Below are 126,089 nucleotides of genomic sequence, written 5' to 3'. Positions count from 1 at the left end.
CCTCCCTCGTCCCTACGTCACCACATTAACGCACTTCAAGCAGCGAGTTATCTAGGATCATCTCAGATCTGTAAATGTGATTAATCATGATAAAAACCATCAAAACAGACATTGGGAAGGATTTTTACCTGCTCTGCCATTGTAGGCACATACACATTCCCCCATCGTGATTTATTTGTTAATACAAGTGTTAAATCGCTCTTTATTCATACAGTGATCACTTATATAGTGTGCGTGTTTCATAAAGCCGATCTCTCAGTCACTCGCTCTGCATGTAATCGGCAAATAAACTATTTGGGGATTCCATTACTAATAACCAATCAGAAGAGAGAACGCTACAAACCGGCACCCGTCTCACTGCCGGTGCACGTGCAGAGCGACAGATGGGTGAATGCTTATGCGCCTACAATGTCGGAGCAGGTAAAAATCCTTCCCAATGTCTGTTTTGATGGTTTTTATCATGTTTTATCACACTTGGACCTGAGATGATGCTAGATAACTCGCTGCTTGAAGACCGCAGTACATTAATGTGGTGACGTAGGGACGAGGGAGGGGACTGCTAACTGCAGTCACTGACAGGAAGTTAGCTAAACTGACCATTCCGCTTATAGTCCAGGCAAAATAGCGTTTTACGACAGACTAATTGTAAAATATTATTTTTCAGCTCAGATCATTTCTATGAGGTGTCCAGAACAACATACTAAAAGTCCTAAGAAATCCTAGTTGAGGAAATATGTTTAATTCTCATCAATCCGAGGTTTGTGCCAATAAGGCGAGACACCAATACATCCCAATAGGGCTATTTTTTTTCCTTTACTCCTATCAAAATGAAACTTTACACAATGAAAGTATCCATGAAAAGTAAACATTTTTGTATTACAAGTTTCTTTGAAAATGAATTTGAATATGCAAATGAGCTATACACTAATCGAACATGCCCAAAATAAACCCAAATAGGCTTAATTTTTTTCCTTTACTCCTACCACAATAAAACTTTACATAGTAAAAGTATACTTGAAAAGAAACTTTTTTTGTATTACAAGTTTCTTTTGAAATGAATTTGAATATGCACATGAGTTTTTTTTTATGTTTTTTTTTTAAATCCAGCCTGGATCCTCGACCCCTTCTCTGTGGCTCTTGGTTCTGGCAGCCCAATAGAGCTGTTAAGCGGAAGTGTCTTACTTCCGGGACATGGGACCTCTGGGCTCGAAAAATTACAACGGTAGTCATTTCATTTTCATTTTCATTTAACTTTTATTTATCCTCGAGAGACCAATTGAGGGGTGACCCTCATTTTCAATGACGTCGAGTCAAAACAAATTCAAAACAACAATACAAACAAAATATTCAATGCAAAAACATCAAATACACAACAAGTGAAGAGAAGAAAAAACAAAACGATTGAAACATTTACAGAGTGGGGAAGAGTGGCAGCAATTAAAAGGCATACAGTACAATATAGTCTAATTAAAACAGTTACAAGTAGAGTTTGGCAGATCCAAGATAGTCTGTTTAAATTGGCCAAAGGATATGAATGTATTTAGTTTAATTTTTAGCTGTAAGTTGTTCCAGGAGTCAGGTGCACTGAAGCTAAAAGCTGTCTTTCCCAGCTCAGACCGGGCTTGTGGGACATAAAGCATAAGCATGTCAGTGGAGCGGGTCTGATAAAGCCCATCTGAAACAAGCAGCATTTCTGTTAAATAACGAGGAAGCTTCCCAGTCAAGGCTTTGTAAATAAAAACATGCCAATGTGCATCACGTCTCTCTTTAAGGGAGGGCCACCCAACCTTCTCATATAAAAGACAATGGTGTGTGTCATAAGCATCTCCTGTGATGAACCTTAAAGCAGAGTGAAAAACTGAGTCTAGGAGTTTTAGACATGAATGTGATGCATGCCGGTAGACCACATCACCGTAATCAAGGACAGACATAAAAACTGCCTCAATAATCCTTTTCCTACTGAACAACGGGAAGGTGGCTTTATTCCTATAAAAATATCCAATCTTTTGTCGCAGACGACAGACAAGATTTTTTATGTGAAATGTAAAAGAGAGTTTTTCATCTATCCAGATGCCAAGATATTTATATTCAGTGACTCTTTCAATATGAGATCCATTATTTGTGTGAATAATAAGATCATTAAAATGTATAGTTTTTGCTCTGGAGAAACACATATATTTGGTTTTGTCTGTATTAAGAACAAGCCTGAGGTCCACTAGACAGTCCTGCAGGGTGTTAAAAGAGCTTTGTAGGTTCTCAATAGATTGGTGCACCGAATCGGAAATGCAATACAGTACTGTGTCGTCAGCGTATAGATGGGCGTGACAGTTTTTTAGCGATGAAACAATGTTATTTATATAAATTGTGAAAAGAACTGGACCTAAAATTGAGCCCTGTGGGACACCATTTGTAACAGTTAAAAACTCAGACTGGTATCTTCCCAGTTTAACTGACTGCTGTCTATCAGAGAGATAATCCCTAAACCAGCTACATGCAGACTGATCAAAGCCAATGTCATGCAGCCTCTGTAAAAGCAAATGGTGGTCAACAGTATCAAAGGCCTTTGAAAGATCAATAAAAAGTGCTGCACAGTGCTTTTTCTTGTCTAATGCTGTAACAATGTTGTCTACAACCAAAGTCACAGCAGAGACAGTACTGTGACCTGCCCTAAAACCAGATTGGAATGGGCTCAAAATGGAAGCACTAGTTAGAAATGTTTTTAACTGATTATTAATAAGTGATTCTAGAATTCTAGAATTCTAGTCAATGGAAAGAAATGTATTATTTTCTGGTCCCAGTCATGAAATGTCTTCGATTACACATATGTTTTGTGTGGGTCTAGATGGTATTTTTTCGTGCAAAGAATGGAACAATTTAGCGAGTAGAAGCTGGATACGGTCAGGTTTTGTGCAGAGCGCTTTTGTGGACTACAGCTCTTCGCTGCTCTTGACACTTATGAGATACATCACCACCACTCGCACCGCTTAGCTCAGAAACATGGCTGTGTCTTTAATGCACTTTACCGCCTTCACATGTCCACTACACAAGTGGACATGTGAAGAGTTTCCATTTCTCCAGGGGGAGATTGTTGGCGGAAGCCGTTAGACGAATAATCATACAACATACCGTCAAACTCTTCACATGAAAAATGATCATTTAGACCAGGGGTGTCCAAACTTTTTTCACTGAGGGCCACATACAGAAAAATCTACGAAGGGCCGGGCCGCAAAAATAACACATGCATCAGGACATGTAGCTGCTCTGATGTTTAGTTTCATAGTGTCTTCGTAAATTGTAATCCTTCTTCAAGGCAACACTTTGCTTGTACATTAAACAGACACATTCCCCCTCTTGTTTATATGCCAATGATACACCCAGTGTTTTCTGCCTTTGCGTCCAATGTCCAGCAGGGTGAAAATAGTATCCAGCCGAGGTCCCGACCCTCCTAGGTGGGTCCGGGGGTATGCCTCCCCGGGAGATTTTTTAAGGTTTTTAAAGTGAAATGCATGAATCTGGTGCACTTTGAGAGGGAAATTAAGAGGCTAAATCTGAAGAATTTTGTATGAAAAAAAAATGGAGACACTGTGTCAGATGAATTAGAAGCTATTGGAGAAGGACACATAGATTTTCCATAATAATATTAATTTAAAATAAAATATTATGCAGGGTCCTCTGGGATGGGCTTGTTGCTCTTTTTCTTTTATGGGACATATTCCTCTGTAATATAATGAGTGCATTTAAATTATTTAAAAATTAAAAGCGCCATATTACATTATATTTTTAAAATGTGCCACGGGCCAATCAATCAGTGTTTGACACCCCTGCACTAGTGGGTTAACTAAGAAATGCAAAAAAAAAAAAAATGTTTTTTTGTTTTTTTTTCAAAGGGCCATATTACATTATATTTTTAAATTCGGCCGCGGGCCAATAAAAAGCGGGCCGCGGGCCGTAGTTTGGACACCCCTGATTTAGACCCATACAAAACATAATGTAATCCAAGGCATTTAATGACTGGGACCAGAAAATAATAGATTACTTTCCATTGACGCCCATTTTTTTTCAGCCGAGAGGTCCCGCCCCTTCCGCTTATCAGCTCTAGATCAGTTCCTGGTTTGTTCTTTGCTTAGTTCTTCCCCTCTGGGTCATATTCATCTGATAAATCAGGCAACTGTGAGTTTGTGCAGCTATACCACGACATTCTCCGCAAATGGCAGTACAAAAGAATCCATGTTTTTTGCATGTGCATTTATTTGTCTTCTTGCAACTACAGCGGACTACATCTAGTATTTCTGATGGTGCCGCAGGCTTATCGTCACTATTGGCCTAAATCTCCACTCCAAAACATGCCACCCCCAGTCTTTTGGGTCCATCATTTGGTAAAAGACCCGAAGAACTTTGCAGCTGAAGTTGGAGGGAGAGTTTGAGGTTCCACTGGAGATGAGTTACTGTATCTCAGCATGTCCAGTGGTTCATCTTTTTCGCCCCCATACAGTGATACTAGAGCTTTTTCACCTGCTGCAATGATGATGCCTTTTCGCACATTTTCCGGTGACTGGCTGCAGAGCCGGCCCAAGCCTTCAGGGGGCCCTAAGCGAAATATGATTAGGGGGCCCCTCTCCAATGTTAGCGCTGCTGAAACTATAGATCTTTGTTAAATATCATTCACACACCCAGTGTTTTCCGCTAGTGCCTCCACTGTGCGGCTGTGCGAAAATATTAGACAGCTGAGATTCAGACCCTCCTAGGAGGGTCCAGGGGTATGCCCCCCCGTGAGATTTTTTTAACATTTTTAAAGTGAAATGCATGAATCTGGTAGCCTGGCATTCCCAGACCTGCCACTAGGCGCTGGCAAATTAAATTTGCTGCGCCTGTTGGTCTGGCCATGCTCCGTTGAAGCTTTATCAAGAAGACCAGAAATCTGGGTCTCACGTTTGAATTGGTTCTATCTAATATGGGACGCCAGAGCCCTTTATATGGTACTCTGGGAAGGACGTAACCGGATGACGACAGTGACGTGCATGCGACGTCGAAGCCGTGATAGTAAACATCAAAGATGGCTGCGGATATGTTGTGTGAGTTTGAGACTGCTTTGGCCTCGACCCTTAACGATTTGGAAGACGGCACTCAAATCTTTCATTAGCAAGTAAGTGGAATGTTCTGTTTTGCCGACCGACAACGGCAAACGTTTAATTTAACAGTTTAACAGCTGTTCGCTAAACGAACGGGGCTTACGGGGCTTGTGCATCGCTCTGATTGGTTGTAGTGCTATCCAACTGCGTGCAGTGGCATTTGAAATGCACGAGTAGGAGCCGCCCCTTGAGTTGGAAATTACTATTGATCGTGGCCAGACCCTCTATCGTTCAAGATATCAGGGTATGGATTTCCAGGCTATGAATCTGGTGCACTTTGAGAGGAAAATTAAGAGGCTAAATCTGAGAAATTTTGTGTGAACAAATAATTTGGAGACACTGGGTCAGATGAATTAGAAGCTATTGAAGAAGGACACATGGATTTTCCATAAAAATCCTCTGGGTTGGGCTTGGTGCTCTTTTTCTTTTACGGGACATATTTCTCTGTAATATAGTGAATGCATTTAAATGCAGTGAGAGGAACGAAACAGAAGAACTCTGTTGTCCAGCTACTGTATCTTTTTTTCCACAGACGAGGCTGAAATAGGCTATAGACTATACACAGTGTATGGTCAACTGAGGGCAGCCCCATTTCCAAATGTTTTTAAATAAACTCAATACACACTGTGCATGGATGTCAACGTGACATGATCAGATCATTTCGGATTACCTCCCAGATGAACTGATTACATTTTTAGGCTATTAATTATCTAGACCAAAACATTTTATTCCTTTTTTTGTATGATAACCTACATTTGCATAATATGATGTTAATATCAAACACACAAACTAAAAAAAACAACTAAAAAAGGAGGGGGCCCCCCTGGCAGTCGGGGCCCTAAGCGACCGCTTAGTTCGCTTATGCCTCGGGCCGGCTCTGACTGGCTGAACACCTTAGCTTGTTTGAGAAAGCTAGTGTTATTCTTTACTTTTTTCAGTGCCATTCCCTTTCCTAAGCCAAATAGATGAGACGTAGAATCACAGCCTGAAATGGCATGGATAAAGAGGAGGTTGTCTGGTTTTTGTTGCTTTCTTTGGTTCTGGTGCCAGAAACAGCTCCTGTGCATTCAGATCAGCATGATGCAACAAGAGTACTAACAAGTGACAGTTGTGTATGCGAGTTTGTGTAGGCGAGAAATGCCAGGATAAGTACTAACTTTCGGGAACATTTTGTGTATGGATTAATAGGATACTTTTCCTACTCAACCGCCCCACAATGCATTGCTTCTTTTCAAACAACATGGAATGTTTTTTTTTATTCCTTATTGCTTCTGAATACTTCAGTGTAAACAGTCCGACCAACCTCGCATACACAATCGATTGTTAAGTAGACAGTATGTAGTATATACACATGTTGAGTATGTAGGAGGGAGGACGTTAGTATGGCTTTTCGAACACAGCCTGTGTGATCACATACTAAGACTGTGGCTGTGTTTGGAAAGCCATACTAGCGTCCTACATCCTACATACTCACCATTTACTACATACTGTCTACTCAAAGATCCATTGTGTATGCGAGGTGCGTCGAAACGTTTTCAGGGAAGTAGGCTATACTCAAGCAATAAAGAATTTCTTCTTCTTCTTCTTATAAGATTCAGGGCGTTTGGACGCTGTTTAGCTTATAACCGCCCTCCACAGGTTAGATATTGAACTAGATTTTTACAGTCCTGTGTTCATCTGTGTTTTAGACCTCTGTTTCGTGGCGACTCAGTAATGAAACTGAAAGTAGATATAGGCCTATCGCTAATAGCCTAAATGAAAACAGACGGTCAAAACAGCGTCCAAATGAGCTACAATCCTAAATACAATAAACAGTAACATGGCACACTTATTTTTAGGTAAGCTCTAATTGATTATTCATTCATTTCAAACCTTTATGTTTTGAGGCGGAGGATCCCTTCGACGCTCTCTGTCCGGCTCATCAGACAGCACTCAGCTGTTTGTCAGTTGAGCTGGACGTGTGTGGAACACAGCATTCAGTTCTGATCTGATTTTACATACTATCTATGGTTCTGATCTATCTCCACCAAAACAAGACATGACAAAGACAGAACATGACAGTACCCCCCCACCCCCCCCTTACAGGTCTACTTCCAGGCGACCAAAAAAACTGAAAACAAAAAAAGTCAAACCCAACCAGGGTGGGTGGAGGGGAGCCAGGAGGAGGGGAAAAAAATGGCCTGGGGGGGCTGACCGGCTGGTCAGGGAAATGGAGTCGGGCAGTGCACGGGGTGACCGGCTGGCAAGGGAACTGGGGTAGAGCAGAATGAAGGGGTGTCAAGCGGGCGGCCGGAAACATGCCCCAGGGCATAGAAGGGAGCCTCAGGCGGACGGCCTGGGGGGCAAGCAGGGGCAGAGTGAAGGTGGAAACCTTCCGGAGGCCGACGGCAAGGATGATGAGGGCTCAGTCCCTCCGGAGGCCTGCAGCAGCGAAGGCGCTGAAACCCTTCAGGAGGCCGACAGCAGCGAAGACCCACAGGCCGCCGGCAGCGGTGAAGACGACGGCGAGGAAACCTTTCTGGAGGCCGGCGGCAGTGAAGACCCCCAGGTGACCGACATTGGCGAAGGCGAGGAACCCCTTCTGGAGGCCGGCAACTGAGAAGACCCACAGACGGCTGGCATCGGCGAAGGCGAGGGCCAGGAAACCCCATCTGGCAGGCAAAGTAGAGGGCGGACCCCTTCCGGAGGAAGACGAGGCAGAGAGCGGCCACCCCCTGGAGGAAGGCGAGGCAGGCACCCCCTTGAAGGTCTGGAAGGTCTGGGGGGCAGGTTATTGTACGAGCCCTCACATTAGGCTCCTCCCCTTTATCAAGTTAGGCGCTTCCCCTTTATACCATTAGGCTCCTCCCCTTTACACCATTAGGCTCCTCCCCTTTACCACATTAGGCTCCTCCCCTTTACACCATTAGGCTCCTCCCCTTTACACAATTAGGCTCCTCCCCTTTACCATGTGAGGCTCCTCCCCTTTACACCATTAGGCTCCTCCCCTTTACACCATTAGGCTCCTCCCCTTTACCACATTAGACTCCTCCCCTTTACACAATTAGGCTCCTCCCCTTTACACCATTAGGCTCCTCCCCTTTACACCATTAGGCTCCTCCCCTTTACCATGTGAGGCTCCTCCCCTTTACAACATTAGGCCCCTCCCCTTTACACCATTAGGCTCCTCCCCTTTACAATGTTAGGCTCCTCCCCTTTACATCATTAGGCTCCTCCCCTTTATCGTGTTAGGCTCCTCCCCTTTACCCCATTAGGCCCCTCCCCTTTACAACATTAGACCCCTCCCCTGTACACCATTAGGCTCCTCCCCTTTACCACATTAGGCTCCTCCCCTTTACAGTGTTAGGCTCCTCCCCTTTACAACATTAGACCACTCCCCTTTACACCATTAGGCTCCTCCCCTTTACCACATTAGGCTCCTCCCCTTTACACCATTAGGCTCCTCCCCTTTACACCATTAGGCTCCTCCCCTTTACACCATTAGGCTCCTCCCCTTTACACCATTAGGCTCCTCCCCTTTACCATGTGAGGCTCCTCCCCTTTATCGTGTTAGGCTCCTCCCCTTTACCCCATTAGGCTCCTCCCCTTTACTGCATTAGTCTCCTCCCCTTTACCGTGTTAGGCTCCTCCCCTTTACCCCATTAGGCTCCCCCCTTTACCACACTAGGCTCCTCCCCTTTACACCATTAGGCTCCTCCCCTTTACCATGTGAGGCTCCTCCCCTTTACAACATTAGGCCACTCCCCTTTACACCATTAGGCTCCTCCCCTTTACAATGTTAGGCTCCTCCCCTTTACAATGTTAGACTCCTCCCCTTTACCATATTAGGCTCCTCCCTGTTACCAAGTTAGGCTCCTCCCCTTTACCGTGTTAGGCTCCTCCCCTTTACTGCATTAGTCTCCTCCCCTTTACCGTGTTAGGCTCCTCCCCTTTACCCCATTAGGCTCCCCCCTTTACCACACTAGGCCCCTCCCCTTTACAACATTAGGCTCCTCCCCTTTACCACATTAGGCTCCTCCCCTTTACCGAGTTAGGCTCCTCCCCTTCACCACATTAGGCTCCTCCCCTTTACCGAGTTAGGCTCCTCCCCTTCATCACATTAGGCTCCTCCCCTTTACCACAATAGGCTCCTCCCCTTTATAGTGTTAGGCTCCTCCCTAAGCTCCTCCCCTTTACCTTTACAGCCTCACGGACCATAGGGGTCAGCCATGATTATTTTTTTCGCCGCCATTGCCCAAAATGTTTACGCAGGGGCGGGGCTTATTAACAAATTGGCCATAACTCCTTAACCATAGGTCCTATCATCATCAAACTTGCTGGGTATGTGCAGAAGTCATGTGGTAGCATGTCCCTCAAAGCTTATCGAGATTAACCCATAGGGGGCGCCACAAATGCCCCCTGACTCTGATTGACCTGTATTACACTTGTACAGCTCATGGTGCTCTACAATATAGCCTCTCGGACAGTTTTTTTAATTTCCGCTAGGGGGCGCTGTTATTAAGCCCCAACTGAAGAAAGTTTGAGAGGCCACGCCCCTCACACCGTAAATCCGATTCATTTGAAATTTCTCACACAGGTGTATGTTAGGGTGTTCTACAAAAAAGCCTCTGGGACCATATAAATCCGCCTGGGAATATTTTCCGCTAATTAGCGTAAACTGAAAAACATGGTTTTAATTTCTCATGGAGCCTCGGGGGACTATGACACACATGCCCGTAAAAGATTAGTAAGAAAGCTTGAAAAACATGGCCGCCATTGACCAAAACGTTTACACAGGGGCGGGGCTTATTAGCAAATTGGCCATAACTCCTTAACCATAGGTCCTATCATCATCAAACTTGCAGGATATGTGCAGAAGTCATGTGGTAGCATGGCCCTCTAAACTTGTCGAGATTAACCCATAGGGGGCGCCACAAATGCGGAAAACCATAATTCAAAAATGCAATGTTTGACAGGCCACGCCCCTTTCCCACTGACTCTGATTGACTTGACATTTCTTACACAATAAAGCCTCTTGGACCATAGGGGTCAGCCATGATTATTTTTTCTTCCCTAATTTACATGACCTGAAATTCAGTCAAGTGATATCTACTTTGTGGATTTCCCAACCTATCATCACCAAATTGTGTACACAGCATCAGGGGACCAACATACACGTGTGTATAACGTTTTAGCCAGATAGCTCAAAAACACGGCCGCCCTTAACGAAAACGTCTTCGCTAAGAGAGGCCATTTTCCTGACGTTTTGCCACGATTGCGACCTTCGATCGGCCACAACTCGGGACTGCAGTTTGGAAAGCCCGCGGCGGAGGTTCGTAGAAGCTTTCGGGCCCGGCCGACGGGCGGGGCGCCGCCGACGCGGGGATTGGCGGCCTGCGCAGGGCTGCCCGTACTTTCAAAATCTCCGCGGGATTTTCTAGTTATTATTATTATTATTATTATTATTATTATTATTATTATTATTATTATTATTATTATTATTATTATTTCTTCCAAAAAACACAAAAACTCCAAAAGGCATCAAAAGGCACAAAAAGGCAAGGCACGTGGAACACACAGGGACAGACTCACCAACAGGTACAATGCTCGGACAGGGAACAAAGAAACACTGGGAGTTATATACACACACAAGACAGGGTAGACAACGAGGGACAGGTGAAACACATTAGGGAAAGGAGCAGTAATCAAACAGGAGGGAAATTTGACAGGACATGGGGAGGAACAAGACAGACATACCAAAATAAAACAGGAAACACAGGGAACCACCAAAACAAGACACGACAAAGACAGAACATGACAGCAATGGCAGTTTGGACAATGAGCACATCTGCATCGTGCTTTGCATGGTCTGTGATAGACCCTGCCCTCTCAAGTTTAACACTGAGATAAACCAAGAACCGTTGTCTGTTTTACCATACATGGAAAAACCTGCTTTGTTCTACGTCACACAAGCCAGGATATTAGGCACTAGGGGGCCGTGGACGGCATCGGAGTGTTGAGGCTGTGCACAGCCACCCCAGACAGTAAGCAGGGAACACGTCTAAATGCATGTACGTCATTATCTGACACTTTGGTAGCATTTACCATGACTGTATTACATTATAACAGCATTTATAGCTCAGAAAAAATTAAAAAGCACAATAGGTGCTTGTTAAGGTCAATAGCCTATAAGTCTTTTTGTGGAAAGTGACCCAGGTAAGTGGCGCAAATGACTTTAAATGTATCATGATTATGCATAGGTTAACTTACTGAATGGACATGAATTTGTTAGTTATTTGGCCCCTGTTTTTTCTCCTTGTGACTTTATGCCTTCTTAGCCATATGTCAATTAGGCCTGGTGTTGAACTCATTTGCATATTTAAAATAGATTTTTCCGAGAAACTTGTAAAACAAAATTTTTACTTTTCATGTATACTTTCACTGTGTAAGTTTGATTTTGATAGGAGTAAAGGAAAAAATGAAGCCTATTTGGGTGTATTTGGGGTAGCCTATATTCCATTACTAGAGGGGATGCTGGTCCTAAATATAGCCTACATTTGATTTGATTATATTTTCATAACATGTGTCTTTTATTTATTTATTTCCTTTCAGCACAAATGACATATTAATGAAAAAGCAGCTTTCTCTTTTTTCACTTGTGAATACTGACTTGTGAAAAAGCTCTAGTATCACTGTATGGGGGGGAGAGACAAATCTAATTCCTGAGAGGCACCTGTTACACCCCTGGCAGGTAAGCCAGGCAGTTTTTCAGGTTAGAGGCCAGTCTAAAAGCAGGATCGCCATCACCCATTGCAGTACGATGATTGGATATTCAATAAGTGTGGAGCTCATGTGCATATTCAAATTGATTTAAGAAGAAACTTGTAATACAAAAAAAGTTACTTTTCAAGTATACTTTTACTATGTAAAGTGTTATTGTGGTAGGAGTAAAGGAAAAAATGTGGGTTTATTTTGGGCATGTACGATTAGTGTATTTGCATATTAATATAGCCCCATTGGGTTGTATTGGTGTCTCGCCTTATTGGCACACATCTCGGATTGATGAGAATTAAACATATTTCCTCAACTAGGATTTCTTAGGACTTTAAATGTTGTATGTTGTTCTGGACACCTCATAGAAATTATCTGAGCTGAAAAAAATTATTTTACAATTAATTCTATTTTTGGCTAGCCTGGCAATCCCAGACCTGCCACTAGGCGCTGGCAAATTAAATTTGCTGCGCGTGTTGGTCTGGACACGCTCCGTTGAAGCTTTATCAAGAAAGCCAGAAATCTGGCTGGTGGTTTTCAATTGGTTCTGTCTAATATGGGCGCGCCAGAGCCCTTTATATGGTACTCTGGGGAGGACGTAACCGGATGACGACAGTGACGTGCATGCGACATCGAAGCCGTGATAGTAAACATCAAATATGGCTGCGGATATGTTGTGTGAGTTTGAGACTGCTTTGGCCTCGACCCTTAACGATTTGGAAGACGGCACTCAAATCTTTCATTAGCAAGTAAGTGGAATGTTCTATTTTGCCGACCGACAACTGCAAACGTTTAATTTAACAGTTTAACAGCTGTTCGCTAAACGAAAGGGGCTTACGTCGCCTTGTGCATCGCTCTGATTGGTTGTAGTGCTATCCAACTGCGTGCAGTGGCATTTGAAATGCACGAGTAGGAGCCACCCCTTGAGTTGGAAATTACTAATGATCGTGGCCAGACCCTAGCCTGGCGCTACCAGACCATCGTACTTCATTTCATTTGTACAGAAGGTCTGGAAGTGCTGTAATTGGCAAACGTTAACTCACTTGGAGGCGGGTGTCTGTTGAAGTTTAAAACTATTGGATCTGCTCAGTGCCACTCTGGATTAGCCAACCAATCGCATAACGTTTGGTCGTGAGCCGGCTTCTGACGGTGCGTTCAGGGAACTCGGAAATTTCCGACTTCACTGCATATTGTAGTCTATGGATCTACCGGTACCTGGCAACGGTAACTTGTTAGAGCCTAACGTTTAGTTATTTGGATGAGAAAGTTGTAGACGTCCATACTTTCCCGAGCAGATGCACTGGAACACAGACAGGTCGGAACTCGGAACTACCAAGTCGGAAATTTCCGAGTTCCGAGCGTAAGGGAACGCAGCATTCAACTGAAACTGGAGCGCGACTTCGACCCGTCGTTCTCAGCCACTTCCTCTGTTCGCTGATTGGATACTCAGAAATCTGTTCGGAAAAATCTCACTAATACGCCCCACCACCAGACTGACTACTGAAGGGAAAATTAAATTTGGGCGGAAGTAGGTAGGCGGGCGGAGCCAGGCTAGCCAGACCCTCTATCGTTCAAGATATTAGGGTCTGGATTTCCAGGCTAATTTTTGGCCCCAAAATGCCTTACTTTGCCTATTACTGAACCTTTAATTCTTGTGCTTAAATTTTGCCAAGGTTCATTTTCAATGATGAAAAACAAAGTAATGTGATTGGCTCTTGCATGAGAAGAGTGGATCCTGGTGAAAGAATAATCCCAAATGGAGTGAGTGAACCTCCCATCACTGTTGATAGTCATCAATCAACTCATGGAGACAATCAATCGTTCAACAGCAGAACGGCTTTCAATCCATCAGTGAGAGAAGTCAAGACACTCTTTGTCCTTGATGGGATTAGTTTCTATTGTGAGTGAACATGAAGAAAAGAAAGAAACATTAAAAGTCCGTCAAACTATATACTGAACATGGTACTGCACCAGCATGAGAGCAGCTTTGAATATACAACCTTTAAGTACTGCTCAATGATTGACTCCTTCATGAATTTTCTCTACTTATGACATCTATTGCAGCATGTCCGTCCTGGGAGAGGGATACCTTACTTTGATGACTCTCCCTGAGATTTCTTCAAACTTTTTTTTAATCCCGGTAAAGGGTTTTTTACTGGGAGTTTTTTCTCAGCCGAGCTAAGGGTCTAAGGGCAGGGTGTCATACTGTATGGAATGTAAAGCCCACTGAGGCAAATGTCTATTTGTGATATTGGGCTATACAAATAAAACTGATTTGATTTGATTTGATTTGATTTACTGGACCTCTGTTTCCTCACATTATCACATATCACAGTCATGTGAAAAAGTGATGTCAACACATTGATTTGGTTGTTAATGTTAACTTCATATTATCCATTCCTCCTGAGCAGATCTTTACATCTTTACACACTATAGTTTAATTCCTTTAAATCTTTTAAACATTCTAAGGATGACTTTTCCTCTTGTTATTTCATCAATGTTAACTGATGCTTCCATGCCATTGGCTAATTATACTCCTGGGTCAGGGCTAAGCCCCGCCCAGCCTGTTTGTCTTATGTGGCCTAGCTCTGCTCCTCTGTTTTGGCTTTCAGATTTGGATGTTCGTCACATTACTATAATACAGCTGTGTTCCTGTTGACTGTCCTTGTCAAGTTGACCACTGAGGGGTGATGGATTTACTACAGCTTGTGAGAGTTTGGTTTGTATACTTTATAATTATGCTCAGAATAGATGAATAACTATATCATTCTCTTCTCTCATATCCCTCTACATCCTCCGTATTCCATAGTTTTGTCTGGTCCACTGTTCTATTGTAAAATACTTTTGTAAAACAATATAAATACATCATTGATTTTGTTTTTTTAAAACCTGTTTTTAATTTGGTTCTACTCATGTGGCACTTTGGGATTGGCTTTTTAACAATGAAAAGTGCTTTACAAGTGAAATGTATTATTATATCAAATGAAATGAATGATTTGAAATGATGGGGAATAGAGAGAGAAGGCCGCATTGGAGGGACTTGAAGGGCAGCAATTCATTTCTATTCTTTATTTGAAAAAAGAGACCGTGTCAATTCATTCAAAATTCTTAAAAATAAATAAATATAAATGCAACCGAGTTAGTAGCTAGTTTTTATCGGCAGTCCCTTGGTCTGTAGTGTTAATCCTTAAGTAAATTCACCATAAAAATAAATAACATAGAATTACGCTTATTATGCTGTATAAAACAGACAAGGAGGAATTATATATTGATCAGTGATGGCATCTTTGGGTGTTGACTAGATATTTTTTCTCATTGAACTTAAATAAGTGATGAGGACTCCACTTCATACTGTATACCACTGACGGAAGAGACAGCCCGGCTGAATGCACTTTCTGTCAGTGGGATTGTGCAGTCCCCCTAGCACCTATGTCTAAAGAGAGACAGTCAGATAGAGGAGGAGGAGCTAAGCCAAGCATCCTTTGGTAAACTAAACAGACCCTGCGTCCAATCCCCATACTTCCCTACTATTTAGTATGCCAAAAAAAGATTTAGGATGTCCCAATACATGCATGTCAATTGTAGTATGCTAAAAAAAATACATAAATGCCCCACTAACTCCAATAGCATGTTGGATTATTCGTCTTTATTCTTGACATTTCTCAACAAAATGAAAAAAAAATCTTCCTTATCTGTTTTTTCTCTCCTGTGGCCCTAAAACTCTTCTGTACTTTAGTATGTAGTGTAGTAAAAAGAAAAAGTATGTGATTTGGAACGCAGGGAGATACTTTTGAACTCGAAGGTTTTCCCACGTGAGCAGTTTGTACTTTTCAGGATAGTGATGAAATTTGCAAAGGTTCTTATCTAATGTTTGAAGTGTTTGTTTGCCACTGTGTGGCAGTGCTCTTGGCCATATATATATATATATATATATATATATATATATATACGGTATATGTTCTACACTGTGTGCACAATTATTAGGCAAGTTGTATTTTTGAGGATTAATTTTATTATTGAACAACTACAGTGCTCTCGGTCAATCCAAAATGTTAATGAACCTAAACCTGAATGTTTAAGAAAGTAAAAGTGAGGTTTTGTCTTTCTTACGAGAATATATATATGTGCACAATTATTAGGCAACTATTAGTGTGCAGAATTATTATGCAACTAAATAAAAAAACTAACATTTTCCCATCTCACTTGTTTATTTTCATCTGTTAAAGTGAGAATAATAAAACAACTCAAAATTTACAAATAAAAATTTCCGACATGTCAAAAAAAAAAAAAATCAGTGACCAATATAGCCACCCTTCTTTTCAATAACTGTCACAAGCCTTCCATTCATGGAGTTTGTCAGTTTCTTGATCTGTTGACAATCAACTTTTTGTGCAGCAGCAACCACAGCCTCCCAGACACTGTTCCGAGAGGTTTACTGATTTCCTTCACTGTAAATCTCCCGTTTAAGCAGGGCCCACAGGTTCTCAATAGGGTTTAAGTCAGGTGAGGAAGGGGGCCATGTCATTATTTTTTCATCCTTAAGGCCTTTACTGGCTAGCCATGCAGTTGAGTACTTCGATGCATGTGATGGAGCATTATCCTACATAAAAATCATGGTCTTCTTCTAAGATGCAGACTTTTTCCTGTACCACTGCTTGAAGAAAGTATCTTCTAGAAACTGGCAGTAGGTTTGAGAGTTGATTTTGAGGCCATCTTCAACCCGAAAAGGTCCAACTAGCTCATCTTTAATAATACCAGCCCATACCAGTACCCCACCTCCACCTTGCTGGCGTCTGAGTCGAAGTGAAGCTCTGTGTTACTGATCCAGCCACGGGCCCATCCATCTGGTCCATCAAGAGTCACTCTCATCTCATCAGTCCATAAAACCTTTGACAAATCTGTCTTCAGATATTTCTTGGCCCAGTCTTGACGTTTCAACTTCTGTGTTTTGTTCAGTGGTGGTCGGGTTTCAGCCTTCCTTACCTTGGCCATGTCTCTAAGCACTGAACACCTTGTACTTCTGAGCACTCCGGGTAGGTTGCAGTTCTGGAATATGGCAGAACTGGAGGATAATGTGTTCCTGGTAGCTTCACGTTTGATTCTTCTCAAATCTTTGGCAGTTAATTTGCGTCTTTTTTCCTCAATACGTTTCTTGCGACCCTGTTGGCTATTTGCAACAAAACGTTTGATGGTTCTGTGGTCACGCCCCAATCTCTTAGCAATTTCAAAAGTGCTGCATTCCTCTGAAAGACTTTTTACAATTTCTGACTTTCCAGAGTCTGTTAAATCTCTTTTTTGGCCCATTTTGCCTGAGGAAGAGAAGCTGCCTAATAATTATGCACACCTTGATATAGAGTGTTGATCTCCTTAGGCCACACCCTCACTCATTACACAAATACACATCACCTGGTATGCTTAAATCCAATAAGCACTTGGGTTTATACAGCTTGAAGTTGGGAAATATGCATAAAAATTATGATATGGCCAAAATCCTCACTTGCCTAATAATTGTGCACACAGTGTATATATATATCTATGCTCTTAGCAACATATGAAAGGTGCAGTAAGCGGAATGGTTCTTTTAGCTAACTTCCTGTCAGTTACTGCAGTTAGCAGTCCCTTTGCTCATCCCTACGTCACCACATTAATGCACTGTCTTCAAGCAGCGAGTTATCTAGCATCATCTCAGATCCATAAGTGTGATAAAAACATGATAAAAACCATCAAAACAGACATTGGGAAGGATTTTTACCTGCTCCGCCATTGTAGGCGCATACACATTCACCCATCTGTCGCTCTGGCGTGCACCGGCAGTGAGACCATGAGTGAGACGGGTGTCGGTTTGTAGCGTTCTCTCTTGTGATTGGATGTTAATTTTGGGATCCCCCGAAAAGTTTATTTGCCGATTACATGCAGAGCAGTTGACTGAGAAATCGGCTTTATGAAACGCGCACATTATGTAAGAGGGGGTTTGAAAGTACTGGGATCTGATTCAAGATAGATATATTCAAGCATAGACCTATTTCCCCTTGCTTCGGTGACAGACAGACAGACAGACAGACAGACAGACCCCTTAATACTGTAAATCTCTCCCTGGGCCCACCACTTCCTTTATTTTCTCTCCCTAAAGACAATAATGAGCCTCAATTCAGAGGGTCTTCAAGAAGTAACTTTCCCTATAGTTCCTCTCTCACTGCAATAGGAGGAAGTCACTGAAGTTAGAGAAATTCATTGATTTCACTTCAAGTAGCCTAGTGTATTGCCAGTCCAATTCTGAAAATTAAATGTTTATGTTTCACAGGAGCATGTTCCATATTTTTGTCTAGCACTAATCAGGTCTGACCTGAAAGCTGGTACCCGAAAGGCCCAAGGCCAATGGCCATTAACTGAAGAAAAGAAGCAGTGATATTCTCACTGACACTCCTGTAAAAGAAGAGAAAAGCACAGAGGACACCTACCCTGAGTTCCAATCCCCATACTATCTTTTGATCATTCTGCATGTAGCTGGTTTAGGGATTATCTCTCTGATAGACAGCAGTCAGTTAAACTCAGAAGATACCAATCTGAGTTTTTAACTGTTACAAATGGTGTCCCACAAGGCTCAATTTTAGGTCCAGTTCTTTTCACAATTTATATAAATAACATTGTTTCATCGCTAAAAAACTGTCATGCCCATCTATACGCTGACGACACAGTACTGTATTGCATTTCCGATTCGGTGCACCAATCTATTCAGAACCTACAAAGCTCTTTTAACACCCTGCAGGACTGTCTAGTGGACCTCAGGCTGGTTCTAAATACAGACAAAACCAAATATATGTGTTTCTCCAGAGCAAGAACTACAAATTTGAATGATTTTAATATTTTTACAAATAATGGATTTTTAATTGAAAGAGTCACAGAGTACAAATATCTTGGCATCTGGTTAGATGATAAACTCACTTTTAATTTTCATATAAAAAATCTTGTTCGTCGACTACGACAAAAAATTGGCTATTTTTATAGGAACAAAACCACCTTCCCTTTATTTAGTAGGAAAAGGATTATTGAAGCAGTTTTCATGTCTGTCCTTGATTACGGTGATGTGGTTTACCGGCATGCATCACATTCATGTCTTAAACTCCTGGACTCTGTTTTTCACTCTGCTTTAAGGTTCATCACAGGAGATGCTTATGACACACACCATTGTCTTTTATATGAAAAGGTTGGGTGGTCCTCCCTTAAAGAGAGACGTGACGCACATTGGCATATTTTAATTTACAAAGCCTTGACCGGGAAGCTTCCTCGTTATTTAACTGAATTGCTGCAAATCTCAGATGGGCTTTATCAGACCCGCTCCACTGACATGCTTATGCTTTATGTCCCACAAGCCCGGTCTGAGCTAGGAAAGACAGCTTTTAGCTTCAGTGCCCCTGACTCCTGGAACAACTTACAGCAACAAATTAAACTAAATAACTTCATATCCTTTAACCAATTTAAACAAACTATTTTAAATCTGCCAAACTCTACCTGTAACTGTTTTAATTAGGCTATATTGTACTCTCACCCATTTAATTTTAATTGCTACCACTTAATTTCACCACTGTGTAAATGTTTCAATTGTTTTTCTCTTCACCTGTTGTTGTGTATTTGATGTATTTGCGTTGAATATTGTTAATGTATTGTTGTTTTTCCTTTGAATTTGTTTGAACTCGACGTCATTGAAAATGAGGGTCACCCCTCAATTGGTCTCTCGAGGATAAATAAAAGTTAAATGAAATAAATGAAAAATGTTTAGTATGGTAGACAAGAGATTTAGGATGCCCCAATTCTTGGGGCCAGATTTAGTATGGTTAGAAATACCCGGATGTCTGCTACATCTGGAGAGATTTTAAGTGTAGAGTATGAGATTTGGAACACAGGGTGAGTGTCTTGTACTATGTATGGAGTGGTTTTCAATGTCCCGGACAGGAGAGCATTCCTTTACCATGCATGATGATGTTTATGAGCTAATTATAAAAAATATATATATAAACTTTACTTGTGGATAGTATTGATTAATCATATATTATTATACAAGCAAGGAAAAATAGCCTATGAAAAATCACTTTTATTCAGTTTGGCTACTAGTTTTTGTGTGGTAATGTAAAAAGCAAAGTGTCTCAACTCGGTTTACCCTAGAAAAATGTAGGCTAATACAATAAATAAAATATATGTAGGCCTACATGCTTTTATTTAAGGAAACATTTTTACCAGAGCTTTTTTTTATTTTTTACATAGCCTATCACAGCTTTCTTATTTTTAGCCCAGTTCTTCTCATTCAACCAAATCAAAAAGGATCTTGTCCATATCAGCGCCTGCCACACAAAGACTCTAGCCATGCCTTTTAGGCCTTACAGAAATGTGCCTGTGCAATCAGACAAAATAATAATAAATATGCTAGTAGTTCATAGGATTGGGGCCACACATTTAACCCTTAGGGCCCGTTATAATATTAGGCACACTTGTACCGCTAAGGTCCGTAAAATGGACATTTCATTGAGGTAGCTATAAAAAATATTATACATTATTTTTTTTCTACTTTTTTTTGCCAATTCTTTTCCCCCACATCTGACCTAACTATTAATATAAAATATTCATGAATTTTAAAAGATTTTAACCCTTTAAATGCCAGGTTTTGGTCATGATGCCATCGTATTTCAGATGAAAAAAACTGAAAAACTGAAATATTTTCAATATACTACATGCAAACTAATTTTTTTTGTGTTGAATTATTAGGCCTGTGATGTGTCAATGATGAGCAGCAAAACTGATTTTCAGGCATTATTATTTTTTGTGCAGTGTCAAATACTCACTCTCGTACCGCTAAGGTCCGAAAAAATGGACATTTCCTTGAGGTAGCTATAAAAAAATGTATACATTATTTTTTTTAACTTTTTTTTTTGCCAATTCTTTTCCCCCACATCTGACCTAACTATTAATATAAAATATTCATGAATTTTAAAAGATTTTAACCCTTTAAATGCCAGGTTTTGGTCATGATGCCATCGTATTTTAGATGAAAAAAACTGATAAAATTAAATATTTTCAATATACTACATGCAAACTAATTTTTTTGTGTTGAATTATTAGGCCTGTGATGTGTCAATGATGAGCAGCAAAACTGATTTTCAGGAATTATTATTTAAACGCATCAATTATGCTTTAATGGCAGTGCGTTGAAAAAATGGTGTTTGAATGGGTGTTAATGGACGTTTTATGGACCTTAGCAGTCTGAATGTAACTCTTGTTTGTATACAGTGTATTTTAGCCTTACTGTAAGAGCTGAGCTGGAAATAACATTATCATATAAAAATACACTTTCTTACCAGATTTCATGCCATATGCATGAACACAGCCAAAATTATCCAAAAAAGTAAAAATTAAATGTCCGTAAAATGGACTAAGGGTTAAAAAAAAAAAAGTTCTACTTTATTAATAATTAGCCTAATATATTTTTAAACGTGTGGCCATAATCCTCTTCCGTTTTAAACAGACCAACTGCTTCTGGGTTATCTTTCCTCCCGCTACGTTCTTGCCAACACAGTCCAGAATGATTCAATCAAATGAATTCAGGCTTTATGATATAAATCAGGAAGCGCTTGTTAAAGTCGCCGGGACGCTCGGATTCATGAAATAGGTAGAGAAAGCAGGATGAAAATGGACTCCGCCTGTCCGGGATTTTTCCGGCATGCATTGGTACTGTTCACAAGCGAACCGAATATTTAAATTAAAAGAACGCATTGCGTCGTGCGTCGCCATTGGCTAGCGGCTCACAGCGTATTTTTTCAACGAGCCGCCATATTAGGAAGCCAAACCCCTCTTTCATTAGGATAACTAAGAACAGGTTGATACATTCTCCAGGACGGTTTACGGATGTGCCGGTTGTTGTTGGGCGCTGGAATAGAAACCGTTCACCTGTACAAGCTGCACCTAGGTTTGTTTAGTTTAGCGCTTTTGAGCCGGTGTATCTAGCTAGACTTTTTTTTTAAACTACTCTCCTACAATGGCGACCGCGACCGCAACTCCGACCGGTCAGAAAAGCACGTGCAGCCGTAGCGGCACGCCTCTGAGCCCGACCAGGATCACCAGACTGCACGAAAAACAGCAGCTCCGGGACCTCAACGACCGGCTGGCCGTGTACATTGACAAGGTCCGGAGCCTGGAGTATGAGAACAGCGTACTGCACCTGCAGATTAACGAGAGAGAAGACGTGAAGAGCCGGGAGGTGAACGGGCTCAAGGCGCTCTATGAGACGGAGCTGGCCGACGCTAGACGCTGTCTGGATGACTCGTCCAAGGAGCGGGCCTGGCTTCAGATCGAGCTGGGAAAGATCAAGTCCGAGCATGAGCAGCTTGTACAGAAGTAAGCCTCTCTAACTTTAATCATGTTGTACTCAGCAATACGGAGAGAGCACAGGGCCATTAGCTAAGCGCTAAATGCTGACTTTGATTTTCGTGCCACTTTTGCACGCGCAAGTCCCGTCAGGGAGTCGGTTACGTTTTCTCTACTGGCGAGAGCAACACTCAAACTCGGCTTTTTAAAACCTTACTATGGCATTTTACATTTTAATAATGGTAAACAAATAGTGAACAAGATTGATAGTGACCGTTAGCATCCCACCCATCTGTGATGCATTCCCAAGTTTGAATAAAAACACGAGCGAAAAACATACAGAAATAAACAAGAGAAATAAACAAGAGTTCTTTAGTGAAATGGAAGTGTGTGTTTTGAGACTGGCACATGGACACGTTAAAGCGTTTACTGAGGATGACGGGCATAGTTTTTGGAGTATTTAGTGTTTGATATGATTTGAAGTGTTTTTTTCTAGCAAAAGTGTATTCATTATGGACGTGTAGGCTCATTACATCATTTTATTATCCAATTTGTATAGATTTTTTGTTGTTGTAAATCTTTTTAAACGGCACCATAGCAGTTGACGCTCATGTGTTTGTCTGTCTGACAGAGGTTGACAGCCGCATGGGTTCCTCACAGCTGTTGACGTCACGTGAAGCACATGAATAGACGAAGTGAAGTGTTCCCCCTAAAAGTGTGGTGATTCAAATGCAATGTCAGAAATACAACACCTCTTGGTCAATTAACAATTCATTTTTAAATCCATTATTTTAAGGATCACTGCTTTCCCCCACATAAGCACGACGCAGCAGTGTTGTGTTGCGGCCCCCACAGCTGTGTGTATGTTGTAACATGTATTTGTTCACGTTCCTTTATGATGCATGTCAAACAAAACTAGCTGCAAAACGCTGATCTCACAAGCGTGGTAAATCCCACAGGCTGGTAGTAAGAATGTTGCGCAGGGTTGTTGTTATAAGGACTGCAGTCCATTAGCAGAGTACACACACTCCACACAAGTGGTCAGAGCAGCAGCAGCACCTGTGTGGAGCTGCTTGTGTTGAACAGAGGAAGTACTGTGTGTTTGTGTGGTACACAGCTGGCAGTGACCACCTGTTTGTCTGTATCAGGGCAGGTGTCTCTTGACCAGTTGACATACATTAGATCACTTGATCATTTCAATATATTTTTAGTTAGTAACTAGTAGGTTTCCTGATTTCTCAAGCTCTCTTAGCATTACGTATCATTGACTATATTTACATGCGGTACTCCGATATTAACCCGCTTCAGATCATACCGACTAAGACATTGCCATGTAAACACCAGTTTCTGCTTGTCAGCATAAGCTCATATTCAGACTAACCCATATTGAATTAAGACAGCTGGAGTAGGGGTGTGAACGTTTACAAAAATGTCTAACCGTGTACACGACGTTTTTTTTTTCGTGTACACGGTTAACCGTGACGTCATTGTCCTTGTGCGCCCGCCGTCTTGTAGGCGCGCACATACACACACATACGCGTTCGTTCGCCTGTAAACACACAGTTACAACAACTTTGAAAAAGGGAAAATTTGAAAAAAAAAAAATTAAAAACGGTTTTCGTTTATTGATTTTTCCTAAACGGTTATGATTTACTAAACGGTTACACGTGTACATGTGCACACCCCTAAACTGGAGTATTCTGATATTTCTCACATTATTGTGGCATACACACACACCATAATCCCAGTAAATATTCCGATCTGAGTTTTTGTGGAATTCCGGCATTTGCTGCAGTTGTGACGCATGCCCTGGTTTATGGCTGTTATCGAGAGTGTACACATTCAACAAGGCTCCTTTAAAAGAAGCTGTGTAATTTTTGGCTGACAAAACGAAGCACGCTGTGTGTTCACGTGACCGGCGATTGTGTTGTAGTTGGTGGCGATCAGAGCGCTGAATCTAGAACTACTCTATGCTACTGACGAAATCACACAACAAATTGTGTTTAGTAACAATATTTATTCATTAAGGCTATATTTGGCTGCTCCACCTTAAGTCAGCCCAGCCAGGTCAGGATAGTTTAGTTTCAGTTTTGTTTTCATCTCAATTTCAAACAGCTGTTTGCATCAGTGGATTGGCTCACTACAGCAGGAGTCAGTCTAAAGCCAGTGATGATCACTCAAAACAAAATGATAAAATAAAGCTATCTCTTCCTCCCTCTATCTGTCTGCATATCTTTCTCTCTCCACTGCACATTCAGTCACTACTATCCATCCAGGAAGCAGGATTATAACCTCATTTAGCACTTTATTTTGTTTTTGATTATTTTAAGAATCTATTTCAAATAGCCTTTGTGGACACAGGCTATTTTGTAATTCACTGTGGGCTTTTGAAAAATAAAAAGCGCAAAGGTAATTGAAAGCAAAGTCATATTTGTCTTTATCTTTGCCTTTTTGTATTGTTGATGAGCCGACCCGTGACTCAAAAACCGTGACACGATCTGAACCTGCGGCCTCATTTATCAACCGTACTTATGCACATCTGTGCGTAAGTAGGGCGTAAGAACATTGCAATGCAAAGTATGGGATTTACCAAAATGTACTTAGACTTATGAATGTGTGTAAATTTAAGCACAGCTCTGACCATGCTTACGAACAGAATCTAGTGGTAGAATAGCGATATTACAAGCACAAAGCATTTCAGAGTTTCAACGTAATTTAAAGTCATACATTTGTTTGTTTAATCATCATCTGTGTTTAGGACCTCTTGTTTTATAATCTAAGTATCTTTAAGAACACTGATCACGTTTCGTAGGTAGGTTAATGAAACTGAAAGTAGATATAATATCGCCAATAGGCTATATATCAATGAAAACAGACGGTCAAAACAGCGTCCAAATGAGCTAAAATACAATAAACAGTAACATGGCACACTTATTTTTAGGTAAGCTCTAATTGATTATTAATTAAATTTGTCACACGTTGACATGTTTTGAGGCGGAGGTTCCCTCCGACACTCTCTGTGTCTCATCTGACAGCACTCAGCTGTGAGTTGAGCTGGATGAGCCGCGGTGACTCGCCAGACTCGCCAATCACTCATTTCACTTAGTAACTCTAATGTTGTTAGGAATTTATCTACATCTCTTATTTATTGAAAGAGTTTATGAATGACTGCACGTATAGTTGTCAGATCGCGAACCCCAAACAATGCCGTTGCCTAACAACAAATATCACATTTTCCCATGCAGCAAGCTTTCTTTTGTTTTAATGCCTGCACTAAGTGAGCCAACAAAATATGTTTTGCTTTGATTCAACCTCGTTTACAAGGGTTTCCATTTATGTGTTGGAGAAGTTTCTTTTCGTTGCCCTCTTTGCCATTGTAGCGGAGAGGGGTAAAACACATTCACATGGTTGATAAAGGGATGTGTTGTGACCATATATGGTTAATTGGAGGCGTTTCTGAATGCAAATGGTCTGAGCGTGAACGAGCATGGTACTTAAGAACATGTGGGATTTATCAAGATTGATGACTTACTGGTGTGCGTACGATAGGCCAGCGCACGTTTGATAAATACCGATTTTTTTTGTTGTTGTTGTACTTAAGCACATACTAAATTTCATTCGTAAGAGTGAATTTAGAACCTTTTCTACTCACTGTTGATAAATGAGGCCCCTGGAGTTTTGTGATCCGTTGCACCCCTAGTCCATGTTGTCAGTTGGATCCCACATTGCCACCAGTTTTCTGACTGATCATTCTACCATCAGTAAACACTAAAGTGATATTAGGCCGTTTGTATACAGTCTATGGGGCAGCCGCACAGCGCGCTCTGCAGCGACGCAACACTTCAGCTCTACAGTCTCGCCTTTGAGTTTTCTTATTCTTATTACCGTCAGATGTCCGCTGTTCTCCTCTAAAATATACAGAGAAATAATCTGTCCGCTGGCCGTGTTAACTAGGGGTGTAACGGTACACTAAAGTTACGGTTCGGTACGTACCTCGGTTTTGAAGTCACGGTACGGTACGGTTCATAGTTGAGGGAGAATGAACAGCTTTAGCTGTCAGTAACTAGCTGACAATATGTAACATACAAATAAAATGCATAACAAATATAAAAATACTGCTGCAATTCTCCAATAAATAAAATACCTATTAAATACTAGTGTAGGTGCAGTATAAACTAAAATTGCAATGAAAAAATATACAGTATTAATGGGTCTTTTTGACTTCAAAAAAGAAAATATTGCTGCAGCTCTCTTAAACCTGCAGTGTGTAGAATTTTGGGTTTATTTCCTAGCAGATTTTGTAGAAAGTAATTATAATAGCCATAAGTACATTTAATTTAGTGCATAATGGCTGAATTTTTTTTTTATTGTTATTTTTTCCCTTAGAAAGGGTCTCATATATGTCCATATAGCATATTTTGGACCAAGGCCTAGTGCCGCCATCTTGCAAGTGTCATGGTTGGAATGTCATCAGGTGCATTGTTTGAAATTTAGAAGTGTTCTTGTCCTTGAAGGTCACTGTAGCTTCTGTTATTATTCAAAAGGGGTGGGGTTACCCAGGGAGCGTTGCATTCTAGAACTTTGTAGAACTTTCTTGATGATGTCATATTACACACTGCACCTTTTAAGATGTTCTCTTATCAATATAAAAATTGCAGCATTAATTAAATGACAGCTTATGTATGTTAATTATAAAAAATAAATTACTGCCTGGGTTTGCACAGCTCCTTTTTTCTTCACAGTAACGGTGATAGTAGCCTAACACCTGGATGGTGCCTTCTAAAATGCGTATGCATGTTCGACGTGTTGCCTCATAGGCGATCGCAGTGAAACAATGCCCCTTCTGCCGACATTGTTCCAAACGTCTATCACTGTTTTCATAATTCACCTGGAATCTTAAGTTATCTCTCAAACGGGATTTGAATGACAGGGGGACGCCTGCAAGCTCCGGTTTCCTGTTGTCTTTCGTCATGCAGTTCGCTCTCTGTTCGATAGCACTGTATAACATCTTTATTTGCACTACTGATAGACTGTAAACAAGGGTTACTATAACTGCTAATAGTGATGCAAACGGAACACTAGAGCGGAGAGGTGTGTATCTCTTGCTCTGACTGCAGCTGGGAGGGACTGCAGCTGGGAGGGACTGCTGCGTGAGGACTCGGCCGCCTGTCAGTGCTCTGGGACGGGGGGGAGTGGCCGTGGTGTCACCCACTGCTCGTTTAGAAGTTAAGAGCGATACATGCTTTAACAACAGGGGGGAGTCACCAATAACACCAGAAGAAGCGGCTAGATTGGTCGCTTTTTTTGAAAAAGAGTCGCCAGAGGGGTCTGAAAAGTCGTTGAATATAGCGGCTAAGTTGCTAACACTGCCTGACCCTCATGCTCACCTTGGAGATAATACACTCTCAATCGCTGGCTGCAACTGCGCACGTGCGAGCCGAGCCGGAGGCTAAATGGTCCGGGGGGAACTCCGACGACAAGTTTTAAGTTCCACAACGCAAAACAAGCCTGTACATTCGCCATATAACGCTATGTGCGCCACAAACGGACTGCGGTCCACATCTGTAACACCAAATACGTGCCTGTACTGTCACGGTACGGTACAAATACGTGTACCGTTACACCCCTAGTGTTAACAGACCAGAGCAGCCACACAGCGCACCTCACCAGCGCCACTATTCATCTCACCGGTCTACTTTTTCTTTTTTTCACCAGACGATCGCATCGCTAAAATAGATAGAGAAATAATCTGTTGATTCTGATTCTGTTGAAACTCAACATTTATTAAATGTAGCCTGTAATAAAATGATGTACTGTTACTGCTTCTCCATACGTAATCGGCCTGATATGCATAACCTCCCCGGGACTTCAGACCCCGGTGGAAACACACACAGCCACGCGGCCCAGGAACTAAGGTTTGTGGTCGAGGAGTTCCTGGAACTCAAAGTTCCTGCTGGTTTTGGTGGAAATGCGGCTTTAAGGCTCATTTATGCTCTACGTTAGATACGCATACGGACGGAGCCTTCTGTCCGTACTCTGCGTACATTACGTGCGTATTTCTGCACGTATCCTGCAAGCTTGTGGATGTGTACCAAACGGACAGAACGGAGCATTACTACTGGAGATCACGGGGGGCGCATAGCCAACAGATCACTTTCACTTACTGTACATTTGTTTACAAACACAAACGAAAGACATAATACTTTAGAAAAGGTCTTAACTTTTGAGGAGAGGTTTGTGTGAGTTGGTACGAAATGACATACACATTTATCTATCTATGAAGTTACACGGCCGGGGCACAGGGACAGACAACTACAACAGAGCAGCATGAGCGGGGATCGCACGGGGAAGAATGTCGGCTAGACGGCAGGCTGTCGGCTAGACGGCAGGCTGTCGGCTAGACGGCAGGCTGTCGGCAGCAATAGAGAAGCACCGGAGGTCCGTGCGAGACTAGTTTGTTTGACATGTCGTGATTGATGTGCTCAGACCCCGCTGTCTATAATACAGCCTCTAGTTAAGCCTCTTCCATTGCCACGGTAGTATATCGCTAAAGCTGTTTCTTCCATGCACCTATTATAAAATATGTATTCCAGTTAATTCACCGTTTGACTCTTCTTCTTCCTATTTGAGTAACTTTTTACTCTGAGCGGCGATGCTGCCCACTAATGGTTGATTTGTTAAATGTCCATTCCAACATAAAGGACGCATGGAAGTATGAGGGCAGTGACGGATATAACGTTGTAAACGTACGTCTCTATTTACGCACGGGATTGGAGCATAGCGTAGCCTTTAGTATAATCCTTAAAAATATTTTCTGGTCAGTTTGTACTTGGGACAGTTTAAAACAACCCAAGAAACACCAAGACACTAATCTTAGCAGGAAAAGCTGGTATTTGAGTATACTACACTCTGATGAAGCTGTACAATGATTCATTCCTTTTACTAGAAGTATCTCTCAGGTGACGTGTTCCTAGAGTCCTGTCCTGCGTTTCAAATCTCCTCCTCTTTCTTTTTTCTATTCTACATACTACATCCGACGATAAAAATAATCTAGTTACGATGCAGTATGCATACTATTGGGACATACTTTTACTTATTTATTTGATCATAACATCACGCTTTGATCTTGCCTCTTGCTTTTATATCTGTCGCATCCCCGTTTGTTTTCATATGGAGGCTCCGGTTGATTTGACATCCCTTCAGGTTCGCACTGGATTGTGGGTCAGAATCGGCCAAATAGGATGCTGTTTTCAACACTAAAAATCTTGGCCGGATGTAGTAGACATCTGGGTCTTTCTAACCATCCTAAATCTGGCAACACAAATCGGGACATACTACATCTTTTTTCTACCATACTAAATAGTAGAAAGTATGCGATTCGGAACGCAGGGTTGGTTTGGTCCTATGTTTCAGGTCTGGGTTGGGTCGGGGGTTGGAGTGTTTCTCAGTAGAATGTGAGGAAGCAGACATACCACATTCCACTCATAGTTTGTTCACTCAAACGTCATGAGGCACACACCATCAGTAACCAGCTGACTGCTTCACTCACAAGACATTGAAAGAGTTCCACTGTTGACTTGGTTAACCCAGGCTCATTACTAGGGTTGGATGGACATTGGACAATCCAATGAGTTTTTAGAAAGTGAACTATGTGGCTCTCTTGGATATTTGTCAATGGATTTTCAATCCAAAAACTCCAGGAATTTTTATTTGAGAAAAAGCAGATTTTCAGTGCAATCATGATCAAATTGTTGAATTTGCAGCTCTCTCTTGGTGCAGTGTGTAATATGAAATCATCACAACAGTTGGTCTCTATGGCTCCCGTTCAGAGAAGCAACAGAAATTCTTCAAGAACATTGAACTGGTAGTTCTGATGGACACAGTGTGGCCAACTGTTCCATTCTGTTTTTCTGTAGAACTGATGACATTCCAACTATGACACTTCCAAAATGGCGGCGCCCATGCCTTGGTCCATGGTATAGAGAAATATGGAGATGTAAGAGACCCTTTCTAAGGGAAAAAAATAATAATTCTAAAAAAAATTCAGCTACTATGCAATAAATTAAAAGTACTTGTGGATATTATAATTATTTTCTACCAAGTCTGCTATGAAAAAAAAAAATCCCAAAATTCTACACACTGCAGGTTTAAAGGTTCAGTAAGCAGAATGGTCAGTTTAGCTAACTTCCTGTCAGTGACTGCAGTTAGCAGTCCCCTCCCTCGTCCCCACATTAATGCACTGCGGTCTTCAAGCAGCGAGTTATCTAGCATCATCTCAGCATCATCTCAGATCCATAAGTGTGTGTGTGTGTGTGTGTGTGTGTGTGTAAACGTGTTATGTATTCTCATTGTATATTGTGTATCTGTACAAACTCGACGTCATTGTAAAAGAGGGTCACCCCTCAATTGATCTTTCGAGGTTAAATAAAGGAAAATGAAATGATAAAACGTGATTAAAAACCATTAAAACAGACATTGAGAAGGATTTTTACCTGCTCCTCCATTGTAGGCGCATACACACTCACCCATCTGTCGCTCTGCACATGCACCGGCAGTGAGACAGGTGCCGGTTTGTAGCGTTCTCTCTTCTGATTGGTTATCAGTAGTGGGATCCCCGAGAAGTTTATTTGCCGATTACATGCAGAGCGAGTGACTGAGAGATCGGCTTTATGAAATGCGCACACTATATAAGTGATCACTGTATGAATAAAGAGCGATTTAACACTTGTGTTAACATAAATACATTGCTTACTTCACCTTTTAATATCCTCTGTTCTGATCCTTGGTGAACACAAGCTGGAGCCTGTTCATTTTAAACTTGGCAGACCATAGTCAACTGGCAGCAGAAAGCACCGTTACCTTTCAATGCTTTTGACATAATCTACTCCATTTACAGGTCCTCTATATGTCTATAATACTAATATAATATATTTCTTATTCTTAAATTGATTAAAGATCTCCTATTATACTACTTTTCTGGTCTTAATTTCTCATTAATGACTCCTATAGAGCAACCTGACACGAATCACAGCACAAAAATCTATGTAGATTTTCGGGAAATGCTTCCTCTCATCTGGGGATTTCAGCATTATCTGTCAACACTGGGCTTCGTCCTTCTCCGTCCCCTCGCCCCCCTCCTGCAAACCCCACTCCGTTGTGATTGGTTACCTTCCAGAACACTTTTAGCAGCGCGCGGGCAGATTTGAGCGGTGGGGGCATGGCCGGAGCTTGTCTGAGCACGTTGCATGGGAAATCCGGATTGATCTACATGGATAAATCCCGGAAATTTTAACAAGTGAATCGCGATCGGCGTTCCTAGTGTTTAGCGCTCTGCACAGCCACCCCAGACGGTCAGCAGGGAATACGTCTAAATGCATTTAAGTCATTATTTGATACTTTAGTATGGATAAACATGACTATAAATCATTATAACAACGTTTATAGCTCATAAAAGTTGAAAAAGCATAATAGGTGCTCTTTAAAGTCTGCCCATATTGATAAAGGCCAGACACATCTACTATGTGGAGATTTGTGTCTATTTAGCTTACATAATATGTCCCCTTTCATAATATAAATCCATGTGCGTTTGTGATTGTTCTGTTTCATCTATAATGTTTTTCATTAAGTGGGTGAACAGACCCTTTAAAGTCTGCAGTTTCTTTGATATCGTAAAATTATGATTTGAGACCTTTTTTTCATAATTTGGCTTTTTGACTTTGAAGTGATCATAACGATCCTAGTGATCATCTGTCTTGACTGACTCCGCTTGGGGCCGTTGACCAGCTGACGATGGAGATGAAAGTGAAAGTGAAACTGAAGATGGAGCAGTTAGATGAATACATATTGTAACCAAACACAATAATGTGTTGTGTCATCTACTTTAGTAACCTACAGTAGCTCACCTCGCCCCACACTCCTGGAAATAAAAAGTAATTTTCCAAACTTGGGGAAAAAAAACGGTTTTCTTTCATTTATTTTCCCTAAACGGTTATGATTTACTAACCGGTTACATGTGCACACCCCTAATGTGACTGTTTATTAGCAGACCCAAGCCTAAAGCCCCTATCTCACTGGGCTGCGACTGTTTGCGACAAGTTGGAGACACAAAATTGCGCCAAAATATGCCAATTTGCGACAAATTTTCACTTGCAGTCTCACTGAGTTGCTACTTAGGACACGTTTGCGACAGGACTGCGCGGCTCTGCGACTCATGCGAGGAAATTGAGACCTCCGCGAACGTTTGGAGACAGTTTAGAGACTAGTTTGCGAATGCAGTCTCCAACTTGTCGCAAACAGTCGCAGCCCAGTGAGATAGGAGCTTAACTCTAAGCAGCTCTCTACCTGCATCACTCACCATGCTTTGTCCTCTTCCTCAGCTACACCAAGAAGGAGGCTGAGGCGGCTGGCTCTCTGGGCCGGCTCAAAGAGCTGGATGCCCAGCTGAACAGTAAAGAAGCTGTGCTAGCTACAGCCCTGTCTGAGCGGAGGGGACTGGAGGCTACGCTAGCAGAGCTGCAGGAGCAGATGCATGAGGTACAGCTCCTCCCAGTAACAACAGTGCACAGAGACCCATTGATGTGGAAAGGCTTTGAATTGACCAACATGTTCCATAGTTAAGAACATTTTCATAAACATGTGTAACGTTATGTGAAATGGTTCCTTGAATTACTTTTGTTTCAAATCTTAAAGAAGGTTATGGAAACTGGGTAAGATTTAATAGAAGAGTTTATAAAAAAAGTGATTGGTAAACATTTGTGTGGGAACCCTGTCAAAGTATATTGGTGAATATTATTTTATATTCAGTCTTGTTCTTGAAGACAACTTGTGATTGCTTGTCTGGTTCTGTTTGAGCAGTTTCTCTATTTCTAGCTGATCCAGACTTGTTAAACTGGAGAACTATTTTCCATTGTGTGTGTGTGTGTAGCTGGATGCAGGTCTTGCTCAGGCCAAGAAGCACCTTGCTGACGAGATGCTCCTGCGCATCGACCTAGAGAACCGCTGCCAGAGTCTGACTGAGGAGCTGGACTTCCGTAAGAGCATGCATGAGGAGGTGAGCCATGCACCAGGTCAACACAGACAACACTTTGCCATAGAATCTATTCACTACTCAGCCTGCACATTTACAATGTACATCCAGTTGATTGTAAATATTTTTCATCACATTTCATTTTAACTTATCTACTTTTTACTTTCTATTCTATTTTATACATACTGTTTTATATTGCACAGAAAATTCCTTTGCACTACTTAGTATTTAGAATGTATCTTATGTAAAGATTGTTTGTTTATCTTATTTAACTCTATATATTTTTTTTAATTATTTTATCGTTCCAACTGCACGATAGGTCAGAGATAAACGCCATTTTGATTCTGATGTATGTCTTGCATATATCTGAACAGACAATAAAAGACTTTGACTTTGATAAGCAGGCTGGCTGTCAGATTTATTACCTCATAGAATTACATTCACATTTTTTTCCAAAGCTGACTTACAATAAGTGCCACCCACATAGTGTAGCAATCCAGTCCACTCCACCACTGTCCTTGAACAAAGTCCAGATTATTTTTTGGCATTTTCAAGCTTTATTAGACAGTACAGAGTTGAAATGGGGAGACAGAGAGAGAGGGGGGATGAACTGCAGTAAAGGTCCACGGGCCAGATTTGAACCTGCGACCACTGCAACGAGGGCCAGAGCAAATATGGTACGCACTCTATCCACTATGCCACCGGAGCGCCCAGTCCAGGGCTGTTCTGATATGTTTTTTATGAACTGAGTGGTTTATCATAAATGTATTAGTGTTCAGATAATGGATGACAGTTTGGCCATTCTGGAGTTTGAGCTGCTGGTGGATTGAATTGCATTAAACCAGTACAGGTCTTTGTACCATATCATTATATCAATGAACGTAGGCTCTAACCACCTGTTTGTATGTTGTTGTTTTTTTATCATAATGAATTGATGTGTTTTTATCTGTGCCTAAGCAGTTATTCTCAAGTTGAATGTGGCTCCTGTCTTTGTGTAACAGGAAGTGAGAGAAGCGCGGCAGGTGTACGAGAGCCGTCTGGTGGAGGTAGACTGTGGACGTAAGGAGGAGTATGAGTACAAGCTGAGCCAGGCTCTCACTGACATGAGGGACCAGAACCAAGAGCAGATCATCAACTACAAGGACAACATGGCCACCACCTACCTCAGCAAGGTATCTATATATGACACACACATTCATACTAACACGCCAAACAGCACCTTACACACTTCCTGTATGTCAGGAAGTGAGTAACACTGCTCACTTCCTCTTTGAGTGTTGATGAGCAGTAAAGGCTGTGTATGTTACGGACTGTGTGTGTGTGTGTGTGTCTGTGTGTGTGTGTGTGTCTGTGTGTGTGTGTATGTAGCTGGACGACCTGAGCAGAATGTCTGAGATGAACGGAGCGTCAGCCAGCATGGCGCGAGAGGAGCTCCAGGAGTCCAGCCTGAGGATCCAGAGCCTGACTGCACAGATGGGCTCCCTGCAGAAGGAGGTAGGCTCCTGCTGTAGTCCCTTTATCACATGACCATCTCTTAACTAGTGCTGTACCAGTAGGGATGGGTCCGATATGGCTGCAAGCTACATATCGGACTGACAACTCTGATATCATTTTTTTAAATTATTATTATTATTATAATTTTTTTAATTAAATTATTTTAACTATGAAAGAGTGAATGAGCAAGCACCGACATGCGGTGGAGGGAGAGAGAGGACAACACTTTCTAGTTAGACATACAGTATCAGTGTGTTAGCCACTGAGCTAACCAAAGCTAACCCCAGTCAAGGAAGTGGAGAGGCTTCTGCTCTTTGCTCTGGGCCCTGCAAAGTAGCAGGGAAGAGCTTAGACATGAGTCTTCTGTTTACAAAACAATACCAACAAATGTTACTATGTAAAATCCAGCCAGAGAGAGGACTGTTTTTGTGTGACTCTATGCAATATTTTAATGAAAAAATAAATTATAGTCTGCCTTTAAGCTCTTTTATATTGGAATGGCTGTATTGCTTAAGCCTTCCTAGCCTTACACATAACATCACCACCAACAAAGAAATGTATAATAATTATGATATCGTATCGGTATCGGCCGATATCCAAAACCCAGATATCGTATCGGAACTAAAAATAGTGTATCGCTGCATCCCTCCTCTAAAGCTTCAGTGTGAATGCCTCGTCTTCCCCTCTCTCCTGAGTCAGTGCAGCTCCACACAGCCAATCACCAGCACTTTTACATCTTGGCACATCAAGCGTGAAAATATTTTATTGATTCTCGACAGTATCGAAGCATTTCGTGGGTGCCAAAAAAGTATTGAACTTCGATACTCAGCCCTCGTTTAATACAGAGCCTAGGCTCTGTAAACTGGCATGTTGCTAGCTACGTTGAGCCCCTCTGTTTACATAGCAGTTCAGAGCCTATGCTGTGTATTAACACTGGATTTTAGTTTCTATTGGTTTATTGACGCAGCAGGTATTGTATGCTAGTGGTCATTGATAAGATGTCCCTCCTACACAGAGCCGTGTGTGGCGTGAGCGTATCACAGAGCTGGAGGCAGCGTTGGACCAGGAGAGAGTGTCCCACCGCAGGCTGCTGGCAGAGAAGGAGCGCCAGCTGGCAGACATCCAGGCCAAGATGCAGCTGCAGCTCAACGAGTACGAGCAGCTGCTGGACGTCAAGCTGGCTCTGGACATGGAGATCAACGCCTACCGCAAGCTGCTGGAGGGAGAGGAGGAGAGGTGAGGCTCTGGACGCTAACGCGCCCCACACACATCCTACCTCTACTGCGCGTCTACCTCGCGTCTGCGTCTGACTTTTGGTCACAGACTGTGAAATCAACGTAGAGCGAGCACACATCCAACCTCAGACGCACTGCTGAGGCGCGTCGGAGGCACGTCTGCAGCGACGCTCCCCTTCACCTCAGGAGGCTCGCCTATTTTTTTCTGAGAGCAGCGCGTCTCTCTCGCGTCTGTGCTTTAACTGATAGAGAAATACTCTGCTGACAGTCATACCAGCAGCATTCACTCTAGTTACACGTTTACCCGGTGTGTTTATTTCAAAATAAAACATCCCTCAGTCGTATACGCGAATAATCCCTTTATTTCACGATTTAATTGTGCAATCAAAATCCGAGGGATTTAAAACCTAATTTTCAATTAGTTCTGGCATTTCATTTTTGGATAAATGACACATATAGAGATCCAATATAGTGAAGAAATAAAAAAGATCATGATGAGCGCAACAGTTTTCCGTTGCTCTATCTGTGTCTACGGCCTTCTTCTTCCCCGACCACACCCCCCTCTCTCTCTCCCGTATAAATCAGTAAAGTGATTTTTGAAATACTCTGCTGAGAGGCATATTGACTTCATACTGGCAGCTTTCGCTGTAGTTTCACCATTTCCTGGTGTGTCCCCTTCAAAATAAAACTTCCAACAAGCAGCAGCAGCTGCTGAGACGTTGCATGTGTGTCCGAGAAAAGTCCGAGAGAGGCAGCAGTAAGGTAACGCGACGCGCTCCAGAGGTAGACGCAGGATGTGTGTGGGGCGCGTAATGCTCCATTTCAAATCTTGTCTTTTAAACACATAAAATGCTGTATTAACTCAATATATTGACCAGACTGACCTGAGGACTTCAAATATAATACTGTCTAGTTTACACAAAAATAATTAAATACCTTCATGCTGTCTTGGTCAGATTTTTGAAAATTATAATTAAAAAAATTAAACTGAATTGTTCTTCATTTTCATGATTGTGTAAAAAGGGTTTGCAGTTGAATGTTCCTCTTTAAGGCTCTCTGATGCCTGTTCAGGGCCCTGGCTCTCTAACCAGTGTCCCCCCCCCCCCCTCCAGACTGATGCTGTCTCCCAGCCCGTCTCTAACCAGTGTCCCCCCCCCTCCAGACTGATGCTGTCTCCCAGCCCGTCTCTAACCAGTGTCCCCCCCCCTCCAGACTGATGCTGTCTCCCAGCCCGTCTCTAACCAGTGTCCCCCCCCCCTCCAGACTGATGCTGTCTCCCAGCCCGTCTCTAACCAGTGTCCCCCCCCTCCAGACTGATGCTGTCTCCCAGCCCGTCTCTAACCAGTGTCCCCCCCCCCCTCCAGACTGATGCTGTCTCCCAGCCCGTCTCTAACCAGTGTCCCCCCCCCTCCAGACTGATGCTGTCTCCCAGCCCGTCTCTAACCAGTGTCCCCCCCCCCCCTCCAGACTGATGCTGTCTCCCAGCCCGTCTCTAACCATTGTCCCCCCCCCTCCAGACTGATGCTGTCTCCCAGCCCGTCTCTAACCAGTGTCCCCCCCCCTCCAGACTGATGCTGTCTCCCAGCCCGTCTCTAACCAGTGTCCCCCCCCCCTCCAGACTGATGCTGTCTCCCAGCCCGTCTCTAACCAGTGTCCCCCCCCCTCCAAACTGATGCTGTCTCCCAGCCCGTCTCTAACCAGTGTCCCCCCCTCCAGACTGATGCTGTCTCCCAGCCCGTCTCTAACCAGTGTCCCCCCCCCTCCAGACTGATGCTGTCTCCCAGCCCGTCTCTAACCAGTGTCCCCCCCCTCCAGACTGATGCTGTCTCCCAGCCCGTCTCTAACCAGTGCCCCCCCCCCCTCCAGACTGATGCTGTCTCCCAGCCCGTCTCTAACCAGTGTCCCCCCCCCCTCCAGACTGATGCTGTCTCCCAGCCCGTCTCTAACCAGTGTCCCCCCCCCTCCAGACTGATGCTGTCTCCCAGCCCGTCTCTAACCAGTGTCCCCCCCCCCCTCCAGACTGATGCTGTCTCCCAGCCCGTCTCTAACCAGTGTCCCCCCCCCCCTCCAGACTGATGCTGTCTCCCAGCCCGTCTCTAACCAGTGTCCCCCCCCCTCCAGACTGATGCTGTCTCCCAGCCCGTCTCTAACCAGTGCCCCCCCCCCTCCAGACTGATGCTGTCTCCCAGCCCGTCTCTAACCAGTGTCCCCCCCCCCCCTCCAGACTGATGCTGTCTCCCAGCCCGTCTCTAACCAGTGTCCCCCCCCCTCCAGACTGATGCTGTCTCCCAGCCCCTCTCTAACCAGTGTCCCCCCCCCCTCCAGACTGATGCTGTCTCCCAGCCCGTCTCTAACCAGTGTCCCCCCCCCTCCAGACTGATGCTGTCTCCCAGCCCGTCTCTAACCAGTGTCCCCCCCCTCCAGACTGATGCTGTCGCCCAGCCCGTCTCTAACCAGTGTCCCCCCCCCCCTCCAGACTGATGCTGTCTCCCAGCCCGTCTCTAACCAGTGTCCCCCCCCCCTCCAGACTGATGCTGTCTCCCAGCCCGTCTCTAACCAGTGTCCCCCCCCCCTCCAGACTGATGCTGTCTCCCAGCCCGTCTCTAACCAGTGTCCCCCCCCCCCCAGACTGATGCTGTCTCCCAGCCCGTCTCTAACCAGTGTCCCCCCCCCCTCCAGACTGATGCTGTCTCCCAGCCCGTCTCTAACCAGTGTCCCCCCCCTCCAGACTGATGCTGTCTCCCAGCCCGTCTCTAACCAGTGTCCCCCCCCCCTCCAGACTGATGCTGTCTCCCAGCCCGTCTCTAACCAGTGTCCCCCCCCTCCAGACTGATGCTGTCTCCCAGCCCGTCTCTAACCAGTGTCCCCCCCCCTCCAGACTGATGCTGTCTCCCAGCCCGTCTCTAACCAGTGTCCCCCCCCCTCCAGACTGATGCTGTCTCCCAGCCCGTCTCTAACCAGTGTCCCCCCCCCCCCTCCAGACTGATGCTGTCTCCCAGCCCGTCTCTAACCAGTGTCCCCCCCCCTCCAGACTGATGCTGTCTCCCAGCCCGTCTCTAACCAGTGCCCCCCCCCCTCCAGACTGATGCTGTCTCCCAGCCCGTCTCTAACCAGTGTCCCCCCCCCCCTCCAGACTGATGCTGTCTCCCAGCCCGTCTCTAACCAGTGTCCCCCCCCCTCCAGACTGATGCTGTCTCCCAGCCCGTCTCTAACCAGTGTCCCCCCCCCCTCCAGACTGATGCTGTCTCCCAGCCCGTCTCTAACCAGTGTCCCCCCCCCTCCAGACTGATGCTGTCTCCCAGCCCGTCTCTAACCAGTGTCCCCCCCCCCTCCAGACTGATGCTGTCGCCCAGCCCGTCTCTAACCAGTGTCCCCCCCCCCCCTCCAGACTGATGCTGTCTCCCAGCCCGTCTCTAACCAGTGTCCCCCCCCCTCCAGACTGATGCTGTCTCCCAGCCCGTCTCTAACCAGTGTCCCCCCCCCCCCCCAGACTGATGCTGTCTCCCAGCCCGTCTCTAACCAGTGTCCCCCCCCCTCCAGACTGATGCTGTCTCCCAGCCCGTCTCTAACCAGTGTCCCCCCCCCCCTCCAGACTGATGCTGTCTCCCAGCCCGTCTCTAACCAGTGTCCCCCCCCTCCAGACTGATGCTGTCTCCCAGCCCGTCTCTAACCAGTGTCCCCCCCCTCCAGACTGATGCTGTCTCCCAGCCCGTCTCTAACCAGTGTCCCCCCCCCTCCAGACTGATGCTGTCTCCCAGCCCGTCTCTAACCAGTGTCCCCCCCCTCCAGACTGATGCTGTCTCCCAGCCCGTCTCTAACCAGTGTCCCCCCCCCCTCCAGACTGATGCTGTCTCCCAGCCCGTCCTCTCGGGTGACGGTGTCCCGGGCGTCTTCCAGCCGCTCGGTGCGGAGCAGCCAGGCCAAGAGGAAGCGTGTGGACGTGGAGGAGGCCAGCAGCTCAGTGTCTATCGCTCACTCTGCCTCGGCCTCAGGGCCGCTCTGTGTAGACCAGATAGACACTGACGGCAAGTTCATCTGCCTCCACAACACTGGACATGAGGTGAGCCCTACTCTACCGCCACTAGGCTACAGAATCCTCATCCAGGGTCCCCGCAGATCCTTAGTCTTAAATTCTTTAATCTAAAAATAAGGCCTTAATTAGCATTAAAAAAAATCTTAAATCCATCTTTCAAAAGTCTTAAATGTTAAAGGCCTACTTCACCGGTGGGAATATGAAGGTGTATTGAACTCGGAGATCCTATGAAGTATAAATGTGCAAACATTTTTTTAAATCGGATCATCCTAGCCTGAGAAAAGGCAGAAAGAGTGTTTTATGGTCTCACTGTCTAACCCTACATTTCTCTTTCTGTGACATCTTAACACATAGTAGGATTGTATGACTGGCATTAGTCTCAAATCTAAAAATAAAAGATAAGATTTTTTTATATAAATTGCCGAATGTCGCGCATGATCTTGATTCATATATAGATGCCATCTCATTTATTAATGATGGATGCATTAAAAATCCCAAAAAGTTCATTTAGGGCCCGTGTACTGTCCACCTAATGTCTTTTTCCAGCGTTAAACGCTGGCTGTGCACTCGGGAGTGTGTCTACTGAGCGTTTTTTTCGGGCGCTTTTTTCAAGCGTTTTATGAGCTGGGAGAGAGAGCGCTGTGAGCGGGGGAGAGAAAAAGCTGATCGTCATTTGTCACTGTCAGACCTATGATCAACACTGGTTTAACTGTTTAGTCTTGCTGTTTTCTATTTAAATCGTTACATTTTAATATGAAAAAGCAGTTTCTCTTCATTCTTCTTGGTTGCCAAGGCAACGAGTCCCGACGATCTACTATCTGATTGGCCAGTTGAAAAAAGCGGCGGTGACGTCCCCACCACCTTTCTGAAAAGTTGAGCTTTTTTCAACTGAAAAAGCTTGACGCGTCCGCACAAAAAGGCAAAAACGCTCGGGAAAAAAACACTGGGCGCTGCGCCTTTTCCCGAGGCGGCCGCTTCTCATTGGGAATCAATTGAAAAAAGGCGCTTGCGGTGGGAAAAAGGCGTTAGGTGGACACGGGATGGGCGTTATTAATCGAGTACTCCTCGTTTCAAATGAACTCGATTGGTGGATCTTTTTTTTTTTTTTTAGTGTCTGTAGCCTTTAGGCCGGCGGGCCACGGCCGCCCCTATTTTAAAATGTTATATACGTGTACAAAACGGCACAAAATGGATAAAATAAAGTTTAACAAAATTAAATATTTTGATGCAAGTGCAATAAACTGAGCGTTGTGTCAAACAGCAACTGCAAATAACTGCCACCTCCGTGCCACCGCAGCGCAGCCTATGTTCTCCACAGCACCGCGGAGCTGAACACGGTCTCTCCTTTCTCTAGAACATTTTCAGGAATATAACTGCAGATTATTTCAAAGCAGATGATAAAGTTACGTTTATAAAAACTCCACAAACCAAATCTTTATTGATACTTTTCTATTATTTTGTTAAAAGAGAACTGGTATTATTGCTTTAATTGCTTATAAGATTAGCAGAGCTCAGGATAGGACTTTAAACGGGTCATAATTCCATATTTAGGCCTACTAATAAAGTTATATTGCTGGGGAAACAAGTTTTTCACCCAAACTGTATTATTCAAGCTTCTCGCGAAAAACAAAAAATAATTTTTTCTTGATGTTACATTTGAACACATCATGATGTCCTTTTACTGACCTTTGCCTAATAATCATTTTACTGAGCCGACCTGAACACATCACATTTGAACGTTTGCGATTTTTTTTTAAGCTAACTAGTTATTATCCTGCAGATTTTAATATGAATTTAGGGACTTGCTAAACAGTCTCTCGTTTGTTGATCACCGGTGTTTTGAATGAAGAGACGGTGGCGAGCCCGTCTGCAGTGGCTCAGCGGACGGGGTTTTTTTTTTTTTTTTTTTTTTTTTTGGGGAGATGGAGTTAAAGCGGGTTGAAGGAGTTTCTTCAACACAGTCGAAGGTACAACACTTTAGTTGAAGATGACCCGACTCTACTCGATATTTAATATTACATCATGTGACCTACTGGACTCCATAGCGGTATCGATAAGCTCAAACGTTAGGCCTATTGATTTCTGGGTTTTGAATATAGCGGAACCAGGTCCGTAGCCTAATAGAGCCGGTTTTCGGAACGTAGACAGCGAAACTGCACGCACACAGGCTGTTGTGTGTGTGTGAGAGAGAGAGAGAGAGAGCGTGATGCTGCTGGCTGCCGCGCGCAGCTGCTCAATTGCAAATATAGCATATCTATTTTGTGTGGGTTAGCGGGAAAACAAATGTTTTGCAGACTCTAAAACACATGAATAAATAGCCTAGACTACTGACAACCCCTCTAAAATCCACTCGCCCGTCCAGGCAACCAAAAAGCAATCTCAACTTGCCCGAACATTATTTTCACTTGCTCCGGGCAAGCGGGAAACCGTTAGTGTCAATAGCTGAGTATTGTGATATCAATTCTTGAGGAGAGAAATGGTGATACACATTGAAGAGAGAATGGTGCAGCCCTACTCTCCACATAATACATGTTCTGTGCTTTCAGTAACTAGACTGTTTTCTCTATTGTTGAATGACTCTTTCTCTAAGGACGAGGCCATGGTGGGTTATGAGATGATTAAGACCATTGGAAAGGATGCAGCCACCTACAAGTTCACCCCCAAATATGTCCTGAAGGCTGGACACAAGGTCGTGGTAAGAGGCTCCAATCTAGTCCCGGACCTGTCTCAGGAGTTTGCTCTTTTTCAAGTCCATCAGATGTCCAGTCTTAAAGCAGGCTCCTTTTTTCTCTCAGGCCTCTGCTGTTTAATGTGCTTAAGCTTCTAAATGTGTGTTTGGTAGCTTATTCAATATGCCACTTGTTTAAAAGAGTTTCATTTTAAATTCTATGTAGACAGAATTCATACAGCCACATGCTGTTAACACTTCTAGGTTTGCCTCAAATGTAGCAGAGAAGTAAGCATGCAGTTAATTCAGCCGGACTTTAAGCTACCAATATAGGAGAATGTGACTGGGCTCAATGGAGTGTTGATGTTTGTGTCCCTGATGACTGTGTGAAGGTGTGGGCCTGTGATGCTGGGGTGAGCTCCAAACCTCCAGCAGACCTGCTGTGGAGGAACCACGAGTCCTGGGGCTCAGGGGAGGATGTACATGTGGTGCTGGTCAACCCTCAGGGAGAGGTGAGACCAAACACACACACACATCCAAATCGTTGTCGCCTGTTTCACATTTGTTTATCTGGTTCAAAAAAAGCTGGAGAGCAGTGTTTCAGCCAGTCGTGTTGAAGGGATAAAAAGCAAATGTGTGTGTGTCAGGAGGTGGCAAAGAGAACCACAACATACAACGCAGCAGAAGAAGGTGAGGAAGATGATGAGACTGGACTGGAGGCTGCTGATGAAGACCTGTTCCACCAGCAGGTCAGTACAGAGCCATGAGCATGGCTCTACACAGTCCTCTATTAGGCCTTTCACACCGCTGCAAAATCGGCGCTAGTTCTGGGCTTGTTTGGAGTTAGAGCCAGTGTTTTGGTTTCACACCGCCAGAGAGCCTGCTCCGGGCCGTATAAACCGGGGGAACTCATACCCCAGGATTGAGCAGGGTTTGATAAGAACTGCTTGCGCCAGCGGCTGAGGGAGGGATTATCCTGACCAACCAGAGCAACTCAAACCTCATGCCCGCCATATTTAAAAACACCGCTACTACGAGACGTAAACATAATTACCGAACGTAGCGATCAAATTGACCGGCGAGAATACGCTGTATGGGTCCTGTTTGCTTAAGAAAGCAAAGCGAGAGCCAACAAGTGTAAAAATAAGACTTATTTGCCGCTGTTGTTGTGCTTAAAGCTAGCGGTAGCTTTAGCGGTAGCTTTAGCGTTAGCCACAAGAGCAGCGGCGTCGGGTGACATACACACACGTTTACAGTGACGTCATGACGTTGCTCTCTTGCCGGCTCCATGGCTGTCTCCGGTCGATGTGAAACCAACCGGTTCATAACTGGGATAAGGCTGTAACCAGTTTTGAACTGACCCCAACACCAGCCTGGAACTGACTCTTGGTTCATTTTGGTGTGAAAGGCTTATATAGGGCCCTCCATAGGCCTCTACACATAGTCCTACAGGCACGCCACTCATATCAACTTATGTTTGGTAAGAACTTGAAGTAAGTCTGAAGAAAAGGTTTAAAGTACGGGATAATGTATAGCCAATGGTGGTTCACTCCAGAAATCAAGCCAGACGAGGTTCACCTTTAAGAGTGATCCCTTCGCTATCCACTATCCTGCTTATTACATGGCTACTAGCTAACTCAATCAATTCATCCAAGCAGAATGTGGTTTCAAGTTAGCATTTATTGGTTTACAAACACTTTTATGTCTACGGTCCGAAAATCTTCCACTTCAGGGTTGTAATTTACTCAATAGCAACGGTGACCATGTCAATATGCGTGGTCTCGGCTGCAGTCTCATCAGACATTAATCATGACTCCTGTGTTCCCTGCCCACTGCTATGTTCAAAGTCATGTTGAGTAAGTGTCCCATTGTGTTTTGATGGAGTAGTAGCCGTTTGTCAGACGTCTGTCAGCAGATTGATATGGGCAGGAAGTGATCCATCAACAAAACAATGCTATAGGCCCTTTGCAATGGTAATTTTCCTCGTGACCAATCAGATCACAGGATTTCTCAGTGCCATGTATTTGATTAGGCATCAGTTCCATATCCATCTAGACTTGTGTGTTTCTGGCAGTAGGCCGGTTGATAGTGTGTTTTACAGCAGTGCATCATTGTAGGTGTTGTGTTTTGAAATGGTACCCTGATGTTTTGTGTGCAGAGAGAGCCGCGCACCGGCAAGAGAGACTGTTCCATCATGTGATCCTTCGGAGCCCCAGCCACTCTGCTTGCCAACTGTAATACTAGGATCTATTTTTCTATCTTTTGTAGTGTACTGCAATAAAATGTGTGCATTTTATTTTATTTCTCAAACTGCTTTTGGTAGAACTATTTTTAACTGAAACTAAAATGCGGTGGTATTGGACTGAAGTTGTATTTGTTGCACAGAGCCTTCAGAACCATGCAACAGGCAGCTGAACTGGAGTTTAGCTCACCCTTTTTAAACATCTTCATTTAGTTTTTTCATTGTATATTTAATTGACAGTATTATTGCATTATATAGTTGCTATATTTAAAGCCTTTAAAGTGAAGCTGCAGGATGTTGGTCATTAGATGCATAGACCTTCCTACCTGTATGATGTGAAGAAAACACTAAAGCTCTGCAGTATAAAATGACACAATGTATCCATTTCACAATATGGAGAGCTCTGTTTTGAATCAATTCTTCAAGGATCCTCAGAAAACCAATGAAAACCCCATGATTGTATTCCTGCAGCAGACAAGAGGCCAGTTGAAGTGTGATAGCGATTGTAGGAATCTAACGGAGGCTTTGGCGCCCCCTTGTGGTAGTATGGAAACAGAACATGGGACTGAAAGCTGTAGCCTGTGCCGACCTTCATGAGGATGTCTCATTTTTCTACATATAGAAAGTAGATCTAATGGCATTCTCCACACAGGGCTGTAATGAGATCCACAAGACATGACTTTGAATTTGCATTGCACCACAAATTACGAAGGTTTGATTTGATTGTATTCTTAACTTTTGATATGGGAAGTGTTTGAAGAACTTTTTGTGTTGGTGTGTTACTATGCATGCTATGGCTGTCCTAGCCTTTGTAGTTGAATAAATAAATGTTTTTTCTTGTACTTGTGCTGTGTGCTTTTTTCATCATTCTAACCGTACTATGGTCTATGATGAGACTTGTAGGCTACATTAACTATCCCAGGGTATTTGGTTTTTGAAATACAAATCAAACATCAGTTTTTGCTTCTTATATTGATAACGTTTTAAACTAGCGTCTTAGGCTAACTCTGGCTCACTTACATTTTGAATGTTGATTAGTGTGCAATGTCCCTGAAATAAAGCAATAAAAAAACTCAGTCAAGTGCTTCTGTCTGTTGACGAGCTTCATGAAGAAGCAGATAACCACTAGTAACTGGTTGGCTTACCGTGGTATCACTGTTTGATTGGCCAGACAACTCTCCTGACCTGAAACCCATAGTGAATCTATTGTCAAGAGGAAGATGAGACACACCAGACCCAACAATACAGACTAGCTGAAGGCTGCTATCAAAGCAACCTGGGCTTCATAACGCCACAGACTGATAGCATCCATGCCACGCCGTTATCATTCATGCAAAGGATCCCCAACCAAGTGTTGTGTGGATCAATAAACATTACTTGCAGAAGTTCAACATTTGTTTTATAAATCCTTTTATTTTATTTTGATTGCTCTTGTCATTCTAATATTTCAAAATGCTGGATTTTTGATTTCCATGAGCTGTAATAATCAGCTAAATTAAATATTTCAGTATACATCCAGAGTACATGAAAAGAAAATGAACTTTTCTTTGATAATCTAATGTTTGGTGTTGCACCTGGAGGTATTTGGATATTCTTTGGATTTTGAATGTTACACAATATTGTTTCATCTTGGAACATCCTTTAAAATGATCAGCCATTGCTGGATGTCGCACCAATCGGATGAAAACATGACCATCAGAAAAACAGTTACAACTGCCAGCAAGTAACTTGGGATCACACTACCGAGCATTGAACACATTTACAAAGACAGACTGGTGGAAAAGGCCTACACTGCTATCTGGTCGTTGTTTCTGCCTACCCCTTGTGACCAAGAACAGATCCAAATGATCTTTTGTCCCACAAGCCATAGTGTGTTATGTATGTTCTGTCAGTGTCTGATGTGTGGACTATCTGTTTGTCATTACGTCTGATGTCCTGTCATGAAGTGCGACTGTGCCGCAAACCCAACTGCCCCAGGGGGACAATAAAGTTTTCTACTACTACCTATGATACATGCCAGGCTCTGAGGCCTCTATTCAGGACATTCTGCTGAATCACATCTGTAGTGGAAAGTTAGTGCATTAAATGGAAATATGTATAGAATAAAATAACCCTCATGTAATCACTGAACCTTAAATGAATCAACCTTATTGTATTAACCATCACATTTTATTTTCTACATCAACACACACACACACACACACACACACATTAAACAGACCTAACATACAAAAGATTCAAATATAAAATAGCTTTTGGTTTAAGTGTATTCCTAAGAATCAAAAGTGCCAAAACTGTCCAAGGACCATCCAATAGACTGTCGCTCCTGTAACATGATAGCTGTGCATATAAAGACTTTACAACCAGGGACAAAGTGAATATCACACACACTCATTTGTTACATTCACGTAACATACACGTGTCATTGTACGGCTGAATTCTAAATGTCCAAATCTTCTTTGTTGTTTCAGTAGGTGCCTACAGTACAAACTTCTCACTTGATTCAATAACAATATTTCCCTTAATGTCCAACCATTTCATGAAGCAATACTAGAGCCGTGGTAGAAACTTTTCATCATGATTGTGGGGCTGTTACTGCCAGGTATGATCAAAGTCTTTAGTCTTGTGTCATTTGGTCGACCCAGGAGCCAAGATGGCTGCTGCTCAGGCAGTGTGTTGGAGATAAAGTGCTGCGGCATCAGCTCCAGCAGAGCATTTAAAGTGCTGAGAGAGAGAGGAGGATAAATGGTAAATGGACTTGACTTATAAAGCGCTTTCTAGCTGATTTTCTCAGCCCCAAAAGCGCTTTACATTTCTTACCACATTCACCCATTCATACACACACTCATACACCAATGGCAGTAGCTGCCATGCAAGGCGCCCTCTGAACCATCGGGAGATATTTGAGGTTCAGTGTCTCTTTGCCCAGGGACACTTCGACATGTGGCGGGTAGGCGGAGGATCGAACCTCCGACCCTGCACTTCAGAGGCGACCTCCCTACCCACTTCACCACTGCCGCCGAAGGCTGACATCGGGAGATCCTGGCTGCCTGCTCACACTATGGACTCTTTGTCTGGCTGTTTCCCATGCTGGGAGTCCTGTACAGAGGGAAGCAGTGACAGTCCACTGTGTGCCCTGGGCAGGAGGAGCACTACTCTCTGATTGGACTGTCTCCACTCACTGTACAGTCCACAGTGATACCTGAGAGACACCTGTGGACACACACAGATAGAATGGGCATTAGGATTTCACCTATGCATTTTCACCATGAACTGTTTCTGTTCCCTTATAACGATGTCAATTAAAAGACACCACCCTATTTCACACATAAGGATCAGGGGCCGTATTCACAAAACATTTTATCTTAGCGCTAAGAGTACTCCTAAGGAGCACTAAAAGTTCTTAGTAAGGAGTCATTTCTTAAAACCTATTCACAAAGCTGATAAGACAAACTTTTACTAAGGAATGGGAGGGACTCGTAAGCTAAGACTAGAGGGCGGGGTTGACCCTGTTGCTATGGATGACGTCATGTTCATACCTTCTATGCCTACAGTGATTGGCTGAGAAGGAATGAGAGCTAAGAGTGAATTTATGATAGTAACACTGTGGGAGATATCCATATCGTGTCTCTGTATTAAAGTTAAGAGTTTTTATATACAATTAATGACAAGTGACACTGATTTAACATGAAACCAAGATACTGCAGGGTTTCCCACACATTTGTTCACTATTAACCTACAATGATTTGAATCTGAAACAATATCCTCATTGAACAGCTGCACGCCATGCACTCTCAGTGTATTTCTCTCAACGGCGGACTATGCAGCAATAGTCAGACAGCGACAAACCAGGAAATTCACAATTAAGAAACAAAAAAGTGCATGCGGAAGGAAAAAGGCGAGACGCGCAACTATACAGTAGCGGACCTGTGGAATGGAGGAGATGGAAGCGCCACATATGGGCCTACTCTAGTAACAAATTAAACCCAAACGTGACACCAACAGTAACTTTCAGTGCATCGTAAACCCAAAGCAACTGCAGGTAAAGGGACTTAATAAATATTATTCTATATAAATATAAATGTAGCTATACTTTCTAAATATAGCTTTACTAAGATCATTAACCCCTTACAGCTATTAAAGGTACCTTTTATAAAGCTCACTAGCATTAAATCTCTCCAAAACACCATCAAATGATTGTCTGTGATTTACTCTTAGTGACTTAGGAGTCCTCTCGAGGACTCCTAGCTTTTCATAGATTTAGAAGCTAGTTTTAGCGCTAAAATGCTTTGTGAATTACACTTATCTTAAAAAGTTAGGAGTCCTAAAATTAGGAGTGAAACGCCCCTTATTTTTGAGAGTTACTCCTAAATCAGCACGTTAGGACCTACTCTTAGCCTTAAAATGTTTTGTGGGTACCCTTTAGCCTGAATAAACGGTTTCATAGCATCTTCTGTGGCCATCGGGGACTGTTAAGGACAAAATAACCCTCATGATAAGTGTTGACACTTTACAGCTAAGGAAAGCAAAGCATTCAACTTCAGGAAAGTAGTACAAGTGTATGTGCCATTTGCCCTGGCAGACTGCATAGGTAGATGTCAAAGCATTCATGTGCATTGTTAACCGCTAAGAACCTATTAAGAACCGGTTTGCTTTTCCACTGACAAGAGAGCCATGTTATGACATCACTGTATACGTCTGTGTATGCGCCGCTTTCCCGGCTAACGCTGGCGCTAGTTTTTTTAATTAATTGAAAATCCAAATGATGTGTAAATACTGCAAATAAATTATAATCAACTAAAACATATGCTACCACACCATACTTCAATTTGGCTGTCTCTATTCCTATGTTTTTGAGCAAATATAGGATAGTTTTGGTTTTGCATCCCTGAATAAAACCTGATTGCAGTTCGCATGTGTGTGTGTGTGTGTGTGTGTGTGTGTGTTTGCACGCGTGACCACGTTCTATGGGACTGTTCATTTGTAACAGAAAGCCAACGTTATGTTGATGTCACGTATTAATCACACACACCTCTGAAAACTGCAGACGTTTGTTTCCTCCCGTGAATGGAGCAGAATGTTTCTCCTGTTGCTTCCGAGAGCAACTGCCGCCCGCGACACAGACGTGGCCGTTAGCAGGAGTTATAGGTCCATGGTTAGTAGTTTAAAACACAAACTAGCATGCTGCTATGTTTGGCCGCACGCAGCTACTGATCCTGGGTCAGCCACAACGTTAAAGTGACTGTAGTACAGAGCGGGTGGGATGCATGGGGCGGGTCATTCTGCACATGCGTTAATTGCGCTAAAAAAATTAATCACCCTGCGTTAATTTTGACAGCCCTAATAATAATAAAACACAGCATTACACCTGCACCCACACCTCAGCTCAGCACACTCACCAGGGTCCAGAAGAGGTAGATGGTGAAGAGGGCCACAGTCAGAGCGATGAGCCCCACAGCCTCCAGCCGGCTGGAGAAGTGCAGGTGGTCTATGGCTCCACGGAGGCACAGCCAGCCTGAGATAGTGGCCAGGGGCGTGATGAGGAGGAAGCACACCATGTCTCCAAACAGAGTGCGCTTCTCCTGGCCCAGACCTGGCTTCCCCAGCCACTACAGCACCAACACACACACACACACACACACACACACACACACACACACACACACACACACACACACACACACACACACACACACACACACACACACACACACACACACACACACACACACACACACACACACACACACACACACACACACACACACACACACACACACACACACACACACACACACACAGGCACAGTTAGCTTCTAGATCAATACATGAGTGAGCTGCATGCTACTGAAGCTTCATGGTGTACCTCCAGCAGAGACCTAGACTTCCTTTTGACAGTGAACTGGTAGAGGCAGAGCTCACAGGAGCTGCTCCCTGAAGCAGACAGCCAGTGCTCCAGACAGTGGCGGTGGATGGTGGCCAGGCTGCCAGCACACTGACAGGGGGACAGCAGCTCCTCCTGGGCCCCACCGTCATGACAGATCCGACACATGGGATTCTCTGCCACTGCACTAGACAGGAGACCAGATAATCCATGTCAGTATGTCATAGTACTCTTCTACAGTATACATTCTATTCATCTTTTGTCAAAGGTGATTGCAAGTTGATGAGAATGTCCCTGGAATGAGTCATGCCTTCCCTCTCAAAGATCTCCCTGACATGGACCATGGCCAGGGCCTTTATTCACTAGTTCTACCTGAAAACTTTCCTCTAAAGACCAACACACATTTTACTAAGGTTGTGTGTCTTTGGGTGCGGCATCAGATGTAAGTTGGATATGTATCGTTTCATTTTCCAGATGGTTCAGTTTGTGTTCACAAAGGCAAAACTAAATTGTAAACAATAGTCACATGTACAGAAATACTATTCAATTATTGGTCAGACAGTTTGATAGTCCACACCACATTATTGAGCATCAGCAGGTTATTTCATGTGGATCGCATATTGTAACAGCCAGAGTCTATTAAATATAGTGCCACAAGGTGGCACTTTATGTCAATAAAAAATAGATAGTATATAAAATGGATGTAGCATCCGGGCTGACCTCAGTTATTCAGCCTGCATCCAATCTTCCTCTTCTATGCACGTCGCCACATTTCCTCTTACCAAAAAAGGGCATTGATGTGACTCTGGGGGAGGGAGATACGCCCATCTAGCTGACATATACCTCTGAGGCAAAGTGAGGGCTAGCGGGCGGCTAGCTTTAACTCAAGAGGCCACGCCCCTAATTATTCACATACATTTTATACTCCAATAGAATAAAAACTAGCCTTTTTACAAAAAAATTCACCCCCCTCAGTGTTGTCATGGAGATATGACCTAAACATACAGACTAGAATGTTTTTTTGTACCAGGCCTTAAATAGGTTTAATAATGCTGTGAAAACGGCACATTTAACATGGGAGTCAATGAGACATTGCTCTATTATGAAACATGCCCCTAATGGCCACTCTTTTCGTCACTTTCGCTGGATGCTGGTAGAACTCGCTGTGGTTGGGGCTTGATATTAAATGGATGTTGGGAGAACAACTTCCCCCAGGATTATTTCACTGAAATAAACACTGTGATGGTTTTAGTGGTTACCTTACTTGCCCCAGGTTGAATGCTGTGAAAAGATTTGAATTAAAAAGGTCATTTAAATCCATCCACCAGCAGCGACCTACCACTGTTTGGTGTTAGCGTCCGTCCCTGGAGCCACTATCTGAGGCTCCAGCTGTCTGTAACAGTGAGGATGCTCCCCAGTGGAGCCTATGGTCTGACCAGGCAGGGGCTCATCAGACAACACACACACATGGGCCAAAGGACACTGCTTTGGCAACACCTCTGCCAACAACTGGCAGTGATCGGTTGTCATGGCGGCAACAATAGGAACCTTGTTTTACATGGATTCCACCATCTAGGAATATGTGTGAGAGAGAGAGAGAGAGAGAGAATTCAACTAGACAATGGCAGAACAGAGATGGTTTTCGATTTGATTTTGATGGACTCACATTGTCAACTGTCATAGACCAACACAAACACTACACAGCTGAGCTCTAGGAGCATGGAGGCAACACTAAAAAAAGGTTCTAGTGGTCATTAAACATGAGCAGACAGTTTGGAAACAAACCAACATCCAGCTGTGGAGGTATAGCTGATATGAACAAATCCCTCACTGTTACTGTTAGTAGGCCTACAGTAGGCCAAGGTTGAGGCAGGATCATGACGCCTGTTTAAGGTGGATTCAGTGATTATGGAGAAGGCTTGTTGTCCTACTTTCTGTCATAATCAATTCATATCTTTTGTCATAATTCCAAACCTGGCTGTACTGTGTGTGCACAGAAATAAAGCCAGTGTTCAATACACAGCCTAGGCTCTGTAAACGGGTGTGTTGCTGATTTTGACAAAGTGATTTTGACAACAAGCATTCTCCAGAATCGCTGACTCCCTTTAACTAGGCAATGTTCACTAGCTAATTGCTATCTTTGCCTGTCAGGTGCTGAGCAGGTAAAGTAGCTTGTGGGTGTATCACTGAAAACCAATGCAAATGTTATGCTATTGAGAGACTTCAGGCAAAAGCAAAACAATGAGCTAAACTTGGCTAACAGGGGAGCTGCAGAGTGTGTGATCTATCACTGTGCAACATTCCATAGGCCCATTGTTCTTAAAAAAATATTGATTGATGCAGCTTTAATATAGAAAAATGAAGGCTGACTCACAACGGACCTGTCATTTAATTACCCACAAAGTTTACTTTGGCAATAACTCAAAGCAGAGACTAATATTTAGTCACAATTCTAAGTTGACAATTTTCTCATCACTTATTTCATTTGCATTTTATCTCAGTGAATGACACAGTGCCAGTGCCACGCGGGCCTGGAGAAGATGTCAAAACTAATGCAGACATATTTTTAATTGGAGGATGTCACGGTCCTCACATGGACAACCCATGTAGCCTAGGCCTACTGTCAGTCCAACAGGTGCAGTTTTGTTATACAGCAATGGACTGTATTAGAACAACGTTAGCGCAAATGTGTCAATAATGACAACGTCATTCAACAAGTAGGCTAGCTAATGTTCTGTGTACACCAACAAGTAGGCTAGCTAATGTTATGTGTACGTATCAACAAGTAGGCTAGCTAATGTTATGTGTACGTACGCCGACACACAGCGGCTCAGTGTTGGGATAAATCATGAGGCACGCTCTGACAACTTTTAGAGAAGCTATAGCCTTTAGCATAGCTTACGGGTCAGCTTACACGTCTCATCTATTTCGGACACATGCCACAGACTTAGCTTCAGTCGAAATCTTGAAATTGAAAAATATAGTCCTGAGTACCAATATCTCCTCCTCCCAACTCCGCTATTTGGTCGCTCTGGAGCCTACTTCTTCTTCTTTGGTCAGGCAGACTAGACGCAGCTATGACGTATTGCTGGCCCCCTCTGTTTGTTATTTATCCCAAAATCATTTTGTATAGTCCAGTATTGTGAAGGTAATCCACCAATGTCTTTGTTTTAACCAAATAATCCAGATTCAGCGCAAATTAAAAACTGTTCCCCCATCTGCTCCAAGTTTCCTGAAAAGAGTCCTCCTTTGACTGGAGTGTAGACGATCTGTACTTCCGCTTTGAGCGTCTTCTTAATAGACGGGACATTTTCGCCACCTACTGTAGGCCTTTCCTTGTTACATTTTTCTTTGTATGTTGCATGAATGCTGTGTTGATTTTTATAAACGCAATAATTTTGTTCATAAGCCCAGGCATAGACTAAGGGTCTGTAAAAGTAGGCTACAACAATATTCTAGGCCTATTTGACCTTAGCAAATATGCTTCTAATGGTCTAATTGTTTTATTGTTGTTGATGAAGTTGTTATTGACAGTCACCTCCACACTGACAGAGATGTGCACTTTAATGAGGGGTTTGCAGTTGCATTGTCGCCTGTAGCCTTTCTTGCAGTCACATCTTAACAGTTCAAACATGTGGCATTGTTCCACATTAAATGTTCTGTCTCGGCTTGGCTTGGCCCTACAGCCCAGCGCAGAAGGGGTTTGCTGTTCAATAGCAGCGGGCCTCACTTGCCTGTGAAAGAGTTGAACACAACCCAATCACTTGGGTCCATCCAACCCCAGTCTGTTGGAGAAGGCATATTTGTTGCCACTTTATGTGCTTGTAGGCTACCCAAAATTGTCCTCCTTGATAAACTATGGATGTGCTCCATTCCTTGTTCTTTGTTTTTCAAGTACATTTTTTGTCATTTTTCACTTTATTGGACAGATTTGGAGAGACAGAGGTGAAATAGGGGCAAAGCAACTGACCCTGAGTCAGATTGGATCCAGGGTCTGCTGTGATGAGGACTGAGCCTCTGGGGGGACGCTCTAACCACTACACCACAAGCTCCTTGTCCTTGTGAACAAGTCAAGACGAGCATGATTGATATTGAGTTGGCTGCTGGTGCGATCATAAAGTTGAATTGTGAAGCTCATTAATACAAACCAACCGCCTCAGGAGTACTGTTATAAGGAGCATTTGATAGTGCCATAAAGGCCTCTGTTGCCTTGTTATCAGCATTCCAGGTGAATGCCATGCTGTCTTCTTGCCTGTATTGAAAATGTAGATACTGTATCACAGCCAGTGATGGCATGGAAGGAAGTGTATTAGCAGATACACTGACTGTGACTGTGTCTCAGGTGGTATAGCGGGTCGGCCAATGATCGAAGGGTTGGCGGTTCGATCCCCGCCCTGCCACCTGTGTCATAGTTGTTGTGTCCTTGGACAAGACACTTCACCCACCTTGCCTTGTGTGAATGTTGATAGTTAGCCTGCTATCGGTGTATGAATGGTAACGTGTAAATGGGAACAGGTCTCCCTTGAAAAAGAGTCTCAATGGGATTAACTGAAAGGTTAAAAAAAAACATATCCAAAGTTTTTTTTCCGGTTCCAAATGCCACCCACAGCTCCTCAGTGCCCAGCTTTGGACATATGGAACCACAGTATCACAACATCTGTTTCCACAGTGTCAGGGTGATCTTCTTATAAGCCCCTTTTACACAGAGATTGCGGCATATTGACGGAACAACATCACTCCAATATGCCGGCTTTGCTTGCTTCTGTGTTATTTACACAGAACCAAGCAACGCCGGCCTGCTGGCGCATCAAGTAGTCCCTTTTACACAGCGCTCCGGAATGAAAGAGGTGCTTGTAAACAGCGTCAGGTGTGACGTAAACATTTAGCGCCGCGCCGGTCAGCTGCTTTACAACAACAACAATGGCCGGTGAATTCAAGAGTACCTATTTGCAGACCCATGGAGAAAACGGACCTCCACTACACCGGAAGCAAGATGGGGCCACGCCCCAAACTCATTTCATTCAGTTTGTTTTCACTTTACGCTGCAGCTCCGACTGAAGAAAGAGTGTCACTGCAACAACGCGACCCTGTACAGTTTAAAGCAAAATCACTCCATAGAAATCTCCATTTTTATAATTTCCTGATGATGTTACGTTTAATCGATCATTTGTCTGTGTACATTCAGTACACTCTCAGTTTCTCCCGGCGAAAATGAAATCCAAGCTGTGGCCGCCATTGCTACAGTTTTTAATTCAGGTTTTTAAAAGATTTATAAGTTATTAATTGGGTTTTTGATAACATTGTTGGTGACAAATGTGTGTCATACTTTCACAATCTTCACTCAGTGAATGTGTACGATTTAGTTTGATGGTTATCACGAGTATTATTCTGGACATCGCAAGGTTTGTTTATCTTTGATCAGCTGCTTGAACAACGTGCATTTGTTGATAGCAGAGATTGCACTGATTGTGAATTAAACAGACAGATTTCAGAAGATGTACACAAAGCTTCGTTGCTTCATTCATCTTCTACCTCAACATCTACTTTTTAACACCGTCCTGGCCACTTGGGACCCTTAACAAACGGACGTATTTTACTGTGTACTAGCACCATAACCGGTGGAAACCGTGTATTATTATTCACCGCTAGGTGAACTCCGGCAGTAAAACAAAAAGAAGAAAACAAATTCAGAGTAGGTTACAATTCTGACCAATGAAATCCACTTCCGGTGGAGCTCCACTTTCCCCATGCGTCTGCAAATAGGTGCCTCTCGGTGAATTGAGAGCAGAAGTGCTGGAGCTTGCAGTAAGAGGGGCGTATTTTACTGTCCCCACGATGTGCCAGTTGATCTCGCTACGCGCTGAGTCCAACATCACTGGGACAGTTAACCAAACTGACTAAATCAATCCGACCGCTTCACCTCTGTGTGTGTGTGTGTGTGTGTGTGACAGGTTGGTTGTGAGCGAGTCTCTTTGTGAGGGCAGCGATCTGCCAATCAGACATACACATACACACAGTGTGTGAAGTCACGTTACTGTAGACAGAAATAAAGTGTGGATATACGCTCAGACTTAGGATAATAATAGCGGCGGCGGAATGTGTTAGCAAAACAGTAGCTCTGTGGCTAACAGCTGAGCCGGAGCCTTCAGTCAGCTGAAGCAGACAGTCTAGCGGGGCGAGCAGACTATTCCCCCGTTACTAGGTCGACCTTCAAGCTGAACAAGAGCCCTCCGCTGCGCGTCGGGCTCCTGCTTCAGCTTGTCGGTCTTTATTTCTAGCAAGTGACCCGTTCGCTATACTTTATCCCTTACTTAGCCTAGCCTAGCTTTCCATTGTACAACTTCTCCTGGGCAGAAATAGACTCATACACTCTGCAAAATGAAGCGCGGGGGTTTGGATTGAACAACGGACCTTATGATCAGCTAGATTATACACCGTTCCTTTTATTTGGTGATTTTTACGGGACATCAGGCCGCCGTGGTTAATGTTTTAAACACACGTCCTTCAACTGCTAACATGGTCGCATGTTTAGAACGTAGACTATGAAACGTCAAACGCCCCCCTGTTCCGCAACAACAAGCTGGAGCATTTAAACAGAGAGGCGGAACTGATCGTGTCGGGAATCTTACTACCCCCCGAGGTAGTAAAATTCCCGGAACGATCACTCGCACCTTTCTTCCCTCGTTCCGCAACTGTCGCATTTACACAGCTGGGGGGAGGGCCGAAAGGCCGGCATATTCCCGGCTTTCACTGGCTGTGTAAAAGGGGCCACAGTGTCAGGGTGATCTTCTTATAAGCTACCCTTTGGAGCGCAGGCCTGGATGAATGTATAAAGAGATTTTCTAGATTCCCAAAGGACTGTGGCTGTTAGTCCTTGTCCTGTTTGGATGTTTTCTTTCTGAGCTCATATACAGCTCTGGAAAAAATTGAGAGACCAATCCAAATCTTCAGTGTCTCTTGTTTTACTATTTATAGGCATATGTTTTAGTAGAATGAACATTTTGTTTTTATAATATAAACTACTGACAACATTTCTACCAAATCCAATACATTTTTCATCATTAGGAACATTTCCATTAAGTAATCTAGAGATGAAGATTTAATAAAAATCCAGACTGGTCTCTTAATTTTTTCTGGAGCTGTATGTTCCAAATGGTCCCTTACTTTATGAAAGTGAATCATTTATCTTATTTTGAAAATGGCTGGAATAATTTGTGAAGTGTTTATTTAGAAAATGACAGGGCAAAATGAAGTTGCTTTTTCTTAGTAGAAAATGAAACATGACATGACAGCGTTGCTGATGCACAGGCACAAGTTATAGGAGAATAGAGAAGACAGAAGTTCACATGAATGAATGGGGCTTTCATATTTAACAGTGGGGTAAAGTGCAGTCCATTTATCTACTTAGGAAATCCATGACCATAGCTATCATGGCAGGTGAGCACAGACACTGCTTCTTCATATTTTTCATTATAATCTTTGTCAACTTTGAAACAGTCTGGACCATGGCTTATTCAATGATGCATCCTGCTCAAAACAGCACACACAGGTTGTTCGGTGCAGAAAGCCAGTATAGCGAGTTTTTCTGGATACTTGTGGCATGATCTCCACCCACACTCCACCCGTCTGAAGGAAATAATGACAGACATGTCTCTTTTCTTGATTTTCTTACTTTCATTTTCTGCCCCTTAAGTCTGGTTCCAACCTAGGACACTCGTTCAAATTCACACTATGAAAATGATAGTTTTCTACCTTTAATGTAAATGTGTGAATTTGAAAGGAGCAGCAATAACAGTCAGACAGTCATTGTGCCTCACTAAAGCAGATTGAAAGTGTATTCTTCTTCTTCTGTGCATTTCCTGCAGACGGTTGAGCATTGCCAGTCCAGGCAGACACACAGTTAACATTAAAAACACTCCCACACATAAACACAACCCCCATCCACTTGCAACATTTAAATTGACAGATTTGAGAGGCAGCAATTTGTCTCGGGAGCTTCATTTGACTGTGTTTTTGGTTGCATACATTAGCACAACGTAACCCTCGTGCTGGGTTGCCCTTTTGTTTTTTTTAAAAGACAAAAACGCATTAATAATTTCCTTCAAAATATTAGGGATGTTCATGTTCAGGTGCAAAGCCAAGAGACCGTTTCAACTGTTGAAGTGCCTTCACTATATACACGCAGAATTGCAGCAACAGGTAAGGACATGTGAACAGCCCCTCCCCTTTAAGTACTAGCCCCTCCCCGTTACCATCTCAAGCTCCTCCCCTTTAACCACTAGCTCCTCCCCTTTACCATATTAAACTCACCCCTTCCTCTTTACCATCGTAGGCCCCTCCCCTTTACGACTAGCTCCTTCCATTTACCATTTCAAGCTCCTCCCCTTTATCATCTCAAGCTCCTCACATATAATTGTTTAGATTTTGGAATGAATAAGGATTGGAAGGAAGGAATAAGAGATATGAATATTTGGTCAGTGTGATTGACTATAAAACCTACAGTATTTCAACAAACACACAGTAGGCCTATAGAGCTCCTCCTCTTCACCAATTAGCTCCTCCCCTTTACCATATTAAGCTCCTCCCATTTACCATATTAGGCTCCTCCTCTTTACCATATTAAGCTCCTCCTCTTTACCATAGTAGGCTCCTCCCCTTACCATATCAAGCTCCTCCACTTTACCATAGTAAGCTCCTCCCATTTAATGTATTAGGCTCCTCCTCTTTACCATATTAAGCTCCTCCCATTTACTGTATTAGGCTCCTCCTCTTTACCATATTAAGCTCCTCCTCTTTACCACATTAAGCTCCTCCCATTTAGTGTATTAAGCTCCTCCTCTTTACCATATTAAGCTCCTCCTCGTTACCATATTAAGCTCCTCCTCTTTACCGTATTAGGCTCCTCCTCTTTACCACATTAAGCTCCTCCCATTTACTGTATTAGACTCCTCCTCTTTACCATATTAAGCTCCTCCCATTTATTGTATTAGGCTCCTCCTCTTTACCATATTAAGCTCCTCCTCTTTACCACATTAAGCTCCTCCCATTTAGCGTATTAAGCTCCCCCTCTTTACCATAATAGGCTCCTCCTCTTTACCATAGTAGGCTCCTCCCCTTACCATATCAAGCTCCTCCTCTTTACCATAGTAAGCTCCTCCTCTTTACCATAGTAAGCTCCTCCCATTTACTGTATTAGGCTCCTCCCCTTTACCATATTAAGCTCCTCCCCTTTATCATATTAAGCTCCTCCCATTTACCATATCAGGCTCCTCCCCTTTACCATATTAAGCTCCTCCTCTTTACCACATTAAGCTCCTCCCATTTAGCGTATTAAGTTCCTCCTCTTTACAATAGTAGGCTCCTCCCCTTACCATATTAAGCTCCTCCCCGTTACCATATTAAGCTCCTCCCCTTTACTGTATTAGGCTCCTCCCCTTTACCGTAGTAGGCTCCTCCCCTTACCATATTAAACCCCTCCTCTTTACCACATTAAGCTCCTCCTCTTTACCATATTAAGCTCCTCCCCTTTATCATATTAAGCTCCTCCCATTTACCATATTAGGCTCCTCCCATTTACTATATTAGGCTCCTCCCCTTTACCATATTAAGCTCCTCCTCTTTACCACATTAAGCTCCTCCCATTTAGCGTATTAAGTTCCTCCTCTTTACCATATTAAGCTCCTCCTCTTTACAATAGTAGGCTCCTCCCCTTACCATATTAAGCTCCTCCCCTTTGCCGTATTAGGCTCCTCCCCTTTACCGTAGTAGGCTCCTCCCCTTACCATATTAAACCCCTCCTCTTTACCACATTAAGCTCCTCCTCTTTACCACATTAAGCTCCTCCCCTTTATCATATTAAGCTCCTCCCATTGACCATATTAGGCTCCTCCCTTTTACCATATTAAGCTCCTCCTCTTTAGCAAATTAAGCTCCTCCCATTTAGCATATTAAGCTCCTCCTCTTTACCATATTAAGCTCCTCCCCGTTACCATATTAAGCTCCTCCCCTTTACCGTATTAGGCTCCTCCTCTTTACCACATTAAGCTCCTCGTCTTTGTCATATTAAGCTCCTCCCCTTTATCATATTAGGCTCCTCCCCTTTACCATATTAAAGGGACTCACACCCATCGTGCAATTGAGAATTACAGCACTATCCTACCATCCCGCCTCCCTCCAATGCCCCCACACCCTCGTTCCATGCTTGTATCACTGGTTTCACTTCAGAGGTGTCGGCCAGAATACCACTTATGGCCAAAGGCGTCAGACTATAAGCATGAGACTAGGAGAGGAGGAGTAGGGTTTTATCCGCTCTTTATTTTCCTTCTTTCACAGGCACAGTCGCATATAGATCGCGGGAAAAGAACAAAGGTTTAAACTCCGCTCGTGAGGAGACGTTACAACAGCTGTTGCGACCCGCGAATCGCATGCAAACTATATTATAACAGCGATCGGGACTGCATGTCCATACTCACACACGGGTGATTCACATTTAAACTCAGATAAACACGTTTCCATGTGGAATGATCGCTTACTGCGGCAACGCTCACACATCTGACCGAGGGAGAAGAGAACGGAAACTAAACAGGCTCTCTGTCCGACTGACGTCACGGCCCTAACTGACTGCTATCCACACTGAACAAAACACATCTTAACACTGTAAGAAATAACAACACTGTAACTTATGAAGGTTGGGGCCTTTTCTACAATGGTCGCTACTCGCTACTGTCTGCCGTGGAATCAAAACAAACCCTCTAGTTGAGAATGCGCAATACAGAAGCAGACCGCAAACAGACAGGTCTGTCGGCCAATCAAATCGTTCGGTCCGAACGATTTGATTGGTTGAATTTTATATATTTTTCATAATATTATGAGATTGAAATCATTGTTTGTTTTTACTCCTGGTGGGTCTGTCTTATATTTTAGAGTGTAATTACCTTATTAATACCATTTTAACCTAATCCAAAAAAAGTGTAAAAATGCACCAAAGGTAAGAGTCGCTTTAATGTACAGTATAGAGAACACATTTGAAAAAGGCCACAATTCCTTCAAACATATGACCAAATGAATGGGGGCAATCCAGGCTGACATACAACCTCTGCTTTGGACTAAAACGTCTTCAAGTTGCTGAACATGTGCAAGTAGCGGACCTCTGGAGAGGATCTGCGTGAAATGAATCAGCATATTTCACATTATGAGCTGAAATTCTGAAGAACTCCAATGCTGTGAGAGAGCTGTGTTTTTTGAGAAGAACCTTACCATCCCTTAAAAAAACAGTAAAGGACTGCAATTGATCACACTGCCTTGTATATGAACAGTTAAATGCTGTTTTTATAAATAACAGGTTAATGCTGTTGAAATCCTGCTGTAAATTTACAGCAATTGTTTACAGTGTACCAGCTGTATCTACATTCAGATGAGCCAAACTCTGTTCTGCTCTGACGGGCCAAGCTGTGAATGGCTCCACATTCATCCGGTTTATAATGAAGGCAGCATTTTCAATAAGCAAAAGATGGATTTTTAATAATAAAATGTAGAGATGAGAAAATAGTGCAGTGCAAATTATGCAGCATAAAGTTATAACACCCATTTACGACTGGGATGTTTATAATCACATTACAAAGAACACACCCAAAGCCTTCGTCCGAGTAAAGCAGACTGACTGCGCCACCGGAGAAAATTTAAAGTGAAACAGCCGCTTCCCTCCGTGAGATTATGTCTACAGCAAACCAATATACAATCAGTCAACACCGTCGCATGGACAGCGTTTAAATAAAGCTTTTCTTTATGATTAGCATTAGAGCTTAGGTGCAAATTCTGAACATTACGGTGGCCGCTGTCTGAGGTGCTTAAAGGAAACCGCAGATCGCCCCCCCAGCCCAAAAAACTTCAAGTTTTTGGCCTTGACGCAAAGTGCAATGTGTGGCAGAAAACTAACGCTGCACATCACCCTGAACACACCATCCCCACCGTGAAACATGGTGGTGGCAGCATCATGCTGTTGGGGTCCTGTTCTTCAGCAGGGACAGGGAAGCTGGTCAGAGTTGATGGGAAGATGGATGGAGCCAAATACAGGGCAGAAAAACCTGTTAGAGTCTGCAAACGACTTGAGACTGGGGTGGAGGTTCACCTTCCAGAAAGTTAAATACCCTAACATACAGCCAGATCTACTATGGAATGGTTCAAATCAAAACATAGTCATGTGTTAGAATGGCCCAGTCAAAGTCCAGACCTCAATACTTTATTTATTATTCTTTCGGACAATTCCACACAATACACAATTTCCTCTTGCAAATATTCATACATCATACTTTGTGTTGTCCGAAGGGAGACGGAAGAAGCCAAAGGCTTATCAGGTCCCGCCCCCATTTTCATCAAATTCGGATTCAGATACACAGATTACTGTTACAAAATAAAAATAAAACAAACAAAAAACATTATTTTTTATATATATATAGCTATATATGTATATATATATATACACATATATATATATATATATATATATTTACATATACTTTTTTTTTAAGAATCTGCAGTCCAATACACAGTCAATTTTAATCTAATTGCTTCAGCTTTTAAAATCAGTTCAGCACAGTTCAGTTTTTCTGTGACAATGCCAAGTGTATAAAGTGTCAAGTGGCCTTGTATTTGGCCTGTTCCATTACTAAACTGGTAGTCTAAACACTTCTGCAAAAGTATTCCAAAACAAGTCTGTCTGCTGGCCTGTATTATTTGTTACAACATTGTAATGAAAGTGACATTGACATTGTGCTCAGGTTATTAGTCTGTAATTTTCAATAATTTTTGAAACATAATTTGCTTTGAAATTGCGCAAACTGCAACTCCCTGTGACAACTTCATCAAGTCCATTCCACAGCTTAATACCATTTACAGATATCGAAAAGGATTTAAGTGTGGTCCGTATATTTTTCTCAGTGAATTTACCTTTTCTTCTTAAATCATGCGAAACTTCTCTGTCTTCAAACATTGCTTGTAAACTGTTAGGAAGGCTTTTCTTTGAAGCCTTGTAAATAATTTGTACTGTGTGGTAATTTACCACATCACATAATTTGAGAATTCTGCCTTCAATAAAAAAGTTATTAGTGTGTGACCTGTAATTGGCTTGGTAAATAATTCGTATTGCTTTCTTTTGAAGAATCTCCAACGGGTGCAATGTACCTTTGTAAGTGTTTCCCCATATTTCAGCACAGTAATGCAGATGTGGGGAAACTAAACTCCAGTATAATACAAGCAAGGCCTTTTGATTGAAACAATGTTGTGCTTTCCAAAGTATAGAAATACTCCTGGCTATTTTGCCCCTGAGATGGCTAACTTGTGGTTTCCAGCTTAATTTATCGTCAATTATTACCCCTAGGACTTTGTGTTGCTTGACCCTTTGAATTTCAATCCCATTTACCTTGATTTTTACAGCGACATCTGATGCTCTCCTGAAATACAATACAATTGAGAATATCTGGAAAGACTTGAAAATTGCTGTTGACAGACGCTCTCCATCCAATCTGATGCTGAATCTGAAGCTTGAGCTATTTTGCAAAGAAGAATGGGCAAAAATATCAGTCTCTAGATGGGCAAAGCTGGCGGAGACATACCCCAATAGACTTGCAGCTGTTATTACAGCGATAGGTGGTTCTACAACGTATTGACTCAGGATACTTGTGTCAATACTTGTGCACGCCACGCTTTTCAGTTTTTTATTTCTAAAATAAATGTAAAACCATATTTCATTTTCCTTCCACTTCACAATGATGCACCACTGTGTGTTGGTCTATCACATACAATCCCAATAAAATAAATGTACGTGTTTGGTTTTAATGTGACAGAATGTGGAAAATTTCAAGGGGTATGAATACTTTTGCAAGGCACTGTATACACACTCACTGGATGCAGCCCCTCCCACTCATCTCCACAACAACTGTCACATGATTTCACTTCCACAGAGAAGTCAGGAAGTGTAGTGAGTGTACGCCTTCAAAGTAAAATGCTCATGTTACACAACTTCTACCCTTTTATACAAGCGTGTGACGTTAAGCTATAGCCTATAAATAGAATGGACTTGATCATTTAGGAATTAAAGGGGCTTTTCATAACATATTCAATGTGTGTGTTTTTTAAAGGTTTGCGACTACTTTAAATGAGTTTATCATTTAGGCCAACGTTACTAAATCCTCCCACAGGGAACATAGTGATAAAGTGCAGCTCTATGTGTCTTGCTGGGAAGTGACTGATTCAAAGGTCATGTTAGGATCACTGTTTTTTTTCTTGTGATCACACTATTTTAATACTGATTACACATGTGCCTGGGCACTGTCTCACAAATCTTTCACTGCTATTATCTTGTGTTTATGACAGGGGTCTTGTGGATGTCTTTCTATTCGTTATCTGGCTGTTCTACCCACTAATGCTAAGACACTACAGCATGCCTGACAAATATGCCATGGGCTAAATCAAAAGAAAATCTCAAGGGCAATCAGGACCATTATTCTCTCTGGATTTATTGATGGATAATTTAGGCCTATCACAGTTCTAATCTGGTCATCTATAGCCTTGTTTTTCAGCGCTAGTGATATTGTGTTTTTCTAGCCTACCATCCTTTCTTTATACAGTAGGTCCATGATAGGCTACAACCACGTCCTCTAACGTCCAATCGACCCTTTTATTTTGAAGGCAGCCATTCCCATGTTCCGGTCTGATGTTGTGTAAGCTTAATGTGTGTGCACGAGTCGTTACTATAGTAGTAAATGAAGCAGCCAGTCCATGGGTTTCACCAGGTGTATGGAACAGTGTTCACACTGACCCGCAGACATGTCTCTTGGTGTGGGCTGGCTGTCGGCTCTGGCCGCGGGGCTGTTCTCCGCTCATGTGTTGCAGAGACTTTGCTTCCCGTACCTGTGGAGGGACCTGTTGTTCCTGCTGAAGGTGGTGCGCTACGGCGCGAGGCTGGAGCTGTTGAAGCTTCGCTCCAGCGTGTGTACGGTGCTGGACCGGTTCATCCAGCAGGCGCAGCGCATCCCGGACAAGCCCTTCGTCATCTACGAGGGACGCGTCCACACCTACCGGGACATCGAGCAGCGCAGCAACAAGTTCGCCCATGTGTTCCTGGACAGAGTCAAGTTAAAGAAAGGAGACTGTGTCGCCTTGCTCATGAGCAACGAGCCCGACTTCCTGTGCGCATGGTTCGGCTTGGCGAAGGTCGGGTGCTCGGTGGCTTTCCTCAACACCAACATCAAGTCCAAGTCTCTGCTTCACTGCTTTAACTGCTGTGGAGCCAAAACTCTCATTGTTGGTGCAGGTAAACACGCTCACCTAAACTCAAATGTGTTTATTTCCTTTTCTCACACCTAACTGTCTATAGGTTTAGCATGGATGTCATGTAACCGAAATGACATGTCTCCATGGGGGTTATGTAGCAGGATGAGCCAGGGCACTTATCAAACAAAGCTCCAAGGTCAGTTAGCATACATAGGATTCTGATCAATGTAATGTTAAGGATATACAACGGTCATAAATAACGCATCAGGCCCTTCCTGATTGTTCATTTAGTAATGTTGAGTTATGTGACATGTCCTAGCAACACAATATGCAATAATGTGTTGAACGTGTGTTTTAGATTGTGTTTTTTTTATACCAATTTGTCGCTGTGCCAGATGATCAAACAGCCTATGATTAATAATGTGGGACGGCATGGGTTGGGTAATATGGGACAGTCATTTAAGTTATCCAAATGGGGACAATATGCATTCAAAGTCATCACAGAAAGAGAAATGTAGGGTTAGACAGTGAGACCATAAAACACTCTTTCTGCCTTTTCTCAGGCTAGGATGATCCAATTTCAATTTTTTTTTGCACATTTATACTTCATAGGATCTCAGAGTTCAATACACCTTCATATTCCAACCGGTGAAGTAGGTCTTTAACTACTATTGCAAAGTACAATGCAACAATCTCCTAAAATATTGAAATATTCATGACCATAATTGACTAAATTAAATAAATGTATTAGGCCTACAGAATATAATGGTGCCACAATGTCAGGAAAAGGTAGCATGACAGAAAGACAACATTTTTGAAATAATTCACATCAGTTCATCTAATGTATTTGACTTATTCAGCTTTCTTTGTGTAGTTTTGTTATAATGCTTTTATAGAAATAGTTGATACTGAAGTGCATACACTAAGGATAAGGAATAAGGCAGAATATTTATTTTTGGAACAAATAACACTAATAGGTGTGGCATGTCTCCTCTTGGTATGATCTCTAAAAAGATAGATATTGGAATAAGTCGCAGAAGTCAATTGCTTAAAGATTACCCAAATTATCTATCTATCTATCTATCTATCTATCTATCTATCTATCTATCTATCTATCTATCTATCTATCTATCTATCTAAGGCTTATATCACAGAAACACCTGGTTATTAACATCCCTGTATGATTCCAACATTGTAAAGTTTGCTGATCTGGTATCTGTTTCTTAACATCCCACACTGGACTGAATATGCTTCCTAACTTTCACTCACTGTCCAGACCACATTTTATAATTAGGTCTAAATATATATTTTATTTCTGGTTTTGGCTATTCATTTTCTTTACATTGATTTAAAGTATATACGAGGAACTTTTAAATATTTCTGAAACAGTCTAATTTTTCCTCTGATGATAATAAATGACATGTAACAAGCAAACGAGACCATCAGTGCAAAGAATGCTATTTTTATATAGTTTGTTTGAATGCCTTTGTCATGGATATAGGCTCACCCAGGAACAACAGCTGGCGTGGTAAAAACACTACTGCTTTTGTCCAAAGGGGGCGCTAGAAACACAAGCTGAAAGCTCCTCAGCGCACCTTTTAACATACAGTGGACATTTTAGAACTAGTACAGATAGAGTTTAAAACATGTTCAGATCCTTAAGTAAAAGAAGCAATGCCACACTATTGTGAAACATTAACATGTAAACAGTAGTTTAAATTGTAGCTTGTTAGAGTGCAGCTAGTTTTAACATGCACTTCTCTCAAAGTCTTTCTTCGGTGTTAATCTAACATGAGGAGCTGTGATGGACTTTTGTCTGCCCTCTCAAACCAGTTAACCAGCCTGAGCTGCTCAAATGCCCCTTCGTAAACTAGGCTGCAGGGCAGTATTGCAACATGATAACGACCCCAAACACACCTCCAAGACGACCACTGCCTTGCTACAGAAGCTGAGGGTAAAGGTTATGGCCTGGCCAAACATGTCTCCAGACCTAAATCCTATTGAGCATCTTTGGGGCATCCTCAAACAGGAGGTGGAGGAGCGCAAGGTCTCTAATATCCACCAGCTCCGTGATGCTGTCATGAATGGGTGTAAGAGGGTTCCAGTGGCAACCTGTGAAGCTCTGGTGATCTCCATGACCAAGAGGGTTAAGGCAGTGCTGGAAAATAATGGTTGCCCTGCGATTTTAAATAGATTCATAATTTGCCGAAATCGATATTTTTATTTATTTTTAATTTTTTTAATGGATTTTGCTGCTTCCGGTAATGTTGACTTGCCTCACAATCACATGCATTACAAACTTCACATTAAAATAGACTTAAATGAAGATAGATAAGACATGGACTTTAATTTGATTTCATGCCATCATCTGCCACAACACCTCCCAGCACACAGTGGACTGGAGGAGACAGACAGACAGACAGACAGACAGACAGACAGACAGACAGACAGACAGACAGACAGACAGACAGACAGACAGACAGACAGACAGACAGACAGACAGACAGACAGACAGACAGACAGACAGACAGACACAACACCTCTCAGCACACAGTGGATCAGACTGGAAAATAATGGTGGCCACACAAAATATTGACACTTTGGGCGCAATTTGGAGATTTTCACTTGTTCTCACTTTTGTTGCTAGCACTTTAGACATTAATGGCTGTGTGTCAAGTTAATTTGAGGGAACAGTAAATTTACACTGTTTTACAAGCTGTACACTGACTACTTTACATTGTATCAAAGTGTCATTTCTTCAGTGTTGTCCCATGGAAAGATATAATGAAATATTTGAAGAAATGTGAGGGGTGTACTCACTTTTGTGAGATACTGTATGTGACTTGAGTCAATGTATTAAGTCGTTTTTGCACTGCTGATTGACTGACCCTCACCATTTACCAGTGTGTTTGACTGGAAGAATGTGGCTCTTCCAGTTAAAAGGATTGGTCATGCTGCTGCAGCCATGTGACAGGTTGACAGAGCAATGCCCCAGCAGACAAACATGAAGTGGGTCGGGGACACTGTCCTCAACACAACCCCACATTACAACAGGAGAGGGATTCATGGAAAAGCTGGAACACAGTCAAACAGCCGCACACTGATATGAGGCCACATAAACACTGCTCCTGCTCCAATATCCCACTTATATGACCTCACTTAGTTATTTAGATCAATTAAAATAATATATATAGATACAGTATAAATATAAAAAAATATTTTAATTTGAGGATAAACGCTTTGAGATGTTGTTTTACCTAAACATGAACTAATAATGAATCTGAGTGAGTTGCTAAACCACTGCTGTCTCATGTCATTCTCAATCACTTGCCAGTGTTGTGCAGATTTGCAGATAAATATTCAACTTAAAGGGATAGTTCAGTATTTCTGATGTGGGGTTGTGTGAGGTACTTAGGCGTAGTTAGTGTGTTACCTTTTATGGAGATGGCTATCAGTGCAGTCACTATAAGGAGTTTGAGAGAGACGTGGCTGTGGCAGATGCTGGGTGTCCTCGTAGATGACCAAGGGCTTGTCCGATTTGTCCAGCACTTTACACACACTGGACCCAAGCTTACACAGCTGCAGCCTCATGCCGTATATACCACACCACAAGAAGAAAAAAGGCTTTTCGCCACATATATTAATGCTTACCAAATAAATAAATACATTCATATTTTTTACTCTGCCAATCAGCTGTTCAACTCAGAGCTACTGCGGCTTATTCAAGTAACACAAGAGGCCCATTCCTTCTCCCTCTGCAAACAGTTGTTCTTCTGTATGCTCTGGTTTAATTCAATTTAGCTTATTTAAGAAGGGGACAGCAGGGCAAGTTAATAAAACACATTAATTATTATTATACATGGGTAAGCCAGAATTGGCCAAATGGCTACTTTTCATCTTAATAAAGGTATCTTCTTATGTCCACACTGAATGGCATGTGTTCGTTTGCCTCTTCAATAAGTCATAGTAGCTCTGTATCCAACAGCTGATTGGCGGAGTGATACGCTGCACTGCACCAGCGGGAGTTGGCGTAGTAATACAATGGCTGAACTACGCTTGAAAAAAAAGTGCAATAATAAACAGCTGTCCATTGGCAAACTTAAGCAGGGAAAAAATCTTCCATTTAGCGTACAATGGAAAGGATATTACTTTTTTAAGTAAGCAGCATCTATATATGTGGTGAAAAAACATTTTTCTTCTGGCCCCCTCTGCAACAGTACAAGGCTGACTTCTGCTACAGCAACGTCTCCCCCAAACTCCTTATAGTGACTGCACTGATATCCATCTCCATAAGATAACAGAATAACTATGCATAATTAAGCATCTCATACAACCCCACTTCAAAAATACTGAACTACCTATTAAAAGTTAAAATATCAGGAATAGAAAGATAATGAGCAATGCTTATTTTTCTGCTGCAGGAAAAATGAATGCACATCATGACACTGTCTGCTGCGTTGTCTCTCTTTATGAAGGTTCTTTTATCTTGTCTACTTTGTGCTGAAATATGTCTCAGTATTTCCTTTGAATCTAGACACAGGATGTTCAGTACATCACGTTGTATCATTTCATTCATTGAGAAATATATTTGTAAACACTCTCCCTGTGTTCCAAATCACATACTTTTTCTTTTTTCTACATACTTAAGTACAGAAGAGATTTAGGGCCACAGGAGAGAGAAAAAAAACAGATAAGGAAGATTTTTTTTCATTATGTCGAGAAATGTCGAGAATAAAGACGAATACTCCAAAATGCGATTGGGCTTAGTGGGGCCTATAGGTATTTTTGGCATACTGCAATTGACCTGCATGTAATGGGACATCCTAAATCTTTTTCTGGCATACTTAATAGTAGGGAAGTATGGGGATTGGAACACAGGGTCTTTACAGCTCCATTCTAAAAAAAATAATAATATCAACAGTCATTTCATACAGCGTCACCATTACACCAAAAGTATATGTTTTCTGACATATCATAAAACATGAAATATATGGTATGGTTATTCTTGTTGGCTCTGGTGATCACTTGACACACATTCAGAGAGCATGCAGTATGTGTTAACAGCACACTCGGGTAGAGATCCACCGATCCACTATTTTTCAGGATCTGGGGTTTGGATATCGACTGATACTGTCTGATATCATAATTATTATACAATCCCAAACCCCAAAAAGTTTGGACGTTATGTAAAATGTGAATAAAACAGAGATCATTTCTTCACACCTTTCGACGTGTATTCAATATAAAACATTACTAATACATCATATGTATTTGTTTAAACTGATAAACTTTTTAGTTGCTACATTATTTTTTACTGTTTGTTATGGACTTAAACTATGGAAGACTATGGAATTTGGAGCGGCAGGATAAGAAAAGTCCAATATGTAATGTATGTATAGCAGAGTAATGTATAGTAATGTGTAGTTTGTCTGTGTCCTTGTGTCAGATTTAGTGGGATGTCTGGATGGCATCTTACCGGGCCTTGTGGAAGAGCACATATCAGTGTGGGCCGTGCAGAGCAGCAGTGAGCAGACCCAGGTTCACACTCTGTTGGATAAGATGTCTGCTGCCTCAGACCAGCCTGTACCAGCAGTGTTACGCGCCACCACCTCCCTCAAAGCCCCCACACTCTACATCTTCACCTCAGGAACTACTGGTGAGTCTGGAAGTCTTCTACAGCCATCAAGCACACTGGGGTTACTTTTCACTTTAGACAGTTTAGCTGCTGTCTTTTTAAAGGTGAAGTAAGCGATTTATTTATGTTGATATAAGTGTTAAATCGCTCTTTATTCATACAGTGATCATTTATATAGTGTGCGCGTAAAGCCGTTCTCTCAGTCACTCGCTCTGCATGTAATCGTCAAATAAAGTTTTCGGGGATCCCACTACCGATAACCAATCAGAAGAGAGAACACTACAAACCAGCACCCGTCTCACTGCCGATGCACATGCAGAGCGACAGAGGGGTGAATTTTTTTTGCGCCTACAATGGCGGAGCAGGTAAAAATCCTTCCCAATGTCTGTTTTGATGGTTTTTATCATGTTTTATCACACTTATGGATCTGAGATGATGCTAGATAACTCGCAGTGCATTAATGTGGTAACGTAGGGACGAGGGAGGGGACTGCTAACTGCAGTCACTGACAGGAAGTTAGCTTACTGAACCTTTAAATATACCCTGAGACACAAATAAACACAATAGTAGTGCAAAGAAACCAAAGAGCTGCCTGTACCGTATGTTTGCTACAATGTTCAAATGTTTCTGCAAAATGTACTCAACTTTGAACAGATTTTTAAGCATTTTTTCTTTGCTTTTTATCAGCAAATTTCAACTTTTCAACTAAAAGCTTCAAGCCTCTGCTCCATGAATTGGACTTAAGTTTGATACATCTCCAATAAATCCTTAATCACATTCAGACTGTCATCCGACAAAGAAACAGCCAGCGGACAGTTAGGAGCGTACTATCTGAAACAGTGTTGGAGGAAGTATAAAGACTGTTCCTTGAAGTAAACGTACTAATACCAAACTATGAAAAGACCAATTCCATGTCTGATCTCATCTGTAACTTCAATACAATTGACTGTTTGCTGTTTTGTTTGATTTACCATTAAGTAAATGTACATGCTTGACTGTTCAAATACATGTGGTGAACTGTCTAGGCTTTCCCTTCCTTTGACCCAATGCACTGACGTAAGGTTTGGTCTCTTGGTCAGTTGATGTTCGGTGTCTCAACCAACACTGACGGAACACAAGCCTTCTGGCATGCTGTCTTCAGGTTTTCATCCGTCATATTGTGGAAAAAAGATGTCATCTATTTCAATTTCACCTTAATGTGTTTTAATTTAGCATGAGATCAGGCTTTTTAGGAAAAGACTCAAAAGCTTGTTTCCAGCAGGCGTCATCTGGCTGATAGAACAGATATGCTCTCAGTTGATTCTACTGTGTCTCCATCACATGCACATTGACCTGGACAGAGGCACCAATACATGATGTCAGGGGGGATTTTGTCTTTCATGTTTTGGGTCAGAAACCTCTTAAACCCTGCGTTCCAAATCACATACTCTTTCTTTTTACTACACTACATACTAAAGTACAGAAGACTTTAAGTCTTTTTACTACTCTACATACTAAAGTACAGAAGACTTTAAGGGGCCACGGGAGAGAGAAAAAAATCAGTTAAAGAAGATTTTTTTTCATTATGTCGAGAAATGTCAAGAATAAAGACGAATACTCCAAAATGCTATTGGAGTTAGTGGGGCATTTATGTGTTTTCAGTATACTTCAATTGACGTGCATGTATTGGGACATCCTAAATATTTTTCTGGCATACTAAATAGTAGGGAAGTATGGAGATTGGAACGCAGGGAAAGTTTCTTCTAAGGAGTAGCCACACAGCTATTGAAATATTAGTAGAATTGACTCCCACAGAGTTGATTTGAACACTTTTTCAGGGTTTATACACTCATTAGAGTTAAATGAACACTTTCAATATAGTTAAATATGTTACACTTTGCCAGAGTTCCTTCTTTAACTCACAAAAAGTAGTAAAAATAAAATGTATTTTTTCTGTTTCACTTGTCGTACTCAAACATTATGAATGATGGTATCATTTAAAAACTTTCATCTGCAACATTATATGAGCAGTGTGACTCTCAGGGTTCTGACTGTGGCTGACTCCTTCTGTTCCCCACATCAATGTTAAACACTATTGTCTGCAGTAATGTCTAGAAAATGAGTACATCATCATCATAGGACAAATTAAACACAAAATGTGTTTTGAAAAGGGTGCATGGGGTGAGATGCTTATCCATAGAAGCTGTCTGTCTTGCTCTTCTGAGGCCACGGTGAGGAGGTTTGTCTTTGGACCCTGCTGCTGGCTGAGATGCTCCTATAGCAGCACTAGGACTGAGATAAGGAAACTGATCATTAGACACAAGAATAATGTGCAGCCACAGAGAAAACTAGGTTATAATTGTCACAGCAGACCCAGGTTTGACTCCAGCCCAGGTGGTTCTTTACATGTCATTTCCCTCTCTGCCCCATTTCACCTCTGTCTCTCCAAACTGTCAATTAAAACATGGAAAATGCCAAAAGATAATCTTTAAAAATATATATATACATAGAATTGCTATTTAAATGTAGCATTGCATGACATTTAGATACATTACATGTGGCTATGCACTAACCCTTGCCATGCTAACAGTGGCAGCATTATAGCCAAAATGGACATGTGAAAAGGGATATGAAAATCTGTAATAAATGATATCTTTTGTGTTTCCCCAGGGCTCCCTAAAGCTGCAGTGATCACCCACCTGCAGAGCCTGAAGGCAGCAGCAGGCTTCTGGGCCTTTGGAGCCACCGAGTCTGACGTGATGTACATCCCTCTGCCTCTCTACCACAGCGCAGCCTCCCTCATTGGGATAGGAGGAACCATAGAGCTGGGTAGGTGTGTGTGTGTGTGTGTGTGTGCGCGCAGTAGGCACTATGCATGATGGGAGCATCACTTCATCCACCTCTCTTCTTACCCTGATGCACCCATCACTCTGGAACAGGGTCAATCTGGTCTCATCAGACCACACAACCTTTTTCCATTGCTCCAGAGTCCAATCTGTATGCTCCCTGGCAAACTGAAGCCTTTTTTGTGATTTGCCTCACTGGTAAGTAGTTTTCTTAAGGCTACACATCTGCATAGTCCATATCCCTTATGTTCTCTTCTCATTGTACGGGAGGAAATGTTTGTACTTTCACTATTAAACATAGCTGTGAGTTCCACTGTTGATTTTTTTCACTCATCTTCAACCGCTTATCCGGAGTTGGGTTGCGGGGGCAACAGCTCCAGCAGGGGACCCCAAACTTCCCTTTCCAGACCCACATTAACCAGCTCTGACTGGGGGACCGCATTGAACGTTTGAGGCAGCACATCCTGATCTCCTCCACACATCTGGGGCCACAGCACACAATGTAAATGTATCACAATCCCTCTATAGGAGAGGTTTGAAGTTTGAAGCAGTCTGGAGAACTTCTTTAATGATGTGCACAGGAACGGTCAGGTTGTAATGGTAACTGTGTTTCTCCACACACCCTACCACATCTAACATCCGTTCCACATAGTTTCCAAAATATATATTATATCGCGCTTTTTAGCCGATTTTCTCAGCCCCAAAGCGCTTTACAATTCTTACCACATTCACCCATTCATACACACACTCATACACCGATGGCAGTAATGATCAAGTTGATCAAGTTTTTTTCACATGAGTTTTTCAAATGCAGTATCTTACATGATGTGCAGTTGTGGTGCTAATATTGAACTGTATTCATATACTCAACAACAACTCTCTGGTGGAAACAATTACAACTAAATTGGAAACAGAGGCACTCTAAGCTCCGACGAGGAACTTTGAAATGTTTCTGAAACAGTCTCATTTTTCCTCTGATGGTCATTAATGACATGTAACAGCAAACGAGACCATCAGTGAAAAGAATGCTATTTTTATATTGTTATTATTAATGCCTTTGCACGAGTCCGATTTTTTGCCAGGAACTAACAAAACAATTTACGGCAGGCAGACCGGAACAGCCTGCGTTTACCGATTGGTCTTAAATCAAAGTTGAATCTGCTTCACCGTGGTCATATTACCATCATTAATCTTACAGTTAAACACTTTATATTAATGGCACATGAATCATCATGAATTCATGTCTGAATGAATGCAACAGCGCTGGTAGTGTCATACTTGTAGTGTGTTGGCTTCCCAGCTGCCAAACCCTTTGACATGCTGTGGTTTGACTTGGACTAGCAGCTTCAATAGAGTTGACATGGGGGACTATAGTGGTGAATATTATCAGTAGTAGTATTTTTGTAATTGTAGCTGTGATCCAACCCTAAAGTTCCACTGTATGAGCCTTCATATTTGTCTTTTTTGATAACATAATGACATGGTAGAGACTCTGCATAATATGCTTAACAATAATAACAGTTATAAAATGGCTCTGGTAAAACATTATTAAATTAAAAAAGAAGGTAAAATGACAAATCTAATTCTTGTCAGCTGTGCTATATCAATGGATCCTTGGTTTCTGGATTTGTTCTAACTGCTACCAAAGTTGAAAGTTTAATGACCTTCCAACATCCCGACAGATTGTGCTAACAGATAGTTTGTCATGTCATCAACTTTGTACACATTAGCCTCTCCACATGGGGCCAACGGTTATGCCATAGCCAGACCAGGTCACCTGCCACCTCGTACAAGGAAAGGGACAGCTGATGTACAATTGCAACATAATGGCATAGATAGAAGTGGAGCTTTAGGTCCAAAACTACAGGACTGAGTGATGGCTTTTGCCCCTTTTTCACCGCCGCAAAATCGGAGCTAGTTCAGAGCTAGAGCCAGTTTTTTGGTTTCACACACATGACTGAGGCTCTGCAAATGGCTAAGATTTAATTGACATCTGCTTGGAATCGGATTTTTTATCATTTTTTTCCAAGTCTTTTGTAACATACAATTCTCAAATATAGAGTGCATGTTTGAAGAGTTAATAGTGCCTTCAATCATTTCTCATCTCTCAATACTGAATGTGAAGTGATTCCTTCATAGTGAGTCCACTGTAAGGTGACTGTAGAAGGGCAGAGAACACCCACAGTCCCAGTCCGGGCTCACAGCATTGGGTTCAATGTTCCCACATTTACATGGCACTAAATAGGATGTTTCATTCATGTCATATATGGATAAAATACATATTCACCACTTGGTTGAGCAGAAATTCAAAGTCAAAATTATTTCTATAGCACATTTAAAAACAACATCAGTTGACCAAAGTGTTGTAGAAGATACAATACAAAATAACATATAAGATACATGAAAAAAACGTTGTGTGTCAAAGGCCAATGCAACAAAAGTGAGTCTTCAGCAACGTATTAAACTATTTAACTTTACAGGGATCCAGGTTCTATTCATTCACACACAGTCATACTGGTGGTGGTAAACTACGGTAGTAGCCACAGCTGCCCTGGGGCAGACTGACGGAAGCGTGGCTGCCATTCAGCGCCAACGGCCCCTCAGACAACCACCTCAAACATTCACCAGTCATGGCCTTGAGACCGGCTTCTATGACTGAATTAGCAATACAAATATCAAGCTGTCTTTAAACTTTCAACACAAGATAACATGAGAGACGAGTGGCCTTGTTATCTGCAATAGATTAGTTTAGCAGGCCAAAGAGAGACATCAGTCAGGCACAATACGTTCTGTTCTGGAGACTCACTGTTTGTACACAGACTGGTGTTTGATACTTGTGCAGTGTGTCTACATTCATTCAGTCAGTCAATGGCTTTTGTTCAATGGTTACGTTGAAACTGACCTGGTTTGATCTCTGTTTTATCGAGTGCCGCCCAATTTCTTCCCTAAAGATCTCTCATTACATTGGTCTATTTCATCACTCAATTTGTCCCACCTGATTGTGCTTAACTGCTCGATTCAAGCAATGCAGCTCAGGGTTCACAAACCTTTGCACATACAAAAGTTGTCAAATGATTTGTTTCATTTGTTTAAACAATTGATTTCCGGAAAAGAAAAATAAGGAATTGATAAACACACACCTGTTAATTAATACAAAGAATGCTGGTATTGATAACAATGAATTAATTATGGTTAAACTAAATACAACTCCAAAATGCTCAAGGGGTTCACATACTTTCAAGCAGCACTGTATATAAAGAAATATAATTAAATATTGAGAAGAGAAGTATGGGATTATATTCAGGAGCTTTGTTTCCACACATTTCCAACTTTTTTCTTTGGTGATGCATGTCATCATTTCCTAAATGTATATCATGACCTTATCTAACGGGAGATAGTTTCAATTCATATTTAGTGGCTTTAACTTTTTACAAAACAACTTTTTCACGTAGAATTTTTGCATTGAAAAACTGCTAACCCACATTTCACCTCTGACACAAGGTGTTTGTGCACAACAAGCTTTCTAAATGAGGACACAGGTTAATACAGTGCACAGCCCCTCTCTCACACAGTAACCTGCTGTCTCTGAGAAACCTCCTTATCTAGGTTCATTCAAACACGCTGTCTGTTGTCTCTGTTCAGCCTGGCCATTTGGAACAGCAGTGAACATTAAAGACCTACTTCACCGGTGGACATAGGAAAGTGTATTGAACTCTGAGATCCTATGTAGTATAAATGTGCAAAATTTTAGAAATTGGTTTATTCTATCCTGAGAAAAGGCGGAAAATAAATGTTTATGGTATCACTCTATAGAGTTTTCCCATGCGTGACATCACACATGGTAAAATGTAGAGTTCAGGACAGCTGGGCAAAGTGACGACTGAGGGAAGAAAAACCTCATTCATTCTATTATAATAGCGATTTTATAATGATAGAATGCCGTTTCCGTATGGGTGAAGTATTCCTTAAGTATTAACATTGAATAGAATCAGAATTGGTTTATTACCAGGTACGTTCACACATACAAGGGGTTTGCTGTGGTCAGAAGGCACACACAATACACATAGAATAAACACCGACATCAAGAAGAGGTAGAAAAAGGCATCTCCAAGAATATCAAATTTGAAAATTGACAAAATATTTTCTGAGGAAAGATATACAGAATGTGTATGTAAACCAAATGTCAATCTTAAGATATGATTTAACCCATTGATGACGGCTGCTGCGCGATGCCACATTGGCTCTCCTGCCTGATGCTGCATCGTGCAGCATTATTACTTTATCTAATTTTCATGGCATTCCCAGCATTGAATGCACTGTCATTGGTTCAAATACACATGAGGTGGGTTTTGTTGATTTTTTTAAGACCACGTGACCACCCAAAAGTTGTGTGGTTTGCCGAAAATCATGTCAATCAAAAAAATAAAAAATAAAAAAAATAATAAAAAAAATACGCCAGCTATGTCGGCGACAGAACAGTTAGTGGCGTTTGGTGCGCAGAATCAAGGTCTACTATAGACTACTGACGAAAATCACACAACACATTGCATCTATTTATTAACAATATTTAATAATTTTCTAATTCATCTAATTTTGACGATTTTTAGAAATATTTGTTGGTTTGTAAGCGCTAAGGGAGCATGTTTAAATAAAACATGTGAACCTTAACTTTTAAATGTATTTTATTTCATGTTTCTATGTGCTACACAGGCTTAGATATTAAGGTTTTGGTAGACTTGACAATTCGTACTATTTTTTCAGAAAACCCTCAGGCATTAAGGACATGCATCCTAGATTGCCATAGTCATCAATGGGTTAAGGATCATATTAACATCCATACATGTATGGTGAAGATATATGTAGCTAGTATTGAAAAAGAAGTTAGAATAGTGCGTACAATGACTTGTTATCTGTTCCATGTCAGGTGCCACCTGCGTCTTGAAGAAGAAGTTCTCAGCCTCCCAGTTCTGGAATGACTGTAGGACACATAATGTGACTGTCTTCCAGTATATTGGTGAGCTGTGCAGGTACCTCTGCAACCAGCCCAAGGTAAGCTTCTGTTAGGGTTGGAGTGGGAAGAAATAATAGCAAGGAAGTGCTATCAAATCAAGTGTACACTGTTTTAACACCTTCAATGTGTGAGATTGTTAAATGTGAATTTGAAGTTCAGTTTCATCATCTCTTTGATTGACTGAAGTATCATAATATTGTTTTCTATACTTTTTATTTGATTCCATTTTGATTTATTTTATACTATAACATTTATTTATATTAATATCTAAGCTTGACATGCTATCATGTTATTCATATTTTAACACACACCGGGCTACGAAACAGCTTCATATGTCACAATGCATTTCCACTTCATCAATGATAAGCGATCCACGGTAGAACACGCTGTCTCTTTCCATTTGTAGACAGTCCTTTAAAGCCACTGCTACTGGTGAATCACTCTAGTAACATTGTGCACAACTGTGGCACAAAGACAAGCGGGGTCTTTGTTTTACTGTTTGTGTCCTCCCATTGGACGGACACACACACACACACACACACACACACACACACACACACACACACACACACACACACACACACACACACACACACACACACACACACACACACACACACACACACACTGTGAGGGCAGACCTTGTCCCCATTTTGAAGCTGGACTCAAAGTCCTCTTTGTCCACTGTCCTGCGTGTTATGTGGCTGTGTGGGTGGAAGGCTTTGACTGTCCTCAGCAGTCATTAGAGAGAAGCAAATTAAAGATGTGGACACGTACGGCACATACGCATTTTCAGAGACCAGCTTTTTCACAGAGTCAATGTGTGCACACAAGCGTGAATACTAATTACTGTGTGTATGCTTGTACTGTCAACATTGCAAATATCTTGGAATTAATCACTTGAGGTCACCAGATACTATGGTCAAGTTTGTCCCAAGCCATTTTTCCTCGATTAGTGCATTGGCCAAGAATGAACTGTGGATTGTTTTCTATTTAGACTTCACATGTTCTATGTCATATTCATTCTTAAGATGTAATGAAATCAATGTTCATAGCAGAAGCAGATGCATGTGTGCATTGATGACATAAGCATTACTGTGCCAGACCACATGGTTCACTGTCTTCTTTATTTAAGGAGACTATGAATCGTCTCAATTCAAGATTCAAGAGGTGTGTTTGTCATATGCACAATGACAGCAGCAGGCTGTGGCAATGGTGTCTCAGCCACAGATAGTATATAAAAGGTCTCAGTCTTAAGCTTGTCTGGACAGTGTGTAAACAGATCCTCTTCTTCTTGTGTTGTGTCTCTGACGCAGTAGTGGTTGATGGTGTGTGCACTGCCTCTGGTGGCAGCTTATGAACAGAGGCAAAGCAGGCAGTGTTACCCCTGACCTCATGGGCTCCAAAGGCCCATGGGACATACTTTGAAGATTTCTCTACGCAGTTGTGTATCAGATGCTGGTCCTGAACCCAGTTTAATAATATACATCTGTAATAAGTAAATAAGTTTATAGCAAGTTAGATCTATTATAGTCTAGAGTTTTTAACTTTGAACCGCAGCCCTAACAAGTAGGTGTTATTTCCATGTAAAGTATTCTATTTCGTTTACCCTTCATTTTATTATGCATTTACTTTATATTAATATGGTTCACCTTATCTCTACTCTTCTATCTGCACTGTGTCCTTGCTCTACTGTTGTGTTTATGTGTCTCAGGTGTTGCTCTCTTCACTTTTTTTCTTCTATATCACATTGTTGAGAGGAGCCTGAGACTTAAGAATGTCATTACCAATGACTGCTGCTGTAATTGTCAATGTGCCTATGACACACACACCTGTTGAATCCCCTCCTCGTCCCTCCCTCAGACAGAGCTGGACAGAGTGAATGTGGTGAGGATGGGCGTGGGGAATGGGCTGCGGCAGGACGTGTGGAGGGACTTCCAGAGCCGCTTTGGGAACATTAAGATGTGTGAGGTGTACGGCTCCACTGAGGGAAACCTCTGCTTCATGAACCACATCGGCAGGATCGGAACCGTGGGCCGCTCCAACTTCTTCTACAGGGTGAGTGCCTGGTTACATCAAAGGTGAAGTAAGCGATTTATTTATGTTAATATAACTGTTAAATCGCTCTTTGTTCATACAGTGATATACAGTCCCCTCCAATAGTATCGGAACAGTGAGGCCAATTCCTTTATTTTTGCTGTAGACTGGAAACATTTGGGTTTGACACCAAGATATGAATATGAGACAATATATCAACATTTCAGCTTTCATTTCCAGGTATTTACAGGTGAAACATTTGAATATCGTGCAAAAGTTCATTTATTTCAGTAATTCAACCTAAATGGTGAAACTAATATATTATATAGACTCATTACATTCAAAGTGAGATATCTCAAGCATTTATTTGTTATGATTGTGATTATTGTGGCTTACAGTTTATAAAAACCCCAAATTCAAAATCTCAGAAAATTAGAATATTACATAAAATCAATAAAAAAAGGTTTTTAAATACAGAAATGTCAGCCCTCTAGAAAGTATAGTCATGCATATGTACTAAGTACTTGGTTTGGGCCCCTTTTGCATGAATTCTTGCCTCAATGCGGCGTGGCATGGATGCTATCAGTCTGTGGCACTGCTGAGGTGTTATGGAAGCCCAGGTTGCTTTGATAGAGGCCTTCAGCTCGTCTGTATTGTTGGGTCTGGTGTGTATCATCTTCCTCTTGACAATAGTCCATAGTTTCTCTATGGAGTTCGTCAGGAGAGTTGTCTGGCCATTCATGCAGAGTAATACCATGGTCAGTCAACCAGTTACCAGTGGTTTATGGTACTGTGGGCAGGTGCCAAGTCTAGCTGGAAATGGAAATTGTCATCACCATAAAGCTTGTCAAAAGACAGAAGCATGAAGTGCTCTAAAATCTTCTGGTAGATGGCTGTGGTGACTTTGGACTTGATAACACAGTGGACCAACAGCAGTAGATGACATGATACCTCAAATCATCACTGATCCAAATTAAATGTTGCATTTCATTTGGAAATTAAGGTCCCACAGTCTAGAGGAAGAGTGGAGGGGCACCATAGATAGTATAATAAAGAGGGGCACACAATCCAAGGGGCTTGAAGACCACTGTCAAGTTTCAACAGTCAGTGATGATTTGAGGCACCATGGCATCTGATGATGTTGGTCCACTGTGTTATCAAGTCCAAAGTCACCACAGCTGTCTACAGGAGATTTTAGAGCACTTCATGCTTCTGTCTGTTGACAAGCTTTATGGAGATGCTGAATTACTTTTTCCTGCTAGACTTGACACCTGTCCACAGTGCCAAAACCACAAGTAACTGGTTGACTGACCATGGTATTACTGTGTTGATTGGCCAGACAACTCTCCTGACCTGAACCCAATAGAGAAACTATGGACTATTGTCAAGAGGCAGATGAGACACACCAGACCCAACAATACAGACGAGCTGAAGGCCTCTATCAAACCAACCTGGGCTTCCATAACACCTCAGCAGTGCCACAGACTGTTAGCATCCATGCCACACCGCATTTAGGCAATAATTCATGCAAAAGGGGCCCAAACCAAGTACTTAGTACATATGCATGATTATACTTTCTAGAGGGCCGACATTCCTGTATTTAAGATCCTTTTTTTTATTGATTTTATGTAATATTCAAATTTTCTGAGATTTTGAATTTGGGGTTTTCATAAGCTGTAAGCCATAATAATCACAATTATAACAAATAAAGGCTTGAAATATCTCACTTTGAATGTAATGAGTCTATATAATATATTAGTTTGACCATTTAGGTTGAATTACTGAAATAAATGAACTTTTGCATGACATTCTAATTTTTCGAGTTTCACCTGTACATCTGGATCCGATACACAACTGAGAAGATATCATTATTTGTAAATGAATACCACATTTTTAGGAGAGCAAAAGTATTGGAACAGATAGACTTAAAATAAATTAAAGTGAATAAGAATATTTTGTCGCAAATCCTTCGCTTGCAATAACTGCATCAAGCCTGTGACCCATTGACATCACAAAACTTTTACATTCTTCTTTTGTGATGCTTTTCCAGGCTTTCACCGCAGCCTCATTCAGTTGCTGTTTGTTTTGGGGGGTTACTCCTCTTTAGCAGGTAAAATGCATGCTCTATAGGGTTTAAGTCTGGAGATTGACTTGGCCAGTCTAAAACTTAACATTTCTTGCCCCTGATGAACTCCTTTGTTGTTTTTGCAGTGTGTTTTGGATCATTATCTTGCTGCATGATGAAGGATCTTCCAATCAGTTTGGTTGCATCTTTCTTTAAATTGTCAGACAGAATGTTTCTGTAGACTTCTAAGTTCATCTTGCTGCTGCCATCATGTGTTACTGTGTCGTTGTCAAGATGAACCTTTACCAAAGTGATGGAAAGGCTAAAGTTTGGAGAAAGAAAGGATCTGCTCATGATCCCAAACATACAAGCTCATCTGTGAAACACGATGGAGGTAATGTCATGGCTTGGGCTTGCATGGCTTCTTCTGGGACGGGCTCATTAATCTTCATTGATGATGTAACACATGATGGCAACAGCTAAATGAACTCAGAAGTTTACACAAACGTTTTGTCTGCCAATTTAAAGAAAGATGCAACCAAACTGATTGGAATATCCTTCATCATGCAGCAAGATAATGACCCAAAACACAACAAAGTAGTTCATCAGGGTCAAGAAATGGAAGGTTTTAGACTGGCCAAGTCAATCTCCAGACTTAAACGCTATAGAGCATGCATTTTACCTGCTAAAGAGGAGACTTAAGGGAGTAACCCCCCAAAACAAACAGCAACTGAATGAGGCTGTGGTGAAAGCCTGTAAAAGCATCACAAAAGAAGAATGCAAAAGTGTTGTGATGTCAATGGGTCACAGGCTTGATGAAGTTATTGCAAGTGAAGGATTTGCGACAAGATATTAAGTTTTATTCACTTTAATTTATTTTATGTCTACATGTAATCGACAAATAAAGTTTTCGGGGATCCCATTACTGTTAACCAATCAGAAGAGAGAAAAATACAAACCGGCACCCGTCTCACTGCCGGTGCACGCGCAGGGCGACAGATGGGTGAATAAGTATGCGCTTACAATGTCGGAGCAGGTAAATATCATTCCCAATGTCTGTTTTGATGGTTTTTATCATATTTTATCACACTTATGGATCTGAGATGATGCTAGATAACTCGCTGCTTGAAGACCGCAGTGCATTAATGTGGTGACGTAGGGACGAGGGAGGGGACTGCTAACTGCAGTCACTGACAGGAAGTTAGCTAAACTGACCATTCCGCTTACTGAACCTTTAAATAGATAGTTCAGGAATGTTGAAGTGGGGTGGTATGTAGACTAAATGTTTTTCAAGCAACCACTGGTAACGAGGCCAGCTTCAATGAGGATTTCTGTATAGCCAGCACCTTGACACTTGCGCCCAGTGATCTTGCCTATATAATTCATGGCGGTGTGGAACTTGCTAGGGATGATAATGTGGTTCTTGAATTCCTCCTCGGAGCTGGTCTGCTGTTCCAAGTTTGTATGCACATGAAACTGCTTCAGCTAAGGTAGTGCTTGAACTGTAGACAAGGTACAGCTCAATACAACTACGGAGTGGTACCTTGGTACCTTGGTAACACTACTTACTGTTAGTGAATGCTTAATTAATGCTAAATAAGCATTAACTAAGCCTTAACTAACATGTATGCCTAGTAAATGCTTGACATAACCGCTAATAACTAAGCATTTAAAGTTAATTAATGTGTAATAAGCATAAATTGGCATTAACTAACAGTAAATATCAGTAACTAAGCTTTAACTAACAAGTAGCCTACTTATTATACCTTTATTGTAACATCTGACCTATAGATGTTACCAAGATCCTCATTCAAATTGTGAATATCAAACATTTCATACAAAAGAAAAGTTGTCTGTTTTGCTTTGTCAACTAGCTATAGCAAGGCTAGCTAAATTAGCTAGCTAAAACATATGTAAGAATGTTATTTTAATCTATGTTGTAGCTCTGGCATTTATGTATGACCATAATATGTGGCCTTTGTTTGAATAAGTGATGTCCATTGAAGGACAGTGTTGTGTTTTTACAAAACTGAAAGAATCCACTGTGTGGATTATCTCCATTTTTAACATATTGTAAAGTGTTCTATCACTAAACAGAATATAGGTCAAATACTTACATGGGAAGTTGTTGTTCCAAAAGAGAGACATTGTAGTGGTCAGTTGGAGACAGCAGTTGACAACTTAACACTATTTAAAAACTTAGAATGTAGGCCTATGATCTATACATCAGGTCGGCAATACGTCATCTGGACTGAAGTCTCGTGACCACGCCCCCTTTGGGGGGAAAACAATACGGCTTACTCCATAGACATAGTCAGCGCGATCATTCAAAATAAGCCGTTATAGCTCAAATCTGCAATGTCCTGAGCTGTTGTGTGGTTTACATGGTAAAAAACAAACATCATGGTTTTATTCCTTCGCCATGCCCCCAAAAATTCCCCTAAATAAGGTCTGTATGACAGTAGGAAGCTCCCGGCTTCCCCCGTGCTCTGCATTTCAGTGGGAGTTTGCTATCGTAATGAGCCGTTAGAACAGTTGGTACAGTCTAGTCAAGGCATAGCGCTATAATATTAACATAGTAAGCATTATTACAGACAACAAAACTTAAAATAACAATTATTTCACGTGTTCACAGCTTACATAGAGACTCAGTGAGGTGAAGATATATATCAGGGCATGATATCTCTGGCCAATGGGTCGGATGATTGCGCCAGCTTGATGCTGAGAGACTAAGGCCCTGTTCTCACGGTGAAAACGTGACAGTTTTCCCGTTTTTGTTTTTTTTTAAAACCCCGTTCAGACACAATTTATCTGACATCTTCACCCGTGCACATGTTTTCAGAGGAAACGGGGCGAAATCGATGTAGTAAGCATGCCAGGCCAGCAGTTGGCGGTACAAGGTAGTAGTAGATAGCTTTTCCGGTACAATTTGATGCATAAAACCTTACTGAAACCGAAAATTAATGCCACTAACGTTCATAAAGCGGTTGGTGTAAGCTTGGGGTTACAAGTATTGTAAATGACAACCTTTCTGTCCTCTTATTTCACCGCATTGAACTCGTGAAAACAGAAGACATGCTGATAGTGAAGGGGCTTCGTGAGCGGCTACTTTCCTGTTAGGCGTACTTCAAAATAAAAGTCAACTCACGTTTGTCCGGTGAAATGCTGTCAATGTTTAGCCAGTGACATGCTTTTACTGTGAAGCCGTAGCCTTAATGCTCCTTTTGTTGAACAGTAACTTACCCGCTGCGCACTGAACTATGGATAGTGTTTTTTAATGGAGAGAGAGCCGTGTACACAAGTTTATTTTGCTAGAAAAAGCGGCAGAGCACAAATCTTTCCCCAGACAAAGTGGCGGGTGCATGGTAACTTACTAATAGACTACAGACTAAATTGGCGAGTGTTGTAGGCTTATTTAAGCCCTGCACGTTATGTTGTCTTCTAACTTTATAACTCGCGTGTGGGTATTGACAGCAAATGTTATAGACTATGCATACGTGAAGTGGAGCCGTGACGTCAGCGTTACCAGGGGAAATGGTTTCGGTGTTCACACGAAACCAAAACCGTTGTGTTTTCCAAAAAATCCTCCCTGGGACGTGATCTCAAAAACTTGCGGTTTTATGCCTGCGTTTGCTGTTTTCATGTACATGATATAGTGCAACCGCGGGAATTTTTCCGCGTTTGCACCGTTTCGTGTTGCCGTGAGAACAGGGCCTAAAAAGACATGGTTTTAGGTTGACCAAATTAATCATTTCTAAGTGTCTTTAACGTTATCCAGCCAGCAGAGTTGTTGTAAAGGATTTTGACATTGTGTCGGTCGGTCAAATTTGAACTTATTTACCTCTGATCGTTTTCTTTTTGTGCTGTTTTGGACCGCAATTTTGCATTATAGTCAATGGCACGTTCGGTTTGTTTTCCCCCCAAAGGGGGCGTGGCCTGATTGCCGACCTGATGTATGGCAGGCCTAAGACTCTAAATTGGAACTATATATACCTATTCCCTGGACTGTAGGGAGTAGGAATATGAAGTTCTTATCTAAATTCTCGGTTAGTTAGTTAGTTAGTTAAATAGTCAGGTACTGCTACACAGTTTAATTTAATACATTTATTAGTTTATTTAATTAAAAAAAGTAAATATAGATGTAATAAACGGTTTTTATGCAGTTTTGTTGCTGTTTTGTCCAAAAAAACTGTGAAAATGTTCTTGAATGTTAAAAATAACTATTTTACTGAATTCCTTGAGTCAGAATTATATGGAAAAATGTGTTAATTTGCCTCTGTATGTTTTTTTCTTCAAAAGTTATGCTTTCTTCTATGTTGCTGTTTTCATTTTCGAAATTGGTAAATGTGTAATAAACTGTTAAAAAAACACAAAACCCCTTAGTTCAGCCTGTTACCTGGTAGAATCTTAAAATAGACACTTCAAGGATTAGAAAAAAACAGGTTGCAAAAAATAAGCCACCCTATGCGCGTGGACATATTCTTCCATCTAGACTAATGAGGTTCTTATTCATAGTTAGTGTGTTACCTTCTGGAGATGGATATCAGTGCAGTCACTTTAAGGAGTTTGGGGGAGACGTTGCTCTAGCAGGAGTCAGCCTTGTACTGTTGCAGAGGGGGCCAGAAGAAAAACCATTTATCCTCCATATATATAAATGCTAACCTAGAACCTTAATATGTGTTCACTTGAACACTAAACAGAGATTTCTTCCTCAGTTTTACTTTGCCGCCAGACAGATATTATTATTATTATTATTATTATTATTATTTTTTACCTTTATTTATACAGGTAAATCCCATTGAGACCGGAGACTCTTTTCCAAGGGAGACCTGTTCCCATTCCCACGTTGCCATTCACACACACTTTCATAAACCGATAGCAGGCTAACTATCGACATTCACACGAGGCAAGGTGGGTGAAGTGTCTTGCCCAAGGACACAACACCATGACACTAGTGGCAGGGCGGGGATCGAACCGCCAACCCTTCCATCATTGGCCGACCCACTCTAACACCTGAGCCACAGTCGCCCCAAATGTATTGTTTGTATCACTCCACCAATCAGCTGCTGGACTCAGAGCTACTGCAGATTATTCAAGAGACACAAGAAAACTAAAATAAACGGCTGACTGGCGGCAAACTAAAGCTGTGGAGAAAAACTCAATTTAGCGTACAACTGAAGGGATATTTAGATTTGAGGTCAGCATTTATATACAGTCCCCTCCATAAGTATCGGAACAGTGAGGCCAATTCCTTTATTTTTGCTGTAGACTGGAAACATTTGGGTTTGACAACAAAAGATGAATATGAGACAATAGATCAACATTTCAGCTTTCATTTCCAGGTATTCACATCTGGATCTGATACACAACTGAGAAGATAGCATTATTTGAAAAGGAATGCCACATTTTTAGGCGAGCAGAAGTATTGGAACAGACAGACTTTAAATAAATTAAAGTGAATAAAACGTAATATTCTGAAGCAAATCCTTTGCTTGCAATAACTGCATCAAGCCTGTGACCCATTGACATCACAACACTTTTGCATTCTTCTTTTGTGATGCTTCTCCAGGCTTTCACCGCAGCCTCATTCAGTTGCTGTTTGTGTTAGGGGGTAACTCTCTTAAGTCTCCTCTTTAGCAGGTAAAATGCATGCTCTATAGCGTTTAAGTCTGGAGATTGACTTGGCCAGTCTAAAACCTTCCACTTTGTGCCCCTGATTAACTCCTTTGTTGTGTTTTGGGTCATTATCTTGCTGCATGATGAAGGATATTCCAATCAGTTTGGTTGCATCGTTCCTTAAATTGGCAGACAAAATGTTTCTGTAGACTTAAAGTTAATTTTGCTGTTGCCATCATGTGTTACATCATCAATGAAGATTAATGAGCCCATCCCAGAAGAAGCCATGCAAGCCCAAGCCATGACATTGCCTCCACCGTGTTTCACAGATGAGCCTGTATGTTTGGGATCATGAGTAGATCCTTTCTTTCTCCAAACTTTAGCCTTTCGATCACTTTGGTAAAGGTTCATCTTGACAACGACACAGTAACACATGATGGCAACAGCAAAATGAACTCAGAAGTCTACAGAAACATTCTGTCTGACAATTTAAAGAAAGATGCAACCAAACTGATTGGAAGATCCTCCATCATGCAGCAAGATAATGATCCAAAAAAACTGCAAAAACAACAAAGTAGTTCATCAGGGGCAAGAAATGTTAAGTTTTAGACTGGCCAAGTCAATCTCCAGACTTAAACGCTATAGAGCATGCATTTTACCTGCTAAAGAGGATACTGAAGGGAGTAACCCCCCAAAACAAACAGCAACTGAATGAGGCTGCGGTGAAAGCCTGGAAAAGCATCACAAAAGAAGAATGCAAAAGTTTGGTAATGTCAATGGGTCACAGGCTTGATGAAGTTATTGCAAGCGAAGGATTTGCGACAAAATACTAAATTTTATTCACTTTAATTTATTTAAAGTCTATCTGTTCCAATACTTTTGCTCGCCTAAAAATGTGGCGTTCCTTTTCAAATAATGCTATCTTCTAAGTTGTGTATCAGATCCAGATGTAAATACCTGGAAATGAAAGCTTAAATGTTGATCTATTGTCTCATATTCATCTTTTGGTGTCAAACCCAAATGTTTCCAGTCTACAGCAAAAATAAAGGAATTGGCCTCACTGTTCCAATACTTATGGAGGGGGCTGTATGTTGAGAGGAAACATTTTTCTTCTGGCCCCCTCTGCAACAATAGAAGGCTGACTTCTGCTACAGCGACGTCTCCCCCAAAGTCCTTATAGTGACAGCCATCTCCATAAGGTAACACACTTAACTATGCCTACCAAATACAACCCCACTTCAAAAATACTGAACTACCCCTTTAATGTGTGAGCTCTGCAAGATGCGAAGAGGAGGCTCCACTCCAGTATTAAATATGACTGCAATACCAGACCTAGTCCTGGTCACATGTTCTCCAAAGAAAGGATTTAATGAAGGCAGATGAAGACAGCTGTTGAATACACCTTAATGGTCCCATTTTTGTCGTAAGAAAACATGACAAGGTGCTGTGGTAAATGGACTCCACTTACAGTGGAGGAAATAAGTATTTGATCCCTCACCGATTTTGTAAGTTTGCCCACTTACAAAGAAATGAGCGGTCTATGATTTTAAAGCTATGTTTATTTTAACAGTGATAGACAGAATATCAAAAAGAAAATCCGGAAAATCACATTAAAAAAAAGATATAGGGCCGGTTTCGCAGACATGGATTAAGCCTAGTTCTGGACTAAATTGTACTTTCAATGGACAATCTCCATTCAAAATTCCATTTAGTCCAGGACTAGGCTTAATCCATGTCTGTGAAACTGGCCCATAAATTATTTTTCATTTCATTGAGTGAAATAAGTATTTGATCCCCTACCAACCATAAAGAATTCTGGCTCCCACAGATTAGTCCTCGTGCTTTAAAAAAATATTCCTAATCTCAACTAGTTTCCTGTATAAAACACACCTGTCTCAACTTGTTACCTGTATAAAATACACCTGTCCACAGAGTCAATAAATCAAACTCCAACATCTCCATCATGGGCAAGACCAAAGAGCTATCTAAGGACATCAGGGACAAGATTGTAGACCTGCACAATGCCGGAATAAACTACAAGACCATTGGCGAGAAGCTGGGTGGGAAGGAGACAACTGATTATTCGAAAATGAAAGAAACACAAAATAACCATCAATCTCCCTCGGTCTGGGGCTCCATGCAAGATCTCACCTTGTGGGGTATCAATGATCATGAGAAAGGTGAGGGATCAGCCCAGATCTACTCAGGAGGAGCTTGTTTATGATCACAAGGCAGCTGGGACCACAGTCACCAAGAAAACCATTGGTAACACACTATGCCGTAATGGATTGAAATCCTGTAGTGCCCGTAAGGTCCCCCTGCTCAAGAAGGGACATGTACAGAACCGTCTGAACTTTGCCAATGAACACCTAAATGACTCAGAGAATGCTTGGGAGAAGGTGATGTGGTCAGATTAGAAAAAAATCAAGTTATTTGGTATCATAGTCACTCGCCATGCTTGGAGGAAGAGGAATTCTGACTATGACCCCAAGAACACCATCCTCAAAGTCAAGCATGGAGGTTGAAGCATTATGCTTTGGGGGTGTTTCTTTTCTAAGGGGACAGGTGGACTTCACTGCATCGAGGGAACTATGGATGGGGCCATGTACCATGAAATACTGGGTGACAACCTCTTTCTCTCAGCCAGGTCTGTAAAAATGGGTTGTGGATGGATGTTCCAGCACACCAATGACCCTAAAAATACAGCAAAGGCAACAAAGGAGTGGCTCAAGAATTAAGGTTAAGTGGCCTAGCCAGTCTCTGGACCTTAATCAAATAGATCTGTGGAGGGAACTGAAGCTCAAGCGACAGCCTCAAAACCTTAAAGATTAGGAGAGGATCTGCAAAGAGGAGTGGTCCAAATGTCCTCCTGAGATGTGTGCAAACCTGCTCATCAACTACAAGACTCGTCTGACCTCTGTACTTGCCAACAAGGGTTTCTCCACCAAGTACTAAGCAATGTTTTGATAGGGGATCAAATACTTATTTCACTCAATGAAATGCAAAATAATTTCTATTTTCTGTTATGTGATTTTCTGGATTTTCTTTTTGATATTCTGTCTATCACTGTTAAAATAAACCTAGCATTACAATTATAGACCGCTCATTTCATTGTAAGTGGGCAAACTTACAAAATCAGTGAGGGATCAAATACTTATTTCCTCCACTGTATATAGCGCTTTTCCCTGGTTTTTCACAGACTCAAAGCGCTTTACATTGTTTTGTACACATATGGCGCTTTTCCACCGCACATGTAGCTCGACTCGACTCAACTCGACTCGACTCAACTTGGTTTGGTAGCAGCACGGGTCGTTTTCCACCGCAAATAGTACCTGCTGAAGGTGGGCGGGGTCGTCGTAAGGGGCTGAAAGCCTACTCCGGAGCAAAGTAGCAAAGCAGAAATTACGAGCAGTTGTTGCACTATTAACTGAACCAACCACCAAAAACACGTATGAAAAATGTTTAAGAAATACCCCCCTTGTATCTGTTTGCTAAAAGAAGTAGAAGAATATTGCTACGGGCCATTAAAAGGGATGGTTGTTGTCCCGATGTGTGACTCTGCCACACAGTCAGCTGTAGGGATGCGTCACGTACATCCCTATGCACGTAAACACGGGCATGATCAAGTTGACTGTTTAGTGCTTGTTTCAGGATACGTGTTTTCAAATGCAAGCCGTGTCTCAGCCTGAATATTTTATTGAGGTAATCAGTTCAGTCCGAGGCTTGTAATGTAATCGCTCGCAATCATGTCTGTCCCAGCTGGCTACTATTTAGCCTAGCTGCTAGCTGCCCTACATGTCTCCTCTCGTATGTTAAGTAACTTCCCCAACAACCAACACTGGGTGAGCTTAGCGAATATATGGAAAATAAATTCGGATCTGTGATGCAAATCAAATGAAAGAGAGCCAGAGAAGGCTGCACGCGGCGTAACACTCAAAAGTCCCGGAGAGTTGGGGAGAATAAACAACAGAATGAAGCCGGTAGTCTCTGGCCACTGATTGGCCAGACAATAGTCTCTGGCCAATCAGTGGCCGGCCGTCTGCCGACGTCACCTTTTAGCATCGGCTCAGCTCGCTTGGAACCTAGAGCGAGGCGATACCAAAAAAGCAGCCGCTACCAGGTACCAGGTACCATGAAATTGCGGTGGAAACGCCAAAAATGCGAGTTGAGTCGAGTTCTGATACCATGCGGTGGAAAAGCGCCAATACACCCAATCACACACACATTCATACAACGATAGCAGCAGCTACCATGCAGGGTGCAAGCTAACTATCGGGAGCAATTTGGGGTTCAATGTCTTGCTCAAGGACACTTCGACATGTGGCGGTTAGGCGAGGGATCGAACCTCCGACCCTGCACTCCAGAGGCGACCTCCCTGCCCACTTCGCCCCAAATGGCTCAAGAGACACATCCATTAATTCAAAACATAAAGGGAGGGAAACCAATATGTATGGTAATAAAGTGGCAGATCCTGGACCTGTGCATGTTGCCTATGCTATGTGTAACACTGCTCATTTGGCAGAAAAGTGTTAAAAGGTTCAGCATTGTCAAGATGGTTTGCATGTCAATGTTCACACAAGTTGTATTCTCCTCATCAATGTCGCTGAGCTGACTTGTGGGACACACGCCTTAGTAACATGCACCTTACCACAAATATATTCATTTCCATTTACAAATGAATTCTCATTAGAGATGTGCTTCCTGCTGACAAAGCAGGTAACACAAGCAAAAAAAGTAACTATATTGTTTACATAATAACACAACTAGGTTAAAGCAGGCCTACTGTTGACATGCACCATACTGTACTGTCACACATTAGTGGACATGTATGTGTTATGCAAGTGCATGCACGCAGTATGTCAATTGTCTACCTGTTTAAAAAAACAAGTCAGGTGTATGGTTTTGTAAGAGGTTTAGGTTGCTGCTAATCAGGCACACCTTCAGTTGTAAGTCGCTTTGGATAAAAAAGGACTAGCTAACCAACATGTAGCTGAAAGTAATCTTGTGACAGAGTCAATGTGAGCAGTGTGCCCCTGCTAACCTGTGTTATGTGTAATGTGTATGCAGTGAGTGGAGGGGGGAGGTGTAAACAGCTTACACAGCAAGTCCTCTCCATCAGAGGGGTCTATCAGGGGTCAACCAGCTGACTGCATACAGCTCTTTCACATGGCATGGACACAGTATCACCAACCCCTGGGAAATATTACATTAAAATGATGGCTACAAATTCCAATTATTTTACCATAGGTTAAAAGACATTTCTGTTTCCAACATGATCCCCAAATGACCAGATAAACTGTGATCTACAAGGAAAAAACAACATGTATTTTTTATCATATGTGCTTACAATTCAGAGGAAAAATCAAAATCACACACAATCTATTTTTACCCTTTAGTATTTTTAGTAACAACTAAAGAATTACACATTTAAATAAACAGTATTATGCAATATGCTATTACGACACAACAATGTAACAGTATCATACAATCAATATGATAAAATGTATTAGAACTACACTCAATATTAGTATCATAGTCGCATGTTTGGGATATTCTGTGCGTTAAACTATCTCCTCCCCTGAAGATAGTGTGCCAGGGCATTTAGGTGGACAGTCAGATTTCAGCTTGAATAATGGAGTTCTAGTGATTAAGTTGGTTAAGTCTGTTAGGAAACATGAGCAGTGCAGTGGCCTTGCCCGTGGATGTGGAAGGTCTTAGAATGACTCAAGCATGTCTGTGGATCTGCTGTTAATCTGTGGAGTTACAAAAGCAATGGCTTCAAGTGTATTTATACACCTATAGCCATTGCTAATCTGTGTCCTCATCTATTCTTAGTTCTGTCCCAGTGCATGACCTGCTGCCCCACAAAGACTTACAAAAGATGGTTATGAAAGGGAAGTTATAAAAGCTATCATTTACAGGACACCAAATCCTTTTTAGCAGGGATAGTTAGTTCTGTAACATCAAGGAGATGATGCAATAGATTACAGAAGCTAAACCCCTTATCTTATCTTAAGGTAACATGAGAGTGTGTGTTGTTAAGTATTAAGATTAAGTTGCGCATTTACATGATCAGAAAAGTGTTCTCAGTAGGGCTGTCAATCCTTTGGAAGCCTACCATTCCATTCTGATCCACTGTGTGCTGAGAGGTGTTGCGTCTGTCTGTCTGTCTGTCTGTCTGTCTGTCTGTCTGTCTGTCTGTCTGTCTGTCTGTCTGTCTGTCTGTCTGTCTGTCTCCTCCAGTCCACTGTGTGCTGGGAGGTGTTGTGGCAGATGATGGCATGAAATCAAATTAAAGTCCATGTCTTATCCATCTTCATTTAAGTCTATTTTAATGTGAAGTTTGTAATGCATGTGATTGTGAGGCAAGTCAACATTACCGGAAGCAGCAAAATCCATTTAAAAAATAAAAAATAAATACAAATTTTAATCGATTTCGACAAATTATTAATCTATTTAAAATCACAGGAGATGGGAATTGCGATATTTACATGAGTGGATGTTGGACACTGCAGCTGAATAGGGCTAAATGTTTAAGTTTATTTTTGTTTTGTTTTTAAATTCAGAAATGTTTGAATATACAGTATCTCACAAAAGTGAGTACACCCCTCACATTTCTTCAAATATTTCATTATATCTTTCCATGGGACAACACTGAAGAAATGACACTTTGATACAATGTAAAGTAGTCAGTGTACAGCTTGTATAACAGTGTTAATTTACTGTCCCCTCAAAATAACTCGACACACAGCCATTAATGTCTAAAGTGCTGGCAACAAAAGTGAGAACAAGTGAAAATCTCCAAATTGGGCCCAAAGTGTTAATATTTTGTGTGGCCACCATTATTTTCCAGCACTGCCTTAACCCTCTTGGGCATGGAGATCACCAGAGCTTCACAGGTTGCCACTGGAATCCTCTTACACCCATTGATGAGGACACCAAGGAGCTGGTGGATATTAGAGACCTTGCGCTCCTCCACCTTCCGTTTGAGGATGCCCCAAAGATGCTCAATAGGGATTAGGTCTGGAGACATGCTTGGCCAGTCCATCACCTTTACCCTCAGCTTCTTTAGCAAGGCAGTGGTCGTTTGGAGGTGTGTTTGGGGTCGTTATCATGTTGCAATACTGCCCTGCAGCCCAGTTTACGAAGGTTGAGTGCACGTGCTCAGTCATATCCAGAGGTTGGCTTTGGAAAATAGACGTATGAATACTGCCAGCATTGCTGAAGAGCTTGAAGGGGTGGGGGGTCAGCCTGCATGAGTGCTGCCAGCACTGGGGATCTACAGTTCATTGAATGCCAACATGTACTGTGACACATTGAAGCATAGCATGATCCCCTCCCTTCATAGTAAGACAATTCATTTTTACAACATTTTAGTGTCCTAAGTTTTTTTCTGAATAGATTTTGGATACAGACTTGTTTCATTTTATAAATCAAAAAATATAATATACATGTCTTAAAAATGCGTTTTTAAGCATGTTTTAAGAAAAAAATATATATCATAAATCAGACATTTAACAACATATGAACAATTACTTCTCTAATAACCTTCAGAATAGCGCTGAGAATGACTGACTATGGAAAGTTTGGTTCATGTAAGTGCTTTAGAAGCCGAGCTCTTTGGTTCAGAGCTAGAACTAATGTTGAGATAATGTCCGTTAAAGATGGTTGTAAAGGAGAAATATTATATTTTCATATATTATTTTCTTAAAGGTTCAGTAAGCAGAATGGTCAGTTTAGCTAACTTCCTGTCACTGACTGCAGTTAGCAGTCCCCTCCCTCGTCCCTACGTCACCACATTAATGCACTGCGGTCCTCAAGCAGCGAGTTATCTAGCATCATCTCAGATCCATAAGTGTGATAAAACATGATAAAAACCATTAAAACAGACATTGGGAAGGATTTTTACCTGCTCCGCCATTGTAGGCGCAGACACATTCACCCATCTGTCGCTCTGCACGTGCACCGGCAGTGAGACGGGTGCCGGTTTGTACCGTTCTCTCATTTGATTGGTTATCAGCAGTGGGATCCCCGAAAAATGTATTTGCCGATTACATACAGAGCAAATGACTGAGAGATCGGCTTTATGAAACGCGCACACTATATAAGTGATCACTGTATGAATAAAGAGCGATTTAACACTTATATTAACATAAATAAATTGCTTACTTCACCTTTAAATACATTTGCATAAATATCAAACTAACTTTTTTTAAATTGTCATTATGGGGTATTATATGTATTCAATCCAGCGTTAATCCAGGCTGTAACATAGCGAAATATGGAAAAAGTGAAGCGCTCTCTAATACCGTCACCACTGATGCATTCATGTGCAGACATTGTCTTCTGATGTAGTGCGTTGAAGTGGAGATAGTTTGAACTATTTTACAGAACGCAAATCTGTAAGAGCTCTTCATTTTGTTCTTAAGCTAAAATATAAAATTGGCAAAATTGGATAAAGATACTCAAGTAACTATGTAACCTGAAACGGATTTGTGGTTGATTGTTCCATGAAGCAGTTTAGATTGGAAGGCCACTGTCTGTCTGCTGTATTAATATTAATATGTCCTTTGATCTTTTCCTGTAGCTCCTGTTCAAGTATGATCTGGTCAAGTATGACACGGTGAGAGATGAACCAGTGAAGGACCAGTGTGGACACTGTCAGCGAGTGGATAAGGGTAAGAGTGCAACAGATTTGCTTTTAGAACATCTATTTTTATAATGTATAATTTATAATGTAAAGCACTTATAACTCATGATATACCGATATATACACTCACCGGCCACTTTATTAGGTACACCTGTTCAATGGCTTATACAAACAAAAAGCTAATCAGCCAATCAAATGGCAGCAATTTAATGCATTTAGGCATTTAGACGTGGTCAAGACAATGTACTGAAGTCAAACCGAGCATCAGAATGGGGAAGAAAGGGGGTTAAAGTGACTTTGAACATGGTATGGTTGATGGTGCACATAATCCATACTTTCATGTTGTTTATGCCAAATTCTGAACCTGCCATCTGAATGTCGCAACTGAAATCGAGACTTATCAGACCAGGCATGATTTTTCAATCTGCTATTGTCCAATATTGGTGATCCTGTGAGAATTGTAGCCTCAGTTTCCTGTTTTTAGCTGACAGGAGTGGCACCCGGTGGGGTCTTCTGTTGCTGTAGCCCATCTGCTTCAAGGTTGGTCGTGTTTTGCGTTCAGAGATGGTATTCTGCATACCCTGGTTATAACGAGTGGTTATTTGAGTTACTGTTGCCTTTCTATCATCTCAAACCAGTCTGCCCATCCTCCACTGCCCTCTGACTTCAACAAGGCATTTTACGTCCACACAAATGCCGCTCACTGGATGTTTTTTCTTTTTCGGGCCATTCTCTGTAAACCCTAGAGATGGGTGTGTGTGAAAATCCCAGTAGATCAGCAGTTTCTGAAATACTCATACTAGCCCTCCTGGCACCCTCAACATTGCCATGTTCAAAGTCACTTAAAACCCCTTTCTTCCCCATTCTGTTGCTCGGTTTTAACCTCAACAAGTTGTCCTGTCCAGGTCTACATGCCTAAATGCATTGAGTTTCTGCCATGTGATTGGATGATAAGTTATATGTGTTAACAAGACATTGAACCGCTGTACCTAATGAAGTGGCCGGTGAGTGTATATCTGTACATGTCAGAAATTATACATTTTAATTATATTTAACATTATTCTATTATATGTACTGTATTTCACTACAGCTAATATTATTTTTCATTCTACATTTACTTAATATTTATATGGCTCACCTTATCTCTACTCTTCTATCTTCACTGTGTCCTTGCTCTACTGTTGTGTTTATGTGTGTCTCAGGTGTTGCTCTCTTCACTTGTGTTTTTCTCTTCTTCTATATATCACATTGTTGAGAGGAGCCTGAGACTTAAGAATGTCATTACCAATGACTGCTGCTGTAATTGTTAATGTGCATATGACAAATTATCCATCTTGGATCTTGAATGTTTTTCTTTTCTCCAAAGTTGACTTCACCTGAAAGCTATCTGTATTGATTCCAGCCATTCTGTCCTATTGTCCTATTGCCCCCCCCTTCCCCCCAACCCCCCCTCCTCTCAGGTGAGACAGGGCTGCTACTGTCCAAGGTGAGCGCCACCAGCCCGTTCTTTGGCTACGCCGGCAGCAAACAGCTGACTGAGAAGAAGTTAATGAGGAACGTGTTTGTGAAGGGGGACGCCTACTTTAACACAGGAGACCTGATGTCTGAAGACCAGGAAGGCTTCATCTGTTTCAGAGACAGACTGGGAGACACATTCAGGTACAGTTGGGCTGTGTTCAGAAAGCCATACTAACGTCCTCCCTCCTACATACTCAACATCTATATACTACAAACTGTCTACTTAAAGATTGATTTTCTATGCGAGGTGCGTCGAAAACGTTTACACTGAAGTATACTCAAGCAATAAATAATTTCTTCTTCTTCTTATAAGATTCCGGCCGTTTGGACGCTGTTTAGCGTATTACCGCCCTCCACAGGTTAGATTCAGAACTATATTTTTACATACAGTCCTGTGTTGTGCAGGAAATGCAGAATTGTAAATAAAGAATTAAAAAAAACCTTCCTTGTCGTTTAAAAAGACACAATGCATTGTGGGGCGGTTGAGTAGGAAAAGTATCCAATCGATCCATACCCAAAATCTTCCTGGAAGTTAGTACTCATCCGAGCATTTCTCGCCTACTCAAACTCGCATACACAACCGTCACATACTCAAATTGACGTCAAAATGAGTGCGAGTAGGACGTAAGTATGGCTTTCCAAACACAGCCTAGGATACCATGATGTCTTTACTGCAGGTGCACACCATACAAACCACTTCAGTAGTTTGTCATTGTTAAATTAAATAGTTCAGTATCCTACTTCATGCACTGTATGTGTGTTGATCAAATATTATTAATGATGGCTCTTATTACTATCCAAGATTAGAAACTGGTCCAAACCAGTATTTAATGTTATGACAGAGCTCAATGAACGGGCAGTAATTGTAGACTGAAGATTGCAAAGTTTTCTGTACTCACAGTAAGGCAAGGCAAGGCAAGTTTATTTATATAGCACAATTCAGACACAAGGCCATTCAAAGTGCTTTACAGGGGCAAGATTAAAATACATAATACACATTAGAAAAGCGAATGAATAGAAATAAAACATTTCAATATAATAAAATTACAGGTTAAAATGGAAACAGAAAAGTCTTCAGACTTCATTTAAAAGAGCTGAGAGTTGCAGCAGACCTCAAGTATTATCTTTGTCTGATTTCAGGTGGAAAGGTGAAAATGTAGCGACCACAGAGGTGACGGAGACTTTTGGGCTGGTGGATTTTGTGCAAGAAGTCAATGTGTATGGAGTGGAGATCCCAGGTATGTTAACGATGTGTTTGTATGTATGTTTCACATCTTATACTGCTCATGTCAGCTAGCAACAAAATGACCAAACCTTTGAAAACATGTTGTAGTAGTGTTCTGAATGAATAATGTCCCATATATACTTGTAGCATCTCGTCACAACACACAAACACAGGTCGGTTTTTACAGATATACAGGTAAACATTATACGAATCGGCACATCAGCAAATGATACAGCATTCACAGAGCACTAAATTAAACAGAAAAATGACACATGAAATGACATGCATAATACAAGAAATGAAGTGTATTATAATGGTGAAATAAAACACCTCGCTGGCCGACTTGTGAAAAAAGTTTTGTTGAAAGTCCTTCTTACTGTCCCTTTCACTTGGCCGTCTGCTTTGGCTTCAGAGGCAAACTATATACAATTTCTTTGCACTTTCCGAGCGAAATTCATTCACAGTGCTGACGCAGTGAAACCAGACATCAGTTCTGTGCGCTTGCAGCAGCACACTAACACATCTTAGTCTTCACATGGGCTGAATGACATGCTATTTGATCCCAGGTCACGAGGGCAGAGCGGGGATGGCTGCCATGATCATACGGCCAGGCCTCTCCTTCGATGGGCAGAAGCTGTTTGAACACGTGATGAGTGATCTCCCAGCGTACGCTCGCCCACTCTTCATAAGGCTGCAGGTAAACATTGATTTTTCATTTGATTTGATTTATTTGCACAATAAAAATAACAAAAAAAGTACACGAGCAACCCAAATCGTTAGCCTCATAGCATAGTTGCCTAAATCATATTTACTCTACTCTACTCTTACTCTACATCTACTCTATTCTACATCTACTCTATTCTACATCTACTCTACTCTACATCTACTTTTCGTTAGCCTTATAGCATAATTGCCTAAGTCATATTTAAGGGTTATAGAGTAGGGTAAAGTAGATGTAGAGTAGATGTAGAATAGAGTAGAGTAGATGTAGAGTAAAAGTAGAGTAGAGTAAATATGATTTATGCAATTATGCTATGAGGCTAACGAAATGTAACATATACAATATACAAAGAAAGAAAAATTAAAAAATAAACAAATTGTACAGATTAGATTGAAATAAAATCTCCCGTCAAAGGTGGTTCAATGTGCTAACATTCTCAACATGCATCCTGATTCTGTAGATGAGTCTGTTATAATGAGGAATCTAGTCAAGTTATCATACATGTAGAACATAGAGGGCTCCAATAGGGTACATCCGAGCACAGCTGCGTACATGTGACATTGCACCACTGTGTAAGGTCAAGTTAAGGCTCATTTATGCTCTAAGTTAAATACGCATACGGATACGGACGGAGCCTTCTGTCCGTACACTGCGTACATTACGTCCGTATTTCTGCACGTATCCTGCAAGCTTGCGGATGCGTACCAAACGGACAGGACGGAGCATTACTACCGAAGATCACGGGGGGCGCACAGCCAACAGTTCACTTTCACTTACTGTACATTTGTTTACAAACACAAACGAAAGACATAATACTTTAGAAAAGGTCTTAACTTTTGAGGAGAGGTTTTTGTGAGTTGGTACGAAATGACATACACATTTATATATCTATGAAGTTACACGGCCGGGGCACAGGGACAGACAACTACAACAGAGCAGCATGAGCGGGGATCGCACGGGGAAGAATGTCAGCTAGACGGGAGGCTGTCAGCTAGACGGCAGGCTGACGGCAGCAATAGAGAAGTACCGGAGGTCCGTGCGAGACTAGTTTGTTTGACATGTCGTGATTAATGTCCTCACAGACCCCGCTGTCTATAATACAGCCTCTAGTTTAGCCTCTTCCATTGCTACGGTAGTATATCGCTAAAGCTGTTTCTTCCATGGACCTATTATAAAATATGTATTCCAGTTAATTCACCGTTTGACTCTTCTTCTTCCTATTTGAGTAACTTTTTACTCTGAGCGGCGATGCTGCCCACTAATGGTTGATTTGCTTAATGTCCATTCCAACATAAAGGACGCATGGAAGTATGAGGGCAGTGACGGATATAACGTTGTAAACGTACGTCTCTATTTATGCACAGAATTGGAGCATAAATGAGCTTTTAGCCTGGCACCGCCCGCCTACATACTTCCGCTCAATTTTAATTTCCCTTCAGTAGTCAGTCTGGGGCTGCGGTATATTCGCGGGTTTTCTCCTGTAGATTTTTTACCGGTCCAATCAGCGAACAGAGGGAGTGGCTAAGAACAATGACGTGAGCCTGTTTCACTTGCAGAAGCCATGAAATACATCACGACCAAACGTTATGCGATTGGTTGGCAGATAGTGGCACTGGGCAGATCCAATAGTTTTTAACTTTTACAGACACCCGCCTTCAAGTGAGTTTACGTTTGTCAATTGAGCGATTCCAGACCTTCTGTACAAATGAAATGAAGTACGAAGGTCTGGTAGGACCAGGCTAAGGTCAAGTCATACAAAACTTCAGTTCACAGTTCCCTTCTGGATCAGTTCGTGTCAACCAAACAATGTCCAAAACCCAAAAGATTTTCAGTTTATTTAAAACACAGAAGAGTTAAACATTTATGAAAACAATTTTTAAATGTTTTAGATGAACTGGTTATCAGTATTGGAAGCCTACTAATGAATCATTTGTAATCAATGAATCAACTAACCTAAAAGGATCTTCTCTACATTGTTTTACTTTAGTTCCAGTGTAACCTCGTGCTAACCTGAATGACACTGATTGTTGTTGTTGATTTTATTTTTTATTTTTTAAATGACGTAAGTATTAATACTAACTATAATTCACGTTCAATACTACAGGACTATATAACAGTCATATTACAAGACATCAAATATACACAATAAAAATACCCTGCGTTCCGAATCGCATACGATTTTTTCTACCATACTATTTAGTATGGTAGAAAAAAGATTAAGGATGTCCTGATTCTTGTGGCCAGATTTAGGATGGTTACAAGTAGCCGGATGTCTACTAAATCTGGACAAGATTGTTAGTGTAGAGAACAGCATCCTATTTGGGCGATTCTGACCCATAATCCAGTGTGAACCTGAAGTGACGTCACATCGATGGAGCCTCCATATGAAAACAAACAGAGATGCGACTGATATAAAAGCAAGAGGCAAGATCAAGGCACATTGTTATGATGCAATAAATAAGTAAAAGTATGTCCTAATAGTATGCCTACTGCATCCTAACTAAATTATTTTTATCGTCAGAAAAAAGAAAGAGTATGCGAATCGGAATGCAAGGGAGAGTCTGATGTTGTGTTTCTTCTGTCAGGAGGTGATGGAGATGACCAGCACCTTCAAGCAGCAGAAGTTCCAGCTGGTTCAGAGCGGCTTCAACCCTTCCTCCATCTCTGATCCTCTTTATGTGTTGGACTACAATCAGAAGAACTACATTCCCCTAACAGACGGCATTTACCAGAGCATCCTCGCCGGTGAACGCAAGCTATAGAACCTCGCAAGGCACGGGGCTCAAAAACAGTGCACAGCCACAGATAGAAAAATGTGCTGTATTTATTGTACAGCACATTACAATCTAATGGAAACCAGTGAGCATACGATTATGTTGAAGGATTTTGACTCAAGGAAAAGCCATTGTTTAGTGTGTTAAGAAGATGATCCCGAGGAGTTGACTTTATGCACAATACTGGCCCTTTGAGATTATTTCAGTAGATTTTGAGGGATTTGTGACTTCCCTCTTAATTTACACTTAAACAAATGAAAAAGCACTAATACTTTTACTTTAAGTTTAAGCTTGTTCAGGGATATGTTCTCACGTTAAAGGCAGATCATATGACATTGGAAAGGATTCTTCTTCAGTGTTCCAGTACTGGATAGGTTTACTCACATTTGCACTGAATTAATGAATGCATTATTATTATTATTAAATGAATGACCTATAATATATGAAGTAGTTTTGAATGGTTCTGGGTAGATTGAGAGGGTGTTCTAGGGTAAATAGCCTTACATAAATGTGTACATTTATGAGCTCACCACAAATGTGTTGTAAGAAAATGGAGAAACTAATTAATTGTTATAAATTAAACTTATTTAATTCTTTACTTTCACAGTTTACAGGGTTCCCTAAAGCCATCTTCAATTCAAACCTTAAAGGGCCTTGATTATATCAGTTAAGTTTCCACATTGAATTGTTTAATAATATAAAAGTTTTTTCTTAATGGTCTATGTCTATGTGATCGAATAGGTTTGTTTGTTAACCCTCTCTGAAAACTAATCATCATGAAAGCCATCTCTGAATGTTCACTTTAAAGGTTCAGTAAGCGGAATGGTCAGTTTAGCTAACTTCCTGTCAGTGACTGCAGTTAGCAGTCCCCTCCCTCGTCCCTACGTCACCACATTAATGCACTGCGGTCTTCAAGCAGCGAGTTGCGCACTGGATTGTGGGTCAGAATCGCCCAAATAGGATGCACTTTTCAACACTAACAATCTTGGCCGCATGAAGTAGGACATCCGGGTACTTCTAACCATCCTAAATCTGGCCATAAGAATCGGGACATCCTAAATCTTTTTTCTACTTACTATATAGTAGAAAGTATGCGATTCGGAACGCAACCTGGGAAGGATTTTTACCTGCTCCGCCATTGTAGGCGCATACACATTCACCCATCTGTCGCTCTGCACGTGCACCGGCAGTGAGACGGGTGCCGCTTTGTAGCGTTCTCTCTTCTGATTGGTTATCAGTAGTGGGAGTTTAATCGTTGATTACATGCGAGTGACTGAGAGATCGGCTTTATGAAACGCGCACACTATGTGATCACTGTATGAATAAAGAGAGATTTAACACTAATATTAAAATAAATATTTTAATTGAAATAATAAAATAAGACACGTTCTTCTTCTCAAATTAAAAATGAAATTCATTCATATTTAACTACGTTTTCTCGTAAATTTCAAGGGTGCTTTTAACTATTTGAAATCCCTTAATATATAAAAGTCTATTAAGATGTCCTTAAATAGCTCCCCTTAAATCTCATTAAAAGATGTTACATCAGTCCTGATACATTGTTTAGAGTTGTTTGGTACACAGTTAAGGGATTCAGTTTCATCATTTGCCTTTGCTTTGTAACTTACAAACTAAATATGTCTACCTGAACAGGTCTCTCTTGTAAATGAGACCCTGGGTCTCAATGAGATTTTACCTGTATAAATAAAGGTTAATAAAAATAAAAAATAAAAATCATGGATGTGCTTTTGCAATTTAACTCACACAACCGGTATATCCAGGTATTTTATTTTCACAGATTTTTACTCTGCCAATGTAACTCTAATCCTTGTGTTTTTTCCATTCATATTATTAATATATGAAACAAAAATATTATATATTAATTATGAAATTAATATTATTAAGATATTTTGATTATGAAAAGCCAAAAAGTGCCTTTTATATTCATCCATATCAAAGGTTCTTTCCAATTTATGTTTTTTTTAATGCTGTGAAACTTCTGATTGGATGTTTTTTTTAATGCATTTTTCTTTTTAATTATTTTCTTTTACTGTGCTTTTGATTTGAATGTGTTCCGTACAAGTATTTCCAGACATTCGGACTTGAGGAATGTTCCCATGTGAAATGAATTCTATTACCGTAAGGATCTTAACTTAACAGTGGATTCAGAATTATTTAATATCTCAAATAAATCATGTTACTATCAGCAGCCTATTTAAGTTAATTAATACCGCTATGTGAGAGGAAATGAGAGGAAAGAAAGTATGTGTAACATTGTTGTAAACAAAGTGAAGTCACTTAAAATATGTATAGAGCTATGTGTATTCAGTGATGTGCGCTGTGTGATCATACACTGTTTACTGTTGGTTTGGAGTTGTAAATAGTAATACTGGCTCAACAGGTTCAATTCACCGTTGATCTGTGATTGAGATTCAACAATGCATATAAAAAGTTTTGAATTAAAGTTTTGAATGAGTGTGGTTCATTATAACTGGCTAAGAAAGCAGCAGATTAGACTGAGCATAGCACTGACAGCCCCCTGCCATGATCTAATTCTAAAGGGTGTGTTGGTCTAACAAATCACAGACTGAAACAAGATGAGGAGACACATGCCTCATTTAATATGAGACTAAAGAATAGTCAAAAGACTTGGAGAACACGGCATGATATATGTTTATCAAACGGTATGTGTATGTTAAAACAGTTTAAAAATAGTGCGAACTGTTGTTGAGTAAAGTATGAGGTTGCATAAAGTAGAACAGCTCAAGTACAGCTAACATTTGTACTGAAGTGCAATAGGCTACTTGAGTAAATGTAGCCTACTTAACTGTGAATGCTGCAAAACGGCTGACCTAGACTGGGAGGCAAAAACACAGAATTTAAAAAAAATTAGTAATGCTGGGCTTACACTAGAGGACTTTTAAAAGACTTTGAAAAGACTGAAACCCTCTTACATCTGAAGACAATCAACTCACACCTGAAGACAACTAGTCATTAGTTTTCAGTCACATAGTGAGATTCTGAAAAGACAGGGGGTCTCATATTGCAAGACTACAACTAGATTCCTTATGAGATTAATATTATTTCCGCAAACGCGATAGTGATTATTTAATTAAAAACAAGTTAATTCAATATTCCGAGCGGGGGACTCGATAGGAAAAGTGTATTACAGAAGCGTCCTAACTGCCCAGAATCTTAAAAAAAGTATCCTAACTTTAGGATAACCCTTCAGCCAGCCTAACTTTTCAGTTAGACCCAGACTGACTGTGTTTTCTTTTTTTAAACCAAGTCAATGGAGACACAGTGAATGTGTTTACTGAAAGGCTATCGAATGACTTGAAATTACTCTTAAAAAAAAAGAAAAAAATAGTTGGAGACAACTTCCTTCACCCGCTCCACAGATGTCACCAACAGCTCAAACTTGTCTGTTTTTAAGTCAAAGGCCTTTTCAGTGTTCACAAAAGCATAGTTAGCTGTCGGCCTACACAATACTGTCAGGCTGGGCTGAGAGTCAGTTGAGATAGAACATTGTCGGTTGCTATGCAACAGACAGAAATGCTGCAAACTGACATTTGATTTAGCAGTTAGGATTTCCTAAACAGACTTAGGATAGGATGTGGTAAGACAGGATAGGATTCCTAAAGTTAGTTAGGATTTGCTTCTGTAATACCAAATCAGAGAAAATCCTATCTTAGACTCTCCTATCTTAAGTTAGGACTTAAAGTGTGTAGAATTTTGGGTTTTATTTCCTAGCAGATTTTGTAGAAAGTAATTATAATATCCATAAGTACATTTAATTTAGTGCATAATAGCTGAATTTTTTTTTTATTATTATTTTTTCCCATAGAAAGGGTCTCATAAATGTCCATATTTCTGCATATTTTGGACCAAGGCCTAGTGCCGCCATCTTGAAAGTGTCATAGTTGGAATGTCATCAGGTGCATTGTTTAAAATGTTGAATTGTTCTTGTCCTTGAAGGCCACTGTAGCTTCTGTTATTATTCGAAAGGGTTGGGGTTACCCAGGGAGCGTTGCATTCTAGAACTTTGTAGAACTTTCTTGATGATGTCATATTACACACTGCACCTTTAAGATAGGAAGTTTCTGTAATATGGCGCCTGGTGTCTAGCTAATGACAGCTGCTGCTGTATCTCCAGAGCACTCCTGTTGTCTCCATGGCTACGACAGGAAGTCACCTAGTGTGTGTGCGTGTGTATGTCTGTCACGCATTACACTTTTGTTCTTCTTCTTCTGTTTTTTTTTACAGCAGACCTTTGCAGGTATTGATCTCTCTGTATTTCTGTGTCAGCATTGTCTGATATAATGGTCACCGGTACAGTTTCTAACGGAGCAAGAACATAGAAATACAAAAAAAGATCATTTGGGGCCATCTTTTAACTATGTTTATGACTAATGTGTAGTTTATTTTATTGTATAAAAATGTGTTGTATTTAACATGCTCATTGTAGGTTTTTAGAATCTTAATATTTAAAGAAGTCTTACTAATATAACTACTGCTGCCTGTAAAAAAAGGACAATATTGTAAAAAAGATATATATATAGTAATAGTAATATAAAATAGCTTAAAATAAAACTAAAAGGTTTCTTCTGTGACTACACTACAGTTGGTATCATTTGATGGATAGGGAGATTGAAAATAATGAGTATGAGTAATAACTCCCCTGCCCTATATCTGATTCCTACTGCCATTCTATTTTTAAACAGCAGATGGCGCCAACATATTTTAAACGGTTATCACAGATCTTCTCATTAAATAAAACTAGAAAACACCACAATGTGAACAAATACAAATCCTATCTTTCTCTATGCGAAAGCTTTTTGTAAATGTTTGATATAATCATTATATTTATTCTTATCCTATTGATTTGATCTTTTTAATTGTATATTGTTCTAACTTCCCTGTGTTGATTCCATCTGCCTTATCTGGTTTTTATTTTTATTTTTTGTAAAGCACTTTGTAACATAGTAAAGAAAAGTGTTAGATAAATAAAGTTTATCATTATACTATAAATGTGATCAAATCATATAGTTATAATAAATGGCATATACTAAAAGTATCAAAATGAAGGTACTGGGGCGCTCCGGTGGCATAGTGGATTGAGCCCGTACCATATTGGCTCTGGCCTTTGTTGCAGTGGTCGCGGGGACCTTTACTGCAGGTCATCCCCCCCCCCTCTCTCTCTGTCTCCCCATTTCAACTCTGTACTGTCTAATAAAGCTTGAAAATGCAAAAATTAGAAAACGGCCCTGTGTGATCATTCGAGGAGGTGTTATGAGATTGTTCATACAGAGGCAAAATGTGTAATTATGTCTGAGGTCATAAGATCCTTAATGTGACAGGAATCTAAAAAACTAAACAATGTTCCGGTAGCAATTCTGTATTCAATATCTATATCTTTCTGTCATATTTAATTGAAATATTGGATCATTTGTCCTCTTAGGGCTCAAAATGTTGTTCAAATCAAACATGTCATAGACATAACTACACACTTGTTTGTAAGGGTTGTCAAGACAAAAAAGATTGGAGGCCACTGTTTTAATCTTGGGCAATATATTGTACCTAGTATATGTACTGTATATGTTTTTCATGTACAGTCTTACTATTAATTTAGCTGTCAGATACATGTCTAAAGTACCTTCATATTTCAACAGCAGAGATGGGATCCTGGAAATCCAGATCCACTGATGATTTGATTTGGCTTTTGTCAAACCTGGTGTAGAGACTAGGATAGGTTTGATCCTGAAGTGTAGTGGTGAATCCATGTTGGATTCAAGTTGGATGTGGAGACAGGCGGGACACATTTATGATTCCATGCACAGGTATCCACTTTTGACCTAGGTGTATCTATCTTGGGGTGTGTCCTTGGGCTAGACCCACCTTGCCTGGTGTGAATGTGTATGACTGGTGTATGTTTGAGGTGGTGGTCGGAAGGGCCGTAGGCGCTGAATGGCAGCCACGCTTCCGTCAGCTGTGGCTACTACTGTAGTTTACCACCACCAGTATGACTGTGTGTGAATGAATAGAACCTGGATCCCTCTAAAGTTAAACAGTTTAATACGTTGCTGAAGACTCACTTTTGTTGCATTGGCCTTTAACACAAGTTGAGACTTTGACACTCCTAACTTTTTTTTTTCATGTTTCTTATATGTTATTTTGTATTGTATCTTGTACAGCACTTTGGTCAACTGATGTTGTTTTTAAATGTGCTATAGAAATAAGTTTGACTTTTGACATGGCACATTATATTCACTGCTTGCATAGTACAGTGACACAGACAATGCTAAGAACAATATCCAGTCTAAATGAAATAATAAGCCAATACAATACTTTCAATAAGAAACATCAGAAGAATAGTTGCAAAAACAGTTGATATTTCTTCCTCCTAAAGTGCAGTGCCAGCATCTGATCTGTGGCTCTTTTATTGTCAGTTCTGATATATGCAAGACATCAGAATCAAAATGGTGTCTATCTCTGGCCCACAGTGCAGTAAGAACGATAAAATAAAAAATATAGAGATAAACAAGATAAACATAGACAATCTTTACATAAGATCCATTCTAAATACTAAGTAGTGCAAAGGAATTTTCTGTGCAATATAAAACAGTATGTATAAAATAGAATAGAAAGTAAAAAGTAGATAAGTTCAAATGAAAAATATTTACAATGTGCTATATGCAATCAACTGGATGTACATTTTAATTCTAGCGGCTCAATAGGAGTCCAACATTACAAACAAAGACCTGAGAAAAGTGTATGTCTCCTTTATTAAATGATGACCACAGCAATATCATGAAAAAAAAACATATTCCCAAAACAAAATATATCAAAGACTCATCCCTGTTGTAGCTGATCTGACTTCTCTTTGCTTGTTTAGAAATAGTTGAGAGAGAGAGAGAGAGAGAGAGAGAGAGAGAGAGAGAGAGAGAGAGAGAGAGAGAGAGTTGGAGCAGGGTGGGCGTTGATTGTTTAAACACAACAGTTTATAGGTCAATGATAGCCTCTGGGTAAGGGAGGGTTCACTATCTTTAAAATGTGTCTGTCTTTATTTATGTCAGACTGTCTAGGAGGCATTAGACTGATCTGGTAGTAGTTTGCATAATAGCAGATAGCCATGTATATGTATATCAGTGTCAGGGCAGCTCCTCCTCCGACTCTTACTTCTTCCATGCCTTCAGGAAACCTTTCTTGACATTTGAACATCTACAGGGGAACCATCAATATTGACATTCATAATGTTTACTCTTAATTCAAAGTTCAGCCACTGATCTTAATGCTCCATGCTCCAACGAGTTGGATAAATGCTGGTTGTGCCTGCTGTGTGTGTAAGCTGACAACAAGCAGCTGTGTACAGGGTATCCAGTGAAGAAACTTTCCACTTGGTCCAATATTGTTGGTCAATAAAGCCCAGTTTGCTCCCCTACAGCTGAAAAGTCACAATCCCGGTGAGAGGATTGGTGTTCACAATATGTGCTGAAAAGTGCAAGACTCTTTCTTCTGTTTGCTTCAGTCATCCCTGCTTTGTTTGAATGCAAAGCTAATGCTAATGAAGCTTTTATCCGTTTCTAGAGCCAAGATTTTTAACAAGGCTTCCAAATTTAATGACAAAATGTGATGCTTGTCTTTGCCCTTCACAAGGAAATATATTGTTATTTTTCTGATATGATAACCCTATTGACAGAACAATATTTTGTGCCTACCAAAACCTTTACAATTAAATCTGATGAAGATATATGCAGAAAGTGAAAACAGTGATTCAGGACTGCATGCTCAGGGGTTTTAGAAAGAAATGTGTGTACTTTATTGTAAACACTTTACAATAAAGTACACAACATAGTAGTAACTACGACATAGATATTGATTACCTACTACATGTGTTTTATTTTTAGTAACTACTAGATATGCATTACCTACTACATACGTTTTTTTTAGTAACTACTTCATAGATTTGGGGCGACCGTGGCTCAGGTGGTATAGCGGGTTTGCCAATGATCGAAGGGTTGGTGATTCGATCCCCGCCCTGCCACTTGTGTCATGGTTGTCGTGTCCGTGGGCAAGACACTTTACCCACCTTGCCTGGTGTCAATGTCGATAGTTAGTTAGCCTGCTATCGGTGTATGAATGTGTGTGTGAATGGTAACGTGTAAATGGGAACAGGTCTCCCTTGAAAAAAAGTCTCCTGTCTCAATGGGATTTACCTGTATAAATAAAGGTTAAAAAAAAAGATATTCATTACCCACTACATAGGTTTTATTTTTTGGTAACTACTACATAGATATGCATTACCTACTACATACAGTATCTCACAAAAGTGAGTACACCCCTCACATTTCTTAAAATATTTCATTATATCTTTTCATGGGACAACACTGAAGAAATGACACTTTGATATAATGTAAAGTAGTCAGTGTACAGCTTGTATAACAGTGTAAATGTACTGTCCCCTCAAAATAACTCGACACACAGCCATTAATGTCTAAAGTGCTGGCAACAAAAGTGAGTACACCCCTAAGTGAAAATGTCCAAATTGGGCCCAAAATGTCAATATTTTGTGTTGCCACCGTTATTTCCAGCACTGCCTTAACCCTCTTGGGCATGGAGTTCACCAGCTACACAGGTTGCCACTGGAATCCTCTTCTAGTCATTCATGACGACATCAAGGAGCTGGTGGATATTAGAGACCTTGCGCTCCTCCATCTCCCGTTTTAAGAAGCCCCAAAGATGCTCAATAGGGTTTGGGTTTGGAGACATGTTTGGCCAGTCCATCACCTTTACCCTCAGCTTCTGTAGCAAGGCAGTAGTCGTCTTGGAGGTGTGTTTGGGGTCGTTATCATGTTGCAGTACTGCCCTGCGGCCCAGTTCCCGAAAGGAGGGGATCATGCTCTGCTTCAGTATGTCACAGTACATGTTAGCATTCAATGAACTGTAGTTCCCCAGTGCTGGCAGCACTCATTCAGCCCCAGACCAAGACACTCCAACCACCATGCTTGACTCTAGGCAAGACACACTTTGTTTTGTACTCCTCACCTGGTTGCCACCACACACGCTTGACACCATCTGAACCAAATGGGTTTATCTTGGTCTCATCAGACCACAGGACATGGTTACAGTCATCCATGTCCGTAGTCTGCTTGTCTTCAGCAAACTGTTTGTGGGCTTTCTTGTGCATCATCTTTAGAATAGGCTTCCTTCTGGGACGACAGTCATGCAGACCAGTATGATGCAGTGTGTGGCGTATGGTCTGAGCACTGACAGGTTGACCCCCCACCCCTTCAAGACCTGCAGCAATGCTGGCAGCACTCATACGTCAATTTTCCAAAGCCAACCTCTGGATATGACGCTGAGCACGTGCACTCAACCTTTGTAAACTAGGCTGCAGGGCAGTATTGCAACATGATAACGACCCCAAACACACCTCCAGGACAACCACTGCCTTGCTAAAGAAGCTGAGGGTAAAGGTTATGGACTGGCCAAGCATGTCTCCAGACTTAAACCCTATTGAGCATCTTTGGGGCATCCTCAAACGGAAGGTGGAGGAGCGCAAGGTCTCCAATATCCACCAGCTCCGTGATGCTGTCATGAATGGGTGTAAGAGGATTCCAGTGGCAACCTGTGAAGCTCTGGTGATCTCCATGCCCAAGAGGGTTAAGGCAGTGCTGGAAAATAATGGTGGCAACACAAAATATTGACGCTTTGGGCCCAATTTGAACATATTCACTTAGGGGTGTACTCACTTTTGTTGCCAGCAGTTTAGACATTAATGTCTGTGTGTCAAGTTATTTTGAGGGGACAGTAAATTTACACTGTTATACAAGCTGTACACTGACTACTTTACATTGTATCAAAGTGTCATTTATTCAGTGTTGTCCCATGGAAAGATATAATGAAATATTTGAAGAAATGTGAGGGGTGTACTCACTTTTGTGAGATACTGTAAGTTCCGGGAACTACAGTTTTAGACCCTGTGCCTACTAAAACCTTTACAATTAAATCAGATAAAGATATGCAGAAAGTGAAAACAGTGATTGAGGACTGCATGCTCAAGGGTTTTAGTAGTTAGTAGTTCCGGGGGAACACCCATAGTTCCTGCAAATGTTTGGAGGTCCCAGAACTAATTCCTGTGGTGGAAACGCGGCTAAAGAGCTTTGGTTGACTTATCCACCATCTTACCTGTCATGGAACCCCCCTGATCTCTCTGGATGCATTTCTTCACTCACTCACTCACTCACTCACTCACTCACTCACTCACTCACTCACTCACTCACTCACTCACTCACTCACTCACTCACTCACTCACTCACTCACTCACTCGAGAGTCTTGCTCAAATTGTGTGGCGCGCCCGTCATCTCAGTGGTTTGGTGTGAGGTGGTCAATGTTTGATATTATCATGAGTCTTTAGGGTTAGCTCATTCGAATAGGGAGGTTAAATGACACGAACACTAATGGGTGCGCTCTCCTCAGCACCCAACACGACGCGGGAGTGGCACTTTTACCTGGCAGACTCGGCTGAAGAACCAGGCTGAAAACTGTGCAACCTTAACAGAGTTATAGTTAGAGGGGGACGAGATCAGCTAATAAAGCTGGTCAAATGTGGCGGGTAGGCGGGGAATCGAACCTCCGACCCTGCACTCCAGAGGCAATCTTCCTACCCACTTCGCCACTGCCGCCCAATGTGATAAGGCATGACACTTAGCCTACGTGATAAGGGCATATATTTTTTATGTTTATATAGTTAAGATTAGAGTCCACCCAGTCCATTTTAACTGCTACAAAATAACTTTTTATTTGACTGAAATCACTTTTAATCCCCAGTAGCAGGATTAGAAATACTCATCTTGAAAGGAAACTAGTTGTGGTCTTGTAATATGAGATCCCCTGTCGTTGCAAAATCTCACCCTGCGTTTCAATACCCATTTAGTATGCCATAAAAATAATTAGGATGTCCCAATACGCACTTCAATCGCAGCATGACAAAAATACCTAGATGCCCCATAGTTGTCTTTATTCTTGACATTTCTTGATATAATGAAAAAAAAAATCTTAATCTAATTTTTTTGTCTCCTGTGGCCCTAAAACTCTTCTGTACTTTAGTTTGTAGCGTAGTAATACGAAAAGAGTGTGATTTGAAAGACAGGGAACCTTGAGATGGGCTTTCCCCTATTTCTGATGAGATGATGCACTCAAGAATGTTTAGTGAGTCTGACTTGGAACAAAAGGATGCGTCACAGAGGCAGTGCCTTGCTGAATGAATAATGCTGATTAATGATAAAAAGGTTTAGCTAGCCTGCTTCCATTTAACAGCAATCACATCTTTATAAAAACATGTTGAAATGTCAGAGCAACTACATCAGTTTGTTTTACATCCTTCAGGTCTCTTTGAAGTGTGTCAGTTCCAGTCATATAACCCTGAGCACCGGGGTTTCTGGGAACATGAGCTGCCTCCCTGGGTCAACTATGTGCTAATAATGTGACACTGTTGCAAAGGGTCAAAGTGACGCTGGAGGCTGAAGCTTCTCTCCTCTTCCCCATGGCAATAGAAATCCACTCTGACCTTTCTCTAAAGATTTAGAGCGTTTTAGGTGTACCAGACTATTTTCTTGAATTAAAAAAAAAAAGTAAATTAGATTTTTATTGTTTGGGTGTAATTTCTTAGTTAAAATATCCCAATCAGAATCTCTATATTGTCATTGCAACGAAATTGGGGTAGAGGCTCTCAAAAATAAGTGCTTTTGTTTATGTTTTTTTAAACAAAAACATGATAAAAGTTTTTCTTTTTAAATATATAGAATGTGTAAGAACTCAAAAACCAATATACAGTGCTGTGAAAAAGTATTTGCCCCCTTCCCGATTTCTTACATTTTTTCATATTTGTCACACTTAAATGTTTCAGATCATCAAACAAATTTTAATTTTAATCAAAGATAACCTGAGTAAATATCAAATGCAGTTTTTAAATGATGATTTAATTTATTAAGTGTAAAAATCTATTCAACCGTACCTGGCCCTGTGTGAAAAAGTAATTGCCCCCCTTTAATAAATCAATCGATTCACCACATATTTTGGAATGTTGAGTTCAATTTAATGACAACACCCAGGCCTGATTACTGCCAGACCTGTGTAATCTAGAAATCACTTAAATAGAACCTGTCTGACACAGTGAAGTTGATTACAAGATCTCAAAAAGCAGCACATGATGCCACTATCAAAATAAATTCAAGAACAGATGAGAAACAAAGTCATTGTTGTCTGTAAGTCTAGAAAGGATTACAATGCCATTATAAGGCTTTGGGACTCCAGCGAACCACAGTGAGAGCCACAATTTACGAATGCAGAAAATGTCACTACTTCAGCCACAATTTAGTTTTTTGTCACTTGTCTGTTCCCATATTAACTCTCTTGTCATTTCAGACCCGGCCACTCCCCCCTGCTCTGCACTCCCTGCTGATTACTTCCACCTGGCCTAACCACACTCACCTGCTCCCCATCAGCTATTAGCCCCACAGTATATATACCGGTTCATTCCCTCAGTTCCCTGCCAGATTGTCTTTGTGTTACATTGCTCTCCAGCCAATTCTGAATTCCTGCCTGTTTACCTGCCTGCCTATTCGTGTTTTGACCCATCCTTTTTGGATCCTGGATTATCCCTTTGCCTGCCCCTCTTGGACTTGTTGCCTCGCTACCTGGTTTGATTCCTCATTAAACTTTGTTGCTATACCTGAACTGTTTGTTGTCGTGCTCTTGGGTTCTGGCCTGCCATTTTGGTACAATCCTGACAGTACAATCTGGCCAAAAGATGAACCCAGCCGACACAAAGGCTCTTAAGGAAGAGGTGGCAGCACAAGGTGCCGCCCTACACCAGCATTCGAGACAGTTCACCGCTATGGAAGTGGCTTTCCAGGAAGCTTCGGAACGCCACAATCAGCATTTTGAGGTTCTGAGCGGCCAGCTCCAGCAGCTCACGCTGGACAGCCAGACCCCAGCGGTTCAACCACCCACCAGCCCTCCTGTCCCTGCTGTCTCCCGGCCAGAGCCCCGCTTAAGTGCTCTAGAGCGCTTTTCTGGAGCTCCAGATACCTGTCGCTCCTTTCTGACTCTGTGCTCATTGACTTTTGAACTACAACCTCTCACATATCCCACGGAGAGGTCGAGAGTGGCTTTCATGATCACCCAGCTTACTGGGCGGGCCCGGAACTGGGGTGCCGCCGAGTGGGAGAAGCAGTCGGCTCTCTGTTCTTCTGTGGCTGCCTTCTCTGAGGGTCTTCGGAAGGTGTTTGATCATGCTACCCCTGGTCGAGAGGCTGCTCGGGGTCTGTTTAACCTGGCTCAGGGGAGCCGGAGAGTGACTGATTATTCCATCGAGTTCCGGACTATCGCTGCAGAGAGTGACTGGAACTCTTCCTCCCTGGCTGACGCCTTTTACAACGGACTTTCTGATGCCATCAAGGACGAGCTGGCGGCCCGGGATCCTCCAGGGGATTTGGACGTTCTCATCGCCACCGCTATCCGCATCGATGGACGTATCCAGGAGAGGAGACGAGAGAAGGTACTGACCAGCACTTCCCGTAGCCTTCCACGTCTTCCAGTTTCACCTTCCACTTCAACGGGTTTTCCTACCGCTGCTGCCTCTAGTGACCCAGTTGAACTCATGCAGATGGGCAGGACCAGGCTGTCAGCTGCTGAACGACAACGGCGCCAAAGGGAGAACTGTTGCATGTACTGTGGAGAGGGAGGCCATTACGTGTCATCCTGTCCAGTAAAAGACAGGGCTCACCAGGAATCCAGAGGGCGCTGGTGAGCCGCATCAAGAACTTTGAAGGTCCCTCTCGAGCACTACTTCATGCCCAGCTCAACTTTAATGGTCTGTCCCATACTGTCGCTGTCCTCATTGACTCGGGAGCTGACACCAACCTTCTGGATCGGGGCCTTGCCATGCAGCTGTGTATTAACCAGGAACCCTTGGCCGAGCCTATTGAGGCTACTGCTCTCGATGGGCGCCTCCTCTGCACGGTAACCCATCGCACAGTTCCTATTCATCTGGGCATATCAGGTAACCACACTGAATCACTAACCTTTCACCTGATTAATGCAACTCAGCAGCCAGTTGTCTTGGGGTATCCTTGGTTAATTAAACATAATCCACACATTGACTGGAGAACCGGTTCCATTCTACAATGGAGTGATCAATGTCTTGCGGTCTGTCTGAAATCTGCCTTGTTACCTGCCTGCAGCACCCCTTCTTCTAATGAATTCCCAGATCTCTCAGGTGTCCCGTCGGAGTACTACGACTTAAAGGAGGTGTTTAACAAGGTACGGGCCACCTCTCTTCCCCCACACCGCCCGTATGATTGTGCCATTGACCTCCTCCCTGGCTCATCCCCACCCAGGGGGAGGCTCTACTCTCTGTCAGCCCCGGAAACCAGGACCATGGACGAATACATAAACAACTCACTGGCAGCAGGCCTCATCCGTCCCTCTTCATCACCTGCTGGAGCAGGGTTTTTCTTCGTGGGTAAGAAGGACAAATCCCTCCGGCCCTGCATCGATTACCGCGGTCTGAATGATGTCACCATTAAGAACAGGTACCCCCTCCCACTCATCTCTTCTGCATTTGAACTTTTGCAAGGGGCCTCTGTGTTTACCAAGCTTGATCTCAGGAATGCCTATCACCTAGTTCGCATTCGGGAGGGGGATGAGTGGAAGACGGCGTTCAATACCCCTAGGGGCCACTACGAGTACCTGGTAATGCCTTTCGGACTCACAAATGCTCCTGCAGTATTCCAAGCCTTAGTGAATGATGTGCTCCGGGATTTTCTCAATGTATTTGTGTTTGTTTATCTTGATGACATCCTCATCTTCTCCAAGTCCGAACAGGACCATGTGCAGCATGTCCGCAGGGTTCTCCAGAGACTCCTAGAGAACCAGCTGTTCGTGAAGGTCGAGAAGTCCGAGTTCCATGCCACTGAGGTGTCGTTCCTGGGATACATAATTTCAGTCGGAAGTATTCACATGGATCCCACCAAGATTAAAGCGGTGGTGGACTGGCCGGTCCCCACCACTCGTAAGAAGCTTCAACAATTTCTGGGGTTTGCCAATTTCTATCGTAGGTTTATCCGCAACTATAGTTCTGTAGCAGCTCCCCTGACAGCCCTCACCTCCCAAAAGGTAGCCTTCCAATGGTCCCCTGCTGCAGGAAGGGTGTTCAGTGAGTTAAGGTCACGGTTCTCTTCTGCTCCCATCCTCATCCTACCAGATCCAGAACGCCAGTTTGTCGTTGAGGTGGATGCGTCAGACTCCGGGGTGGGGGCAGTCCTGTCTCAGCGGTCAGGTAAAGACCAAAAGTTACATCCATGTGCCTTTTTCTCCCGCAAATTGTCCCCAGCGGAGAGAAATTATGACGTTGGAAACCGGGAGCTATTGGCGGTTAAGATGGCTCTCGAGGAGTGGAGGCACTGGTTGGAGGGGGCGAAGAATCCGTTTGTGGTGTGGACGGACCACAAAAACCTGGAGTACATCCGGTCAGCCAAACGGTTGAACTCCCGTCAGGCCAGGTGGGCGTTGTTCTTTAATCGTTTTGATTTTACCCTGTCTTATCGCCCAGGTTCTAGGAACGTCAAACCAGATGCCCTGTCCCGTCAGTTCCAATCCGAACATGTTCCCACACATCCTGAGAGCATCCTCCCCACTAAGATGGTCATCGGCGCAGTTACCTGGGACATTGTGGACAAGGTAAAACGGGCCCAGGCCGACCACCCGGCCCCCAGTGCTTGCCCTGATAATCGTCTGTATGTGCCTGTGAATCTCCGCTCTCAGGTCCTCCAGTGGGGACATTCTTCTCGCCTTGCCTGTCATCCAGGGGTTAGGCGCACTCTAGCCCTGCTGAAGCAACGGTTCTGGTGGGCTACCATGGAAGAGGACGCCAAGGAGTTCATCGCTGCTTGCTGTGTTTGCTCCCAGCACAAGATCGCTCGCCATGCCCCTGCGGGCCTTCTTCAGCCACTGCCTGTTCCTCATCGTCCGTGGTCCCACATCTCGATCGACTTCGTCACCGGACTGCCTCCCTCCGAGGGTAACACCACTATTCTTACTATTGTGGACAGATTTTCTAAATCTGCTCAGTTTGTTCCGTTGCCCAAGTTACCATCTGCCAAGGAAACAGCTGAAATTATGTTGCATCATGTTTTCCGTCTGCACGGCCTTCCCTGTGACATTGTCTCCGGCCGGGGGCCGCAGTTCACTTCTCGTTTCTGGACAGAGTTTTGTCAGCTGTTGGGGGCCACGGTCAGCTTATCCTCGGGTTTCCATCCTCAATCCAACGGCCAGACTGAGCGGATGAACCAGGAGATGGAGACTGCCTTGCGCTGCATCACATCCCAGAACCCGTCCTCCTGGTCCAAGCAGCTCCTATGGGTGGAGTATGCTCACAACACACTTCCAAGTTCAGCAACAGGTCTTTCCCCCTTCCAGTGCTCTCGAGGATATCAACCTCCATTGTTCCCTGAGCAGGAGCGAGAGGCCAGTGTCCCGTCTGTCCAGGCGTTCGTCCAGCGATGTCGGCGCACCTGGGTGCGGGCCCGTGCTGCTCTCCTGCGCTCGTCCGACCGATACCAGAGATGTGCCAATCGCCGTCGGACCCCTGCACCCGGTTACACTCCGGGTCAGAAGGTTTGGTTGTCTACACGGGACCTTCCGCTCCGGGTGGAGTCTAGGAAGTTGGCTCCCAGGTTTGTGGGTCCGTTCTCCATCAATAAAGTCATCAATCCTGCTGCAGTCCGTCTCCGTCTTCCTCGCTCCATGAGGATCCATCCCACCTTCCATGTATCCAAGATCAAACCCGTTAAAGAGTCCCAGCTCCAGCCCTCCTCCAGACCCCCGCCGCCCCCCCAGCTCATTGATGGAGGGCCTGCCTACTCGGTTCATCGTCTCATCAGGTCGCGACGACGGGGAAGGGGTTTCCAATACTTGGTTGATTGGGAGGGTTATGGCCCTGAGGAGCGCTCGTGGGTCCCGGCTCGCCACATCCTGGACCCCGACCTCATCACCACATTCCATAGGGACCATCCTGATCAGCCTGGTGGGACGTCAGGAGCCGTCCCTAGAGGGGGGGGTTCTGTCACTACTTCAGCCACAATTTAGTTTTTTGTCACTTGTCTGTTCCCATATTAACTCTCTTGTCATTTCAGACCCGGCCACTCCCCCCTGCTCTGCACTCCCTGCTGATTACTTCCACCTGGCCTAACCACACTCACCTGCTCCCCATCAGCTATTAGCCCCACAGTATATATACCGGTTCATTCCCTCAGTTCCCTGCCAGATTGTCTTTGTGTTACATTGCTCTCCAGCCAATTCTGAATTCCTGCCTGTTTACCTGCCTGCCTATTCGTGTTTTGACCCATCCTTTTTGGATCCTGGATTATCCCTTTGCCTGCCCCTCTTGGACTTGTTGCCTCGCTACCTGGTTTGATTCCTCATTAAACTTTGTTGCTATACCTGAACTGTTTGTTGTCGTGCTCTTGGGTTCTGGCCTGCCATTTTGGTACAATCCTGACAGAAAACTTGGAACAGTGGTGAATCTTCCCGGGAGTGACCGGCCTTCCAAAAAAACTCCAAGAGCTCATCAACGACTCACCCAGGAGCTAAGAAAAGAACCCAGACTAACATCTAAAGAACACCAGGCCTCACTTGCCTCAGTTAAGATCAGTGTTCATGATTCCACCATAAGAAAGACACTTGGCAAAAATGGGATCCATGAGAGAGTTCCAAGGCGAAAGCTTCTGCTGACCAAAAAGAACACAAAGGCTCGTCTCACATTTGTCAAACAACATCTTGATGATCCCCAAGACTTTTGGGAAAATATTCTATGGACTGATGAGTCAAAAGTGGAACTTTTTGGAAGGCCTGGTTCCTGTTAAATCTGGTGTAAAGCTAACACAGCATTCCACCATAAGAACATCATACCAACAGTCAAACATGGTGGTGGTGGTGTATTTTCTGGGGCTGCTTTGCTGCTTCAGGACCTGGACAACTTGCCATAATTGATGGAACTATGAATTCTGCTCTCTATCAGAACATCCTGAAGGAGAATGTCCGGCCATCAGTTCGTCACCTCAAGCTCAAGAGAACTTGGGTGATGCAGCAGGACAATGATCCCAAACACACCAGCAAGTCCACCTCTGAATGGCTCAGAAAAAACAAAATAAAATGTTTGGAGTGGCATAGTCAAAGTCTGGAATTAAAACCGATTGAGATGCTGTGGCGTGACCTCAAACAGGCAGTTCATGCTTGAAGACCCTCCAATGTGGCAGAATTAAAATAATTCTGCAAAGAAGAGTGGGACAAAATTTCACCAGAGCGATGTAAAAGACTCATTGCCAGTGATCACAAACATTTGGTTGCAGTTGTTGCGGCCAAGGGTGGCACAACCAGTTATTAGGTTTAGGGGGCAAATACTTTTTCACATGGGTGTAATAGGTTCTGGTTAACTATTTACATTCAATAAAAATAATGAAAATTCAAAAGCTGTATTCTGATTTCAATAGAGTTGCCTTTTTCTTAAATTATAAATGTTTTAATGATCTGAAACAAATAAGTATGACAAACAAGCAAAAACAGAAGAATTTAGGAAGGGGGCAAATACTTTTTCACAGCACTGTATATGCCTATATATAAATATCAGACAATCTTAGAGGTCAGATTGGTATGATAATGTAAGAATTTATAATTTAACATTATTTAGAGAAATAACAGCTCTGGGGTAGACACTGTTTTTAGCCTGTTTGTTTTTGCTCTGAGGCCTGTTGCACAAAAGTGGAATTCAGTTATCCAGAGGCCTGTTGAACAATCCAAGATAAGGGATTAACCTAGGATATTTCGGTTATCCTGGCTTGCATCCGGTTGTATAAAAGCGGAGGGACATAAATTACCATGGAGATTTATCCTTTAAGTTTAGCCTGGTCCCGACCAGGCTAAACTTAAAGGATAAACTTATTCTGTTGCCTGATTGGCTCAGTTAGCTGTCACTCCGATCGGAAATCAAGGTGTTTAACAGTTATTCCATGATCTTCTGTGCACTGCTTTATTTTCATTAGTGTTAGTACCACATAAAAGACTGCATTGTGATTTAGTTAGATAGTTCTTATTTTTTATTTATTTAACCTGAACCATTTATAATTAACTTTATTATAATTAGATTAAGATAAAATGAATTATATAAATTATGATAATTTATGTGATAGTCTGTTCATATTGCAGGCTATATTTATACAATTGATTATCGATGGCAGATGACGTTGCAAATGTGGGTCAAATAAATCCACTTTGTACTTATACAGTATCTCACAAAAGTGAGTACACCCCTCACATTTCTTGAAATATTTCATTATATCTTTTCATGTGTCAACACTGAAGAAATGACACAATGTAGCCAGTGTACAGCTTGTATAACAGTGTAAATTTACTGTCCCCTCAAAATAACTCGACACAGCTTAAACTGCTGGCAACAAAAGTGAGTACACCCCAAAGTAAAAATGTCCAAATTTGGCCCAAAGTGTCAATATTTTGTGTGGCCACCTTTATTTTCCAGCACTGCCTTAACCCTCTTGGGCATGGAGTTCACCAGAGCTTCACAGGTTGCCACTGGAATCCTCTTCCAGTCATTCATGACGACATCAAGGAGCTGGTGGATATTAGAGACCTTGCGCTCCTCCACCTCCTGTTTGAGGATGCCCCAAAGATGCTCAATAGGGTTTAGGTCTGGAGACATGCTTGGCCAGGTGTATCACAGCGAGGGTAGGGAACAGCAGCGAGGTCACCAGGAAAGCCCAGTGCCTACTAGAAGAGAGGGAAATGCTATGACGCAATCTGAACATGCACATGAAGACAATATATGTAGGATTGTAGATAAGATGACATAAAAAAGAAATCAGTTTTGCCTTCAGTAAACGATCATGGAACTTCCAACACAAGTCATTTATAATTTTTTGTTGTAATTTAATTACCTAACTATCACCAGGGTTTGTTAGGTTGGCTGCTAGGCAAGCCCACGCACAAACTGTGATTTGATGGCACATGACAGACCAAAACAATAACTGTGATTTTTTTAAGATCTCTCTGTGGTTCTTTTGAGTCTCTTCATAGTTGCTCTGTCTCTTTGTACATTGTTTTTCTCTTTGTGGAGGTTTGCTGTCTGTGTAGTGGTTTGCCTCTGCCTATTTCCGGTCCTATTGTATCTGTGTGGTCCTCTTGGCTCACTTTTTAGTAGTTTTGTGAATAATTGAAATTTAGAAAAATATTTCACCAGTAATGGCAATAGCATTTCTGCCAAGTCACAGTCAAATACATTTAAAGTCAAAGTGTTTTTAAACAACTGCCACATTTCAGAGGCTGGGGGGGGGGGGGTCTAGGATGAGGAGCAGTCAACTTCAGGTAACACTTTACCTCTCCCAAAAACCACATGGAATATTCTTAGATGAACGCATTCATTTGAGCTGTGCATGGGACCAATTATGAATGTTAGGAGCAACTTCCCAGCAGAGCCCTGCTGTGCATGGTGGCTGGAGTTTATTTATCATCATTTCTCCTTTGTTTTGACCATATCTGTGACCTTTCTCTTCACAGGGTATTGTGACTTTACCAGTTTACATGCTACCAACCTCTGAACACAGCTCACTCTCTGCAAGGTGACTGTTGAGCTGAGGTGACACCAAACAGATGAGCCCAAAACACTTGGGAAGATATTGAATGGCTATACAATTAAAATATGTGTTATGTCAATCTCAAATAAGTTTTGAAACTTGTTAAATGCTACTGATCAACGCATTAGTATAGGTGCTGGTGGAAAACAGGGACCTGTCACTGAATGATCTACACGTTGTTGGGTGACAGATGCAAATGTTATTAGATTAGAATAATTAACTCGACTGTGTCTCAGTTGGTAGAGCGGGTCGGCCAATGATCGAAGGGTTCGCGGTTCGATCCCCGCCCTGCCACTTGTGTCATGGTTGTTGTGTCCTTGGGCAAGACACTTCACCCACCTTGCTTCGTGTGAATATCGATAGTTAGCCTGCTATCGGTGTATGAATTGTAATGTGTAAAAGGGAACAGGTTTCCCTTGTTAAAGAGTCTCGGTCTCAATGGGATTTACCTTTATAAAACTCAAAGTAAAAAATGTTTGAATGCCCCATACTTCAACTATTGCTACAACTACCATTCAAGTTGAAGAAGGTTATTGCTTATGGATCAGTAAAAAAGACTTGGCATTACAGGAATTCGTACAACCCCAATTCCCAAAAAGTTGGGACGTTATGTAAAATGTGAATGAAACAGAATGTGATCATTTCCTTTTCGACATGTATTCAATAAATAACAGTACAAATAAATCATACGTTTTTGTTTGAACTTTGTGATAAACTTTATAGATTTTTTTAAATATAAACAAATATACAATTTTAAATTTGCAACACGTTTCAAAATAGTTGGGACTGATAGATGCAGTGAGTCTTCATAGGTGCAAAAACAACACCAAACACAAAACAAGTGGGTTGCCATCACAAACAGCATGCAGGTGAAAATATTTTTCATACACACTCAGAGGTTCTTTGGAGATGCTAAAACACAGTATACTGCACATGCGATGGATTGAATTGTTCTGATGCTTACATAGTGGAGGTGCTGGGAAAGTTTTGTATGCGCTTAATTTAGCGGAGAATATCTCAACTGTTATAGACTAATATGACCCCAGTGAACAACGTGGGATGTGTGACCAAATCTCTATCCGGGGAGAAAGTCCTGAAAATTACCACAACAAGTTACACTAGTATCACACTACGTGGTGAATGGGACTTTCTTTTTTCCTTTATAGATATCCTCATACTTTTTTACCAGATTAATCTTCATATTAAGAGAAACACTTTTT

General features: G+C 42.0%; 3 protein-coding genes across 5 annotated transcripts; 2 read left to right on the top strand and 1 right to left on the bottom strand.

Annotated features, from left to right (window-relative positions):
• The first annotated feature begins 21,774 nt into the window (after nucleotides 1-21,774).
• Nucleotides 21,775-45,772, top strand: lmnb1 (lamin B1). 2 transcript variants are annotated; one of them, XM_080046357.1, is made up of 11 exons: nucleotides 21,775-22,262; nucleotides 32,609-32,765; nucleotides 33,157-33,282; nucleotides 34,260-34,430; nucleotides 34,627-34,752; nucleotides 35,768-35,988; nucleotides 39,828-40,047; nucleotides 42,611-42,715; nucleotides 43,081-43,200; nucleotides 43,339-43,437; nucleotides 44,847-45,772. In XM_080046357.1, exons 1-11 carry the CDS (start codon nucleotides 21,904-21,906, stop codon nucleotides 44,886-44,888), a joined length of 1,746 nt encoding a protein of 581 aa, XP_079902483.1. In that variant the 5' UTR covers nucleotides 21,775-21,903; the 3' UTR covers nucleotides 44,889-45,772. The 2 variants fall into 2 exon arrangements, with proteins under 2 accessions (XP_079902483.1, XP_079902482.1); XM_080046356.1 differs by having other exon boundaries at nucleotides 43,336-43,437.
• Nucleotides 45,773-46,500: 728 nt separating this feature from the next.
• On the bottom strand, nucleotides 46,501-54,058 carry LOC307265497 (E3 ubiquitin-protein ligase MARCHF3-like). Of its 2 annotated transcripts, none has more exons than XM_080047247.1 (5): nucleotides 53,728-54,058; nucleotides 52,153-52,385; nucleotides 50,796-51,000; nucleotides 50,330-50,539; nucleotides 46,501-48,143 (listed from the first exon to the last, which is right to left on the bottom strand). In XM_080047247.1, the coding sequence occupies exons 2-5, from the start codon at nucleotides 52,341-52,343 to the stop codon at nucleotides 47,985-47,987; spliced, it is 765 nt and encodes a 254-aa protein (XP_079903373.1). In that variant the 5' UTR covers nucleotides 52,344-52,385; nucleotides 53,728-54,058; the 3' UTR covers nucleotides 46,501-47,984. The 2 variants fall into 2 exon arrangements, with proteins under 2 accessions (XP_079903373.1, XP_079903372.1); XM_080047246.1 differs by having other exon boundaries at nucleotides 53,808-54,058.
• An 11,578-nt stretch (nucleotides 54,059-65,636) lies between these two features.
• slc27a6 (solute carrier family 27 member 6) lies at nucleotides 65,637-106,558 on the top strand (the record flags this gene model as incomplete). Its single annotated transcript, XM_080047077.1, has 10 exons — nucleotides 65,637-66,123; nucleotides 71,530-71,739; nucleotides 74,368-74,526; nucleotides 79,468-79,592; nucleotides 81,418-81,612; nucleotides 97,860-97,950; nucleotides 99,383-99,581; nucleotides 100,581-100,678; nucleotides 101,232-101,362; nucleotides 103,972-106,558. 10 exons carry the CDS (start codon nucleotides 65,637-65,639, stop codon nucleotides 104,146-104,148), a joined length of 1,872 nt encoding a protein of 623 aa, XP_079903203.1. The 3' UTR covers nucleotides 104,149-106,558.
• Nucleotides 106,559-126,089: the final 19,531 nt, after the last annotated feature.

Source organism: Ammodytes marinus (assembly GCF_949987685.1).
Source record: "Ammodytes marinus genome assembly, chromosome: 18".
Lineage (NCBI taxonomy): Eukaryota > Metazoa > Chordata > Actinopteri > Uranoscopiformes > Ammodytidae > Ammodytes > Ammodytes marinus.
The sequence above is the reverse complement of the archived record's forward strand: the minus strand, read 5'-3'. Positions and strand labels throughout refer to the sequence as shown.

Bases quoted from the DNA above. Each gene is read 5' to 3' on its own strand.
- lmnb1 (XM_080046356.1), top strand. From the start codon at position 21,904: ATGGCGACCGCGACCGCAACTCCGACCGGTCAGAAAAGCACGTGCAGC. The intron at 35,989-39,827 runs GTGAGGCTCTGG...CCCCCCCTCCAG, and splicing joins CTGGAGGGAGAGGAGGAGAG to ACTGATGCTGTCTCCCAGCC. The intron at 42,716-43,080 runs GTAAGAGGCTCC...GACTGTGTGAAG, and splicing joins AGGCTGGACACAAGGTCGTG to GTGTGGGCCTGTGATGCTGG.
- LOC307265497 (XM_080047247.1), bottom strand. From the start codon at position 52,343: ATGACAACCGATCACTGCCAGTTGTTGGCAGAGGTGTTGCCAAAGCAG. The intron at 51,001-52,152 runs GTAGGTCGCTGC...TCTCCTGTCTAG, and splicing joins GACGCTAACACCAAACAGTG to TGCAGTGGCAGAGAATCCCA. The intron at 50,540-50,795 runs GTACACCATGAA...TTGGTGCTGTAG, and splicing joins AGTCTAGGTCTCTGCTGGAG to TGGCTGGGGAAGCCAGGTCT.